This window comes from Taurulus bubalis (assembly GCF_910589615.1).
Source record: "Taurulus bubalis genome assembly, chromosome: 8".
NCBI classification, from domain to species: domain Eukaryota; kingdom Metazoa; phylum Chordata; class Actinopteri; order Perciformes; family Cottidae; genus Taurulus; species Taurulus bubalis.
Genome location: NC_136596.1, coordinates 21,517,178 through 21,661,356, shown reverse-complemented (window position 1 = coordinate 21,661,356; position 144,179 = coordinate 21,517,178). Strand labels below are relative to the sequence as shown.

The 144,179-nt window shown below is 42.1% G+C and overlaps 7 protein-coding genes across 9 annotated transcripts; 5 read left to right on the top strand and 2 right to left on the bottom strand.

Annotated features, from left to right (window-relative positions):
- Positions 1–48,520: 48,520 nt before the first annotated feature.
- On the bottom strand, positions 48,521–53,900 carry hscb (HscB mitochondrial iron-sulfur cluster cochaperone). The gene is made up of 6 exons (XM_079221788.1): positions 53,779–53,900; positions 53,565–53,661; positions 50,377–50,466; positions 50,048–50,192; positions 48,856–48,903; positions 48,521–48,716 (listed from the first exon to the last, which is right to left on the bottom strand). The coding sequence occupies exons 1-6, from the start codon at positions 53,787–53,789 to the stop codon at positions 48,622–48,624; spliced, it is 486 nt and encodes a 161-aa protein (XP_079077914.1). The 5' UTR covers positions 53,790–53,900; the 3' UTR covers positions 48,521–48,621.
- Positions 53,901–56,656: 2,756 nt separating this feature from the next.
- lrrc8ab (leucine rich repeat containing 8 VRAC subunit Ab) lies at positions 56,657–59,191 on the top strand (the record flags this gene model as incomplete). The annotated part of the gene is made up of 2 exons (XM_079222566.1): positions 56,657–58,768; positions 58,916–59,191. The coding sequence occupies 2 exons, from the start codon at positions 56,657–56,659 to the stop codon at positions 59,189–59,191; spliced, it is 2,388 nt and encodes a 795-aa protein (XP_079078692.1).
- Positions 59,192–63,862: 4,671 nt separating this feature from the next.
- Positions 63,863–65,546, top strand: ppil3 (peptidylprolyl isomerase (cyclophilin)-like 3). The gene is made up of 5 exons (XM_079222490.1): positions 63,863–63,932; positions 64,374–64,467; positions 64,572–64,639; positions 64,764–64,882; positions 65,029–65,546. The coding sequence occupies exons 2-5, from the start codon at positions 64,443–64,445 to the stop codon at positions 65,153–65,155; spliced, it is 339 nt and encodes a 112-aa protein (XP_079078616.1). The 5' UTR covers positions 63,863–63,932; positions 64,374–64,442; the 3' UTR covers positions 65,156–65,546.
- Positions 65,547–65,817: 271 nt separating this feature from the next.
- Positions 65,818–68,418, top strand: LOC306740785 (3-oxoacyl-[acyl-carrier-protein] reductase FabG-like). Its single transcript, XM_079223015.1, has 8 exons — positions 65,818–65,869; positions 65,989–66,159; positions 66,566–66,744; positions 67,286–67,379; positions 67,481–67,550; positions 67,646–67,682; positions 67,841–67,904; positions 68,061–68,418. Exons 1-8 carry the CDS (start codon positions 65,846–65,848, stop codon positions 68,217–68,219), a joined length of 798 nt encoding a protein of 265 aa, XP_079079141.1. The 5' UTR covers positions 65,818–65,845; the 3' UTR covers positions 68,220–68,418.
- A 544-nt stretch (positions 68,419–68,962) lies between these two features.
- LOC306740361 (3-oxoacyl-[acyl-carrier-protein] reductase FabG-like) lies at positions 68,963–74,514 on the top strand. 3 transcript variants are annotated; one of them, XM_079222499.1, is made up of 6 exons: positions 68,963–68,985; positions 72,920–73,013; positions 73,115–73,184; positions 73,279–73,315; positions 73,720–73,870; positions 73,978–74,514. In XM_079222499.1, exons 1-5 carry the CDS (start codon positions 68,972–68,974, stop codon positions 73,730–73,732), a joined length of 228 nt encoding a protein of 75 aa, XP_079078625.1. In that variant the 5' UTR covers positions 68,963–68,971; the 3' UTR covers positions 73,733–73,870; positions 73,978–74,514. The 3 variants fall into 3 exon arrangements, 2 of the variants coding, with proteins under 2 accessions (XP_079078625.1, XP_079078624.1); XM_079222498.1 differs by having other exon boundaries at positions 73,263–73,315; XR_013771049.1 differs by lacking the exon at positions 68,963–68,985 and having other exon boundaries at positions 72,701–73,013.
- A 546-nt stretch (positions 74,515–75,060) lies between these two features.
- On the top strand, positions 75,061–79,339 carry LOC306740020 (3-oxoacyl-[acyl-carrier-protein] reductase FabG-like). Its single transcript, XM_079222123.1, has 9 exons — positions 75,061–75,161; positions 75,299–75,469; positions 76,520–76,698; positions 77,759–77,852; positions 77,954–78,023; positions 78,124–78,160; positions 78,339–78,402; positions 78,544–78,698; positions 78,903–79,339. Exons 1-9 carry the CDS (start codon positions 75,138–75,140, stop codon positions 78,904–78,906), a joined length of 798 nt encoding a protein of 265 aa, XP_079078249.1. The 5' UTR covers positions 75,061–75,137; the 3' UTR covers positions 78,907–79,339.
- Positions 79,340–80,914: 1,575 nt separating this feature from the next.
- col27a1b (collagen, type XXVII, alpha 1b) lies at positions 80,915–142,551 on the bottom strand (the record flags this gene model as incomplete). The annotated part of the gene is made up of 61 exons (XM_079222947.1): positions 80,915–81,061; positions 81,212–81,430; positions 81,966–82,075; positions 82,180–82,348; positions 82,480–82,545; positions 83,009–83,035; positions 83,762–83,797; positions 83,954–83,971; positions 84,465–84,500; positions 84,602–84,655; positions 84,820–84,882; positions 86,636–86,689; positions 86,779–86,886; positions 87,628–87,735; positions 87,850–87,957; positions 88,074–88,127; positions 88,237–88,290; positions 88,406–88,459; positions 88,566–88,619; positions 88,707–88,763; positions 89,785–89,838; positions 91,810–91,863; positions 91,957–92,064; positions 92,305–92,358; positions 92,459–92,566; positions 94,431–94,484; positions 94,712–94,765; positions 95,050–95,103; positions 95,197–95,250; positions 96,194–96,247; positions 96,429–96,473; positions 97,272–97,316; positions 97,770–97,823; positions 99,827–99,880; positions 100,584–100,637; positions 100,878–100,931; positions 101,250–101,303; positions 101,468–101,512; positions 101,743–101,796; positions 102,812–102,856; positions 102,960–103,013; positions 104,383–104,436; positions 104,540–104,593; positions 104,963–105,016; positions 105,236–105,289; positions 105,506–105,550; positions 105,786–105,839; positions 106,080–106,124; positions 106,880–106,933; positions 108,851–108,895; positions 110,567–110,620; positions 111,529–111,573; positions 113,746–113,799; positions 117,330–117,374; positions 124,011–124,064; positions 124,157–124,210; positions 126,920–126,973; positions 131,613–131,666; positions 135,099–136,174; positions 140,538–140,602; positions 142,499–142,551. 61 exons carry the CDS (start codon positions 142,549–142,551, stop codon positions 80,915–80,917), a joined length of 4,869 nt encoding a protein of 1,622 aa, XP_079079073.1.
- Positions 142,552–144,179: the final 1,628 nt, after the last annotated feature.

The following is a 144,179-nucleotide window of genomic DNA, read 5'->3' as shown; positions in this document are numbered from 1 at the left end:
AGTGGAGTGAACCATCTAATTCTTCTTGCCGCGGCATCAGGATAGATTAACTGCTGGGAGCCATCAGCTTCAATTCTCAGACACATTTGTGCTATTTTCTTTTTTTATTCAGTGAAGTAAAAGCGCCACACACACACCCTCCTCTGAGGTGATAATGTGTATTTTTAGCAGCAACTAATAGCACTATTGTACCCAGAATAGGTTTGTGATGGACATACCCTAACGAGATACCGGTCTAGTTGTAACGTCGTAGGTTTTTTCTTTTACCAAACACTGTGTGCGCTGGTCTCCAGCATGGACCCAGTAGGATTCCAATTTATCTGGCACAGCTTGATGTCATTGTTCGATCAGCTCTGTGAGGAACGAGCCAAGGCTGACCGATTCTGCCCTTCATCAAGATATGCAGGAATAAAGTTCAGCGTACACCCAGAGTTCTAGGTGTGTCATGAATATGGATAAACAAACAAACGAGTTCAGTTAATTCCAGGCACAGCCGGCGTAGCAGGAATCTAGCACGTTAAGACGTCCACAGCGAAAGGAGAGGGAAGAAGTGCTGCTGCAGAATCACCTCTGTGGCCCTGATTTGTCTTCCAGCCCATCTCTCTGGCTCCCTCAGGAGCAGCCGGTGCTGCAGTCTCTACCCCGGTGTTTGCTCTTGCTTTGTTCCCTTTTCTTCCTCAGCTCCTTTGCACTTTTTGTCCCCTCTCTCTCTCTCTCTCTCTTTCTCTCATTCTGCCCGTCTTCCTGTAACTCTCAAGGTTCATTTTCATCTCATCTTGTCTCCAAAAAATTTAAGCTTGTACTTTTTGAATGTGCATATGCAGTCGCCCGTATTGATCGTCTCTGATCGCCGCCTGCATCGGCCTCCCGGGTTCAGAGAAGACGACATGTTGTAGAACCAGCCCCGTAGAGTGAGAGCTGTTGTTTCAGGCAAACGCTAATTCGATTTCAACAATGAGGCCAGAGAAAGTACTGATTTTCAATTACAGCCAATATGAATCATTAGCCATCTAATTTGCCAGTACTGGATTAGGTGTTAGCATGACACTGGCAAGGGAAATGAATATCTCCTGAAGTTGTTCCCCCTCAAACAGCATTCGTAGCTCGTAGCCTCAGGGGTGAATGTAAACTTGAAGAGGGCATCTACTGCATTGAAATTGAAAAAGATAAATGAGACGTTCAGTGGGTTATTTATTGCTCTGCTTGGTTGTTTGCTTATTCAAACAAGAATGCATATAGGCCGCGAGATTCATAGAGTCTTGTTGTTGTTCAGAGCATATGACAAATTTCCACTTCCCCTTTCCCGAGATGCATAAAGAGCAGATCAGGTAGATGGACACCGAATGTTGCAGAGGTTGTTTAATTCCAATGAGTCATGGCCGCTAAAAATGAAAACATTATAAAGAGATAGATCAGACTCACAAGAATTCTGGTTCCCCAGAGAACTCACTGAAAGTAGAGGGGAATCCTGTTCAGATCCTGGCAAATTACAGCTTCAGCTAGCCTTGAGGAACGCGCTGCTCCAAAAAATAAGAAACGCCTTCCTTAGCACTCAACGAGGATACATGATTCAGTGGCGATACAGCATAATGACTCTCACTCCGGGGGGTGAGGGGGGGCTGAAAAATGCTTTGACTATGATGCTAACCTGTCCTAATAGATTCCGTTGCAAGGAGCCTCTTGGAGCGTGCAGCTGCGATGAACGGAGTTTAGTGCAAACTTTGCTTCAGGGAAGTAACACTCCAGCAGTCGGGTATGTTGTGCTGTCATCTTAGTTTGCTGTCCCTGAAGTGAGGAGAGTGTTCTTTTGGGAAAGAGTGTTCTTTTGTTTGACTCGGGGGCATTTAACTGCTGACACTAATGATGATATTACAGAAACACTGCAAATGAAATAGTGCAAGCCCAGGCTTCTCATCTGCGTTCCCAAACTCCTACCATCTGATAAAAACCCTTACTCATGTTATCGCACGAGCAAGTGCATCTCTGACTGATCTGTCAGCACACCTGTCTGTCTCCAATTAGGAGCAAATGTTTCAGGTAATGCCTTCTTCTGTGTAAGGCCTGCATACATGTTGCATTGCAAGAAATGTAAATTGATTAATACATAACAAATGAGATCTAAAACAGTTAAAAACTTAACTTGGCTTCTAATTATGACGCTTTTATGACGCTCAATTGTCAGTTATGGACTGCAAAACTGCATTGTGAATTACGTTTCAAGGCAAACGTATCCTGTCCATGTTTTGATAGTCAGTGGATTAATATCGTCTCTTTAGCTGCTAATTGCCATGTTTTGCATTTTAGCTTGTATTTTGTATGTTGGGTTGGGCAAGTACCGTTTTTTGACAGAAAACAGCTGACTATCACCGAACAAAAATAGTACACATGTGTGGCTAGCAGCTCTAAGTAACACTCATCCACGCCTTCATCACGTCTCGACTGGGCCACTGCAGCAGCATCCTGCACGGCACATCCACCAAAACCATCAACAAACTACAACACATCTCACAGACCTCAGCTGCCCGTCTCCTCTCCCACCCACGCACCAGAGATCACATGACCCCAGTCCTCCAAAACCTCCACTGGCTCCCCATACAGCACAGAATCCAGTTCAAGATTCTCCTCTTCACAACCCTAAACCCCTTCATACCTCTCTGACCTCCTGCACCGACACACTCCCACCAGCAACCTCAGATCCGCAGTCGCCCCCCCCCCCCCCTAACTCTGTCCAAGCATCGGACCTGGAGGGGGCGGGGCCTTCTCCATTTCTGACCCCTCCCTCTGGAACTCTCTCCCCATCACCTCGACATTCTCCACCACTCGTCACTTTCAAAACAGCACGACTGTTATATTTCTGCCTCTATTGTTTGTCTTTATCATGTAAAGTGCCTTGAGTACCCAGCGCTGTACAAATGCAATGTATTATTATTAAGTCAAATGTCCTGCTTAAAATGTTCTACTTTTAAGTGAAATGAGCAAATAAAATGTGGAAAATTCTGTATGTCTTTTATTCTGCTATTACTATTCTTCCAGCACAGGTCACCACCATATCACACGATAAATCTCATTAAATCTCCAGCATCCTCGCTCCTCAGACCTGTGGACAGCCAAAGCGCGATCTATATATAAAAAGACCCCCAAAGGAGAGATGACAGTCGATGCGGCACAGTGCATTATCCTCCCTGATTAGGTTAGACCACAGACTACAGGAAGCAGTTAATTTTCAGCAGAGCGGCAACATCTTCTGCCTCAGCTGCACGTGTATTTGAATAAGCCAACAGCACTGATCGGCACACAACGCTCGCTAGCAAACACCAGCGATGGAAATGTATTAATGAAAGTAAAACTCCCTCACGCATCAAGACTAATGTAATGTACCGAGCGGGGACGGAACACAACCCGGTCACGGGATTGTTAGGGCTGCTCTCTGCAGCACGGGTAAATATCTCCTGCTACTTGGGAGAAGAAAACAGAAAGGTTTGCGCTTCACTTCTCCAGTGGCTCAATAGATGCAACAAGAGAGGCACGATGTTCCCGCTCTGTGTCACCAGCTGCATATCAAGTCATGAAAAGTGTTAAAAAAAAGACATGAAAGTGTTTTTGGATCTGTTTTTTATTTGACATAATCCCACGGCAAATGTTTCATTAAAAATCCATCCTTGTTTCAAAATGTGTGTTTAATGTGAAATGTAATTGAAAGTTGAGCACACTTTCACTAGTGTAAGATATTGCCTCAAGCCAGTTAACAGGTTTTAAATCATTTCACAGGTTTGTCTGGCTTGTAAGAAACGATGCACGAAGACGGATGGAAAACGTTGCATTTTAAGTCTTCAGAAAGGTGTGATTCATTAATCAAACCGAAAACAACATTCTGCAATATGCATGAATAAACCTGTCAACAACTGTGTAACATATGACTGACTTTGTGCACTCAGCAAATTAGTTTCCCTTCCTTCTTTTTTTAAACACACTTTACCAGTGTGCACTTCTAATAAAGGAGTCGGTCACATTAAAAGGGCATAGCCACTAAACTGTAAGAAATATCTTTCTCGACTGCTTTTTATATCAATGAGAGAAGTGATCTAAGACGTGTGACTGGCAATATGAAACAAGTGTTTATTCAAATGTGTCCTTTTATCTATTTTTACACATTTTATGTTGAACATGGAACGTTTGAACTGGTAAACCACAAGGCACACAATGTTCTTGATTTTGGTGACAACTGCGGGGTGAGAAACAGAACTTGTATTTATTGTTTTGCTCTTGGCAAACAGTGGTATCTGTGTTTCATGGACTTTAAGTCAATAAAGCTTGACATTCTGTATTGTTGTTGCTTTTTTCCCCCTGTTTCTAGTATCACTACTTGGTGCTGCAAATAAGCTCCCGTTGCTGCAGCAGGAGACATAAAATGCATCATGATTTGTGCCCACGGAAGATTTCCTCACTACTGTTAAGTCTCTATTCTAACCCTTAGAGACTTAAATGGACCCAGTTTTGTCTTTTTTAAATGGAGCCAGGGGATCTTTAGAGGAAGACAGCAGATCAACAGGATATGACACATAGAATAAACATGGTGTTTTGGTTCGCTGCCTATTCAGATTTTGAAAGTTTGAAAGAGTGTATTTAGGGAACATTAAGATGAATGTCAGATGATTAATCAGATGATGTCCATATGATACCATGCTCAATTATGTTTTATAAACTCTTACAGAATGTTTGGCTTGATGCTTCACAGATTTGATGCAAAGTTGAATTGTTTTTCACCAATCAAGAATGGATAAAGATGGTCAAAATTCCCTCCAAAATGCCACATTAGGACACCAAGACCTTGAGGAACATCACAGAAATAGCCATGCAGGGATTTGGTGTGAAAAAACTTCTTACGCCGATTGGATGGCGTCCACCATAAAACCCATCTTCATGCAGGTATCTTGAGGTGAGAGGTCAAGGGGCCCATGTTTATATTTGCCTTGCCAAGATTTAGCCGAACTTCAGAGTGTTTTTCAGCCCTCTTTCCAACAAAATAGCCTTTTCTTTTCTTTTTTATATTGTGAGTTATTGCTACAAATTGTTCAAATCACCGTAAATTGGCCAAATGCTCGAGCTAACAGAGAACAAAGCTACCATATGCCTTTGGGTTACCTCTGAGAATTTCGGGCTTAACAGTGCTAGTTTCCTGCTTCCTCACAGAAGGGATGTTGCCAGTCTAACAGCAATTATCAGATGCAGGCGTGTTGCATCTGGAAGGTGCACTGACTCAGCACCCATGGGTGTTCTAGTTGGCGAGTTACATTTCACAGTTTCTAGGTTTTACACACGCCGTGTCACATGAAAGTAGACACAGTAATTGAGAACTTTGGGAAGATAAAGAATCACTGTTTTTTCTTCTTAATCTAATAGTCATAATTAACATATTTTACTAAATATTTTGCTCTTCATAAGCGGCGTGTTGCCAAAAAGATCTCACCGTGCATCTGTGGACCAATGTGTGAGTGTGTAAGTGTGTGTTTGAGAGGTAGATGGAGAGATCACAGGTGTGGATGCTGGGAATGAAAGGAATCCAGACTGATAATGAGTTGAGAATGACAACTCAACACTCCAGAGAGCCTGCAACTGTGGCTGTTTTATCCTCAGACATTACACGCACACACACGCACACACACACACACACACACGCTGTTACCCTCGCTCACTGCCAATATATCGAGCACTGGAAGGGAGTCATTAAAATGGCAATCAGTGCTTCTTAATTACTAGGCAATGCAGAAAGATATTTGGTCTGGGGGGGCCAAGGGACACTTCTTAAACGCTCAGCTGCTCTCCAGTCCATTATGCGGGTCGGGTGTTAAAGATTTGCTCCTCCATTTCCATTCTGTTTGAAAACAGACTTAATGAAAATGCCCAAGTATCCCAAAGCCAGGGCCTCGTTAGAAGTCAAAATGCAATCAACAATAGACCCCAACTTAAATTTGTGTCAGGCCTTTTGTTTAATCGCCTCCCACTAAATTGCCATCCAGACTAGTCCAGCGGTCTAAACAAATCTACACACTCGCTTTGAAAAGATCTCACTGTGAAATGCAGCTAAATACGTTTTAAGTCGTATAAAGGTAAAGATACTCCTGCTCTACGCACGCAACAACCATTGCATTTTTGCCAAAGGAGAGAAATAAGTCTAGACTTCACACGCAATTCAATGAGCCAGTTTGATGGATTATGGCCAGAGGGATAGTTGCATAATTAGCAGACATGTCTTAGAAATGGGGAGACTGCAGTGTTGCATCTGTACAAACAGAAAGTTATCATTCACATGGCTATGAAAAGCAGCACACATGTGCTCACAGGGCCCTCATGAAAAGCAGTCAAGGACAGGTTCACATAGAAACTGTGTCCGTTTCTCTGTATCTCATTCTCACACTCGGCATGAATCAACAGGCACAGCGGGAAGTATGCCCATCCACACAGGGCTTGTTTCCTGATTAGTGTTGGCAGTTTCTGTGAGTGCCAGAGAAGACAGCTTGGAGGGCTTGTTTGGAATGAATGCTCCTCTCCGGGTCCAGAGGTTAAAAACCCATTTGGATAGTCACAAATATTGTCGTTGTGACAGAGGAGACTTGGAGCACCCGGTGCTTGATAAAAGTAATGAATAAGCACATTTATTTCAAGAATATTTGAGATAAACCAAACAAGATTTTGTACCAAGCTTGTCAATGTCATTTTGGTTAAATTTGCTCTATTGGAATGCCAGAAGCTGAATAGTTCGACCATTTATCCAGTACTAACCTAACTTCAGTCATTAATTTCATTTGTTGAGCTGCTCTGCAATCTGTACCCTCTCAACTGTAGAGGCACCTCTACAGGTGCAGATACCCCTGCTTAGGAATCATTGCTTCACAGTACCTGTCGAGAGAAATATTTGATTTATTGAGAGGAAAAAGTCATACTTTTAGAGAAAAACCTGACCCAAGGAGACCTCAAAACAGCTTTGCACCTCTGAGTTCGGCCTATTGGATTCCGTTTTGGTACCTGTTGTGTTTTGAGTCGTGCTGTTAGAAGTAGAAAGTTGTCTCTTTGGCTTTTTTCTGTCAGCTTGTTTACTCTCTTTTTGGCGGCTTTGGGCCAGATGAGCACCAGCCGGCCCTCGTCTGTTCCCAGCGTGACGTCTTTCCCACAAAACTCCCGCCGTCTCAGCATCTGAACTCCTCTCGAGATGAATACATGAATGTCCAAACACCCTGCGCAAACATTTCTGGGAGTCAGCTCTGTTTTCTTGCACATTAGACAAGGTCAAGATGCAGTCTCACGAGGAGGGGATGAATTCCAGACCTTTATGAAGCTCAACACTAACGCTAATAAGGCTAGAGTTCAACCCAAGGAGACTAAGGGCTTCTTGAAAAAACTGATAAACGCCTATCAAGATGATGCTGAATTATTTATCACCTCTGGTCTGCTGTCAATGTGTTCCTGGCATTTTGGTTGAGCTGTACATGAAACCTTTTTGAGACACAGATGGAATCCAGACGAATGGCCCGCAATAAAAGAAGAGGGGATTATGCCTTTCTTCAGTTCGACTGGGAGTTTGTGCAACACTACCAGAGCCCCTCGGCAAATAGAATCATCTCCCAATGAGCAATTGGCAAACAGCATAGGCTTTGCGAGATTTAATTACGTCTAATTGTATCCGTTTCCGTGTGGTCCCATCAATCAGTCTGAGCCGTTTTCAGCCTCTTGTGCATATTTAAATAGACAGAATTCTCGTTCTATGATAACGACAAGAGGATGGGAGGGGAAAGGGAAGAATTGCCGCTTATATAAGATGTTGCATCTTCTATACTTGACATACGAAGGCAGTCCTGGCTTTGGGTGAGTGCACCATTGATGTTGTTGTGTTTGATCAGTCGCTCCCATCTCCAGGATTCGGTATGATGCAACCACCGAGAAAGCATATGGCGGTCCAGCCCGTAGCTTAAAGAATGGCACACCACCGACAACAAATGTCACGCCATCTGCCCTCCAGACTCTTATCTGCAAACCTGTCTCACAGACTGCTCTCCACGAGCCTCTGTGTCATCTGTGACCGCCTGTAAATTATGTCCCCTTAGACTGAGCCCCTGACCAAAGGATTAGTTCCACCTTCTCTCACTCCCTGAAGTGTTTCCTCTAAGGGGCTTGAGCTGCTTTATCTCCCTTGTGTTTATGATATACGGGTATATATTTGTGATATTTTGGGAAGTGTTGACCTTTTCTGGACTTAAATCTTGCCAGGGTTGAAGAATCTCCAGCATGTTGTCATCCTCGATGATGGATCAACAACAAACGGCTGCTAAAGTGGCACTAATAAATGTAAGATCCGTGACAAATAAGACTTTTATTCTACATGATTTTGCAGTCTCTCAAAGGCTGGACATGCTGCTTTTGACTGAGACTAATACTTTTAACTTAGCTCAATCCTGGTGAGACCAGTCAGCTCAACTCCACTGTGGTGGGGAAATGATAGCCCACTCCCAGCCAGAACAGTTTATCTTAGCTTGATGGCTTGAGAGCCTTTATGTGGTTCTTGCTGTCATTTATTTAGTGATTTGTTTTTAATTGCTCCCTTGCAATTATGCAACTAAAGATTCATTACAGATAAAACTATGACATTTCTTTGATTAGTCAATTAATTATTTAGGGTTATGAAAAGTTAGAAAATAAAAACCATCCGTTGTAAGTTCCCAGACACTTGAGAGGATCACCAGAGTTCATACTCGAGTGTAGCAATTAGATTGTATGGTTCTCCATCCAATTTACCCTTCGCAGAGTCCCGCCCCTCAATAACAGACTGGCCAATAATAGCGCAGGATAGCTAGCTACAAACAGGGTCTCATAAATAAATATGTATACATATATTGTATATGTATTTTGTGCCTGTTACATTGTGTCAATTTGACATTTTGTGCTAATCAGTTTAACTATGTTTCTGTTTGTTTGTTCTGATTCACTAAATCTTGACTTATCTCTCCAGCTTGTCTTACAGTGGAAGCCTCAGCTCATGGTAAGACGTCTCCTTATGCTTTGTTTTGCCCCCTGTGAGCATGTTTCAGTTTATTACACCCTCTGTAAACCAACAAACAATTACAGACATGCAGGCTGCTCAGCTCCCTATCAACCCTGTGTTAACTGTACTCAACATTGTGTATGAGAATGGATCAAGTTGTCATTCCTTCATCTTTTTTCTTCTTTTTTTGCCTCTAAATGAAATATGCTTTTCCACAGCATTGTTTCAACTTCAATCCTGTGCATAATAAATTTCCTGCTGTCACATCAGCGATGTCTCGTGGAGGTAGCATGTCAAATGTACTACTTTCATGACTACAGCAGCAGTACTTGTCATTGGACCCCCAAGCTGCTCCCGCAGTCTAATGATACTGGCATACTTATCCTGTCATATTCCGAGTTACTGACATTACAAAAAGAGACGGCCGAGTATTTTCGGAGACGACTTATGCTGCTATTACTTTCATGTTCCGTGTGTGTGTGTGTGGGGGGGAATGATCTGCGATGGGAACTGATGGCCAGCGTGATATTTCAAAAGGTTACGCTGCATCTTGCTCAGCGATTGTTTTCGCGGGATTTATATTTGTTTAAAGGGGTGTTGCGGTTGTCAGCAATAACAAATGCACTGACAAATAACTGGGCAGTGTGCCATTTTGGAAGTCATTTACCAAGACAAGGTAGAGATAAAGGCGCCACCCCGACTGTCCGCGAGCGACACTTCGTAAATCAGAGAACAGCGGGGATGAATTACGTTGGTGAGAAAGTCTCTCTTCTGAAGGACAACCGCACTGTGTCTATTTACAAGCAGCTGCCCGACACCATAGGTCAGCACTCACTCCTCCTCCCTCTGTCCTTTTGAAAATGTTACAGCAGGCCGAGATGCAGGGAGCGATAAAAGACAAAATTCGAGTGTCACTTTAGCTTCTTTTAAGACCACTGTAAAGGCAGTATTTTAGCGGCTTTGTCTTTGTCGTATCACTCATTACTGTCCTGTGATCAGTGTGCCAGATCTCTTAAATTAGACAGGCAATGCAATAACTGTCTGTCTCTAAGAGATGGATACCTGCTAGAAATCTAATTAATGTGTTATGTACGAGGGAGTTATATGACACCTTCTTGTTGTAAAAAAAATGAATTGCAGTATTGGTGGTATTGTTTTACAACAGTGAGACTAATTGTGAATCGTAAATCAATTCGAAGAATCACATTAAGGGGACAAGAAGGTGAGATTCAAATCTATATTCTGCATTGGTGGATTTGTTTTTGAGAGCAGACAATATGGGACGATGGAAAAGAAAAAGTCTGTTTTTTCCATTACGAGGGAAAACAAACGGCTCGTTTTGACATGAAGCTAATTTTTTCATAAATCGCTCTGCAGCTTTGATTTTGTGGGGAATACAAAACATGTTTAAAAGCCTTTTTATAAAAAATAATGTCCCATGAATAATGCAAGCCGCTATATGCAAATTGGGAATGTTTTCAGGGCCAAGTAGCAAACACTCATCAAACAGAGTGCAGTGCACATAGATACAATGAGGACTCTCCTGCTCACTGAGCAAAGATGATCATGATTGGAGAAGAGCCTTCCGGAGACGGAGCAAACTTTGTTTTTGTGTGCTTGGGCCAACGTCGTCAGAGCCAAATGGCCTGTCATTAAATTACGTGATTTCGGTCAATTTTGTAGGACCAAGAGTGGAAATGCTGGACCACATCATTTCATTTAAGATATTTTAACAGAATTTTGTTGAAAACTGTCAGGGGCCAAAAAAACTGAGTCGTAGTAGAATCTTGGTTAACAAGCCTAGGAGGGGAAACAAATCTGTAGTGAAATTAAGCATAGATTAAAGCCACTATGTGCATCATTTCTATGTGATTGCATCCTTCAAATTATTCTGCTGGCATAGGTTTTTGTTCGTTTGAAAAATGAGACACTCCTGATGAAATGTAGTGCAGCGATGTGTTGCTGTCAGAGCGCTCAGCTCAGCGTCCTCGGGTCAGATCCACTGTGAAAGGTGTACCTGTGGATACTCTTAGTCATCTATTTGTCATTCCATTCCTTCAGCACAATATCCTGTTTTATATTTGGCGGGATTCGTTGGGAGAGACAGTTAACTGGGTTTTTCAGGACCAGGGCTATTATGATAAACTAAAACTGAAACTAAAATGAAATTAAACAGTGAAAAATATTGTTTGTAAATGAAAACAATGCCATTTAAAAAAACTATAAAATGAGACATTACTGCCTGGTAAAGAATCTAATGAAAATAAAATAAACCTGAACCTAAATGTATTTCAGTTTGAATTAGCTATATCAGCAAAGAAAAAGTCAACTCTCGTGACACTGAACCACATAAATGTAAAAGACCTTTGAACACTAAAGTAGCGCAAAGATGAAACAATAAACATTATGGCCATTCCAGTTCAGTTCTCCAAACATATATGTAGCAAAATTATTCTGAAACCTGGCCCTAACAAAAACATACTAACACTACTTTAAAAATAAAATAAAAACTAGAAGAAAACCTCTCTGAAAACTGAAACTAAACTAAAACTGACAAACCCACCATGTAATCTAAAACAAATGAAATCGAAAAGACGGAACGAAAAAAAAGAAAACATAACCTAAAAACTTGTATAACTGGTTCTGGACGATTAAAGACACTTGTACTGCTGCAATGATTTCATCAGTCAGTATTTTTCGTGGATGTAGCTTTTGGAAGATAAAGTCCCCATTTCTCAATCCTCTAATTGGACAAGTGTTGTCAGAGGGCCTCACACTTGACCTGCTTGAATAACTGAACACATATGTGGTACGTTAAGGGCAGGGATTTGGCGGTTTGGTTCCAGGCTCTGAAAAAAGTCCCGACTCACTAAAATGCTAATCGACTTCCACAGTGCAATATGTATCACTTCTAACAATGAGTCTAACAATGTCTCAATTTTTTGTATCGACAGACTTCAAGAAGTGTTTTAAAAACAAATACAAAATATGTACATATATATATGTGATATAATATAGCTAGACATATTTACTACTGCAATGCTGGTAGTTGTCGTGACATTGATTGTGACTGTTCGGTTGAAAATATAACTTCAACTGACGCAAGCTCAGATAAAATATGCAGGTTTTCGTTCTCAGAGGTATTCGGTTCCATAGGCAGACAATCTGTCAGCTGTAAAAAGCAGCGAGAGAGTGAATACAGACTGATCCATATTTCTCTTCCCTGTGTGTCTACATTATGCATGCAGAGTATAATATTTAACCATGCCAAAAGCTGAAATGTGCTGAGATACGCAAAAACTGCAGAGCAGCTTGTAATATTTGTGGCACCGCTTTTATCAAAAGATATCTTTTAGAAAAGCAAAAAAAAAAACCAGCATTTCTTTGTTTTATCCATGAGATAAATGATAGTGTGATGGAGATTTTTAATTTTTCCGCCACTTCACACCCATCTGGAGAGTTGTTAGTGGACAGAGCATGTTGTGATGCATCAGTCAAGGTCACCGTACCCTTTGCTGTTCATAGCAGCTGATTCAGTTTGACGGTAACACTAATTATTTAGTCTTGACTTAAGAGATGTTTCCTGGTTGTTGTTTTTTGCCTTTGATAATTGCTGCCAAGTCCCGAGACAGGAAGTGTCCAATGTGCTCATTAGAAATCTTGTAATTTGGTCTTAAAAATCGCTAACAAAAGATTGAGGTCAGACTGCCGACGGACAAAGACGTTTATTTAGCGGTGAGGTCTCAAAGGATAAGGCTGGTATTAATGTGTTTTCATGAATAGACCTAAACCAACAATGTGTTACCCACCTCTCAACAAAAAAACCTTTTGCTTTCTGTAACCTGTTCACCCAGCACAAGCTTAAGCTGGTTTAGGTTCATTTTTAAAAATAGGCTGTGTCATTTCCTGAAACCGCTAGGCATTGTAGTTTTTAATCAAACACTACTCCCCTAGCAGTAGCTTGATATTTCATTGGGGGCTTTCTTCAGGGTTTATACACATTTGGCATGCTAGTCAGACTCGGAGTAGGATTGACTCAGAATAAACTCCAGCGCCCATGTTCATCTTAAAGAAAGAACATGTCAACCAGTGCAACCATGTGGCTCATTGATAAGCAATTAGGGGGATTTTAGACAAGAATGGAGGTCTGTATCGCAAAGGAATGAACTGTATTAGGATTGGATACACAGGCAATACTTCTGATTAAGATCAATCCATTTATAGCTTTACTTGCACGTTTGGGCTCTGCATCCCACAAAGCCTTGCTACCGAAAAAAGCAAGTGGCTTTCTGTCGCAAACTACAGTGAAAACCCCAATCAAGACGCATATTCCAAATGCAAAGTATACATGTCCAAAGAATGCTCCTAAAACCTGAATAATACCAACATTTCCCACATGTCTTTTCTTAGCATTTGTTGACACTGAGAAAAAAACTAGAATATCACAGACTCATCCTTTAGAAATGCACTGCAGCTGAACAAGAGGGTCATTGAGGGTCCTTGTCTAAACATATAAAAACAAAAGCATGAAACATGCAGGAAATAGACAACTTGTAAAACATATATGAGATCAAGGAAATGAGGCCTAATGGACCACTTTTTTCCCATTCATGAAGAACATTGCACACATGGAAATAACAACATCTTTTAGAATCAGGTCATGAAGTCAGTTTATGACAACAGACTCTCTGAAGGTTACCCTAAGTATTTCATGTAGGGCAGGGAAAGTGCCCGGCTTTATTTCCTGAGCTGAGTGGCAGATAGAGTACGACGCTTCACTGGGCTCAGAGCACTTTACTCTGGGCCCAAGCATGTGGCCTTGATTTAGGTGAACGAGCACATCCCATTTATATTCAAGCAATCAACAATCGCTCACAGAGACGCACACACACACACACACACACACATACACACAATAGCATTGAATCTCTCTCGCTCTGTCTCAGTCCTCTGCTCTCTCAGCTAGCAGTGCTCATTACGCAGTTGAGACGAGTGAGAGAAAGAAAAGCAGAGACCCCGGTCACAGGGGAGATCTACTCCCACACCAGGCTGTTCACTCCACGCCAGCAGTCAGCGAGTCAGTGATCCTGGCACCAGCTGCCCGTTGCTCACTCGTCTCGCTCCCCCTCGCCTCCCTGCCAGGGCGGTCTGGACTGACAGGCCCCCAGACTCGAGACCTCCGAGCCCCCCGGCCCCCCTTGCTCGTGCAGTTCAGAGCAGGTGCCGAGTGTTCCTGGGGGCGGTACCAGGCACAGGTTACGTAAGGACAGGTTTCATCTCTCCTTCGAGGTATTTTCCTGATTCAAATTATGCTTCTACACGTGGAAATGCATTTAGCAACAGTTAAGTGTTAAGGTGTAATGCAAGTAGGGAGAAGGCATACTCTAATTCAGTGTTTTTCAACCTTTTTTGAGCCGTGGCACATTTTCTACAATAAAATAAGTCACGCGGCACACCAATAACCCAAACAGTTACAAAATGTCACATTGTAGCATATACACCATATATGGTAGGTCATTATTGCGTGGCATGGAAGAGTATTTAATTACTAGGCCAGCCACTATATTGCAGGCTCAGACGCTCAACAATGAAAAATTATTTGTGGCAACTAAATAATGTTTTTTGGCACCGATTAAGTGAAATTGGACATTTTCCCACCGCACACAGTGTGCCGTGGCACAGTGGTGGAAAAATCACTGCTCTATTTAAATGAAACTGATGGAAACATACCTCCCGTATAACCAACAGGAGGTTGGACTGTACCTTCGCAACGCTGCAAATATTGTGACGCTTATTGAACTCTATGGTAATTCTCATGACCTTTGGCTGCTATAAATCCATATTATTATTTGTTTACGATGGATCCCATTGATGAGCTTCATGTGAAGGTCGTCAGTTGTAGGGATGAACCCACAGAGGATCATCACACAACTCTTGATAGCGTTTTGTAGCTGATTGTTCTGGCTGTAAGGGATGCAACTTTCCTGCTGCTTGAAACAAAAAAGCTCTTAAGCCTTACTGTGTGCTACCTCTGCAGCACAAAGCAGCAGACAGACTTTGGTTGTTGTTACACTTATCTTTTCAATGACGATCATGTCGGGAAGCATAAACTATAACGTATAAGTCTCCATCATCTTCCCCACACACAGGAGTTCCTCTCCCGAGGAGAACATATGGAAGCGGGGGATAAACCGTTCAGCAACTGTTATTACTGCTGATGTTATTATTGCTGCTTCAAAATGAAAGCTTTTAAATAATACATAACAGGGGACTTTTATTTTGAGGAATTCAAAGGAATATGTGTTTATCGCCAAATTAGCTGAGCTTTGTTTAGTAAGGAGGAAGAGTAAGCGTCAAAAACAACAAAGACTTTACAGGAAATACAGCCGCTCCTTTAACCACGAAATATATGTGTATGTGTGGACCAGTGGCGGGCTGTGGATTTTATACCTGCGTTTTCAGTGGATCAGCTGTTTAACAGCTGGGCGCGCGGTGCACCCCTCATTTCCCTCAGGAGTTGGTGGAGACCAAAACCAGAGCGATGAGGAGAGAGTAGGCTGTTCCACTTGCATTCATCACATTCAAGCACACATAACTTCTAATCCATTGAATTAAAATAATACAAATAATAATAACTAATAATTTACAAATTTTCAAAGTGCTTTGACGGGCAAAGCACTTTGTAAATGACAGAAGAAAAAAAACAGAAAGCTCAACAGTGAGGTCCAACAAAAGCAGGATAAACTTATGTCATATTTAAAACCTGATATAACAGAACAATGAAAACAATCGTAAAAAAATAAATAAAATAATAATCTGGAGGATCAATGGATCATTTCTGCTATATATTTTGGGGCCAGACGTGCTTTACAAGAGCAGGGAGTCAAAGGATTTGGGGCGATGTGACGTTGTCTGTTAAACCAGCGAAAATGAGCTCGGCAGTCAGAATGACGAAACAACAGTTTGACTAAATGTGACCGATTGAAAAAGAATAGTGTTCATTTCAGAATCATTGACAGACATAATTGTTTTCTAAGTCTCAAACCTGCATAATGCATCCTGATTGTCATGTCATATTAACTTAAACATAAGACGGTGGAAGGTTCCAGACCCAAAGCTCATCTTGTTTAGCTGAGCGTCATCACATGTGTTTCTGCACTGACCCGCCCTCCCTGCTGCTCATCACCCAGCCCTGCTAACAGGGGAGGAATACAACCGACTGAGACACACACACACACACACACACACACACACACACACACACACAATCATGCCAGCTAAATTATACTATCCTCTACGCCAGTGGTTCTCAAAAGGGGGTACGTGTAGGGACTCCAGGTGTTTAACAAATATATATTTATAGTAAATAAATAAATATGTTCCACTGTTTGGGTTACTTGGCTGAAAAAATATTTCACAGGGGGTACATCACTGAAAAAAGGTTGAGAACCACTGTTCTAATGAATGCTGCTGTGTTTCTGGTGGGCGTTGTGTTTCCACTTTGTTCCCAAGTGGCCAACACATCTGTTAGTGCAGAATTAATTAAGGTATATCATTGCGTGTAAAAGTTCTATCTCGAGCTTGGAAACAGCAGGTGGACCTTGAGTTCAGATTTGCTTTGGTATTTAATTACTTCATTTGGAAAAATGTTTCTATCCACAGTTTTTAGCTCTGTTTTGGTGCCATGCAGGGGCAAAGTGCTTCTCTTCCCTCCCTGGTTTCTCTCCAGGTGCTAACAAAATGATTGGTTTCCACCTGTGCAGTCCGGTCATTCTCAGACTTCAAGCTGGCCAATCATCCTTCGGGACTCTCAGTAAAAGGAACATGCCTTCAGAGTTCTCTCTCTTTTATTCTCTGAGCTATTTGAGCCAACTTGTTACAGAAGTATTTTGCTGGAAAGATGGGATTTTCCTAAAACTGTCTATTCAGTAGGAAGGCATGTGTATTGCGTACGTAGTGCTACATGACCAGATAAAACAGAGAAAAGGGGCTGTGGAATTCATGTATACTCAAAAGGTAGAAAACTCCCAGAATGCACGAGGCTTGTTTCTGACACATAACAAGAATAACAATGTTATATTTTGTGATATAACCGCACTCTTCCCCATGTGGCTCAAAGTTTGGGTGAAACACTAAACATGCTTGTGCCCCTTCCTCTGTAACTTTGGATTCAGCAACTGTTTGTGTTTTCAGAGGTAGGGATTAGTCGGGCCTAGTTTTATTCTACTTGTTTGCCACCACCACTTTGTCCCGCACATTTTGAGAACCTTGTTACGTTTACAACCATCGAGATCAGCTGAAATAAATCACGTTTATTTTCATCTCTACTCCGACTCCTTTGAATTCTTCGAGTGTCGCATTCTCGTTTCCGTTTCCCCCCCGTATTTTCAAAAAGGGAACGCAAAAGTCTCCATTATCTGGCTGTGCACCTGCTATATGTTTGACTTTATTCAACTTTAGTCACTACTTTTTCTGCCATTTGATAGAGCCGCTGAAGGACATTATTTGCTGTGTGCTGCCTGCTAGAAATGGGGTTGATAAGAGTTGAGCCTGAGGGTCATGAAACCCAAATCAGCTGGCTGAAAGCGGTTTAAAAAAAAAGGACCTTCTGGTCCTTCTGGTCTCTGCTGGTTCATCACCATGTTTGCCTCCAGTAAGAGTTGTCATTTGATCCTTTGAGTACAGAAAGAAATTACTAGTGAATTTTAAAGATGCGAATGATCCAATATAGTGGCGTTGTATTGTACAGTAGGCAGAAGCATCAGAACTCTAGCTTTGGTAATCAACACCTCTTCAACAATGGCATTGTAAGCTTCACAGAGGCGCTTATTATTGCACTGCTGCTGCAGTAAATTGCACTAAACTGATGGTGTTGATGACCAAGGCGGTTGGTTTAGCTAGATGTTGCGAGTCTTGTGGTTCACAGTCTAGATGTTGCAAAACATGGCTGTAACGCAGCTTTTTGGACAAGCGTGCCATGCTTGTGGCATTTTAACAAGAGTAGGGAAGGCAGACACATGTGTCAAATTAGCTCTGTTCGAAAAAAGAGTCATTGCTCTACTTTTTTTTTTGACAAAACTCGCTCCAATTCCTGCAGCTGTCTCTCAAGATATGCACTTCACTTGCATCCACAGGATTATTATAGGGAGCTGTCAGCGTGGAGGATTATGTTAACATCTTAATTAGACGATTACTTTGCTTTGCCGTTTTGATAATAGTCGGTGTGCGTCTGTAATTGTGGCCAATGATCAATTAAATTCTCTATTATGTTGTGAAATTGAATTACACCAACCAATCTTTATTTATTGGAAATTAATATACTTCCAATCGCAGGTGTGTTACACTGATATCATTTATACCACATCAGATATGATTGACTGCATTACATGCCCTAATTTTCCGGGAAAAGTAACGCAATACAGATGGCGGGGAGGAAGAGACGGGATGAGACAACAAGCCCAACATTGTGTCCTGCGAGTGAAACTCCATCTCGCCTCGTGGTCGCATGTAACCATCAATCTGTGTTTGTCCACGCTGACGTACCGATAACACAGCAGCACAATACCTGACACCAGAGCAGTTAATAATGAAGGATGCACTAAATGAACAGTGGTCCAGTGTGTGTGTGTGTGAGATATGATTCTCTCTCTCATTCTCCATTCATGCCATGTGAGAAGAGGAATAGGAACAGGATCGCATCTTGCAACAGAGAAGTTCAATTATTTCATTTGAAACGCCCAAGATGGGGACAGTAAGGTCATGTGTTGTTGACAAACTAGATTAAAAATGAGCTGCAACAGATAGCAGTCGATTCAATGAGTGCACTTGATTGCATTAACAGATTATTTTCCTTTTCATTGCCTTGGATGGCTGTCATCAGTGGGACACAGAATGACCCCCATCTGCACAATTACAAATGAATTATAAAGACCGATGAGCATAGATAGATCAAGGTGGAGAGGACCAGTATTGCACCATAAGACCACAAATACATCTTGTAAAAGAAACGCTCTCATCTTTGTCGAAGACCTATATCCACCACACATTTGGGTCCCCGCGGTGTTCCTGCTGGGGCTTCTACAGGCATACTGGAGATGCCTGGACTCCCACAGAGGATATAGATGGGAGAAAATGACACTTCCCGTCAACACAGTAACACGTGTCATAGTGTCAGTAAAGGATGTCAACAGTCTCAGGGTCCTCTGATGAGTGTCAGAGGAATTGCAAACTATTGTCAGGGTTTTTCTCACTCTCTGCATGCCTTAACAACCAGCAGCGCTGTTATTTTGCACAACGAGACAATAACGTTTTAAGAGAGACAGTTTTGTCTACTCCCATGCTGGAGCCTTCTTAAATGGAAATAAGTCTCATTTGGAGACTGCATGTGTGTGTGTTATTCGTTTGGCCCTGGAAAGTTCACGCAGGGTTTTGGCTAAAACTTTCCTCCAAAAGCTCCAAAACTGGAGAGCTGAAACTCTAATCTGCATTGTCACATCGATGTACAGCCTGGAGCTGCTCCATTAACTATGATAACAGGGAGGAACAAACTCTTTTCTCTTGTTTCTGTCTCTGGCAGACAGCCCTCACTGTTCACTAATACAGGCTGAACTCTCCTAGGGCAACGGGATGACACATTTCAATCCTTAATACAGTGGTTCTCCTCTCTCTATTCCCACCACCTCTTAAGGCTCTCACACTTTCAATATGGAATAGTATTATTATAGAACAAGGCCCAGATTTCCTAGGGAAGTAATTCAAGTATGTTTTTTTTTTTTTCGTGATTCTTTAATGAGCATGATACAAAGTAAACTCCCATACCCAGCGAGACTCACTGAGCTTCCACAGTAAGATCAGGTATCTAATGTTCATTGAAATGTGCTGTCCCAGTGGCTCCTCAGAGAGGACGACTCAGCAATGCAACCCTTCTCTCCTCATTTATTTTGTCTACCGTCGTAGGCAAGAGTTACTCGTCTTTTTTTTTGTTTCTGTTTGATTATTAACTGAGTGAATATGACGCACAAAAAAAATTACAAAATCTATAAATGGTGAACCGTAACATGTTTTAAATTGCACTGAATGTTTAAGAATCATGTATTTCATCAAAATCCTGTCTTTCAACCTTCCCAATGTGTGGGTGTTTTTCCCTTTCCTCTGTCTAGCTCCATCCCGACCCATCTCCTCTTTGCCTTGTTGTGCTGTTTCCCACCGCTCAAGCCTGCTCTCTCTTTGCCTCCCTCCATCTCTCTTTCGTCTCTTATCTTCCACTGTCTCCTCCCCTTTTTCCCTTCACCTCTATCTCTCCCTCACTCCCTCCCTCTTTAAGTCTTAAGCCAAAAAATCCTGGCTCCCATCTTATCTCCAGCCTCCATAGCGACGCCAACCATGACTAAAAAACACAGTGAGGACTTACATTTCCTTGGCTGGCTGCCGTCTTCTCCGCCTTCCTTCTTTGCCCGCGGCTTCGGCGGGGTCATGTATCTGCCTGCCAGCTAGCGGAGAGTTGCCGGAGGGATGCATAAAAAAAAAAAAGAAAACAGGCAAAGGTAGCGCTTTGCTTCGCCTTGAGTTGGCAGATTAGCACCTTCAACACCTTATCTCGGCTGAAAGTTTAAGCAGACGGCTCAGCTATCACGCATGTGTACGTGTCTGCGTGTGAAGATTTGTATAGAAGTGGAAAACTCAGTTTTTGAGGGACCTGAGGACAGAATCCCCAAAAAGTATTTCATGTGACCCTCAAGAGTTCTTCAAACTAGCACTAAAACATTAAAAAGAGAAATATTTCTCTTATTATTATATTATTATAGTAAAAAATATTACTGCTTTTATGCAGTATATGGCCGGAGTGAGCAGTTGATAGGGGGTCCAGTCTGAGGAGTGGGATTCATCACACGACACAGCGCTGTACATGTAATGCTACCGGGTCTAATACTCGCGGCTCGCTTAACGCAGGGGAATGCTCAAAATCGACAAGTCTTGTGTGTCGTTCAATCCAAAGGTGTTGCACTTGGCTGCACATATGCAAGTAATTGTGTGAAAAATGAAAAAATAAAAACCCTGACTGCATGCACCAAGCAACACCTCGACAATCACAGTGTGAACGCAGCCCCCCAGTTGAGATTGTTCAGTCAAAACCAAAAATGTGTACCTCACACATCACCAGTAAGATGTACCCTCTGGGGGCCGTTAATGCCTGTACAGCAGTGGATATCAAACTTTTTTTTGTCACGCCCCACTTTGGAGGAAGACAAATGTTCATGCCCCGATCTCCGGGAGGTAGACCTTTCTGCTGTTTTTATTTTGGCAAAACGGCAAGAATCGGTGAGTCGCCAAGAATCTTGGCCGTCGCGCAAGCGTAACGTAAACATTTCCACGAAAGTACATTTCGCCATGTATTTATTAATGACGTTTTATGTCTGTGTACTGTGTAATTTTGGACTATGTAAAGTTCCCATGCTCATGGGGAGTAGTCGTCCTGAAACCACAAGGTAGCCGGATCGATCCCCACTGCGGGATTAATAAAGGATTATAAAAATAAATAAAAAGGCTGCACCCGCACCCCACTAGAGGGGTCGCACCCCACAGTTTGAGAACCACTGCTGTACCGAAAATCATGCATGGAAGGAACAGATTTTCTTCTAAATCGACCAGTTAGCTGCTGTAATCTGCTTTAATCTAAAAAAATAAAAAGTTCTGAGCAAGACTGAAAGCTAACACAAAGCCTCTTAGCTCTGACGACGGCTCCTGATGTGAAACACTTGTTGAGAGCAGGGAGAAGGATTCTTACGGAGGTTTAGAGCTTTTAAAGCAAACGTCTACAGGCGGCAGAGACGGGAGGAAAGTACCACAAACTCTTAACAACCGCAAGTTTAGAGACGACATTAGAGATGTATTTGGGTTACTTTGTCACCGTAGTAATTCATCTTGCCATGAATGTTGTCGGCCTCAGTTTCACCTGATGTGTGCAAGCCGACAAATGAGTTGTAGTGGATACACGGGACGTCCCTGCAGTGCTGTTATGTTGGGGGGGCGGGGGGGGTCACGAACGGGACGCATTTGCATCACTGCTAGCCTGCTTCCATTTAACAAGCCTGCTCACTACGGCGGAGCACCATGTTCGCTATATTCCAAATATTTAATCTTCCTAAATATTTGATGAAGATGGGATTTTCGTTTGTGAGGGAATGACAAAACCACAATTCGAGACCAAAATGTGTTCTAATGGATTCATGCGAGCGTTCATGAATGATTGTTGATTAAGAAATCACTGCACGGCTCTTTCCCAGACTGAAAAAGAACAAAATACCTCTTCAGTTGGATAGATTGTTGCTACTTTGCTTCGAGTCACTGTGAGAGCATTCCTAAATGAGAATTTAGTTTAAGTTTCTCTCCTAATGTTTCTGAGTAATGCCATCCAATGTTCATATTGGTGAGAAAGTTGTTATGTTTAGAAAGTATTGTGTGCCCTGAAGATCCATGATCGATAAATGCATTCAATATGGGTTCTGACTCATTTTAACATAGATAGCGAGTCTCTTTCCAAAGTCAATATTTGATTATGAAAGAATTCTTTGTTTGGGTTGCATGAATGAAGAAAGCAAAATGACTTGACACCATGGTGGACTGTGGGAACAAGTTGCATGATACATTGACAGATATCCATTCCAGGCCACAGACCGACATAGTATTTGAAAAATCATGTTATTGGTGAAATGATGCGGTCTGCAGACGCCGGCTATCAGTGCCAGGACACAAGGCAAACAAATGTCTGACTCGGCAGCACTGGGTACTGCAACACACGGCCAATACCTCCTTTTTTTTATCCTGTGTGTTTGTGGCAGAACATAATTATGACACCCACGCAGTGACATTATTGCTACCCGGCTTTCTATTCTACCCAAACATTGTGAGCCTCAGCATAATAAATAATAAACAAAACTGAGAGGAAAAAAGAAGGAGACATAGAAAAGCCAAACCATATTTGCACTGGAAATGATGAATAATTGAATCTGGGAGGCATACACACAGATGCAGACGCGCTTGCGTTCACACACACACACACACACAAGGAAAGAGTCCACTGGGTCTCCAGTGCCATCTAGAGTTGGTTTGCAGAGATGTGCATAATACATGCTAATAGAAGGATAATGATTTCATGAGGTTTTGTAGTCATGGTGGCTCAAAGCAAAAGGAGGCGTTGGCATGCTCTCACAGCATGCGTGTGTTTTTTTCCGGCTACAATCGATCACACTGATAAACTGATATCCCTCTGAAAAGTAAATACCTGAATATCTCTTTTGGGCATGAAAGCTTGGAGTCAGGGCGAGTATGTTGGACTTATGAGTGTCCATGCTGCAGAGCAGCAGAGCCTGCACTGGTCCCTGAGTCCAGTAGCTGTGTGGTCTCTCCATATGTTCCCCAAAGTAAGCTCCCGACAAAGAGGGAAGCCATGTGTGAAGTGTTTTTGTCGTATTTGTATCACCTTGTCGACACCGGCAGAGTGATTATCCCCTCAGCGCATCGCCGTTACATGGATTGACTTCTTCTGCATTTTTTTGGAGGATGTTAACAGCTTCCTCTACCTTCAGTTGACGCTGCCTGCAGGGGTTCTCCTCACTGTCTCTCACTCCTCTGTGCAAAAAGCTGTGTCTGTCTCATCAAAAAGGGATTAGTGACATGTTCTATTTTCTCTCAAACTGTTGTTAAATTGTTAAAAATAACAACCCTTTCTCCCCTTAAATGTTGTTCCTATTTAACTAAACTGCACTCTCAATAACATTTTGAGGGAAACAGTTTCCCTCCCAGATTATTTGAAGCGGTTTGAAACACGTGGTTAACCTTCCATATTGAAAAAACACAAACACTACAGAACTACTTTGTTAGGGTTTGGCAAAAGCTCTACTCTTTTATTTAGGATTTTATATTTATTAAAAATCCAACAATGAAATAGAATACAAAGATTTTTCAGGACCTATTCTAGATGCAGGACTTTTACTCGTAGTGGAGTACATACAGGTACATATCGACCACTGCTGTTCACAACATTATTTGCTGCAGCCAGTAGTCAATAGGAGCGCGCACAAACGCATACATTCCAGGAACTTCACAACACATCGGCCGACCTTTTTCCCTGCGGGCGCTGGCACGAGAACACACAACATGAGCATCGTTGTTCTCTCCACCGTTGTAGACGTTAATGTCGAGTTTCCCATTGGCAGCACTTTGGATGCCATTGGCAGGACCTGTGCTCTGCACCTGGCACCGCTCCAGAGGCTTTCCATCCCATCGCATTTAGCGGCTCCACCTGCACTCGCAGGTCGGGGTCATTTTTCTCTCACAGAAAGTCTTAGAAAAAGGCACGGCAGGGCAATTTAAGTTAGTTATTAAAAAAATAAAAAAATCACTGATGCTGTGCTTTGGACGCTCTCCTCTTCTTTTTCTTGCACAGTACATTGAAACTGAGAAAAATAACAGCCAAACTGAGAGGCGACGGGGTTGAAAGGAAACTTTTAATTGGCTGCACAGCTGTGTTTTGTTGTCCCTCCACAAAATTCCATTTGTCAGAAGTGCAGAGCACTGTAATAGGAAGGCGGCACCTGAAACTAATACTTACTGTAAACAACGGTGACAGGATTTACAGAAGGGCGGTCCCCTTCCAGATTCATCGGTCCCATTTCCCTGTGTAGGCTAACTAACCAATGCGAAGCGCTTATTCAAACTGTAAACCGTTGCATTTTGTAAAAATGACAGGGGATGTGTAACTGCTGAATGTTTGAAGGAGGCGTGCGTCTGACCCAAAATATCTGCACAGGCAGCGATCCAGTGTAACATTTACTTTGATATGTTTTATGCATTCTCCTTGACTCCAGAGGGGGGAGGCGATGTTGGGAATCAGACCGTGTTTCCAATCAACGACGGCGTCGCCTCATTTTACTAATCATCATTCAAATGAGATTGATTTGCTTCCCCACCCCTGCGCCGTCTCAGTGTAAATCAGTTTACAGCAGAGGGATTTGCATCGTGCCGCCTCTCTCTGCTGAATTGCAGCTGAATGGTCCCCAAGTTCCCAACAATAAGCTCATGAATACTGGAGTAGTATTTTATTTTTGCTCCGCCTGGCTCCATCCTTTTTCACTGTCACAAAAGAAAAGAAATCCACTTGGAAAAGGAGGCGTTTTGGATCATTTGCATGCAAGCTCGGCCCAGTAATGGGAATGAAATATGACACACCAATTTAATTACTCCTTTGGAATCGTCTCGCCTCACAGTATAAATATTGATTCAGGCCTCTGTCTCTTTCTCTCTTTCTCTCTCCTCGGATCCCCTTTCACTTCCTCATCCGCTGCTTCCATCTCTCCTCATAAAGTATTCCGATCTCTCTTTCTTTCTAAAGCACTCCCTCCCCTTCTCTCTGTGACACACACACACTCAGCGCTGCTGCTGCCTCCTCCTCAATTTTTTCTCCTTTTTAGTCCATCCATCTCTCATCCGCCTCCCTCCTGCTGCTGCCCGCTCCTTGCTCTGCCCATTCCTTATTCCGCGAGCGTCCGTTGATGCATGTCAGGCTTGTATGGGTGAAGACTGGCAAAGGAGCGACGAATATGAGATTCTGCCCCGGGTGCTCTTCTGCCCCAGTGTGATGATAGCGGCGCTCTATATGCATGCCTGCACTCTCTCACCGTTAACGGGCCCTGAAATGACACACAATTTTCACAGCAATGGGCTTTATAGAAGGAAGATGGTTCCCCCGAGGGGGGCCCCGACCACGCCTTTACAGAGCAGGGGAAAGAGAAGACGACGTTTATCGAAGCACAGAGGAGGAGTATCTCCCCCTCCTCCAGACATCTCCCATGTGGACTTGTATAAACTCTTTGGCCCATACCTCCTCTCCTCGAGTGTGTGATGGGTCGGCCTCGCGGCAAACCGCAGCTCTTCGCGGGAGGCATAGCAGCCCAGAGACGTGGCCCCGGCTGTGAATCCATTAGTCGTGTTGTGGCTGTCTGCCCGGCCAGCCACTGCCACAAGGCAGCAGGAGAGCGAGAGAGAGGTAGCAAAACGCTGGTAGAGTCAAACCAACAGAACACGCTGTCGGGGATTAAACACGTTAAGTTAAAGATGCCCCTTTTTTAAGCATTTAAATGGAGGAGATCAGAGAGCGGCACTCTGAGCTCCATGGACCTTAACCCCTCCCCTAAAGCTGTTCTGAGTCAAAGGGGGTAAAAAAACAAAAAAAACATGCAGCATCCATAAAAGCTCAGGCGTTTTGTAAACAACAAAACAGTCCTCTCAAGGACTAAGTGTTTCTCGTGTTTTCACAGAGCTCTTAACAGGCTGAATGCCTAACAGGGGTGTCTAAACAAGAGATGGAGAATTGAATCTCTTGTCGGAGGCTTTATCCACGAAAAAGCAAAGCATCGGCGTCCTCCCGAACAGCTTTTGTCTCATTTGTGTTAAATGGATTGCATTTTTTACGACTCCCACAAGACATGAACTTTTTAATAAGTTTTAATGAAGCCGAGAAAAACAATTAAGAAGATGGATCTGTCAAAGTGTCTGCCTCGCACACAGAGATGCTGTGTGGGCTATTAGGCCGCCTGCCTTTCAGAAAGCCTGCACTTTCAACCCACTCGCTCTCTTCCTCACAGGGTCATGAAAACATCCAATTTCTTAATGGCTCACTCATGTGAATCATCGCGATGTAGCCTCAGGAAAATGGTGACAGTCAGTGCTGCCCGAGCTGACGCATCGTTAACACTGTGTAGCCGCAGCAAAAAGGAAGGCCGAGACATGACCTGCCGGCAGATTAATCCACCAAACAATGAGTTTGAGGTCAGTGCCGTGGCCACGGACACCAGCGCGAGACAGCAGTAATCACCAACGCTGCGAGGCGGACACAAAATAATGTGACTAAACTTTATCAGTCATGTGAAATAAAACTGCGGTGTGGGAACAGAGAGACGGCCGTGGAGGGAACGTAGATGCTCAGTTTCCTCCCAGGATGCCCGGATCTCGCCAGCGACGATGCGAACAACCACAGCCTCTGATGTTTTCTATCTGCGTCAGTTTAACCCTTTCATGCATGAATTATGATAACCTCAGTCAGGATTTTTTTTTTTTACCAAGTGTTTTTATTTCTCTTTAGAGTTAGGGTTAGCCCTAACCCCTCAGGCATGAAAAACAAGATTTTAACTTTTTTTTTTAAAAGACATTTTTAAATGTCCACTCAGGTGCGTTTTTCTTTTCAACTGAAGAGATATGTGTTTGATGAATACAATAACATAAAGATGTGAAAACTCTCAAACAATTTATGCATATCCAAAGAAAATGAGCAGACTATCTTTGATTATAATTGGCAAATCCCGCGGGGCACAAAGCCACAAGACACTGCATGCAGATGTTCTTGGTTCTACGTGTGCATGCAGCGTCATGTGACCGCGCCCAGCGGAACCCTGATAGACTTCAAATCTATGCATGTATCCAGAGGATCCTGCTCTCACCCACACTTTCTGCTTTTTTCACTTGAGCCCTTAGGTGGCCCTTCCTTAGGTGGCACATCCTTTGCTTCCTCAACCTCAACTCCCTCCTCCCAGCATCAGTCTATAGCCATGATGCATGAGGTCCAATTTAGTGGACAGATGATTCATTGTAATTTCCTCCCCATATAAAATCAATACTAAAATGTATGAATGATATGATTCCTTAGTTATTACATGATGTTACAAAAGAAATGTATCTTGCACTTACAATGGCTTACTGCTGAGTAGCAGTGTTTTGGAAGATGCAATAGCGTTCACAAGAAAACAACATTTTAATAGCTGTCCACTGTAGTGACCTCTATGCATGAAAGGGTTAAAAGGTCTCATGTTGCATTGCTGCATTTGATCAATTAGCTTTTGTAGGGGCACTCAATGTTCTCCGCACTTAAACAAACTTTATTAATATTCATCAGATAAAAGAATAACATGAAAGGACTTCTGTATACTTTTTGTAAACATCTTTTTATTATCTTAATTATTAATATTTGTTAAACCGCTCTTAGTCTGGACTCTCCCCTCAGGATCACTGAGCCACTCAAACTCCTCCACCACGTTAAGGTGGCGGTTTGCGGAGGAGAAAATTTTTTGCAGGTTTTGACTTTTTGGGGATTCAACCCCGACTGACACGCCCAGAACGTGCAAACTCGCCGAGTCCCGTCAGCTCAAGCGTGCAGCCATAGAGAGAGGGGCAGGCGGCAGGAGGCAGACGGCCGTGTGCCAACGGTCGTCAAGGAGCCGCTCAGTATGTTGGCGGGAATCGTACACACTGATGGAGTTCTTCACAGGTCATCACAGGCCCTCTCATACTGGACTAGTGGAAATCACTTCTCTTAATAGACTTATGGTTCTGTGTTCCGTGATGTCACAAAATTAACTTCAAAGGAATCAAAGCCTCACATAAATGTTACTATGGAAACTGTGACATCATCTGTGAAGTTTGAGGGAGGAGCTACATTTATTTCTGACCCCTGACCTCTCCTCCCCTACCCGTCTTGTGTTTCGAGCAATTATTAAGTATACCCCCTGGAGTGCCCTGCAAGGGTCTCTTTCCATAGAAGGATTGGCAAGATATTGATGAGTGACTGGGTCTTTCTGTACTTCTGTCAGCCATCTTGTTTTTTGAGAAATGTATCTTGCACTTACAATGGCTTACTGCTGAGTAGCAGTGTTTTGGAAGATGCAATAGCGTTCACAAGAAAACAACATTTTAATAGCTGTCCACTGTAGTGACCTCTATGCATGAAAGGGTTAAAAGGTCTCATGTTGCATTGCTGCATTTGATCAATTAGCTTTTGCAGATTTTCTTTGTACATGAAAGGAAACATTTTTAGGAGAGATCAGCATTTTCGGAGGCAAATCTGATCAATCAAACGTCCTTGCAGTCCAATTAAAAATAACTTGCACCCAAAGTATGCCTATTAATGTACGGGAATTTGAGGCATTTGTTTGTAATGCTAGTAATAAAACAAAACATCTCTCCTCTCAGCCGACGACATTGAGGATGGACAGAAAAGACTTCAAGCTCACGAGAAAACAGGGTGACTCATAAGAGACCCCAACTACCCCTTAAAGGGGCAATAACCATGTGTTTTTACTGCCCCATAGCACAAAACGACCATAATATATCTGCAGAGCAATGATAGGGTTATGCTTTAAAAACTCCTTTTCTGCCTCATACTCTGTTCTTAAGCAAAAACATTAAATCCTCCCCAAAGTCCACTGGCATTTCCAGACACTGAAGAGGATATGAAGTTCATTCTTTATCCTGTCACTGTCAATGACAAAGCACTGTTTATATTAGTTATTAATGCAATTTCCATTAGGATATTTTACATCTTAACGTGAGGTTTCTGTGGGATCTCTGCTTTAATTACCTGCCGTACCTATCTATAATGGGAAAATGTGACTTCATTGTTTTTCTATTCCAGCCCTGTCTCAGAAAAATGATGGTACCAACAACGAAATTACATTTTGGGGGAAACATTTTGTTGCGAAATACGTTTTGCTTTTGACGTATCGCAAATAAGTTTCAGTCGGGAGGTCAGGGAGGTGGATGCGTCCAAAACGGGGCTTTAACCCAGGAAACGTGCTGTTTATGTCCCATGTGAGTACTTCTGTTGCCTTAACATAACCAAGCAGGGGCTGCACAGTGGTATACCTTACACTTAATTTAATGTGATTTAAGTCACTTATAAGTATTGTAACGGACTGAGGGAAATGTTATGTTATAAATGTTATGTTCAGGATGTAAGTGAACGTCTCATGAGCTGGTAGCTGTGATGTTGTTGTGTTACGACCCGTTCGGAGCAGAGTCTATGACCCGGAGCAGACGTGAAGCTGGTTGAGAGGCTTTCACGGGGTTTTGCTGTTGTTTTGGCGTAGGCTACGGCCAACAGCAGCCTGTTCTATGTTCCCTGAATAAACACCATATAAGCCATCTACGTCTCGTAGCTTTCCTGACCCATGGTCGCTACAGTATTTTACAAAAGAAAAGTTAAAGTAGGGGTACTCAATGTTCTCCGCACTTAAACAAACTTTATTAATATTCATCAGATAAAAGAATAACACGAAAGGACTTCTGTATACTTTTTGTAAACATCTTTTTATTATCTTAATTATTAATATTTGTTAAACCGCTCTTAGTCTGGACTCTCCCCTCAGGATCACTGAGCCACTCAAACTCCTCCACCACGTTAAGGTGGCGGTTTGCGGAGGAGAAAAATTTTTGCAGGTTTTGACTTTTTGGGGATTCAACCCCGACTGACACGCCCAGAACGTGCAAACTCGCCGAGTCCCGTCAGCTCAAGCGTGCAGCCATAGAGAGAGGGGCAGGCGGCAGGAGGCAGACGGCCGTGTGCCAACGGTCGTCAAGGAGCCGCTCAGTATGTTGGCGGGAATCGTACACACTGATGGAGTTCTTCACAGGTCATCACAGGCCCTCTCATACTGGACTAGTGGAAATCACTTCTCTTAATAGACTTATGGTTCTGTGTTCCGTGATGTCACAAAATTAACTTCAAAGGAATCAAAGCCTCACATGTTACTATGGAAACTGTGACATCATCTGTGAAGTTTGAGGGAGGAGCTACATTTATTTCTGACCCCTGACCTCTCCTCCCCTACCCGTCTTGTGTTTCGAGCAATTATTAAGTATACCCCCTGGAGTGCCCTGCAAGGGTCTCTTTGCATAGAAGGATTGGCAAGATATTGATGAGTGACTGGGTCTTTCTGTACTTCTGTCAGCCATCTTGTTTTTTGAGAAATGTATCTTGCACTTACAATGGCTTACTGCTGAGTAGCAGTGTTTTGGAAGATGCAATAGCGTTCACAAGAAAACAACATTTTAACAGCTGTCCACTGTAGTGACCTCTATGCATGAAAGGGTTAAAAGGTCTCATGTTGCATTGCTGCATTTGATCAATTAGCTTTTGTAGGGGCACTCAATGTTCTCCGCACTTAAACAAACTTTATTAATATTCATCAGATAAAAGAATAACATGAAAGGACTTCTGTATACTTTTTGTAAACATCTTTTTATTATCTTAATTATTAATATTTGTTAAACCGCTCTTAGTCTGGACTCTCCCCTCAGGATCACTGAGCCACTCAAACTCCTCCACCACGTTAAGGTGGCGGTTTGCGGAGGAGAAAAATATTTGCAGGTTTTGACTTTTTGGGGATTCAACCCCGACTGACACGCCCAGAACGTGCAAACTCGCCGAGTCCCGTCAGCTCAAGCGTGCAGCCATAGAGAGAGGGGCAGGCGGCAGGAGGCAGACGGCCGTGTGCCAACGGTCGTCAAGGAGCCGCTCAGTATGTTGGCGGGAATCGTACACACTGATGGAGTTCTTCACAGGTCATCACAGGCCCTCTCATACTGGACTAGTGGAAATCACTTCTCTTAATAGACTTATGGTTCTGTGTTCCGTGATGTCACAAAATTAACTTCAAAGGAATCAAAGCCTCACATGTTACTATGGAAACTGTGACATCATCTGTGAAGTTTGAGGGAGGAGCTACATTTATTTCTGACCCCTGACCTCTCCTCCCCTACCCGTCTTGTGTTTCGAGCAATTATTAAGTATACCCCCTGGAGTGCCCTGCAAGGGTCTCTTTCCATAGAAGGATTGGCAAGATATTGATGAGTGACTGGGTCTTTCTGTACTTCTGTCAGCCATCTTGTTTTTTGAGAAATGTATCTTGCACTTACAATGGCTTACTGCTGAGTAGCAGTGTTTTGGAAGATGCAATAGCGTTCACAAGAAAACAACATTTTAACAGCTGTCCACTGTAGTGACCTCTATGCATGAAAGGGTTAAAAGGTCTCATGTTGCATTGCTGCATTTGATCAATTAGCTTTTGCAGATTTTCTTTGTACATGAAAGGAAACATTTTTAGGAGAGATCAGCATTTTCGGAGGCAAATCTGATCAATCAAACGTCCTTGCAGTCCAATTAAAAATAACTTGCACCCAAAGTATGCCTATTAATGTACGGGAATTTGAGGCATTTGTTTGTAATGCTAGTAATAAAACAAAACATCTCTCCTCTCAGCCGACGACATTGAGGATGGACAGAAAAGACTTCAAGCTCACGAGAAAACAGGGTGACTCATAAGAGACCCCAACTACCCCTTAAAGGGGCAATAACCATGTGTTTTTACTGCCCCATAGCACAAAACGACCATAATATATCTGCAGAGCAATGATAGGGTTATGCTTTAAAAACTCCTTTTCTGCCTCATACTCTGTTCTTAAGCAAAAACATTAAATCCTCCCCAAAGTCCACTGGCATTTCCAGACACTGAAGAGGATATGAAGTTCATTCTTTATCCTGTCACTGTCAATGACAAAGCACTGTTTATATTAGTTATTAATGCAATTTCCATTAGGATATTTTACATCTTAACGTGAGGTTTCTGTGGGATCTCTGCTTTAATTACCTGCCGTACCTATCTATAATGGGAAAATGTGACTTCATTGTTTTTCTATTCCAGCCCTGTCTCAGAAAAATGATGGTACCAACAACGAAATTACATTTTGGGGGAAACATTTTGTTGCGAAATACGTTTTGCTTTTGACGTATCGCAAATAAGTTTCAGTCGGGAGGTCAGGGAGGTGGATGCGTCCAAAACGGGGCTTTAACCCAGGAAACGTGCTGTTTATGTCCCATGTGAGTACTTCTGTTGCCTTAACATAACCAAGCAGGGGCTGCACAGTGGTATACCTTACACTTAATTTAATGTGATTTAAGTCACTTATAAGTATTGTAACGGACTGAGGGAAATGTTATGTTATAAATGTTATGTTCAGGATGTAAGTGAACGTCTCATGAGCTGGTAGCTGTGATGTTGTTGTGTTACGACCCGTTCGGAGCAGAGTCTATGACCCGGAGCAGACGTGAAGCTGGTTGAGAGGCTTTCACGGGGTTTTGCTGTTGTTTTGGCGTAGGCTACGGCCAACAGCAGCCTGTTCTATGTTCCCTGAATAAACACCATATAAGCCATCTACGTCTCGTAGCTTTCCTGACCCATGGTCGCTACAGTATTTTACAAAAGAAAAGTTAAAGTAGGGGTACTCAATGTTCTCCGCACTTAAACAAACTTTATTAATATTCATCAGATAAAAGAATAACACGAAAGGACTTCTGTATACTTTTTGTAAACATCTTTTTATTATCTTAATTATTAATATTTGTTAAACCGCTCTTAGTCTGGACTCTCCCCTCAGGATCACTGAGCCACTCAAACTCCTCCACCACGTTAAGGTGGCGGTTTGCGGAGGAGAAAAATTTTTGCAGGTTTTGACTTTTTGGGGATTCAACCCCGACTGACACGCCCAGAACGTGCAAACTCGCCGAGTCCCGTCAGCTCAAGCGTGCAGCCATAGAGAGAGGGGCAGGCGGCAGGAGGCAGACGGCCGTGTGCCAACGGTCGTCAAGGAGCCGCTCAGTATGTTGGCGGGAATCGTACACACTGATGGAGTTCTTCACAGGTCATCACAGGCCCTCTCATACTGGACTAGTGGAAATCACTTCTCTTAATAGACTTATGGTTCTGTGTTCCGTGATGTCACAAAATTAACTTCAAAGGAATCAAAGCCTCACATGTTACTATGGAAACTGTGACATCATCTGTGAAGTTTGAGGGAGGAGCTACATTTATTTCTGACCCCTGACCTCTCCTCCCCTACCCGTCTTGTGTTTCGAGCAATTATTAAGTATACCCCCTGGAGTGCCCTGCAAGGGTCTCTTTGCATAGAAGGATTGGCAAGATATTGATGAGTGACTGGGTCTTTCTGTACTTCTGTCAGCCATCTTGTTTTTTGAGAAATGTATCTTGCACTTACAATGGCTTACTGCTGAGTAGCAGTGTTTTGGAAGATGCAATAGCGTTCACAAGAAAACAACATTTTAACAGCTGTCCACTGTAGTGACCTCTATGCATGAAAGGGTTAAAAGGTCTCATGTTGCATTGCTGCATTTGATCAATTAGCTTTTGTAGGGGTACTCAATGTTCTCCGCACTTAAACAAACTTTATTAATATTCATCAGATAAAAGAATAACATGAAAGGACTTCTGTATACTTTTTGTAAACATCTTTTTATTATCTTAATTATTAATATTTGTTAAACCGCTCTTAGTCTGGACTCTCCCCTCAGGATCACTGAGCCACTCAAACTCCTCCACCACGTTAAGGTGGCGGTTTGCGGAGGAGAAAATTTTTTGCAGGTTTTGACTTTTTGGGGATTCAACCCCGACTGACACGCCCAGAACGTGCAAACTCGCCGAGTCCCGTCAGCTCAAGCGTGCAGCCATAGAGAGAGGGGCAGGCGGCAGGAGGCAGACGGCCGTGTGCCAACGGTCGTCAAGGAGCCGCTCAGTATGTTGACGGGAATCGTACACACTGATGGAGTTCTTCACAGGTCATCACAGGCCCTCTCATACTGGACTAGTGGAAATCACTTCTCTTAATAGACTTATGGTTCTGTGTTCCGTGATGTCACAAAATTAACTTCAAAGGAATCAAAGCCTCACATAAATGTTACTATGGAAACTGTGACATCATCTGTGAAGTTTGAGGGAGGAGCTACATTTATTTCTGACCCCTGACCTCTCCTCCCCTACCCGTCTTGTGTTTCGAGCAATTATTAAGTATACCCCCTGGAGTGCCCTGCAAGGGTCTCTTTCCATAGAAGGATTGGCAAGATATTGATGAGTGACTGGGTCTTTCTGTACTTCTGTCAGCCATCTTGTTTTTTGAGAAATGTATCTTGCACTTACAATGGCTTACTGCTGAGTAGCAGTGTTTTGGAAGATGCAATAGCGTTCACAAGAAAACAACATTTTAATAGCTGTCCACTGTAGTGACCTCTATGCATGAAAGGGTTAAAAGGTCTCATGTTGCATTGCTGCATTTGATCAATTAGCTTTTGCAGATGTTCTTTGTACATGAAAGGAAACATTTTTAGGAGAGATCAGCATTTTCAGAGGCAAATCTGATCAATCAAACGTCCTTGCAGTCCAATTAAAAATAACTTGCACCCAAAGTATGCCTATTAATGTACGGGAATTTGAGGCATTTGTTTGTAATGCTAGTAATAAAACAAAACATCTCTCCTCTCAGCCGACGACATTGAGGATGGACAGAAAAGACTTCAAGCTCACGAGAAAACAGGGTGACTCATAAGAGACCCCAACTACCCCTTAAAGGGGCAATAACCATGTGTTTTTACTGCCCCATAGCACAAAACGACCATAATATATCTGCAGAGCAATGATAGGGTTATGCTTTAAAAACTCCTTTTCTGCCTCATACTCTGTTCTTAAGCAAAAACATTAAATCCTCCCCAAAGTCCACTGGCATTTCCAGACACTGAAGAGGATATGAAGTTCATTCTTTATCCTGTCACTGTCAATGACAAAGCACTGTTTATATTAGTTATTAATGCAATTTCCATTAGGATATTTTACATCTTAACGTGAGGTTTCTGTGGGATCTCTGCTTTAATTACCTGCCGTACCTATCTATAATGGGAAAATGTGACTTCATTGTTTTTCTATTCCAGCCCTGTCTCAGAAAAATGATGGTACCAACAACGAAATTACATTTTGGGGGAAACATTTTGTTGCGAAATACGTTTTGCTTTTGACGTATCGCAAATAAGTTTCAGTCGGGAGGTCAGGGAGGTGGATGCGTCCAAAACGGGGCTTTAACCCAGGAAACGTGCTGTTTATGTCCCATGTGAGTACTTCTGTTGCCTTAACATAACCAAGCAGGGGCTGCACAGTGGTATACCTTACACTTAATTTAATGTGATTTAAGTCACTTATAAGTATTGTAACGGACTGAGGGAAATGTTATGTTATAAATGTTATGTTCAGGATGTAAGTGAACGTCTCATGAGCTGGTAGCTGTGATGTTGTTGTGTTACGACCCGTTCGGAGCAGAGTCTATGACCCGGAGCAGACGTGAAGCTGGTTGAGAGGCTTTCACGGGGTTTTGCTGTTGTTTTGGCGTAGGCTACGGCCAACAGCAGCCTCTTCTATGTTCCCTGAATAAACACCATATAAGCCATCTACGTCTCGTAGCTTTCCTGACCCATGGTCGCTACAGTATTTTACAAAAGAAAAGTTAAAGTAGGGGTACTCAATGTTCTCCGCACTTAAACAAACTTTATTAATATTCATCAGATAAAAGAATAACACGAAAGGACTTCTGTATACTTTTTGTAAACATCTTTTTATTATCTTAATTATTAATATTTGTTAAACCGCTCTTAGTCTGGACTCTCCCCTCAGGATCACTGAGCCACTCAAACTCCTCCACCACGTTAAGGTGGCGGTTTGCGGAGGAGAAAATTTTTTGCAGGTTTTGACTTTTTGGGGATTCAACCCCGACTGACACGCCCAGAACGTGCAAACTCGCCGAGTCCCGTCAGCTCAAGCGTGCAGCCATAGAGAGAGGGGCAGGCGGCAGGAGGCAGACGGCCGTGTGCCAACGGTCGTCAAGGAGCCGCTCAGTATGTTGGCGGGAATCGTACACACTGATGGAGTTCTTCACAGGTCATCACAGGCCCTCTCATACTGGACTAGTGGAAATCACTTCTCTTAATAGACTTATGGTTCTGTGTTCCGTGATGTCACAAAATTAACTTCAAAGGAATCAAAGCCTCACATGTTACTATGGAAACTGTGACATCATCTGTGAAGTTTGAGGGAGGAGCTACATTTATTTCTGACCCCTGACCTCTCCTCCCCTACCCGTCTTGTGTTTCGAGCAATTATTAAGTATACCCCCTGGAGTGCCCTGCAAGGGTCTCTTTCCATAGAAGGATTGGCAAGATATTGATGAGTGACTGGGTCTTTCTGTACTTCTGTCAGCCATCTTGTTTTTTGAGAAATGTATCTTGCACTTACAATGGCTTACTGCTGAGTAGCAGTGTTTTGGAAGATGCAATAGCGTTCACAAGAAAACAACATTTTAACAGCTGTCCACTGTAGTGACCTCTATGCATGAAAGGGTTAAAAGGTCTCATGTTGCATTGCTGCATTTGATCAATTAGCTTTTGTAGGGGCACTCAATGTTCTCCGCACTTAAACAAACTTTATTAATATTCATCAGATAAAAGAATAACATGAAAGGACTTCTGTATACTTTTTGTAAACATCTTTTTATTATCTTAATTATTAATATTTGTTAAACCGCTCTTAGTCTGGACTCTCCCCTCAGGATCACTGAGCCACTCAAACTCCTCCACCACGTTAAGGTGGCGGTTTGCGGAGGAGAAAAATATTTGCAGGTTTTGACTTTTTGGGGATTCAACCCCGACTGACACGCCCAGAACGTGCAAACTCGCCGAGTCCCGTCAGCTCAAGCGTGCAGCCATAGAGAGAGGGGCAGGCGGCAGGAGGCAGACGGCCGTGTGCCAACGGTCGTCAAGGAGCCGCTCAGTATGTTGGCGGGAATCGTACACACTGATGGAGTTCTTCACAGGTCATCACAGGCCCTCTCATACTGGACTAGTGGAAATCACTTCTCTTAATAGACTTATGGTTCTGTGTTCCGTGATGTCACAAAATTAACTTCAAAGGAATCAAAGCCTCACATAAATGTTACTATAGAAACTGTGACATCATCTGTGAAGTTTGAGGGAGGAGCTACATTTATTTCTGACCCCTGACCTCTCCTCCCCTACCATCTTGTGTTTAGAGCAATTATTAAGTATACCCCCTAGAGTGCCTTCTTGTGGAATAATCAAGTAGTTGCGTTGCCCATTTATTACAAATAAATACTTTTGTTGCTTTTGGATTTGTTTCAATGTCGTAGTTATTTTAAGCCGAACCATGATTTTTTTTTTTTTTATTAGCCCTAATGAAATAGTTGTTCTGCCTCAACATAGCAAAGTAGTTTTTGTTGTTTTGTTTAAATGTACAATGTTAACCATGTGTCTCAAACTGTTGACCAAAATGTGTTCCTCTCAAAAGATAATAGAGAATGCAGTTTAGTTGTATGAGAAAGTCATTTTGGAGGAGACAGGGTTGCTGTTCCAGAGGACTGTTCCTCCAGAGTTTGGGATGGGTTTTGGGTGGGGTGTGCTGCAGAGATTCACCAGTGATGCAGAAACTCCTCTTGCTCGTCTCCATTCGTGGATTCATGGTTAATTTAATCGAGGGCAAGATGCCCCAGTTGTCGAGCGGCTTTTGGGGTGTGATGAAATCGTGTTTGGACCAGGAAGCCAATCAAATCTCCATCAACACGCAACTGTGCTATTAACAATTGTTTTGCATATGCAAGCACAGATTGAAATAGTTTGTTGCAAATGCTGCCCCAGAGATCTCATCAATCTCTCTGCGTGAGGAAATGTTGAAATTTAACAGAACCATTAGATTGTGCCCCAAACCTTCTGTTAAAAAAAAAAAAATCACACAAAGAGGGGCTTTGTAAATCTGCTGGCCAGCGATTAGTCAGGCCATTAGAAATGTTTGGGTCCCTGTGCATCTACTGCACTCTATTATGTTAGTTGTTACAGAATGCACAACCTAAATGAAGGCAATTATATGATAATTGAATGTGTCTAATTGTGCAATAAAATTGAAGGTCTCTGCCCATTTGCAGAGAGAGAATCCGAGGGTATGTGCTTTCCATACATGTGAAAAGTCCATTGGGATGAAATTAACAAAGATATATTTGATCATTCGAATCTTACTAGACCGTAGGTGGGAGCTTGCGTCATTTTGTTCACAGTCCCAGAGGAGCTGAAAGAGCGGAGAGCAAATACTTTCAGTCCATAGACTGGAGCAAATTTAATTCTCTCGCATTCTCACGTTGAGACACACAGCCCCTTAACCTTGATAAATATTTAATTTTTCTATTCAGATATATTGGTGAACCTGGTGTGCTAGAACTTGCCCTTGCGTGGTTGCAAAATATAGAAAACAAGGGGTTGGAAAAAGAGAAAGGAACAGTTGGGAGATAATTTGCACCGGTATTTTCACATGCACTCTGATGATTAGGCTGCGAAATTGGACAACTCGTAGGTGGAATTCGCAATAACTTACCTGGGTATTTGTAGTTACTTCATACACATCAGAAATAAATCTTGCAGTATCTGGAATATCGGGTCATTTTATACATATCCTAAGATCTACTCGGCATAGCATTTAAAGTATTAAATAGTTCATTAAAAGTCACAGTTTTGACTTTGTAGCCCATTTCTCAACTGGGTGACATATTGTATGGATGTATTCATGCCTCCATTTTTTGACGAGGAATCCCAACATATCTTGTTTGACAAAGTTTTACTTCCTATTCCAAGTGACCAAAGCTTACATTTATTGGAATCCCTGTGAAGTAGAGGCTGTCAACCTAGTTTGTTACATTTTGCAGGTTTTCACACCTGGACAAACCAACTCTCTATCTCCATCCCTTTTTTTAAATACGCGTGGGCAATGGGCAGAAAATATATTTTGGCCAGCGACTCAGAAAGCTTGTCCGGGACATAATGAAGCAGGCAACATCCTTAAGCCTCCCAGTTACCAGTGCAGAGCGTTTCTCTCTATCTGAGCAGCATGTTGTCCCTAGCAGGCTAATGTCAACTCAGCTGTTGCATCTGCCCGGGCTCTCCAAATCTCCTCCTTAATTCCTCCAGCAAGCAGCTGGAATCAGCCGAGGGGACACGCCAGAGATGGAGAAACACAAGCAGGTGGCAGCCTTGCAGCCATTCAGAACTCTGGTACATTTTTTCGAAAATATATATGTCTGGAAATTAAAAAAAAGCGTTTGTCATTTATTTTTATATTTTTTTTAAGTGTTCTCTTCAGAGCAGTAATGTATAAACAGGTCGCTATCAGTGATTTCAATGGTTATGCAAGAATGTGTGAATGATATGCCTGCACTTGCATTGGCTCTGCCAGGGGACTCGGCACTGTTAGAAAGTGGAACATTTCAGAGATTTCAGGCTGAGCTGTGAAGATAAGTATAATGTCTGTAATAGTAACCAAATCTAATTACAGCTATTCTATTACATTAAATTACAGAATTTCCCTTTAATAAGGTATTATCATGGGAGGGGTCACGGCGAGGCCGGGTTCCCATGGCTACGGGCCCACAGACACCCACAGATGAATTAAATATCAAGTGGAATAGAACACCCACGCTGCGCGGCTTCAAGAGTTCGAAACATTTCCCCTGTCAGCTGGCAAGGTATTTGTCAGGCGGAGAAAAACAGATGGAGCCACACCGGGGAAAACCCACAGTGCTGTGATTGATGGATACGCGAAGGGTGACATCTGTCCGAACGGGCAGGCAGCAAATGTACAGGTAAGGTAAAAGAAATGAGCACCCGAGATGTTGTAGTGGAGGGAGGACTGCAGCGAGAGCGAGAGATGGGAAGAGATCCGTACCGATTAGCCAGATGAGACCATCTGGGGGGGGGGGAGGAATCATATTTCCCATGACCAGCACTGTCAAAAGATGCTACTGAGATGGCACATTGGACACAATGGAATGACGCTGACAAACAAGTCCGAAAGCTCGAGCGGTCACACAGAGTCCGGCATTGTTTTGTTCGTTCCCTGTGACGTGTATGACTTCCATTCAGCACCGTCTGAGTGTCCAGAACAAAACAACCCTACCACATTGCTCTTTGAGACCAATTAAATCAGACAGTTTGCTAACATTGAGCGTGTTACATTATTCAATTTAACAAGTGGCCCAAAGAGGGTTGTTTTTTTCATAATTATTCATTTGTTTTGTTTTTAAATCTGCGGTATGTTAGACAGTAATTATGTCCGAAAACAAAATTGTAATTCGGAATGCCAATTAAAAGCAGTGATTGTTGGCAATTTTTCATCTTGACATATGGCTGAATTAAAATAACAACACAGTGATTCTCAAATTAAGATTCCACTGTTTCCCACTAATAGATTCAATTGAGCGGAAGATAACAGTCATTAATTTCCATTTAGCTCGGTGGAAAGGTGTTTGTGTGGGAATCTGTGCAAAAGACCAAAACCCAGGAAAGCGGGACTGCCTTCTAAGCTGTCAAATGAAAAAGAATAAGATATCCTCAGAGTGTTGTTTACCTCTCAGGCAAGCCCCTCGAGAGGCCTTGAAGTAAACATCAAGTTCGTCCAAAAAAAACAAATCAAGGAGAGGTGGCGATGTGCCGAACGACACTTGCTGAATAAGCTCTTTTCTTTTTTTTTTGCTGCTGCAGGTTTGACAAAATATCGTGATGTCGTCTCTTCCCGGCTGAGACCTTTTTGGATGCTCGCTGGAATGAACTTTGTTAGCTTGAGATGTGTCAACAGTTTTGCTTAAGCAGCATGAAGCTGATCTGAGGACGCGGTGAGCCGGCGTCGGCAAACAATCTTCAGTGCTGCTCCGTAACGAGCCTGAAGTCAGCTGCAACTTCCTGACACCACTGCGGATGCCGGCAGGAAACACAAACACACACGCTGACGCTGGCACCTCAGAATACTGGTCCTCACTCAAACGATAAGTCAAAAATATCATCACACTTAGTAGTGTGCCGCTACATGGTTGTTGTTTTTTTTTACACGGGGCCTAGTCACTGTGAGGATTGGGGTCCACGGAATTACAGGATACAAGCATCATCAATCTGTCACTGTCTCTGAACTCGTGCTCTCCTGGCAGAGATTCAGGCAGTGAATTAATCAAAGGAACCGTTATTGCCAAATTACTGACATGGGTTCAAAGATAAATGTCTCCTGGCTGACGCCAACTGACAGCCCAGAGAGTGATTAATTTCTCTCCACTCTGGTGATTGGCAAGAGACTCAAACTGAGGACGGTGCATCCCAATCAGGCCACGCTTCGCCCCATGTCGAGTCTGGATTACGGGGCACCGGTCCCCGTTACTTTGCGGGCCGGGGCTGTGTTGAGGTGGACGACGTATTCGTGGGTGCGTTTTTTTTGTTGAGGCACCGAGTGAAGCCTGGGGGTCAGTGGCACAGCACTTTCTCAAAGGCCTCAATTTGAGCTGGAGACAGGATTGAGTTATGTGGTCCCTGTCCTGTCAAATGCAATAAGGAAAGCGAGGCAGAGAAAAGCCCACGGTTTGCTTCCTTGCAACCGGAGCTTCATTTAAACACTCGGAGCCAATAGCTGCTGCCGGCAATAATGCAGCCATGTTTTCATAATACGGAAAGGCAGTTCAGTGACAGTTTTTTTTTTTTAAATTAACCTGGATATTAGCACAGGATCAAATGTGACCTCCCTGCAAAAGCGCCACGTTGTAATACAAACTCTATACAATATGCCAGTTTAGGAAATCCAGTCTTAATTGCAACACAGAAATATTCAACTGCGACTTGTTTGTGAGCGGCATTAAACCATTATCACCTCTTTGATCTTTGCCTGTTAGCCTAAACACCCCCTATCAGTCTATCAATCCCGTGGCGAGAAGCAAGATCAATCAAATCCCTTTTTTTTCCTCCTGTCTCTTGTGTTTATCGCGCTTTAAAGTTGCAGCAGGGGCTCGCGTTGTCATAGAAACAGCTGCAGTAGAAAAAGGTTAGCTTGTTGTTGAACTTGGTAGGATGCACAGAGTAACGAGAGTCATCATTATGTGAGATATCAGCAGCACGAGGGAGAAGGGGACTGTTTTTTGTTTTCTTCTTTTGCCTGAAAAGCAAAGCCTTACAAATTAATGAAAAAGCAGGCGAGTATGGAGAGGCTCACAGGCGATGTGGAGTAAAATACTGCCACAGGTGCAGGGATCTGGCTGAATTCCTGCATCGTAATAAATCTCAATGATAGAATTTAGTTTTGAGAGCTCCGAATTGGTTTGTCCTCGCGCCACAATGCAATCATCTCGTCCGGTCTTCCTTCAGAAATGAATCCTGTCTGGCCCACCTGCAGTGGAGCCGAGGCACGGTGCGATATCTCTTTACTTTAAGATTGTACATTAGCATTCACGCCTAGCGGTGAGCTTGCTGAGCGTCCCCAACACAGCTGACAATCTCGAAGACGCTCGGCCGTTTGTAACCATTGTTTTGCGCTTCGATTCAATTTCACAAAGATGTGACAGCGGGAGGGACCTGCGATGCCACACGTGGAAACCACATCATCGCCCGCTACGTTCATCCAGGTAGGGGAGGACATTTTGTATCAGATGCCAAATCATCCCAAGTTCTGGTTTCCATACGGGTTTCGTAAAGTAAATGGACAGTTTACTTAAAATTAGGGGGAGAATCGTCACCCGATTAATTTTAGCTCTATGGAGCGTCAGGCCTGGACTAAAATGAGGATGAGATGCAGAGGATATCACGTACCAGCACACTTTATCGATTTCAGATCCTCTTTGAAGAGTGACAAACAATTGGGGGTAATGGGGAACAGGTGGAAACAATCAGGGATCAGGGGAGACAATCAGACGGTGACACGTGAGGAAGAGCAAGTGACCTGCAACGAGAGGGGAGTTAGGCTTCAAAATAAAACAGGAAGTTACGAGACAAAAACCCAAGACAAGACAAACCTCACCGCGGTGTGACAGTTTCGGTGTCTTTCAGCTCGTTGGTTTTGTTTCACAGCATTCAATTTCCCCGTTTCACTCTCACCGCTCTCACCGTCGCCACTTTCAGCCAAAGCAAGCACCAAGTGTCAGTGACATTGCAGGTAGAAAAACATCGGGACAACCACGGAATAGTCCACGCGGTCGGGGCAACAGGACGAACGGGTCTCTGTTTCTTTCCGTCTGAATCGCAGTCTGCGCTTGGTGGTGGCGACGGCTGTTGATACCGCCAATTGGTATTTGACATCGCAGCCAATTCCACTGCCAATCATTGCGATTCAAAATTATGTTGTAGGTTATTCCCCAAACACCTACATAGTCATTACAACTGCTTTAACTGACGTCATTTGGGGCTCCCACAACATTGCCCCTGTGGCTCTGGTGTTCGCCTTTATTTGGGAGTATAATGGAAGTCAGGGTGCTTCAAGTTTTTTGGCCTTTCGTCACTTGAGAGCCACAATGTCAGAATGGGATTCAATGATTCAATGCTGTGCAAGATATTCAGATGAGATGTGAAACGAGGCCAGATCTGAACCTTGGACAATGAGATGGCTGTGAGATAGGCAGCGGGGAGTATTATCAGCACAGAGGAGGAGATAAGGTGAGGAGCGCGATCTCACCAGAGGCAAGTGGTTTGCACGTAACTGAGCTGAAAGTGAATGACTGATCTGCTTCCACACGCATACACCTTGTTTAAAACCACTGGTTCTTCCCCTTCAAAGGCTTTCCAAACTCAAGAACCACAAAGGAGCCTTTTGAAGCAATCTCTCCCGGTGTTTCAAGGGGACAGCCTAGCCTTAACTTGGAGATCCACCCGCAACCTGCTGCTTCATAGATGTTTAATTTAAACTGAACTCCTCTTTTTTTCCATGGGGATTAAGCTCCCCAGAACTTGTTGTAAACATTTCAGATGCATGATATTATGCTTTTGAGGGCTATTTGACTTTGTAGATGCAAAACAACATATGCATTTGCATTCATCGGGTCTCCTATCTTTGCATATTGCCTGCCACACCTCTCGGTGAAAGAACTGCAGCTGTGAAATATGCCCAGTTTTCCTGAATAAGCACTGGAATAAAAAATACAGTTTGAACATTTTGCCATCCTTACAAGTTCAGGGGAGACAGTTTGAGTCACATCAGCGACCCAATTATGAGGAATGTATGCTACAGAATAACATACAAGCAATACCGCTCTTTGCACATTCACAACCAGTGGACCTTGGATTTGATAAATGCTAGCAGGGGGAAACCTACAGTATATGCACGCTTCTGCATGAATCCGACTATTCTGAGCTATGAAAAGAGACGACGTAAAAACCTGCGATCTTCTGTTCATCCTGGAATATACGGCAACATGACGCGAGCTACTAGACATGATTGCTGCACAACAGAAAATGTGTTTGATTACGGCAGTGTACCGGATCAAATTCACTGTAATTTGGAGCAATACGTGTGACAAGAGCTTAAAGAAAAGCCTGTTGATACGGGCATTACTTGACAACTGCGTATTTGAAGATACGCCGTCTCTCGAATTCTGGTGTGTGCAAACACATACGACCACTTGTGCACAAACACACAAACGCGGTTTTAAATGAGCCGGCCTTTTTGCCTCATACTGCTGCGGAGAGTAGAGATTCCTCCAGCAATCTCTCCGCATAGCCTATATCAAAAGCTTAGAGGAGAGCCTTGCCTGCCGCAGTAAGGATCACCTCGGGGAATTCTCGCCACAAACATGCAGTCGAGAAGTAAGGCGGTTATTGTGTGGTCTGATTTGACTCATAATTACATTCAATTAGGATAAAACAAAACAAATCTGGAGTGGGTGAGATATCGCATCTACACTTTTAATGAACTGATCCCACATTAAGTCGGAGATAAGATGGAGAGAATATTCAGAGAAAATGAATACTCACCTGCGTCTTTTGAAGCGCAAAAAAAGGGATTTTTTTATTTTTTTATTTCATGATTCCAGCCTCTATTTTCCAGTTAGTTCACTGTATAATATCACATTAGCAGACATGCCGGGTGTTGTGTTGTTGTCACCAACAGCAGACAGTGTAAATTGCAGATTGCTCCATGTGCTCTTGATCTTTGCGAGTACCGTCGCATCCCTCTGTCGACACGAATCAGTGTCAGAAAGTTCCAACGAGTGGGTTCAGACTAAACAAAATCAAAAGAAAGTGCACACTCAAAAGGAAATTCAAGGAGCACATTTTGTGTAGAGAGTAACAGGTTTCAAAGTAGGAGTTCAGCAGCTTCGTGGGGGAGGCAGAGACACGGCTTGGTGGAGAGACGAGGCCAACAAACATTACAAACACAGATTAAGGGGTGGGAAGGAAGCCTGATAGTGGAAGATTATAATGGCATTACTACCCGGTGAGACACAAGCACACACACAGCAGGCTCGAGGTATCTGTGAGACGATGGGGCTGACACTCGCCGGCTGAGCGGAGGGGTGAGGATCGTGAAGACGGAGAAAGAGATCAGTGAGTCATCCCTCACTGGTTTCGACTCGTGTCAATCAGGCCTTTCGTTAGCTGCTGTTCTTAACAGTTTCACAGTTGAAGGTTCCCCTGCAGTTCAGTCGTGTTTGCACTTCATCATCATAAGTCCAAACGGTCTATAATGAGGATTTTTTTTTTTTCCATTAGGTTTCTGTCAGGAGTACTGCAATTGAGTTACAGTGGCCCACCAACATTTCAGTCTTAATGCGATTAAGAGAACATTATGATTAAGACACGGGTCACAAGAACACATTAATCTTATTATGATATTTACGTTAAGGCCATACGGAGATGATTAATACTGCAATTAGGACGTGCACTGCTACTCACGTTGTTGGAGGCTTATATTTAGACGCCATAATCCATGCAGGTGAAATTGCTCTCCAGTGATTTTCCAAGTTACAGCACTTGTGGCTGCGATCATTTTTCACAGGCGGCACACGTGGCGATATGCAGCCATGAAATGAGACTCAATTTGGAAACGACGTCCCGAATACAACGGTTCTGTGACGGTATGAAAACTGAGAAGCAAAATAAGCCTCACTTATTACATAATTCCAAAACGATGAGAGGAAATATTTTGTACACAGCCTCATTATTACTTTCAACGTGTTAAAGGAATGGTTTGAAATTTTGGGAAACACGCTTATTTGCGCTCTTGCTGAAGGTTGTACAAGAACATCGACACCACTCTCCTGTGTGTGCTTAAATACTGAACTACTGATGGTTAGCTTAGCTTAGCATTATGACTGGAAACAGGGGGACACGGCTAGCTTGGGTCTGTCCAAAGGTAATAAGTAAGTCACAGTGCAGCAGCTAAGAAAACATCACAGCACAAAACCCTCCCCGATAACTGCAAATCTTTGTTTTAGCACTTTCATACGGATTAAACCAATGAGAGATGTAAAGTAAAGATGCTGGTGAGCTAATTTAAATGCTAAGCTAAGATTTAACCAGCAGCAGTAAGAGTGCCACACATGTTTTCATCTACCGGTAACTATCAAAATATTTAATATCTAATTTCCCAGAATGTCAAATTGGTGCAATCATAGGAATTGTATTAACTGGGTCATGCCGGCCTTTACAGAATGTTTGACTCGACCCAGTGCACCATAACCAGCGCATGGTGATTACATGTAGCTAGTTCATCTTGCCATCCAATTCAATTTCACAGCCCAGCTGTAGTGGGGTTGTTGTTTCCCCCCCTCGTTTGTTTCTTTCAAACTCCATTTGAAAGAGTTCTGGGAGACAGCAGTGGCCTCAGTGTTGGTCGATCACATTTTCTCATTAATTCAAAAGGTGCCGTATATGCCTTCCGATTACGACATGAATAATAAATAGGCCCGTTGTCTCCTCGCGGTGGGCCCAGTTTAATTCAATGTCCATCCATGTGTATTAAGGAAACTGCCTTTCCGTGGTTAAAAAAAGAAAGAAACCGCCTCCGACAAATGACATTGTTGTTCCAGACTTAATAAACAACCAGTCAGGACGCGTTACAGTGGGATGTTCCAGTGGTGTGTGGGGCGTCTGTGTAAAGCCACTAATATTTTTTTAAATGGTTTAGGTTGTCACGCTAGCGTGTCTCAAATAACATTTTCCACACGATATGTGATCTGATGGTTCACTCTTTGCCATCAGATTAAGGGACGACCCCCACTATCTTCAGTGTGATTGCACCTGGATCAGTTTCTCGGATCAAAAGCCTCGATGTGACTGGAGCTCCCAATTTGCAAAGCAATTACAGATTATGAATCTGTGGTGTTGAAATGGAACAAGTGAAATGAGGGAGAAGGTGGATTCATTTACATTCTTGTGCACCTGTCCGTGTGCTGCAGGCACAGGCGTGCAGGGTCAATGTACATCAATTTATGAGCTAGAACTTTCCGCAGATCACAGATCTTTGGCTCGTCAAGTCATCGCCATTCAGTGGGGTCTGCCATGATCATAGCGTTAATGCGAAAGCCACCATGAATAATTCAATAGGTTGTCTCCCCCAATAAAGGACTTCCTTCTGGTCTCATATCCAGTTTGTACAACATGTTCTGCACCTCTGCATTATGATTGTCAAGGTGTTATGTCTCCACCTAAAGGCACCCTGAGGAACTGCTTCTGCGTGCTGGACTGATCGGCAGGATAATCATATAAACACTGAGCAGCACATTTAATCAGCGCCAATTATAGATCTCTGTCATATTTAATGATGCATTAGGTACAAGTGGATATGATTAGGCTCGTGAAATTGGTGGAATTCAAAAGGAGATACTGAATGCATTTAATTACACCCTCGTATCTGTACAGTTTTTAATAAAGAAAATGGAAGATTAGGTACAAATCACCATTCATTCAGTTGTGTATGACGCATTACAAGACATTTTATTATTCAACTTGAACAATAGATTTACATACTCCCAAGATAAATGTGCAATAATTTGTGTGCTTCTGTACAAGCCTTTTTTTTTAACTAACTAAAAATATTAAATAATGTGACACTGTATGGGGGGGTAGGGGGGGATTACATGAATTCAGAAAGTTTTTCCTTTACTTTCTCTTCGATGTTTGCATAGTATTTCATTTGGGCAAGCAGGGCTTTGGCGGCTTGAAGATCTCCTGATAAAAAAAAAAAAAGAGTGCACAAGGTAGTTCAATCACTGACTCACTCAGTTGACTTAAAGCAAAGCTTCGGCAGAGATTTCAAAACAAACAAAGGAATGCGTGGGAGTAACTAGAAAATGTCTGAATATAATACCTTCAAGAAGGGCAGCGTCTATCGCCTCCGTCAAGACTGCCAGTTTTCCTGCAAGTGAGGAGGAGACAAGTTTCAGTTCTGCACGTGTTAACAAGACATGGCACATACAGTGCTTTTTATAGAAGCTCAAAAGCACACTCGCCTCTGAGGGTAGCTGCTTGATTTGAAGTTACAAAAAACACAGGAAGAAAATATCCACACACAATGAATTATTTTAGTTTACAAAATGGGACACTAATTGAGCAGATCATGTACATAAATCATGTCATGTATGCATCATTCATTGGTCTGATTTTTCATTGTTGTGCATTGCACATCAACTGCAGGCTATCATATCTTATATGTTATACTATGGGCACTTTTTTTATGAATTAGACATTCAGTGGTTCTCTAATTATCTTTTCTATATGATCATGATGATGAGGTTTGCATCATGAGTGGCGGAGTCCGCCTTTGCTGGACTAGATTCATATTGCCTACGCGTGCATTAACAAGATTTTTATTTTAATCATTGTCGCAATGTCAGCTTATTTGCTAAACACATTGCAAAAGTCTGCGATATTGCACTCAGGGGTTTCTTTAGTTAGTTGGAAGAGAGTATCAGCAGAAAATGGCAAATAAACATTAATCAATTTTCTTTTGTTATTGGTGCCTTTTGGGAATAGAAATCATTTCCTTTCAATGTGTTGTATTTTAGCAGCAGACTGACAGCAGCAGAAAGGTAGACTCAGTACACCTTAATACATATTTATTCATCACAAGCAAAATTGTTAATGCGATATCCAGCGACGTTATCGGTAAAGATAAAAACAGATGCATCAACTGTTCTAGGAGTGCTCGCTGAAGTGCCAAACCACAATTGATGTTACCATGGTAATTACAGATGTCACCAAATCGACCAGAACAGAAAACTTAAAGATCAAAACTTTAACCCTTAGAATAAAGTGTCCGAGCCCAGTGAGCAGTTCAGCCATAAAGGGATTATTGTTTATTATACTGTTTAATTTAAATGTCTTTCTGATAAATGGAGGTAAAACTAGTCTGGAATATGGAATATCTGTTGTCTAGTGTCAGCGCCAATTATCCAGCTGTGTATATGTTCTCCCCACCTGTTCTAATTCATGACCAACACTCGGCTCAAATCGATCCACTGGGCTTTCACTCGATAAATCGAACGGGCATATTTATTCACCTTTTGTGTCTTTGCCGATCTTCTTGGCGTCCTCTGGGGTCCGAGCTTCATCGAGGGCCTCATTGATCGCCATCAGCTCCAGTAGGAACCCAGAGTCGGCCCCGGAGTCGGTGCCCTCTTCTGTACGCACCCCCTCCAGCTCCAGCTGAAATATAGGACGGGAGTTCATTAAATTCAACTGCACTTCTTTTTTTTTAAATGCATGTTACTACTTTTGACTGACAGATGGTGGAGATGGCTCTGGGGAACTAGCGATCAGACAGACAAGAGCTTGCAGTTATGAAAATAAACTATTCATTAGAAGCAAAGTCAAGAGATTTCAAACTCACCATATAAAGACCACGACTCAAAGGCTTAAGCAGAGTGCGGTACGCTTTGTTCACGAGAGCCGAGTGGCTTTCTGAATACTCCTGTTCTTTCTGCAAAAGAGGGATCTGTTATGTTGGCTCCTAATGATGTTCAGTCCATATTCATTCATTAAAAAAAAAATAAAAAAAGGGAAGGAAACAAGTGTTAATGTGAATTTTAACCGACATGCTTTGCATCTGTATATTCACATTATCCAGAGTTGCACACCAAACTGTCACAAATCAGAATTACATCCGAGCTATTTTACACCTTGTCATCCCAATCTATAACCCTGTCAGATTTTCAAACAGCAAATCCTCGACGATCCGATGTATGACATATAGCTCCTCTTTTTGTAGTCGAGCAGTTTGGGACCCTTCAAGGGATCCAGGTGGAAGTTTGACATGACAGACTCGTGGAAACCAGGCGGTGGGGTGATATCTTGGAAACAGTCGGCAGATCTGAGTGCAGTTTGCAGCCATCAGGTCTGTCAGCTCTTGTGAAAATCAATAATCTCAAGCTCCGGCCCATGGGCCCGTCGTGTGGAGCTGTTTCTCTAATAACAACCAGTGCAGGAGGTGGCTGCCTTGTATAAATAATGAGATTTCTATATATGATGAAGACCCCCGAGGCGGGAAGATGTCTAATTAAGAAAGAATGGCTAGAGGTGCTGATAAATAAAACAAGAGTCGGTACAATATTGGACAGGTCGTTTGTGAGGAAACCATTTAGGCTTCCTCTCCTCTCTTGCATGCTGCTGGATATGAGGGAGGCTTTCATATCGCATCACCCGGGCGTCCAAAATAAATTTCTGTGCGACGCAACACCCCTCCTCCCCTCCTTAGTACGCATAATGCTTATTCTTCCAAACTGCCAGGCAATCTTTTTTTTTTAATGATCCACAAGAGTGTAACGAGTCAACTGTTTACTACTTTATAAAATAACCTATAAAGACCTTCAACTTCAAACTGCTTGGATGCATTTTAAATCGTATTCCTTTCTGTGGAATAATCTTTATGTAAAATATAGGTCTACGTATTTGTTTTCTCGACAGCCAAACTGTGCTTTGGGCTTCATGGAATTTACCTAGTTAGTGCGGCAAACTTTTTTCCTCACAATATCCTGAGGTTAGAAAAGGTACACCTGTCTTGATTTGACAAATCAAGAGTGAAGAGGGAGAGAATTTAATTTGTTTGCTAAACAGCAGTGAGTGATTGCTCCATCCACCAGAATTAGACCTCTTTCCTGTCATTTCCCTTCAGTGTCTGTCAGTACAAAGCATCACACCGAGTTTGCTTTGTGCCTGTTGTTGTTGTTGTTCTCCATAATTACTTACTCAGAGCAGCAGAGGCTGAGATACCCTTACTTTTAGTCCCTAGTATTGGTCAAGCGGTCAGAACACTCAATCCTATATTTCCCATGATGCAACTTGATCATAACCCAAGATGAGATAACCCTGATGACATCACTGTGGCACAATCGTGGTAATTGATTCCACTTGACAAGTTTAAGAAGTTAAGAGAACTGTTTTCACAGTACTTGTAACTGATCTCTGAAGTGGAAATCAGTGGAGTGCCTTCTAAAATAAATACCTAAATATATATATATATATATATATATATATATATATATATATATATATATATATATATATATTTTGTGTCCTTTTTTTTATTTTTTATATGTCATCTTATAATGGGCATTCTTCATTTTTTTCTAACTTTTTTTTTAAATCAAATGATACGTCTCTAAATTAAAAAGGTCCTATACAATAGTCAAAGCCTCAATATAGCAGAGAATGAAGTCGCTCATCCTCTCTGTCTGTGTTGTAATCTGAGCTTCTATGTGCTTCATGCAAGCATGTTTTATTTAGCAACAAAAAAAGTTCTTATTTATGCCACATATATATTCAAGTAGTTATTTTGGGGTTGATTTTTTTCCCTCCTCTGATCAAATATGCTAAAAACTGTTCAAGGGAATTAAGCAATTAATACCACAGGTCCACTCAAGCGAAGTTATTAAATACATAAATAGAGGTGTCCACATATTAGACAATTTACTTATTTTGATTAACTTTCTCTTATTTAACATTTACTTTATTTGTAAAGACTTTTACATTCTTAAAACGTACCATTCAATTTGTTTTAAAAAGATTGTTTGTCCCAAATCTTCGGACTCCCGAGCTTATGCTTTGTAGTGTTTTTACAACTAATTATAACTTTGATCATACTTTCTTATTTGTAATTGAAATAGGTCATCCTTTCATTTAGTAATTTACAAAGAGATTTTTTTGTAATATCTAATTGTGCTTAAGAATCATTAATATGAAAAACATATGACCCATCAGGTTGAGCCAACTGTATTGTGTCACTGTTAGCTAGCGGACTTTCACTCGGATGGAGTGACACAAAATGGATTGTGTTTTTTTATTAAAAAGTGATGCTGGATAAATCTCTGCCCTCAGGCCAACAGAGTCCCCTGTGCAAAGAAAAACATTGAAAGAAAATTGTTGTGTTCCCTGTTGCCATAAAATATCTTAATCAGTAAGGACAGCCACTTATTGAAGCCAGCTTGCTACCTAAGCACAAAGCTTTTTTATTTCCATTTATTCAGCCCCCTTCATCAAGCACCTGATGCTCCTATTAATATAATATATGAACAGGTTCTATTCTGTGTTGTGTTTTTTTATGTTAATGTGTTTTAATGTGTCCTGTCTGGATGAAATATGTTTTAATGCATCTTTTTTTAAGCCCAAAGAGGCCCAATGATGGCCTTTTTGCAGGCAAAAAGTAGACAAAAGTAATTTTTCATTCTTCTACTTAGAATTTCATTAAGACCATTTTCACAGTGGACTACCTGGGATTTCTGTTATGTTTCTCCTTTCTTTCTTAAAGCAATGTGCTCATCTTCTAAGTTGTTTCATTTGTGATTCCTTGAACAAAGCAAAATATAGGGAAAGCTGATGACCTACATTTGTCAACGTCTTTTAAGCAGCCCATCTTCAACTTGCCCCAGACCAAAGTACACAGTGCACAGCCATGTGGCCTAATGGGGCAAAGGGGCAAATCCAATTCCCTGCTGTCACAACTGCACTAAAGGATAAGGCAGCCTCAGCTGACTCATGCTCCATGTTACTAAACGGATCTATATTAACCCCCCACCTTCCTACCCCAGATTTCTGGCTGAAGTTGTCCGGATGCAGAGACCGCTGGAGCTGCAAGTATCTTTTCTGCAGCTGGTGTGTGTCCAGCGTGAATGTGACGTCACTGAAAAGAGGCAACACATGGTGACCCGACGTGTTTCGCTCACAGACTGACTTGATGAATAAAATAGCAACTGCCAGGTGAGAGTGGGGGCGATTATAAACAGGACATTATGCTTACCAAGCCATCATTTTAAAGTAGGACGCGTCTTCTTCCGGGGGCTGGATCACTTTGCATGACGTGCAGAAGAATGCAGGAGTTTCATCAAGAGGCCGATTACAACTCCAGCAGTTCAGTTTGACTTGACCTGCACAGTAACTCCTGTTGGAACTGGCTGCATTAGTAGAGTAAATGGGCCTTCTTTCCTTCCCCAGTGCTTTGAGGTCCGTGTAGCCGTGCCATGTGTCCTTCACGGGGAGGCTGGTGGACGTACAACGTGCCGGACATGTAACAGCTTTATAAGCAGACTGTCGGTGCGTTGTAAGCCAGCTGTGGTGCAGTAAAGCCCGGGATGCGCGCAGCATCCGCAAAGTGCTCAATGGCAACATGTTCAACACACAAAAAAATACTCCAGGCTGTAATGCAGCCAATAAAAAAAAAACAGAAGACCTTGTTTTTCCTCACTGTCAAAACATGAACATCTCTCATCCAGAAAACCAAAAGGGAGGAAGTGCGTTCTTCCTCTCCGTCTCGTCCACAGCGCCACGGCGGCGGAGCGGGGGAACCGTCTCTGAGGGGTGCTGGAAAAAACAAAACACCAGCTAGCAAGCGGAGCTACTAGCAAGTAGCAACAGCCGGCGCAGTTGTTTAGCAACTATGTATCTGAATGTAGCGTTGGATTTGATCGCAGCACACCACACGTAGTAAGTTTGAACGCAATGCCGTCTGTAAGACATTTTAGCAATGTATCGCTGTCATGTTAACGACAACGTTTGAGGGGACGTAAACTTCCGATGACACAGAGGGAGAGAGCCGGTGGGCAGTATGTCGCTCGGTTAGCTCGCGAGCTAACAGCAGCCTAGCTTAGTTTGCTAATGTGTTTTTAACTTTTTTTGTGGCCGGTGCTGACAAGTAGCTTGTGGTCAGATACCACGGGGCGCTCCCTCAAATATAGTCTTTTCGCAACAATGTAATGGCATTTATAGACATAAAAACACTCGGCTTTAACTTTTGTGTTGAGAAGTGCTTGCTCAGCTAACCGACCGAACCGCATGACAAAGACGCCCCATGCTAACGTGACCAGCCGGTTGGTAGCCTGACGTGTTGCGTGTCTGGCACGATGTATCACAGTATCGTTATGACGAGCAATATCCCGTACAGCCACAGACCTTTTTATATTTAAAATAGTTGGTGTTTAAACATATTTTGGATCAGGTGACGTTTTGCGCATGTACGTTTTTGTTGTTGTTAAAGAATGTCTCTCCCAAGTGTGTTAGGACAACAGCTGGAACCTCATTAACATCTCCCACTGTCTTGTTTGTGTCTCCTGTTCAACTCCCCCATGGCGATGACAAAGGCGATGGTCGATGAAGGGTTTTGGTTACACACAGAGTGGCTTGTCCACCGGGGCCTTCATCAAGCACTGGAACCCAGATAACACCTCCAACCCGGTGAGTACTCCGTTTACTGAGTGGGCTTGTTGTGCTGCAACACCATCTGCCCTCCATACCAGGCTGCAGCCCTTGAAGAGTACATGTATGCAGGGGTTTCTCTGATCTGGGGCCAGTGTAAATATGACGCCAAGACTTGGCGTCTTCAGTCCTAGTCTTTACAGCTTCCAAACAAAGGACAAGCTTTGGTGAATGCCAAGTTCTGACTGTGTGTGTGTGTGTGTGTGTGTGTGTGTGTGTGTGTGTGTGTGTTGGGGTTGACAGGAGTGCAAAAGGTTGAGTATTCCAGAGAGACACTGGTTGGAGACAGCAGTTTTCTACAAGGTAAACAGGATCTCGTCCTGAAGGTCGAGGGAGGTGCTTCTCAAGGCCCCCACAGACAATACTCTGGGTCTTATCAACGGAAATGGCTAAGAATAGAGAGCAAGGGAGCAAGGTGGCTCCTCTGCCGGTCATGTTGTTTGGGTTAAACGAGCCAAAGCGGAACATCATCTTTAGAAGAGTGACTTCTCCAGCTTACAAGCTGGGTGTGTCACACTCGTGCAAGGCTGAAGGGTTGTTTTGCAGAGCTTTATCTTGCTCTGATGTGCAGCAGCAGCAGCAGCAGCAGCAGCAAAGGAGTAGTTGTGGGATCGTTCTTGACTGCTTATGTATGGAGTTATGGTGCCTACCGTTTCGGATTTGTAAGTAGAATCATTTTCAAGTGTGTTTGAGCAGTTTGGTTGTATTTCATAACAACAACTTGGAGTAATAATAACTTAAAGCGATCTTGCTACCTGTTGGCCAGGTGTAGATGTTGGGTTGTATGATAGATGCAGAAAATACTTAATTAGGGAAGGGATCATTTTCTCCAATCAATATCATGATGTCATACATTTTTCTGGAACATACATTTAAATTTGTCACAATACAAGGTTTATATTTTTATTGTACAACAGGGTTGCACAAAAACATTCAGATTGTAAGCCCAATTTGCTACATGGGAAAGAAACAAAAAATACCTAATAAAAAAAAATATATATATATATATATATATATATATACCTCTTTACAGGCTTCTCTTCTCACCAATATCACTGACGCTCAGTCGATGGGTACCAATTATGTTTTTGGTTTTAATCATGCGCTGTAGAGCTGTCCTGTGCCGTGCACACCCCATGTCAGTTTGTAATGTTTGCAGTCGGGAGGTTTTCTATTGCACCGCTGTAAAAGTTGGAAAAATTATCAGCACACAGGATATTAACCAGTAATTACCTTTTTTTGTTCGCAAATATAGTATTGATTTTTGGGCTTGGTGTTGTGGTTCAGGTGAAGGTTGGAATTTGTCTTTTTTAATTTGGAAGAAAGCCTTATCTGTAGTGTTTCGATGTTCAACAAAGCTATATAATTCAGTTCATCACTGTCATGGATATGTCCTCATCTCAATTCTTCTCCCCCACAGATAAACCATGATCCCCATCACTGAGCTGCGGTACTTTGTGGACACGCAGCCGGCGTACCGCATCCTGAAACCATGGTGGGACGTGTTCACCGACTACATCTCCATTGTCATGCTCATGATCTCTGTGTTTGGGGGCACACTGCAGGTCACTCAGGACAAGATGATCTGCCTGCCCTGCAAATGGGTGGTCAACAATACCTGCAAGAAGGACTTCAATGCCACCCTCTCGGCATCGTTTTTCTTGGAGCCCAAAGGGATCCAGTACGATCTGGACCGCCACCAGTACAACTATGTGGATGCTGTGTGCTATGAGAATAGATTGCACTGGTTTGCCAAGTATTTTCCTTACTTAGTATTACTTCACACCCTTATTTTCCTAGCTTGTAGCAACTTTTGGTTTAAGTTCCCACGGACTAGTTCAAAACTTGAGCACTTTGTATCCATCCTGCTGAAATGCTTTGACTCCCCATGGACAACTAGGGCCCTGTCCGAGACGGTGGTTGAAGAGAGCGACCCAAAACCAATGAAAATGAACGGCTCAATGGACCACAAGGCGTCTGTGATCAGTGAGGATGTTGAAGCAAGTGTTCCGATGCTCCAAAGGACAAAGACCCGCTTCGAGCAGGGCATCGTAGATAGAACAGAAACAGGGGTTTTGGACAAGAAGGAGGGCGAGCAGGCAAAAGCCCTGTTTGAAAAGGTCAAGAAGTTCCGTATACATGTTGAAGAAGGAGACATTGTCTACAGACTGTACATCCGTCAGACTATTATCAAAGTCATCAAGTTTATTTTCATCATCTGCTATACAGGGTATTACGTGCATGATATCAAATTCAGTGTTGACTGTTCGGTGGATATAGAGAGCCTGACGGGTTACAGCGTGTACCGCTGTGCTCACCCGCTGGCTACACTTTTTAAAATCTTAGCCTGTTTCTACATAAGCTTGGTAGTGGTGTATGGTTTGATTTGCATGTACACACTTTGCTGGATGCTCCGGCGCTCGTTGAAGAAGTACTCCTTCGAATCGATACGGGAGGAGAGCAGCTACAGCGACATACCCGACGTGAAGAATGACTTTGCATTCATGATGCACATGATTGATCAGTATGACCCCCTGTACTCCAAACGCTTCGCCGTGTTCCTGTCGGAAGTGAGCGAAAATAAGCTGCGGCAGCTCAACCTCAACAACGAGTGGACGCTGGACAAGCTCCGGCAGAGGATTACCAAGAACTCTCAGGAGAAGTTGGAGCTGCACCTGTTCATGCTGAGCGGCATTCCAGACACAGTATTTGACCTGGTGGAGCTGGAGGTTCTCAAACTGGAGCTCATCCCCGATATCACCATCCCGCCAATCATCGCCCAGCTGGTCAACCTGCGAGAGATGTGGCTTTACCACACGCCGGCCAAAATCGAAGCCCCCGCATTGGCTTTCTTGCGCGAGAACCTGAAGTCTCTGCACATCAAGTTCACTGACATCAAAGAGATTCCCTTGTGGATCTACAGCCTGAAGAATCTGAGCGAGCTTCATCTCACGGGGAATCTCAGCGCCGAGAACAACCGCTACATCGTCATCGATGGGCTCCGGGAGCTCAAGAGGCTCAAGGTTCTTCGCCTGAAGAGCAATCTCACCAAGCTACCTCAGGTGGTGACCGACGTGGGCATGCACCTCCAGAAGCTTTCCGTCAATAACGAAGGCACCAAGCTGATGGTGCTCAACAGCCTGAAGAAGATGGTGAACCTGACCGAGCTGGAGCTCATTCGCTGTGATCTAGAACGCATACCGCACTCAATCTTCAGCTTGCACAACTTGCAGGAGATCGATCTGAAGGACAACAACCTGAAGACCATCGAGGAGATCATCAGCTTCCAGCACCTTCATCGGCTGGTCTGCCTTAAGCTTTGGTACAACCAGATCGCCTATATTCCCATCCAGATTGGCACACTGACCAACCTGGAGAAACTGTACCTGAACCGAAACAAGATCGAGAAGATCCCCAGCCAGTTGTTTTATTGCCGCAAGCTGCGCTTCCTGGATCTGAGCCATAACAACCTGACTTATATCCCGACAGACATTGGCTTCCTCCAGAATCTTCAGTACCTGGCAGTTACAGCCAACAGGGTGAGTAGTATGTTTTCCACCATTTCAATGTTTAAAAAAAAAATCCTTTTGCGGTTTGTTTGCGACAATTTAATGTTCAAGTTTCACATTCTAACGCCGCTCTGTTTCTCTCCCAACATGTGACACCCTCCCCGTCTCGAAATCCAGATTGAGAGCCTGCCCAACGAGCTGTTCCAGTGCAAGAAGCTTCGCACTTTGAACTTGGGCAACAATTGCCTGCAGTCTCTGCCATCGCGGTTCGGAGAGCTGACCGGGCTCACGCAGCTAGAGCTGAGGGGAAACCGCCTGGAGTGTCTGCCCGTGGAGCTGGGCGAGTGCCGACAGCTGAAGAGAACCGGTCTCGTGGTGGAGGAGGACCTCTTCAACACCCTGCCCTCGGAGGTCAAGGAACAGTTGTGGAAAACGGACAAAGAACAGGTGTGACGAGGTCTGTGGTCCTGAGTGAAAACAGATGCTGACCAACAGGTGGAACGCCTACACTCTCCCACAGGGCAAAGCAGCCAGTGTACTGCCAGTAAGGTCGAGAACCAGTGCCAGTCGGGCAGAACCCAATTACTGATCGCTTCTGGTTGCTCTTTCCATTCTTAACTGTGCAATTGATTGTCCTTTCTTTTGCAAACAACTCCTCAGGCCTTTCGAGTACAACTCGGTAATGATGCTATTTTTTAATTTTTTTTTGCCATTGTGATCAGCAGCATTTGTTCTCATGCTATGCTTCTCGGTTGCGGTAGAGAAGTTTTAAGAATGCAAAACTGTGAGCCAACTTTGCTCAAGACAGGAAAATAGCTGGAACACGCTTTCTTGTTTCATCAAGATAGAAATAATCTATTGAAATAATCTGTCCAGCATTGTTAGATATACAAATGGGATAGCAAGCTGATCACTAAGACTTCTTCCTCATAACATGCAACGTAATTAATGATAAATCATGACAGGCTAGAGACTGTAACTCTTGTCTTTTCTTTTTTTTTAGGAAAAATAATGCACATTCTCAGTCACACTAATTGACAAGTCATCTGATAAGATCACAAGTTAATATATTGATTTGTTTTATAGTAATGAGGATGATCACAAGCAAACAAATCAAGTTTGCAATCCTATACATTTTAGTCAGATTAGTTGTAGTCCATGCTTTATAATCTATTACCCACAACTGACCTTACCTAAATTCTGCTCTGTGCTGGTCATCGTTTTTCAGGCCCTCAAATACCTTCATTTGTGCTTAGTTTGAAACGAATAAAAAAAATCATTAACGAATCGGGGGATAACAAACGATGAGTCATGTCCAAGAAGGGCCATGTAATCTGAGATCCTTGTTGGAGAGGATGTTGTCAAAGGAGGAGACTGTTCGTGGTGCTGTGGAGACGGAGGAGTTGGTAGTAGCACAGCATGTGGTGTTGGACGAGGGAGTGGAGGCGTTGAAGGCTTCTTTCTGGGGGAAAGATGTGTATTTTGTGCTTGGAAAAGCAATTATTCTACTGAATGCTACCCAGTGGACGACTATTCCCAAAATATTACCCCCATACAATGGAGTTAGTGGAGCAAAAATATGAGTCAAAATATGGTGCAATGTTCAGTGTCGATGTTCAACTGTGCATGAGATCCCAGCCACTTTTATTCGTAAACTAGTTAAATGGCTGTATTGGAGTCATTAAGATGAGGCAATTTGGCATTTAGTCCAAGTATTTTTTTTCTAAGCGAAAGAACAATGCAATAAGGTCGAACATTTCTGAAACGTCATTGTGAAACACTAGCTACATTCCACTTCTAATGTACTCACAAATTGTAATTCCTGCAAATAATTTTCGCATTGACGAGAGATTAAGAGGCTTTTTTTTTTTAAAGAGCCATGGCTGTCTGATCCCTTGCCTTAACTTTAATTCACTCCTGGGTTGTCTGATTTCTGTCACTTTTGTTGTGGACTCTGAGGAGTTAAAAAAACAAATGATTGTTTACTTGACCATGTTTGGATGCAGATAATTGTCTTTAAAGCTGAACTAGACGGCCCACGCCCAATCAATAATGGGAGAAACGGGACTGTTTTGCTGTTTTTGTTTTGATGTTTTGCTTCTAATGTTTCATCCATAACTTCCTGTGGACTCTTCACAAGCACACCTGACACCAGTACTCAATTAGGGCCAATAAAAGATACATGTGGTATCAACAGTGATTATTGGCATTGCTTTCTGTTGTGTCATTGACTGTGCTAATTTTATTTTTCCGTTGGACAACTACCATACAGTGGAACAGTCAGAAGGGCATGAGCATAAATATTTAAATTATTCTATCACTTTTTATACAACTTGTATTAGTCAAAGGGATCTAGATATGTTGAAGTTAGGATTATTTGTTTAATTATGTGGCATTTTTGGAAAATGTTGTTTGACATTTATTGTATTAGTTGTTTTTTTTGCCAGATAAACTCACCTTTTATGAAAATTCATTCCTGCTTTCATTTTATTATCTTTTCATCACAAAGTCAAAATTACAAAAGTTATATATTATAATTTGGTTTGACTAAATTGGAAATGGGCTTTGTCGCCCCATAGAAAGCAGGTCCTGGGTTCATGCACACGGCAGTGAAAATGTCTTAGTTTCTCAGAAGATGTTGTGCATTGCGGTCATGTATCATTGATTTGATTTCATTCATAATTGTGGGAGATATTTATTTTCACCATTCTTTTTTTTTCTGCTGTAAATGGGCCTCTGTATTTTTCAGGTCAGGTCATCTAATTGTCAATTTATTTCTCTAGTTCTAAATGTGTTTTTTTTTTTTAGAGAAACGTGTAATGCTTCTTGCCTGAAAGTAACTTTTCGGCACGTGTTTTGCCACCGTAAGCAGCGCCGTGCTAAAAATAGATAGTTCTAGATTAATGCACAGCTCTGACACAGCACAGCGCATAACGGTGATTCTTGTGTTTACCCAGAGAACAAGGTCGTCAGTTTATGTTTTAATAAACCTAACTGCAAAGAAAACTTTAGACGGTAGCAAAAGCCAGTAAGTGTCTAGGTTGAAAAGCGTAGGAATAGTTTTAAGCTGTGTACCTTTATTTCAGTAACATGTTTAACTATGCTACATTGTGCAATATTGCCTTTATTACCACTACCTAAAGGTTATTTGTGAGGTAGTTTTCCGATGTGCACGGGCATTCTTTTTGTCGCATTCGTTGGAAGTTGAGGATGCTTTTGCACAATAGCACCTGTCCCACAAGTTACATTTCGGTAAATGCAAATAATAATAGGATTTCATGAATAAGACAAATGTTTTGTATGCACTCGGTATGGGAAGCTGCCAGCTGTGAGATTAAATTAGATATCAGGTGTTCAATAAGTATTTGTTGTTTTTCTTTTTGGGGGGGGGGTCTGTTCTTAGAAAGACAGATTATTTACCTTCAGTCCCAAGTGGAGTGTTTTAAAGGGTGTCCAGAACACCTCAGCAATACACCACAGATTAAGACAATCAACTATTCTAAATAAGACTGGCAGCAGACAACTTTAAATGTAAAGTGTTTCAGCAAGTATATGGTCAGCATGGTAAAAATGCATTGTTTAGGATGCTAGGAAAGTGATAGGAAATAGATTAGCTTTTGAGCTCCTAGTTATCGTTAATCTTTTTTGTTCTACTTTTTTATAATTATGACTTCTTTTTTTTTCATTTTAACAGCACTTGGTATTATTACAATATAACTACATTTCTCAGGAAACCAGCTAGTACTCACTTCTTGTTTGAGTTGATTGCCTTTTCTCTTTCTTTTCTTTTTTACACCTGTAATTGTTTGATTCATTTAAACAATTGTTTTATAAAGTTACAGTTTTATATGCATTTCGATACATTCTTTTCTAGTTTGGGGTATATCATATCGACTGCTGGTTTAAAACAAAATGTCTTTTGTGTTTTTAAAGAAACCACTTGGTTTAACATTGATTCTGCGTTTTCCTCATTGACCATGTACAAAGTGAGCTGTATTGTTTCATAATTGTTGTCTTCATTGAGATTAGCTGTGTGTGTGTGTGTGTGTGTGTGTGTGTGTGTGTGTGTGTGTGTGTGTGTCATCTGTGTGCATGTTGGCATGATGAGACTCTCATCCTGTGATGTCCCATCTTTGTTCTTTCTATTTAAATAATTTTTGGGTACAAAATCCTTATTTTCATTGTTTCCCAACTGACATCCAATCGTAACTTAAGTAAAAATGTGGCTTCATCCAGTGTTGGTTTGGCAAATTGTTTTCATTAATAAGAAAATCATGGGTGTGTTTGTATTAAAATGAATTATGTGACAGTGAGTATTCTGTTTTAAACATGTGTCCCATCTTTTCCTGCACATCCATCCTCTAGAGATGAAATAAACTTGGTTGACCTAATTTGTCTTGTGGAGTAAGTGTTTGAATGTTGTATTTTGGTGTTTGGTAGAGAATCTGTCAACTGCCCAGCCCTATGTTTGGGATTATGCACCAAAACACAAAATATACTGGCATGACTGAGACTTAAAGGTGCATCCTGCGGGACTACACCATGCTGAGGCCCTTCTAACGAAATCTAATGCAATCATCCCAGTAGTGTGCCTATATGACCAGGGGCCACATAGCATGTTAATTTGACCACAGCATCACAGGTGTTAACCACCTGCAGAGACTGCGTGGTTCTGGGTGTTTACATTGAGCTTCAACAGCTCCGTGCGGAGGTCACTTTCATTTCGCCATGTGTTCGTTTTTTAGAACACCGTAATTTCCTCGCGGATGTTGGCGGAAACATTCGTCGCTGGCCACTGCACCTACACGGACATATTTTGCCGACGCACTTGTTCAAAGACGCAACGTTTAAAATGGTAAATTGAATTGTGGACATTTCCATCAGATATATATGAATATAGAAATTACAGAACCGTTTGAGAAACTAGCAACTAATGCGGTGTTTTAAGGCGTATTCGTTTGTTAGGAGCCAGGCGAAACGCTTTGTTTTTGGAAGGAGTACGTGCTTATATGGTGCAGTCCAGCTAACAGGCTAAGCTAGCTAGCAAACATTCATGAACGGTGCCTCCTATAAAGTTAGCGTTTTCGTGTTAATGATATTTATTTCCTTAATGTTACAGGCTGTCACCCTTCAAACAGACCTAGGAGAAATTAAAATCGAATTGTTTTGTGAGCGGGCACCGAGAACATGTGAGGTAAGTGAACTCAACTAACTTTGGCTTCAGCTCACGTTAGTGAGCGTTGACGCTGCGTCACACGCTGCAGCTCTTTGGCTGCTTCTTCCATTCAAGTATTGGGATAAAAAAGTACTCATTATGCAAAATGACCCATATCAGAATAATGTATATAATATTGTTTACTTTATGAAATCAAAATGGAAATACTCAAGTAAAAGTACCGAATATTGTACTTAAGTGCAACACTTGCATAAATGTACATTTCATCAATGCAGTCTCTTTTAATATTCCTTGTTTTTAAATGATTTAACATGTTCATGTTTGTTTTTGTTGAAAATGTATTAAACACCCTTTGGGATAATAATGCTACTGTAATTTATAAAGGCCTAAAACGGGATTTACACTTTTTATTCTGCAAAGTCATGAAATATTCTAACATTAATATTTCACTATTTACAGAACTTTCTTGCCTTGTGTGCCAGTGGGTTCTACGCTGGCTGTGTCTTCCACCGCAATATTAAAGGCTTCATGGTTCAAACTGGAGATCCTACAGGTATGAGCTTGTTGTTACATCTGCTGCATATCATTCATCACTGAAAAAGCAGAATTCACATCCTCACCTGTTGTTCGTTATTTGTCGTATTTTGATTGAACCAGGCACAGGCAAAGGAGGAACAAGTATATGGGGTCGCAAATATGAAGATGAGTTCAGTGAGCACCTGAAAGTGAGTACCGACCTTTTCTCATTGGTTTGCTTACGTCAGCAAGAGATCTTGCCTCATATTTCCTCGAGGTTCATCACTCTTTAATATTGTAACCTTTGTGTTCTTTTGCTTTCTTTCATTTCAGCATAATGTAAGAGGAGTGGTCTCGATGGCAAACAATGGCCCCAACACAAATGGCTCCCAGTTTTTCTTCACATATGCTAAACAGCCCCATCTGGACATGAAGTACACGGTGTTTGGAAAGTATGCAACGTTTATACAGAAGAATATTTGTTATGTTAGATGGAAATAATACTTTTTGGAAAAACTGTTTTGGCTCGCTGGAAAGTTAGATTGTTTAGAATATATTTTATTGAAGCAGCTGACAGCGTTCTCTCTTCCGTGCGTAGGATTATCGATGGCCTGGAGACACTGGATGAGCTGGAAAAACTTCCTGTCAATGAGAAGACGTTCCGACCTCTGACGGAAACCCGGATAAAGGATGTGACGATTCATGCCAACCCTTTTGCTGGATAGACAGTTTCCTCTTCAAATAGGCCTCTAACACAAATGTGGACTGTGGTCTTTCAAATATGAAGTTTAGAGTACCTTTCCAAAGTTGAAATAAATAACTTGTCAGAGGCTAGAAATTAGATAGAAAGCCCCCAGGCGTCAACAATAAACACATGGACTCTAAAATTAACAAAATCACATTTTTGTACAAGCATTTTTCTAATAAGTATGTCTCTGCATCTTTAAGCTAAGCTAATGCTCTTTGCAATTTCTACCTTGGTATGCTTATTGTTGTTTGCATTGCAATTAAAGGTTAACTTGCTCTATTCATCTTCATAAATTCAGAGTTTAATCCAAAAAGAATGTGTCTGATTTTATACAGCGCCTGGTCTTTTTTTTTTTTTTTTTTTCCATGATGGTCAATGTGAATAAATTGTCAATGTTTTGTACTAAATAAAACGTTTGTAAATAATATGCTATTGTAATAATGTTTTTTGTAGCATAATTTAAAAACTTTTCCTGCGTGCAAAAATGTATATTGTTCATTGTCACCATTGCATAAGACATGACGCTTATGGCTGGGTTGGAGGTCTCAAAAAAAAGCGGCGCTGTCAAACCAGTGAGCCCCCATTACGTCATCACTAGTGGACGAAGCGTGTCTCGCTGGCTAAGTTTAGTTCATACAAAGTAGCGTTACATTAAAACAACACAGAAATGGCCTCAGACGATGCATTTAAAGTAAGTACATTGTTTTCCGTGTACTTTATTATTGCTTCTTTTTTTTTACTTCAACGAATTTACCTACAGTTCATCTGTTCGTCGTAAAGGTGACGTAACTGTGTGCACACCTGTTTCAGGTGTCCTCCCTGAAGGGGAAAGTGACCCTAATCACGGGGGCCAGCTCGGGCATCGGAGCGGGCACGAGCGTCCTGTTCGCCAAACTCGGAGCGCTGTTGGCTCTGACCGGCCGCGACGAGGAAAACCTAAAGAAAGTAGCCAAACTGTGCACCGACTGCGGCGCAGCAGAGGTAACCAACTCCCTGTGAGCTGGACACTGGTGGTGCGTGTGGGACTGGGATGAAATATTAACCAGAGTACAAACACTTTGACACTCTTCAGTAGAGTCCTTAGTGGGCCAAAGATGAGAATTATTATTGATGTTTTTATGAATGGAGTTTGGCGTAGTGATCCCTTTGTAGACTCGTAAACTTACAATCATCAAAGCCTCACACGTTAAGTTATAGAGGTCTAATAAGACAATATAAAACGACCATTTCTGACACATTTAAAAACATGCAAACATTACAAAGTGATTTGTTCAGTATTGTGTGTGAATATGATTATAAAACTTTTCCAAAAATGCCTGAAAGTTCAGAACATACTAACTGTGTGTGTGTGTGTGTGTGTGTGTGTGTGTGTGTGTGTGTGTGTTAGCCTTTGCTTGTTCCTGGAGACCTTACTGACGAGGAGACGGTGAGGAAGACTGTGGAGAAAACTGTCGCTCACTTCAGCAGACTGGATGTCCTCATTAACAGCGCTGGTATTCTCGCCATGGGCAGCATCGAGACATCAGACCTGGCTCAGTATGACCGGATCATGAACATCAATGTCAGGTAGGATTTATGAATATTTCTCGAAAAGGATTTGGGATTAGATTGTATTTTTTGTAATTTTTTTAAAATCAAAACTAAAGAAAATATATTGTATCCGTTTTATTTCAATACTATTTATCATTACAAGAAACAACCACGCGTTTTGAGTGGCAAGATAAATGGAGATAATTTAAAAGGAAATTAAGAAAAGAAAAAAAGATTAATGTTTGCTTTTCTGCATGAATCTCATTGTATTCACATTATGTGATCACGTTCGTTGACTAAATCTAGATATGACTATGTTCACCTCGTATGGATACACTGTGTGTGTATGCATGAATGTTTAGGGGCACGACTGACTGCAAGTCCTTCCTGTGGACACACGTGGGTCCGTTTGTAGTGGATTTGGTAGTTTTGTAGTTCCATACAGGACAAGCTCACTGCAAAGTTGTGCTCACTCACAGATTTCGCTATAAAGTTGTAACTAAGGGTATTTAGTCTTTACGTATATTATTGATCATTTCAGTGAGCATGTCCCATCACTTTTGTTCCATTTCCCCAGGTCCGTATACCACCTGACTCAGCTTTGTGTGCCCCACCTGATCAAGACCAAAGGCTCCATTGTCAACGTATCCAGCGTCAACGGGCAGAGATCAGTGAGTGTTACAGCGGGCCACACATTCACACCTACACCCGCTGCACGCCTTTGTGTCACAATGCTTAAAGCACTAAAAGTAACACTGCTTTCTCTCTCTAGTTCCCCGGTGTGCTGGCCTACTGCATGTCCAAGTCCGCCATTGATCAGTTCACACGTTGTACAGCACTTGGTGAGGAAGCCATTTTTTCCCTCTCCTTCTACTATGTAGTATGTTCAGCATTGCCAAAGTTCACAATAAATAACATGAGTCTTTTTTTGTTTCAGAGTTGGCATCAAAGCAAGTCAGAGTGAATTCTGTCTGGTAAGGGGTTTTATTCAAACAAAATAATTAATTAACATTTTGGATATACCTGTATGCAATTAGCTGATTTAGAAAGCATTGATATCAGTTGCTTTTGTTGGGAATGAAATCACTGATGCACCGTGTGTTGTATCTCTGCTCCTGCTGCACATCTGCAGCCCCGGTGTGATCGTCACAGAAGTCCACAAGAGAGCCGGACTAGATGAGGAACAGTATGCCCAGGTAACGCCTCACGTCCAATACTGGCATATGTTTTCCCTCAGAGGTTCTGTCACATCCTAGCATCTGATAGAACAGCAGACAATAAGCCAGTTTGTAATATATTGAAGAAACACTCCGTGTCTGTCAATCTTCTTCTTTTTCTTTTTTACCATCCAGTTTCTTGCAAAGTGTAAGCATACCCATGCCCTCGGTAGACCAGGGGAGGTGGACGAAGTGGCCCAAAGCATCGCCTTCCTGGCGTCCGATGCGGCCAGCTTCATCACTGGAGTCAACCTGCCAGTCGACGGGGGCCGCCATGCCATGTGCCCAAGATGAGATTGCGTATATTAAGATGCAGCAGTCTGCTAATATAGTTATTTCAACCTCCAATTCTGCCTGTGTTGTAGTTATTTTTAGTTGCCACTGAAACTGATCAGGGAGTTGTCAGAAAAAGAACACACAAAGGACACAGTTTTTCTCCGTGTTTACAATGCTAGCTGTCAGGATTGTAAAATTCATCTATATTTTTCTCACTTTGCCAAAAAAGAAAATGAAAGCTGCTTATCAACAAAGGTTTCAGACTTTTATTGAATTACCTGTTTGAGTCATGAGAGTTAATGCACGCAGCATAACATGTCTGCACAGATCAAACACACTGAGTTCCTGTGGTGGTGTGTGTTGTAAGAAATCCTCTGAGTTTATAGGTGGGCGGGACCAATCGCCATTGATGCACCTTTTCGAGTGACGTATGCATGAGCAGTAAATAATACAGACGGTAGCATCTTAAACTACAGTTGATTGTTTCGAACAAATTACTTGGAGAAAAAAAATATATATACAGACCGTAGAATCATTAACGTTCTAAATTACTTATAATAATAAATAAAACGTTGTAAATAGTATATTCTCTTTTTTTGTAGCATAGTAAAACAATAATGTCTGCTGTCAACCCCGTGTACGCCCAATGCAAGTGCAAACAAGAACGTATATTAATAACCGGGCAAATACAGACAAGAACGCATATCCCTCTGACTCGCTGAGCGAAGCAACTTCATACACACTTCATTACAACACAGAAATGGCCTCAGATGACGCATTTAAAGTAAGTCTACTTTGTTTGGTGTTCCGTTGTATCCGTGCACTTCATTATTGCTTCTTTTTACTTTAACGAGCTTAAACTACAGTTCAACTGTTCGTCTTAAAGGTGACGTAACTGTGTGCACACCTGTTTCAGGTGTCCTCCCTGAAGGGGAAAGTGACCCTAATCACGGGGGCCAGCAATAACAAATTATGTTCATTGCTTTTGGAACATTTGGCATTGTGATATGGCATAATAAAGATTGCATAATGCAATACAATTCCATGCCAATGAAATAAATTACAGTTGAATTATTACTTTATGTACCGGCTTTATCATATTTGATACCTATGTTTTCAAAACGATTTCACTATAAAATAAGGAACTAAACATTAAGTAATTATAGGTTGCTTCAACACAGTAAATATTCATATTGAAATTTCAGTAACACTATAAATGTTATTCTTACCGTTTGTTCTTCACAGAAAAAAAAGGAAGGCATTTGACACTGTTAATCATAGTGTTCTTTTGTCCAAGTTGCCCAGCTACAATTTCTCCTCAGGTACACTTAAATGGATTGAATCGTATTTGCTAAATAGATCACAGTATGTCCAAATACAGAACAATCAATCTTCTGCCCTCCAATTGTCCACAGGCGTCCCACAAGGATCTGTCCTGGGCCCATTGTTATTTTCTTTATATATCAATGATCTGCCATCAGCGTGTCCTGATGCCAATATCTAAATGTATGCAGATGACACTGTCATTTATTTGCATGGTAGCAAAATGGGACAAGTTGCAAATTAACTCACTAGCTCCATGGTTCATGTAACTGCATGGTTAAAGCAACGCTGTTTACAACTTAATGTATCCAAAACCGTATGTTTTTTTACCAAAACAAACTCTGGTAGTGTAGAGCCGCATGTTTTTGAATCTGGGGAGAAGCTACAGGTCGTACCTGAATACAAGTATCTTGGAGTACTTTTCGATTCCAAATTATCATTCAAATCTCGGGTGAAAAAGGTCTGTAATCGGGTCAGATTTAATCTATCAAACTTCAGGTTCACACGAAACTACATGTCAACAGAGGCAGCTAAGACATACATGCTTTCTATTGTTGTTTCCCATATCACTTCCTGTTTAACAACCTGGTCACAAGCTAGCACCACTACTCTAAAACCACTACAGGCATTGTATAAACGTACACTCCGAATCCTTGATAAAAAAAATCAGTTTGCTCTCATCATTGGCCTATACTAAAAAAATATAACTTGTTTAGTTGGGAGAACATGATTAAATATGTGCATGTCTGTCTCATGTACAGGGTTATACATGACTTGACCTCCCCTCCGCTCAAACAGTTTGTTATCACACAAACTACTGGATACCGGCTCACGAGGTGAAGCAACAGGGGATTGTATTATCCCACTCAGGAAAAGTGCTTTCAGTCAGACTGCATTTCCTGTACAAGCTGCACTAGACTGTGTGGTGGAAATTTTATTTAGAAGGCATTATTCTTAAACGTGTGGATCATTTGGTGAGGTCAGTTCGCCCAGACTGAACCAAGCCATCCTTGGGATGATAGCAGGTAGCAGGGGTATCTTTCTATTGTTTTGGATTCTTCTGTTTTCTTGTTTTCTTTCTCTGGGCTATCACTTTTCCTTTCTCAGGGCCGCGACCAAGCGGCAGGCGCCAGCTGGGTGACGTGGACTGTCCCCTGTCTGCAAGTGGATGACAGTGCGGGGGGGGGGGGGGGGGGATGTATAAAACTCATGTGAACTATTTTTCCGGGTCAGACCTCCGAACCATTTGTGGGGAAGAGCTCTGCCCATTCAGCTGAATTATTTCCAAGTTTATGTTTAGTAAATACTTCACGACATTTAAGTGTTTCACATCGCATTTGTTTTCCACCGAAGGAGATTGACAAATTAAATTTCCATAACAGACTGGAACTCTATTCCAGGGACTATTAGAGAACAACGGACATACAGTTCATTTAAGGCTCGATTAAAGAAATGGTTGGTTGGAGCCCAGCTCTGTCCGAACTAGAACGTAACTCCTCCTTACCGTCCTAAATCTGTCTGTGTTGTACTTTCCCTCTGTTTGTCTGTTGTCGGCTGTCTGTCTGTCTTGACTTTGCTGGCTGACCATCATTTACCTGCATACATGTCTTTTATTGTTGTTTAGCTGTGTCTGACTAATGGCCGTTTCTCAGTCAGTGTTCTTCTCTGTACTTGTGTTCTCGTGGACTTGTGAAACGTCATCAGTTGCGGCCCAAGTACTGTTCCAATTCAAAAGTCCGCTTCTCGCCAAGAACGGTGAAAATGCCCGGATGTGACTTGATCCGCCCATTTTACCGGGGATGCATCAGAGCAGACTTGAGCGTACTTGAGAGAGCCAATATCCCAGAATGCATTTCGGACCAGCAAACGGGACCGGTGAGCCCCGCAGCACCGGGCCGTCAGCGCTCTGCTGCCCGCCGAGAGCAGCCTGATCTCGGCTGGACTTTTTAAAATGATCCGCTGGCTCCGATGTCTCCGTATGGATTAAATATGAGATATAATTCTGTTTCGAGGATTTAACAAGCAATCATTATTATTTATTCACAGTCACATTAAATCAGTTTGACTGAGGGAAAGGTTAAGGTTTATAACTTAAGATTTCAACTTTTACTTTGAACTACAGCGGTGTCTTATTACATTTGACGGAATTGTTTGCAATTATATGTATATGTATATATATATATATATATATATATATATATATATATATATATATATATATATATATATATATATATATATATATATATATATATATGTATATATAAGTATATATATAACACATATTTATAAACATATAATATGTACAATTATATGTGTATCTATATAAATATATAAGTATATATATATATATATATATATATATATATATATATATATATAACACATTTATAAACATATTATATCTACAATTATATGTGTATCTATATAAGTATTTATATAAAATACATATTTATAAACACAATATATATATATAATGAGATGTGTATCTGTGTGTATATATACATATTTATTATATATATATATTTATAAACACAATAATATATACATATATACACACAATATATATATATATATATATATATATATATATATATATATATATATATATATATATATATATATATATATATATATACAATGATATGTGTATGTCTGTGAAACCAGTACAGAAAAAGCAGGGTTGTCATATTTTGTTTGACTGTAAAAATACTTTACAGTGACGAATCAGAGTTACTCATGACAACAACAGCTGAGGTGGTGACGTCATCAAGTCAGCTGCTGTTCCAATTGCAAAAAGACCGTCCTGCGTTCTCCTGTCTTTGAGAGTCTGGACTCCTAAGTAAAGACTCCAAGTCCAGACTCCAAAAGTTCACAAGTCCGTACTTGTGAGAAACGTATTTCACATACTCTGCATGCTTTTATGTTCTGTGCCTCTGACATGTTTTTTTGTGTCTAACTTGTCTCTATCTTGTCTTTAGTCAATTATATTTGAACATGGTTATCCCTCATTGTATTTGCTTTGTGTGTGTTGAATTTGTGAGCCTCTGTGTTGTCTTGTTAGTACTTGACAATGTCTCCTGAATGGGGATACTATGTATTTTAATATTCTCACTCATTCATTGTTTGTGCACGCATTGTAAAAGCAACAATATTTTATAACCTTGTATATTTCATCTTATTTCTGTGTTTAGGTTTGTTTTTTAACATCTGCCTCTCGGGACTACAGATCAAAAATAGCCTCTTGACTAATTCTGGCGCATTTACTGAAGTGTTTTTAACGATGTGCACTATCCCCTTATCAAATAAACCATTTAAAAAGGATATTTAATCTTCACTTATATTATTGATCATTTCAGTGAGTATGTCCCATCACTTTTGTTCCATTTCCCCAGGTCCGTATACCACCTGACTCAGCGTTGTGTGCCCCACCTGATCAAGACCAAAGGCTCCATTGTCAACGTATCCAGCGTCAACGGGCAGAGATCAGTGAGTGTTACAGCGGGTCACACATTCACACCTACACCCGCTGCACGCCTTTGTGTCACAATGCTCAAAGCACTAAAAGTAACACTGCTTTCTCTCTGTAGTTCCCCGGTGTGCTGGCCTACTGCATGTCCAAGTCTGCCGTTGATCACTTCACACGTTGTACAGCACTTGGTGAGGAAGCCATTGGTTTTCTCTTCTTGCTGAACATTTTTTTCTATGTTCAGCATTGTCAAAGTTTACAATAAATAGTTCTTTTTTATTTCAGAGCTGGCACCAAAGCAAATCAGAGTGAACTGTGTCAGGTAAGGGTTTTTTATTAAAAACGTCATGTATTTTATTGTGTTGAGTAATTGACTTCATTCTTATTTTGGATGTATGCAATTAGCTGATTTAGAAAGCATTCATATCAGTTGTTTGTGTTGGGAATGAAATCCCTGATGCACTGTATGTTGTATCTCTGCTCCTGCTGCACATCTGCAGCCCCGGTGTGATCGTCACAGAGGTCCACAAGAGAGCCGGACTAGTTGGGGAAGAGTATGCCCAAGTAACGCCTTATGCCCAATACTGGCAAATGTGTTCCTTCAGAGGTTCTGTCACAGCCTAGCATCTGATAGCACAGCAGACAATATAGTGTGAGCCAGTTCGCAATATATTGAAGAAACACTCTGTGTCTGTCAATCTTATTTTTCTTTTTTCCACCATCCAGTTCATTGCTGTAAGCATACCCATGCCCTCGGTCGACCTGGAGAGGTGGACGAAGTGGCCCAAAGCATCGCATTCCTGGCGTCCGATGCGGCCAGCTTCATCACTGGAGTCAACCTGCTCATCGACGGGGGCCGCCATGCCATGTGCCCAATGTGAGATTGTGTATAATAAGATGCAGCAGTCTGCTAATATAGTTATTTCAACCTCCAATTCTGCCTGTGTTTTACTTATTTTTAGTTGCCACTCTGTTTCGTTGCAGGTGATTGGACGGAGGTAAGAGGGAACCTTTGGAGGCTGGCTCTCTCTCTCTCGTCTCTCCAGCCATGCTGCACTTCACTGATCCTTGGGTGGTGGGGTTATTGAGCTTTCTGGGTAGTAGTAGGGGTGAGAAGCCCTTTTTGTTCAAACTTGTTTTCTCCTGTTACTGGTGGGGAGATGGATAAGATACCTGTACTTTATGTTTTTCCTTTGTGTGGGTTAGGGAAGTGAGGCTACTTTCAAAGATTGTTTTGTTTGATGTTTTGGGCCAGGCTCACCCTGATGGTTATTTGCTACCAATTTCACAATAAATATGAATTGTCCTTATTTGGGAGAAGGGGAGACCGAGCGTAACACACTGAAACTGATCGGGGAGTTGTCATAAAATAAATAAATAAAGAAAGACATTACTTTATTACTCTGTCTCCGTGTTTATGATGCTAGCTGTCAGGATTTGACAGTTCCAGGTGTGAAATGAATATTAGGAAGCTAAACACAGTTAAACTGTCACAAGTAGGCAGTTTAAATGCATCTTTATTTTTCTCACTTTGCTATTAAGTTTTCTTTGACCAAAAAGAAAATTAAAGCTGCTTATCAACAAAGGTTTCAGACTTTTATTGAATTACCTGTTTGAGTCATGAGACTTCATGCACGCAACAAAACATGTCTGCACAGATCAAACATTGCTCCTATAATCCTCTGAGGTTATAGGTGGGCGGGACCAATCGCCATTGGATGCACCTTTTTGAGTGACGGATGCATGAGCAGTAAATAATACAGACAGTAACGTCCTAAAATACAGTTGATTATCTCGGGACAAATTACTTGGATAAAAAAATATATACAGACCATAGAATCGTTAACGTTCTAAATTACTCAATTTTTCTTTTGTAAAACACGTTTGTAAATAATATAATTCCTATAATTGTCGCTTAATTAAAAGATTAAAAAATTCTGCGTGCCGAAATTAACATTGTTAAATGTCACCACTTCAAAAGGCTGATGCATAATAAGGCTGGGTTGGATGTACGCCCAACCTGTCTAGCCGGTAAACACCCAATACAAGTACAGACAAAATACAGACAAGAGCTTATATTGAGAGATCTCTCTGACTCGCTGGGCGAAGCAACTTCATACACACTTCGTTAGAACAACACATAAATGGCCTCAGACGATGCATTTAAAGTAAGTCTACTTTGTTTGGTGTTCCATTGTGTCCGTGCACTTCATTATTGCTTCTTCTTTTTTTACTTTAACGAGCTTAAACTACAGTTCATCTGTTCGTCGTAAAGGTGACGTAACTGTGTGCACACCTGTTTCAGGTGTCCTCCCTGAAGGGGAAAGTGACCCTAATCACGGGGGCCAGCGCGGGCATCGGAGCGGGCACGAGCGTCCTGTTCGCCAAACTCGGAGCGCTGTTGGCTCTGACCGGCCGCGACGAGGAAAACCTAAAGAAAGTAGCCAAACTGTGCACCGACTGCGGCGCAGCAGAGGTAACCAACTCCCTGTGAGCTGGACACTGGTGGTGCGTGTGGGACTGGGATGAAATATTAACCAGAGTACAAACACTTTGACTCTGCAGTGGAGTCCTTAGTGGACCAAAAGATGAGTTAACCATGTCGCGCCATTTGTATCGTACTTGCTAGCTTACATGAGTTTCAGAGGCCTCTTCGTAGCTAACTAATGTGCACATTAATGTGTACCTGAAAAACCTGTTGCATACGTCGTGTACATGTATTCTGTCACCTGCTGAATTTCCGCATGCACTGCAGGCAGTATTTCAATATGAATATTTAATGTGTTGAAGTAACCTATACTTGCTTAATGTTTAGTTCCTTATTTTATAGTAAAATCGTTTTAAAAACATAGGTATCAAATATGATAAAGTCGGTACATAAAGTAATAATTCACCTGTAATTTATTTCATTGGCATTGAATTGTATTACATTATGCAATCTGGATTATGTCGTATCACAATGCCAAATGTTCCAAAAGCAATGAACATAATTTGTTATTGTTTCTAAAATAAACATTGTTGTGATCAATACATTTATAGATATGCCTGATTTATCAAATGTGATACAAAAAATATCCCAAATGTTCCAATAAATGCTTTAATATATACAAAACTGAATTTTCTGAATATTATTTGATATGTCAGGCTTCACAGGATTAAATATTAGTAGAATTATTAAGATTCTACACTTGATGTTTTTATGAATGAGCTTGGCGTGGTGATCTGCTTGTATAGAAAGCCTCACACGCTCAGTTTAAGAGGTCTTCTATTTAAATATTGTGCCCCAATGCATTACTGCACCTAAGGGTAACAATGAATAAAACTTATTTTACGTGAACAGGTCAAAATGCTAAATGGGTGTTGTTTTGTTTTAAAGAACTGTAAATACAATTAGACAATAAAAAACGATCATTTCTGACACTGAAATACCTTCTGACACATTTAAACACATGTGAACATTACAAAGTTACTTGTTCAGTATTGTTTGAATATGATTTTGAAAAGTTTGTTTGTTTGTTTGTATTAGCCGTTGCTTCTTCCTGGAGACCTCACCGACGAGCAGACGGTGAAAAAGATAGTGGAGAAAACTGTCGCTCACTTCGGCAGACTGGATGTCCTCATTAACAACGCTGGTATCCTGGTCCTGGGCAGCATCGAGACATCAGACCTGGCTCAGTTTGACCGGGTCATGAACATCAATGTCAGGTAGGGTTTCAAACAGCTGGCATCTTAACCCTCCCGTTATGTTTGTTTTTTAGGTATAGCAGTGATGTTCCCGGGTCATGTTGAATCATCCAAAATTTGTCAGAAACCCACAAATTCTAATAAATATAGTTTGTACCTCATCGCCAACACCATTACTAACAATTCAATCAGTTTTTAGTGGAATGGAGTTATTCACCCCTCCATAGATCATAGTTCAATTAGGATAACTCACTTGTTTTAATGAAAAATACATCTTCAAACAATTGTTTAGGTACATTGGAAAAACCTAGATATAAATTGCATTAGTCTACCATAACATGTATCTTTTCCTAAATTTTATTTGCATTTTGAAACTATTTTTTCTCACGGGGTGATGTAGATAAATAGAGATGAGACACCTCTGCTGTTCAGGGTCCTGCACATATATGTTTCATCTCCCCTGCTAAGTGTGGGCCAAGTTTTCCCGAGAAAAAAAAGAAAAGGTTCCCGTCAAAATAGTATCTGTATTTCTCGCATAGTAGTAGTTAGAAAGAGAGTGTGCGTCTGAGATTGGGATGAAATGGGGCGTGTGTCACTGTCAGTCAATTAGAAATCCTATAGTACCTGTGACGCTACCCTAGCCTGCCTGCCTGCCTGCCTGCTTGTCTGTCTCCTACAGGTAACACACCTGGGCCTGGTGCTCCCCAGGAATAATGCTCCGCCTCTGGGATGGCCATCTCTCTCGCTCTCTATCACTGGGCATGGTCCGGGTGAGGCCAGCCAGGCGACAGCTGCATGATTTGTAACTGTTTTGGGGTTTTGAAACCCACCTTAGTTGGTGAATAAACCATGTTTTGCTTTGAACGCTGTGTCTCCCTTGCATCTTGTCACGGCGACTGAGCATGGGGTCCGTTTGTAGTGGATTTGGTAGTTTTGTAGTTTCATACAGGACAAGCTCACTGCAAAGTTGTGCTCACCCACAGATTTCGCTATAGAGTTGTAACTAAGGATATTTAGTCTTTACGTATATTATTGATCATTTCAGTGAGTATGTCCCATCACTTTTGTTCCATTTCCCCAGGTCCGTATACCACCTGACTCAGCGTTGTGTGCCCCACCTGATCAAGACCAAAGGCTCCATTGTCAACGTATCCAGTATCAACGGACAGAGATCAGTGAGTGTTACAGCGGGTCACACATTCACACCTACACCCGCTGCACGCCTTTGTGTCACAATGCTCAAAGCACTAAAAGTAACACTGCTTTCTCTCTGTAGTTCCCCGGTGTGCTGGCCTACTGCATGTCCAAGTCTGCCGTTGATCACTTCACACGTTGTACAGCACTTGGTGAGGGAGCCTTTTGTTTTCTCTTCTTGCTGAACATTTTTTCTATGTTCAGCATTGTCAAAGTTTACAATAAATAACATGAGTCCTTTTTTTATTTCAGAGCTGGCACCAAAGCAAGTCAGAGTGAACTGTGTCAGGTAAGGGTTTTTTATTAAAAACGTCATGTATTTTATTGTGTTGAGTAATTGACTTCATTCTTATTTTGGATGTATGCAATTAGCTGATTTAGAAAGCATTGATATCAGTTGTTTGTGTTGGGAATGAAATCCCTGATGCACCGTATGTTGTTTCTCCGCTCCTGCTGCACATCTGCAGCCCCGGTGTGATCGTCACAGAGGTCCACAATAAAGCCGGAATGGTTGGGGAAGAGTATGCCCAGGTAACGCCTCATGCCCAATACTGGCAAATGTGTTCCCTCAGAGGTTCTGTCACAGCCTAGCATCTGATAGCACAGCAGACAATATAGTGTGAGCCAGTTCGCAATATATTGAAGAAACACTCTGTGTCTGTCAATCTCCAGTTTCTTGCAGACTGTAAGCATACCCATGCCCTCGGTCGACCTGGAGAGGTGGACGAAGTGGCCCAAAGCATCGCATTCCTGGCGTCCGATGCGGCCAGCTTCATCACTGGAGTCAACCTGCTCATCGATGGGGGCCGCCATGCCATGTGCCCAATGTGAGATTGTGTATATTAAGAGGCAGCAGTCTGCTAATATAGTTATTTCAACCTCCAATTCTGCCTGTGTTTTACTTATTTTTAGTTGCCACTTGTTATGACTCAGAGCGTCATAAGAAGACGATGAACATTCATGCTGTTCACCTCCCTGCCTGAGGGGGTGCTGTTATATTGTTTTACATGCTTTGCTCTGTTTCTTTGCAGGTGATTGGACGGAGGTAAGAGGGAACCTTTGAAGGCTGGCTCTCTCTCTCTCTCTCGTCTCTCCAGCCATGCTGCACTTCACTGATCCTTGGGTGGTGGGGTTATTGAGCTTTCTGGGTAGTAGTAGTAGGGGTGAGAAGCCCTTTTTGTTCAAACTTGTTTTCTCCTGTTTACTGGTGGGGAGATGGATAAGATACCTGTACTTTATTTTTCTACTTTGTGTGGGTTAGGGAAGTGAGGCTACTTTCAAAGATTGTTTTGTTTGATATTTTGGGCCAGGCTCACCCTGATGGTTATTTGCTACCAATTTCACAATAAATACGAATTGTCCTTATTGGGAGAAGGGGAGACGCGTCATTATGCCCTATTCCCCTTGACCGGGCGTAACACACTGAAACTGATCGAGGAGTTGTCAGAAAAGAAAGAAAGAAAGAAAGGCATTACTTCATTACTTTGTCTCCGTGTTAACAATACTAGCTGTCAGGATTTGACCGTTCCGAAAAGAATATTAGGAAGCTAAACACAGTTAAACTGTCACAAGTCAGCAGTTTAAATGCTTCTAACTTTGCTATTACATTTTCTCTGACCAAAAAATAAAATGAAAGCTGCTTATCAACAAATGTTTCAGACTTTTATTGAATTACCTGTTTGAGTCATGAGACTTAATTTACGCAGCATAACATGTCCGCACAGATCAGACACACTGAGCTCCTGTACTGTGGTGGTGTGTGTTGTAAGAAATCCTCTGAGTTTGTAGGTAGGCGGGACCAAGAGCCATTGATGCACCTTTTTGAGTGACGGATGCATGAGCAGTAAATAATACAGACGGTAGCATCTTAAAATACAGTTGATTGTTTCGGACAGATTAATTGGAGAACAAAACATAACAAATACTGACCGTAGAATCATTAACTCTCTAAATTACTTATAAAATATGACCGATGCCTGGTTGTGAACTGAAAAGCTAACCAGAATTTAAATAAAATTTAAATAGAATCCACTGTAGATAATAAAAGGCTGCATACTTATAGACATTTACAGTTTGACAGATACAACAACTTAACTTATATAGTGTCAGACAGTACAAAGAATATTGAAAATGTTAAAATAATACCTTGAAAATATAATTTAATGAATTTGGCCTGCGTGTATATTTTACAATCTTCCCTTTTTTTTCTTTTTTTCTTTCTCGTTAAGCACATACGTAGCTTTGCCGAGAGCTTAAGAGTTTATCACACGAGTGTCAGCTGGTTGCAGCACCAGGCGTCACCGCCTTGTCACCCCGGATCATATCAGTCACGTCTTTTTCTTTTGCTGCGAGATGAGCGGTGCGGTACGAGGTAGCATCTTGACACTGTGGAGGGGCTTCCCGTGCACTGTAACCCGGACAGCAGCACACAGCAGTTGATTGTGTGAGGAGGGTGGGGTTAAAAAAGACTTACCTGGAGACCGCGCGCCTGTGTGTCTGAGGCACACTGCATACCTGAATGAGTGATGTGATGTTTCTAATGTATATATGCCTGAAGGCTGTGGAAAAATAACTATTGCACTTTATATTACAATATACAGTACATATACATGTATAAATAATACTTGAACATTAAAATAGGAGTTATTGCATTTGCAGATTTAACCGTCCCATATTTCTGTACAGATCTCTCTTTTTTTTTGCTAAATTGGGACATAGTCCGTGAAGAAAATATGATACAGCATAGGGTGGGACGTTCATATTACTGCCTTCCAAAAAAGGGGCGTTCGGGACAAAGGAGTCTCTGAGAGAAAAAAAAAGGAGCTTATTATTGTTTTCCATAGGCTGATTAGTGCTGGAAGTCTTATCTCTGCATTTTCAGCGGGCCTTCGTTCTCCGGTGCCCCCCTCTCCTGCTTCTGCAGTCCGAGCATATTTCGCGGGTAGAAAACGGCGGTCTGTTGTTCTGGAAACAACAGAAGCATCAGTCCCCTGTCCACCACCTCCCTCCACGGCGAGTACTCCCGGGGCCCCTCCACAGGGGGCTACAAGAAGCACACGGGTCCGACCTCCAGGTGAAAGCGCGCCGCGCGTTCTCGGGTCGGCAGGTTGTACACGTCCACGATGGGGAGTAAGTTTGGGTCCTGGGTCTGGAAGATGAAGTGGGTCTGGTGCCAGCGGCCATCTTTGATCTGAAAGTACAAAATGTTTTAAATGTGTATGCAAACTACTGACTTTTTTTATATATATGTTTTCAATAGTTGGCTTTGTAAATGTTTTATGAGGAAGGACATGCCTCAAGGATATACACGGAGCCGTGCCATAAAAATAGCAGCGCTTACCCAGCAGTCGTCCCGGGGGATGAGCGGCTCTAGGAGGTCGCCGGCCTGGATCACCTCCCCCGTCCAGGCCTTGAAGCTCAGAGCCCTGGATGACGGCTGCAGGGAGGGTCCCGCTGCCCACACAGGGGTGTTGAGGCAGTGGACGGTGATGTGCTGCACGGCCTCGGTGCTCAAAAGGTGGATGAAGTTCATCTGGATACGACCCACTCCCGTCTCCAACTGTACAAAGCAAGACTTTGTGTGACTCAAATAATCCTATTTTAGACAAATAGACTTGTTTTTAAATGTCACAATTCCTGAAAAAGTTCCTGATGCAAACGATAACTGGAGTTGGAAAGTCCATTACAAAAGTATAGTTTTAGTTTTCTGTTGGTGATTAATTAAAATTTGTCTCATACGGATCACAGGTCTATCCCAATTATTTCGTTTACAGTGTACGCCGACATCGAGTCTGTCTGTTTGTGATCTTCGGCCTTGTGATGTTTAATTGCAAAAATGTTCAGGCTGAAGAAGAACTCCAAAACATTCAGATCCTCGATGTTTACTTGCCAACTGAGTGTGTCTTTGATCGTGACTTGGCCAACGGGCCTAAACGGGAAGCCTTAAGATTCATTCCAAGAATTCTTGTTTCTACAGTTTATATTACCGGGCAAGAAAAGTGTAACAAACTCCCTGAAGAGATCTTGTCTTTGTCCAAGTCATGTGAGTTTACGTTTCACTTTGTTTGAATGGCCAAAATAGAAGAGATCCAAACCTTGGATACTGAGTTGGGTTTCAGGCAAGTCTGTCCACCAGCAGTGAAGTTGCACATCACCTCGATGGTGTCGGCAGCACAGCCCAGGTTGGGATCGATCCAGTAAGTGCCTGTCAAAGAGCAGCAGCAGAGGAAGAGGAGGAAGTGGGCCTCACTTAACAACTGGATGGATACGTGCACAGAAATCTCCAAGCAGTTCATACGTCTTCCTCACCATCGTACATCCTCTGTTCACAGCTCTGGAGGTCCCGGCAGATCCGCGCCGGGTTGTCCCGGGTTCCCAGCGGGTTCTTCAGACTCTGGATCAGAGTGCTGAGATGCTGCAAGGTCTTGAAGATCTCCGTGCCCTGGTCCAACATGAGCAGGTCCATGTTCGGATAGTTCTGCTTCGGACATAAATATGGCCGTGGTTGAGTTGTAATTTCTATTATTTGTATTTTTTTGAAGTCTGTAATTGTCAGACTCATTCAAGTGAATAATACCCATTGGGACTCTTGCGACACACAGAACTAACCTCGGGCCTCAGGGCAGCATGGGAGTCCATGATGACTTGGAAGGCGACACCAAGAGCCTCATTCCTCTGCCAGGGAAGACAGCAAGGCGACGAGGGGAGCACAACAATGTCATGACTGACTCTTTAGGACGTACTATGAATCTTATGTCACATTTTAATAGCATACTATACTTTAACTTTTTATGAAATACTATACTGCAACTTATCAATGATTTTCATGACATACTAAACCTCGTCTATTTGTGCCATTTATGGATGACTATTTTTAAAAGACAGATGTCGAGAGTTTTTAGATGAGTGACATTAATGAACGGAAATTTAAAGATACACTAGAGTATTACTTTATATAATGTCTTATGCTAACCATACGATTACTTTGTAAAATATTTTATAATAAATTATAATGTGTTTTAATGATATACTATACTATGACATCCTTTACAGCTTTTTATGACATACTATACATGATAGTCTTTTTTACTTTTAAGTTTTCAGTTTAGACTTAAACATTAAAGAGAAGTATACTTACAAGTGAGAGTGAGGAACTGGGAAGACCCTGAAAACCAAAGAGAAATGTCTGTAGTGTATGTATGGTGGGATGCATTTGTTATTTATCTTGTTTGCACTTTTCTAGAAGCAGCCATTCAGTGTATTGTGTATACTGAAAGAAATCCTATATAGCTTATTCTTCACTGTTGGTGGTGGATTCTGATCGAATATGCAGATTTGCACAGGAAATGAGGCGTGAACAGACAGGAAATAAAGCATGTCAAATGCAGATGAGGGGAGCCGCTGGCTAACATCTGTTTGAATCAGATCATAGTGGATAAAAAATAGGTCTGTAACCAGTCAATGATTATTCTCCAACTAACAGCCATCATAAGCTCACAGTTTGACTCGGGGGTTCATGCACAAATTAGATTTTCCTCTTCAAAGGATTTTCCAGCGGACTGGATGCTGCACCCACAGCCGAGTACGCATTCTCAATGCAACTTTGAATTGCATTGGGATCTGAATTTTGAAAAAATACTTTGTTTTTGGATTAGTACATTTTTAATATCATGACACTAGTCTGCTCTGTGCAGTCTAAAATACTGCAAATCAGTGGGTTCCAGTCTCGTTTAAACATCTGAAATGTGCTCTCCTTAATCTTGATTTTACAAAAGTTTACCGAGGAACCCATTTTAACCAAGCTTCTCTTTCTCCTCTTGTGTTAAGACACTCAAGTCTAGACTGAATTACATCGGAGGATTTTGACATTAACACAAAATCTAAAACTTACTGGTGGTCCAGGAGGTCCACGAGGGCCACGGAATCCCTGAAAAATTGCAACATCACAGTAGCCGTCAAAATATTTAGAACCTGGCCTTTATGGAAGATGATGAAGTAGTTGATTGATTTAATCTAGCACTGAGCAGACCACCGGCCTGTGCAAAGACTACTGATTTAGCTACAGGCGTGAATAATTACTCACCCTTGGTCCTTGCAACCCCTGGAAGAAACAAAAGAAAGAGGAATCAATATTCACAAGTGGACGATCCCACAATAATAGAAAGAGCTTAAGAGCAGACTAGATATTATTCTATCATGCACGGTGTAACGCCGTCTTCGTGCCAATCCAATAGACTGTATCTACAGTTTGTTGAATTGCCCTCTTGCTTCTTTCTAGGTCTACAGCTGCAAATCCTAATTTCCGGCAGCAAACTCAAACATGAATGTCGCCCGTTTTGGGAGTGAGCTTCGTTCGGGCACTCAACAAACCTCTTAAAAAGCTTAAGATGAACATGCAGCCAACATTTATCACCCTGACAGGAATTCCACAGCAACGAAGTGTCACTGCGAGTGTAAAGAACAAACAGTGGAGCGCAATAGGAAACGAAAAGTGCTGAGGGCAAAGGAGGCCGAGTGGTGTGCCGTCTCTATACTAAGTACCCTGTTCTGTGCTCACAGTAGACAAAATGATTCATCAAAACATCACCACGCACCGTCTCCCCCCGACTTCCTTTGTCACCCTTGGGTCCCTGATGGAGAGAAAGGAGACAGAGGATCACTCCATCACTGCCAAACAGCAGAGAGAAGTCACACAAAGCTTGGCAGATAGGATGAGCTATGAGGTACATACAGGATGACCGCTGGGGCCAATGATGCCAACGGGGCCCAGAGCTCCCTCCATACCCTGGAAAGCAGAGGCATGTTCGTGACTGGCGACACATATGATGGACTATCTGATGAAGCACTGTGTATTTTTCATGGGCAGTGTGCAGTTTTTTGAGAGTTCAGAGCCCCGGCATTGGCTGAAATACTGCAGAGTTACCAAACTACCATTAATCTTCATCTCACCAACAAACCACGTGGTCCTTTTGGTCCCTGTATCCCTGCTGGGCCAACGTCTCCCACGGGTCCCTAGAAAGACAAGTATTTATAGTGTATAATGGCAGATAAGATATGGTACGTTTGAAGGTTAAACCCGTATTTATTCAATGACCTTTGTTTCTATTGAGAAGGAGCAGGATTTGTTACATTGAGAAATGTATCTGTGGCTAGCAAATGGCAACCGTCGTGTTAAATGCTAAAACAACTGAGATGTCTTTACCTACTGTTCCTATAATATAGCATCAGTCTGTAATATACACTAATATTAATTGCCATATTGTACTGTATTTTTACAGTTAGCATACAGCATCTAAAAGTATTTTTTTCATTTTGTACAAAGAGTGAGTAAAATACTTTGGCTGCCAAATAAACTTCACAAAGAGACAGTACTTTTCCAATTAAACACATGATCTGTTTGTTTTCTGAGGTTTTACTGAGGTTAATATTCTCTACAACCTTCAACATGCATTTTAATGTATTGCAACTTATATCAAGTTCTCCATTTCATGTGCATATTCCAGTGCTGAATATAAACACGCTCTAGATTTAGCATTAAGACTTTAGTAGTAGTATGCACCAATGGTATACATACTGCATTCAACACGACATACATTGGAATATTTCCCCTTTGTGTTAAATCAATTATTAAAATCAATGATCCACTTGCTTATTTATTGGCTAATTGTTTCAACACTACCCAAGGCCATTTAACAAATTACACTTTATTATGATTTTGCATGCATTTATGTTACTCTCAAGAGGATGATTGCCACTTTACTCATCCCTCCTCACCTCTTTCAAGGTTGCCCATTTCTTTGAGAGCGTTAAACCCATTCTTCAAAAGGCCCCTTCAGAAACTGTGGCAATGTGATGTTTTATATGGCGTGATGCTCTTATATTAGTCTACTGGCAACCTCGTACAGAACCGTTCTGTTGCATATTATGAAAGATTTAATATGTTCATACCCCACTGCAAACAGCTACCTCACTGCTTAACGATACATGTGCTACCAGTTTTAATCTACTCTACTAAAGATGTAAAAAATAAATGGTTTGCAGCACAAGGCCTTTATCATAATTGCGCCGTAATAAAATAAAACACATCTTACCTTTGATTAATTTAATAATTCCATGTGGGAAAAAGTTTTATAAGAAACTAGGGTAAACAACTTAATCTAGAATATGGTCAATATTGTTGCATTGCAGCCATTTGGACATCACTCCAGGACTTGGGGTGCTTTGTTTCAGAGCCTGCACTTTTATCTGATGACTTCGCTCTAATTATCCACACTCATTGCTCCTGAGTTAGAACAATTACAATAAACTCCACTGAACACTAACACAAAGCTCATCTGCTTCACACTCCTGTTCAACTCCCACAGTAGGAAAATATCCAAGATCACCCCGAGGGTTGAAATGAAAGAGCGAGACTCCAGGAAAGCCTGCTCCGTTTCTTCAGCTGGCAATAATCTATAGTGCAGCAGTGCTGTAAGTAAAGCAGACTCATGGCGGAGCAGATGTCATCCTGGGGCATGTTACAGTAATGCATAACAGCTTTCATATACATTTGTAAGATAATGTAATGTACCTCCAGACAATTTTAAGAAGCTCAAACTTCACAAAAGTACTTCAACCAAAATGCGAGTTATCCCTAAAAATTGCGTCAGTTGAGTCAGCTCGCCATCGAGAACTTTGTTCACACTGGAAAACTAAAACTCTTCAGGTCTGATTGACCTGAAGTTCATAATGTTGGTTGCGAGTGGAGCTTAATGGATGCGCCTACCTTCGGTCCAAACAGACCCAACACTCCTGGAAATCCTTGTTCACCAGCATCCCCCTGGTAAACAGAGAAGAGAAAGTATGATCATCCTCAGTACTGAACAAGGAGAAAATGTTGTCATAGAAATTTCACAATTCAGTGCTCACGGGTTGCCCTTCAGGTCCCTGCTCTCCTTGTTTTCCTGGGTATCCCATCCCGCCAACGGAGCCTTTTTTTCCTGAAGCACCAGTTTGGCCCGAAAGACCCCTCTCACCCTGGAGTATAACAGACACAAACACTCATAAACACATGGACATCCTCCCACCAAGTGACCTCTAAACAGACACCAGAACACCCAGTATAACCCGCTAGGGCAGCAACCTGCTCATGCTCCCTCACTGGCTTCCCACCACTTATTATTGCATCAAGTAGGGTAGCAAACCAAGAAGGATGAACGGAGCCTCTTATCTCAAGAGGGCTGCCTCTTAAAGTCAGTTTAGAAATTATGATTACAAGATGCAGTATAAACAAACTACATTTCATCTCATAAACAACTGTCCAAATCCAATACATGTCCGCACGTTGATCACCAACACATGAACACATCATAATGCAACTTCATTCCCTCACAATGTGCAGCGAGGGGGAAAAATGCCAAATGCTAACGAGTAAAGTCTCTCCGTGTTTCTCTCTGTTATGCTTATGTAACTTTAATGTTACCTTGGCAAGGCCATGAAAACTAAGACTATGCCCACTCATTAATATTTGCAACACTTATTTTCTGCAATTATTGCTGTGAAAATAAGGTCTATAGATTTATGGTGGCATTGGTCGTTAGAAAACACTCCAAACATAAAGACAGCACTGTGGCGCCAAGGAAGGCAACGCTGGCAGAGTACAGCAGAGTTCCACTTCACATGGGCAATACAAATTGGCTGCATTGTGATCTATACACAAAGTTTTACATCAAATTAAGTTATTTGTGAATAAGCTCAAGCTCCACCCTTCACTCCCACCTTTGGTCCATAGGAGCCTTGACTTCCAGGAAGCCCCGTCTCACCAGTTGTGCCCTGCTGCCCAGGTTTGCCCGGTAAGCCCACTTCTCCATCTTCTCCTTGCTCCCCCTGAACACAGAATAGTCAAGGATTCAAGAAAATCATGTATTGTTTGGTGAACAATATCAAGAGCTGGTTTTCTTTTCATCCATTGGAAAGGGGAAGCGCTGCCGGTGTCCTCACCGTGACTCCTTTAGTTGCATCTTTACCAGGCGGTCCGTCCATGCCAGACAGGCCCTCGAGTCCCTCCCTGCCCACGACTCCCCGCGGGCCAAGAGGACCCTCTGGACCCTTAGAACGACAATCGGAAAAGGCTCACGTCAAAGCTTGCATTGGTTGTAAATAGCAACATGTAGCTCCACTGTGAGTTACGTCTGATTATATTGTGAGAAATGGATCCAACTCACTGGTTGTCCTTTGGTCCCAGATGCACCTCTCGCCCCTGATTTTCCTTTCTGACCCTGGAGTATTAAGAGTTCTTACATGGTTGCATGGCAGTAAATACAGTCATTAAGTAATTGAGTGTTTTTTTAAACAACAAAACCATGCCACTATATGTTATGTCCTTACTTGGTCACCTTTGGATCCTTTCCATCCTGGTTGTCCCTTTGGCCCAAGGTGTCCCTAAAATGACCGATGATGTTTGATTTGAATTCCACTGATTGTGTTTGGACAATGGCCCAATGGCTACACATTTTCTTTTTTTTTACATTTGAAGAGAAATGAATAAAATACTTACAGGAAGCCCTGAGGCACCAGCTTCACCTCTCTTTCCATCAACGCCGATTTGACCCTGAAATACATCATGTTCAGTATGTCAATGTACAGAAATCCCTTGAATGTAATTGACACGTCACATGAAGTGACAACATGTCCGTTTTTTTTATTATGTCACTTACAATGTGTCCGTGATCGCCTGGCTCTCCTCGCTCTCCTCTGTTTCCCGGAGGACCCTGGGTTCATGGAAACAAATTAATGAGACAGTCCAGACCACCACTCACAAGTGACACAGGACAAACAGGAAGATATGAGAAACTCACTCTGTCACCTTGGGGACCTGCCGGACCTTCTACTTTGCTGTCGTCTCCCTGCTCCCCCTAAACAAGCAATATAGGCACAGACACGCAACCACGATCAATGGAATGTCCCTAAAACCCAGTGATTTGTGCAAAATCAATGCATGTTTCGTTTGAAAGAGTAACAATGGAAACGCATTGCCCCGTTCTCTTTATATGAATGGAAAATCACTACATGCGGTATTACCCACAATGATCCCATTTTCACAGAAACAGGGCCAGTGTCTGTTTCAGGGTTTTCACAGGATTCATTAAACAATAACCACGGACGTGTGCATGATTTTAATAGCCACGTGTGGTGCATGCGTCATGTGAAATAAACAAACGTAGAGCCCTCCGGCATCTAAAAGTAGGAGAATAATTAGTGATGGCCAGGGGCCAAGCACAGCTGACACTTACAGGGGATGAAAGGAATTAAGTGCTTTTGATAAACAATACAGATGTGTGTTTTATCTGCAGCGTGTCTTGCATGAAGTCTCTCACTCAGTTGACAATCATACATTTTGCAACGACCACCCTGATGGCTTGATACTGATTTAATTAGAAAGCAAGCATGGCCATTATTGTGTGGCTATTGGCATAGAGAAAGTAACAAATATCCACATCCAGATGGCTCCTGCCCAGGGACTTCAAAAAAAAGAAGAAAAAAATGCAAATTAGCATCCAACTAAACTGTATGTGTGTTCCATTTTGTGCTGCTCCTGTCAAATAAACACAAATTATGGTGCTAATATCCCTAAAAGCATGAGCAGACCAGGTGCTTGGCTAATTATATACGTTTGACAGCACTGAGTTAATTGGGTGTGTCCTAGTTCAAATCATTGATCAAAGTAGGGATGACTTTAAGAATATTGCAAGGACGAGACAGACAGAGAAAGCACTAATTAGGGGAACAACCAATGCATAAAAAAAAACTGACCACTAAAAGACAACCAGCTGCATGGCGGTTATACATTGTGAAGTGATGCAACCATTACAGGCCTGCAGAGATCATTAGACACAGTCAAAGTGCAGACGGCTGTTAGTATATGTGGTTGTGTACCTTTTCACCTTTTGGCCCAGGAGGTCCGAGGGGGCCCTGCGGTCCCATGTGACCCTACGACAAGAAAAAGAAGGTCGTGACCGTCAACTCCCAGCCTTCACTCCCAATGTACTGCGTTAAATAGTATGCTCGTAATGTAGAAAAACACAGAGTCGACGGGAAGAAAACTTCTGTAAACTGATAACGCGCCAATGTCATCAATCAACACTTAATCTTTTGTTGCCATGGAGAAGGCAATTTGAGGATCCATCAGTCACATCATCGTTATGTGTCAACAATTTGATTATACTGGGGTTTCAACTCTGCCATGATCGATTTCTCATCACCAATCTTATCCAGAATATGCTATGTGGGCACACAGATAATGAACCAGTTATATTGCAATTTCCTTTTTTGTAAATGGTGTATCTCTTTTGCAAGTAAAAAAATACCTTTAATTAAAAATCCACTGTAAATGAAAAACTTCTCCATCGCCCCTGAACTGAAAAATAAATAAATAAAATGCCTTCTTTGCTGGTGTGGTTAGTTAGAGGAGAGGTACATTTAGCTAGCTGCATGCAGACACCGCTTGCTAGAAATCAACTTTTTTGCTATTTCAATTATTTTACTTGTCCTTGTGTGGCCTCCAAAGCACACAACGAATGTTGTTTTGGTGTCTACTTTCTGCCCCCTAGTGGCCAACTTTAAGACAAAAGATTAATAAAATCGTAGTGTTTTTACCTGTATCCACGATGTCTTTTTATCATCCTAGTTTATATAGAATCATGAGAAATCAAAGTGAAGTCATTGGTTGAAGAGAGAAGAGTGATTTGTGTGTGTCGAAGAACGAAAAACCGGCAAATATGATTCCGCCTGTAATTGATCAACACCAGAACAACACAGGCACTGTATCGTCGTCGCAGGTCAATTTTATCATTCAATAATGTTTGAAATATTTACTGAGATGAAACAACTTTCCAAAAAATCCATCCAAGCTTTTGGATTGTGAGAGAAAAGAAGTGATTTGAATTTCTTAGCGAAAGATGCAGAAATAATATAAAGAAAAAAATCCCACACACACTAAATCGACCCATCCAGATTTACTGAATACAACTAAGAGGTTTCAACATGACATCTCCATCAGGTATCGTACTGGTCAACAAGCAACGTTCTTGTTTTGGGCTTTTTGTGTGTGGGTCACCCATTCGATATTACATCATGCAAACACTAAGCGGCATAAACATAAAAGATAAGACATTTTGGTAATGCTGTATACAACCTCATATATATATATATATATATATATATATATATATATATATATATATATATATATATAAATGTATATATATATATATATATAATGCTGTATATAATCATCATATATATAATGCTGTATATAATGCTTTATATAATCCTCATATATATATAATGCTGTATTTAAAAGGCATGTCCACAATGCATTATAAGCTAACTCATAAGACATTATAATGCATTTGTAAATGTTTATTATCAAGCATGACAACTAGTGACAACTTTGATCAAGTTTATAAAGTACTGTAAATGGTGGACGTAATGTATTATCATTCATAATAAGTTATGGTAGCTAAAATGTGCTGTGTAACCCAGGAATCAGAGGTTTTCTTTCTAACAACATTCATTTTGCATGGAGTTATAAAACATTATGAATGCTGAACTTTTAGTAAATGATGTCTTCCACTCAAAAGACTTTATAAACCTTGTAATACATTATCACGCATGATTAAAAAGCTTTATTAAGAGTTTTTTTAAGCCACATGAATGCGAGCTGATGTTTTATTAATGTGCATATAATGTATTATAGGCATGACATTTATATTAAATGTGACCATAGTTTTCCTTCAATACAATAAATCAAATCTTATTGCAGAGGCGTAATAATACTGATTGTCACTGTTTCTTTTAACATTCATGAATAGACAGCAGATTGAAGACTTTTCTAAGGTTTGCAGCTGAATAGGCCCCTCATGTTTATAACATCCCGCATTATTGCATCACTGTTCTTACCTCGTAACCTGATATGCCTGGATCTCCTTGTTGGCCCATTCTCCCTGGAGCACCCTGGGGAAATATATGTTGTATAAATATATATTCATTTAGCCCACATCCATCAACAACCAAGCAAGTCCTTGAAACTATGTGTGGATGCCTTACCGCTGGCCCGATGGTTCCTCTCGCTCCCTTCTGTCCGTCAAACCCCATCCCTCCCTGCTCACCGGTTGGCCCGGTTTCACCCAGGTGACCTTGCTGACCCTTGCTCCCCTGGAGAGAGGCCATCAATGAGAAAAATTTACCCCCAACAGTTATTGTTTGTTATGTTTGACAGTTCAAATATGTAATACTGAAAGCCTATTAGACATGCTCATGGAGGTGACTGAGCTGTTACTGTTTGTTGATCACTACAGCGGAGAACCATTCAACCGCTCGTACGAGATTGCACATTGACAGATACCCTAAGAACTAAAAGTTGTATTTAAGCGCCAAGCAAGTGAAGTGACAAACCTCCTTTCCTGGTTTTCCTCTTTCACCAATATTGCCAGGTTTACCTTCCTGACCCTGGCAGAAGAAGAAATCAAACACGGTTGTAAGAGGACAAAAAGAGCTGCCTCTTCATGGGAAATGAAGGGAATTTGCGGTCGGCTGCTGAGACACTCACCCTGACACCGACCAATCCGCGAGGCCCAGAGGGTCCTTCCTTTCCTTGCAGACCGATTTCACCCCTGTCTCCTTCAGTGCCTTCTTGGCCAGCATCCCCCTTGTCACCCTGAGAAGAGTCGCAGTCCATTGAATAAGGTGGTACAGTTCAGTCAACACACACAATTGAGTTACCCTCACCCGGATTGTAGCCTGTTTAGACTGGAAAAAAATATTTATATCCAGTAAATATCTGAAATAGAATCAGTGAAAGCTTTGTGTATGCTTACAGGTTTTCATGTTATTCCACTTTACCAACTGACCTGAGCTCTACATAAAACTCTCGATGCAGCATCCTGAACTAGCTGTGGTTCGTACAGAGACATTTTGGCAGATGCAGTAGTAACATGACTGATTTATTATTAGTGAGACACAACTGCTGTAATTTTGAAATATTTTCAAGAATTTGACAAGATGTGCAAGGTGCTGTATATTTGATGCCACATCATCAGAACTTGTTGTGAGGACTTTAGTTTTGTTGCAACTTCACTATGAACATTGTTCACAACCAATCAACCCTTTTCGTGGAGAAGCAGTTTTGCAGACAGCTGTCCATCTGACTGGAAATATAGGGCAAGGCCTGAGTGCCTAACAATGAGAATTACAAAGCATACAGTAAACCTTAAATGACACAAATGAATGAGAGACAATAGTTTGATTAAAAAAAGAATAAACATTTATATAGATGCCTGCATGTATGCCTGCTTATATTTTGAGGGTCTTTCTTTTAAAAGCATATTAATTATTTCAAACTCAGCATAGATGAACGTCATGAACATATGAATATAACAAATGTCCATGACTTTTCCAAAACTTTTGGGATTTTAATTTTTTCAAGGACTTTTCCTGGAAATAACCATTTTAAAATTCCACGACTTTTCTAGGTTTTCCATGACCGTAAGACCCTGTATGTGATAACAGCAACAACAACAAACAAAAAACAAGACTGGACAGAGAATTGAGCAAAAGATTGATAATTCTATACAGAAACTGAGTCTCTCTCTCTCTCTCTAGCCAGACAAAAGAAGATGTATTAATTATCTCTGAAGCAACTGACATAGCAGATATGCAATACAACAGGCTTTTTCTCTATGGTGGGACTCCCTCAAGAAGTTGTTATCGAATTTGTTACAGCCAGCTGGAGGGAGGCAAAATAATGTCTGAATCCTCAAATTATTCGCTGATTTTCTGTTTGAAATTCCCCCAAGTAATAAGACAATGGGCCATGACAACACACTGATTTTAATTTCCCAGTTAACAGCTAACAGCACAAGCTGCATGCAAATTCCTCTCGGGCTGCCGTTTTCCATCCAGAAGCTGCACTGTGGCCAAAAACCCCTCAAAGTAGTTTCCCCTCCTGACTAACAGAAAACGTCCTGCACAGCACAGAGCGGCGCAGACACTCAGGTTGAGTCTATTCTAATCCTCCGTGTCCTCTGTGCTCACATTTCACCACCTTCTCCAAGCCAAACATTGTTTGTGAGTCTGTCAGCTATACTTCCAGCAGCGTGGCTCTGATGAAGAGGCAGGCTTTTTGTACTTTCCATCTTTAATATATTTTCTCCCCTGTCACAATACTTGCCAGACTTTAAAAGCTCCTAAAATAGCCCCGCTATCTGTTTTCACTAAGCCTCAACACAATGCATCTCCAACTGTACAAAAGCCAATATCTTGCACACAATAGTTGACTCGCCCTAATTGCAATGAGCTGCGACGGTAAACTGGAGAGTTCCCTGGGTTCACAGCCATAAGAATCAGGAAAGTATTAATCTGTGTTGACGTTATTGACAGAAATTTGATAACCGGCCGAAGTCTTGAAGCTAGTTTTTTTTTTTTCTTTACCGTCGGCCTAAACAGTAAAAAGCACTTGGCTTCTTAAAGGGATGAATACATCAAACGATATGTCACAGCTTGTCTTTTATTTTTGAACTTGCCTTGGCTCCATCAGGTCCACTTAGTCCAGCCTCCCCATCAATGCCTGGCTCACCCTGACAGACAAAGTCATAAAGAAATATTACAGTTGCAATATATTTTTTATGTGTTACGAGTGATCACAGGAAGCAGAAACAGATGGTCAAACATTGGCAACACTGGAATAGAGTACATTTTTTAAACAAATGTACCACTTTGTTTCCTCTTTGTCGCAACAACAAAACAAAATCAATACACTTCAACTCATTATAACTGTACAGAAAAGAAAAGGCGGGTTCCTTACTCTTTGGCCAATCAAACCCTGCTCTCCGGTGTTGCCAGGTAGACCGATGTCCCCCTGTCAGCAGAAGAAGCACGATGGTTATGACATTGGTGATGTTTTGTACCTCTTGGTGGTCAACCTTTGCTTCCACCACGGTTGATTTCTTTTTTCAGACATACAAGTAGAATACCTATTTTCACAAACCTCTCCGAGGAACCAATAAGCCTAATAATAACTTCTGTCCAAAATCAAACGCATGTGCATTCTTGTTTTTACTCTCAGAGAGCCTCGTCTCGCTTTCTGGATTATTACTAATGATATAATTTATAGAGCAGGAGGTGCTCCTCCCTCGTCTTCACCTTCTCCCCCAGTTCACCAGGCAGTCCTCTCTCTCCAGCCCTCCCCAGCGGCCCCTGTCAAAAAAAAAGTGACAGCCTTTAGTGTTCGCTGTCATCCGAAAAAAAAAGTCAGTGGCTTTCTTCCACCAGCTGTGCGATCGAGCTCACCCAAGGCCCCATCGCCCCCAGAGGCCCGATCGTTCCTGGTGGCCCCGCTGGTCCCTGCGGCGACAAAGCAGAGGCACCGATAAAAAGGTCAAGAGTACTTTCTAATCTTTCTTCTTCTTCTAATCTAATCCAATGCAGCTGGAAGTGACAGTGAAGGAAGAAAAATGTGAAAAGGAATCAGAACCAAGAAGAAAGTGCTTATTTGGAGAGATAAGTTCATCTGCGCGGCTAACAGCCTTCAAAACACTGAGCCAAAGCTCCTGTAAGTGATGGAAGCAGGTCTGCTGCTACGGCGACACAATCAGGCTACAATAGAGCTGCCGCTCCAGGAAAGGAAGGTGTAAATCAAGTAGTTTCAGACACATTACTTCTCTGATTGTGACTGTGACACTTGGTCAGAAGGAGAGAAAGTGTATTAGGTTGTTTCTGAGCAGGATATGGGTTTCTGGAAAGCACTGAAGAAAAATGTGAATGTGAGGCGAAGCTTTTTATAGAATTAGTGTAGAATAGTACAGAAGAAAGGTATAGAATTACAATAAAGAAAATCCGATTGCATAAAGTATTTCATAAAGATCCTGAAAATAATGCCATACCATATATCATGCCAGAAAACTTGTCAGAAAGCATTCAGAGTGTACTATGCCATGACAAACATAATGTTATACTAGTCCATATAAAACTCCTAAAATAAATGTTGTAAAAAATGTCATAGCCATTAAAAACGTCAAACAAATCTTTCTAAAATAAGTCAGAGCAGCACACCATAAAAAAAAACATCAGAGATAATGTCAAAGTATAGTATGCCATTAATGTCATATAAGTCATAGAAAAGTTACAGTATGGTATGTTGTTTATGCTAAATGTCATAGTATTGTATGCCATAAATGATTCTGTTAAAAAGTCTTATTATGCCCAAACAAAATTGCATAAAAAGTCATGATAGTATATTTCTCAAATATGGACCCAATGTATGTATGTAAGCACATAATGAACTCACTGGCTCTCCTGCTATTCCTTTGGCCCCCGGAGGTCCGGAGGGTCCTTGAACGCCCTGAAAAGAGTCCCGGGGTTTATCATACAGACACTATCTGGTATTCACAGACATGATGAAACGCTACAACACTCACTAGAGTAAAAGTGTGACACGCAGCCTTCACTTATCCATCACTGTTCCCCGAAAAACCAAGACTGACCCAAAAGAGACCTCCGCTAGCGGGATGTTAATCACTTACTGGAAATCCCGTTGGCCCGGCTTCCCCTGGCTCGCCAAGCCTTCCCTGCAGCGAAATGACACAAAGGGAAAAAATGAGTTCGACATGTCAAACTCATGGAGGGTTAAGTATGCATGTTCAGCACACCAGTAGGGCTTAGGTCCCTTTCTTGTCTCCTCCTTTAGGTTTTACATAATACAAGTCATGCATGTTTGGCACTCTTGCCTTTAATGGAGAAGTAAAGAAATACATTTACTTCAAATACTTATACTTAAATTGAGTATTACCATTTTGTCCAAGATATACTTCTACCCCACTACTTTTTAGACCCTACCACACTCGTCTGGCACCTATAATAGTTGCTAGAATAAAAGTTTACATTTGATAATAATAATAATAATATAACAGTATGTTATGTATGCATATGTATAATTTGTACTTTCACTTCAATACTTAATTATCAAAATAGTTATTCTATCATTTGAGTCACCATGTTTGCAATGATTAAATATCTCTCGGAGCCCATTAGCCATCTGAGGATGCACCAAATTGTGACCTTCAACAATAAATAATTGCAAGGTTTAGACAACAGCAGTGGAACCAGAAGGAGACATGAATGAAGAGACGCCATATCGTCCATGATCACACGCTACATGTTCCATTAGGCGTGCTGTATGACTGCATGCGGCAAGGAGGCGGTCAGCGTGCTCTTCACAAGCACAAAAGCACCGTACTCGGTTTATCCTGGATACTCATTTCTCGAGGACTTCAAAAAGATCAGATATAACGAGGATTGTGCTAATACTGCTAATGATGCTATTACCGTTATGCAGGGGAAAGTGAAGCAAGCACAATTTTTCTTACCGTGTCCCCGTGGAAGCCCAATTTTCCTGGTGGACCATCAGGGCCCTGCAAAGAAAACATCCAACTCAGTAAACCGAGCGCTCGGAAATCCCCCGGAGTTAAAATGTTCCCGACTGCCAAGCACTACCAGCACCATCAATATTTTAGTCCTCTTTGATTTAAGGTTCTGTTAGATTTGCAGCTTACAAAGAGCGTCCTCTAAAGATTCTTTAGATGTTAAAAATAGTTAATAATTACAGTCTGCTGAACAAAGCTGCTTGTAAAAGGTTTTTTTTCTCCCCTTTCTGTTACAGAAAAAAAGGCCCATTTTGTTTATCCTAGCCCGCCGTGGGATAGATTTGATGTGGCGCAATTAGAGAGTTGAAGGCCAGACATTTCCCTAAGGCAGTGTTGGCAAACAACATTATCAATAAAGAGCCAGAAACTGGAAGGAAATCTGAGACTCTGAAAATGTTTAATCAACCGTTGACAACTTTGGCTTTCTGACCGTGTGCTCACCTGTCCTCCAGCGGACCCTTTCTCCCCCACCGGGCCATCAGGACCCCTCGGACCCTACAGAGAGAAATTGAATTTGTCATTGATGAACAGCTCGGTAAAATGTGGCCTTTAACAGACCTGAGGCAGATGTGGTTTTACACATTAAATCAATGGATTAGGACGCTTAATCTCCATTTTTGTCATCCCCATTTAGTGGAGCCTGGGAGGCAGCTCTCGTTGTTTCATGCGGTTGAGGCCACATCGGGGAGACACCATCAAAAGTTTGTGGCTATTTTGCAAAATACTTGGCATCTGCAAATTAGCTCCGATCCCGTCCAAATCCGCACTGCGTGGACTTTGTCCCCGTCTTTCCACGATCGCACACACAGTGGCACCGCCCGCACACTGGGAGTATTGTAAAGACGCCTTGGGAAAAGGTCACAAATCCTCTGGCTGATTCATCCTCGCCTATGAAACTGAACCCAACTATTCGCTGTCAGAAAACATCAGAGCGCTGTGTCTTTTGCTGCGTGTTCACGTTAAGATCACCATGGTGCAAACAGAACAGGAGCAGAATGCAGCTCCTACCTGTGTAGACTGTGACATTTCCACCGCTGCTTGCTAATAACGGATAAATTAGTAAGACCTTTGTTGAGAATATGAGTCAATTTTAATAAGCTGTTTGATCATTAAAAGTATTTAAAATCCTTACGTAAATAAAGCTGACCTTGTTGTGTCGTCTTCTGCCCGTTTCCTTTTTTTTCTTTCAATTGCTGTTGTTTGAGATATTACAATTAAATTCACTGAAAAAGTGATTCCAGTAAATGTAATATTGAGGGATATTTGGCATAAGAGTTGATAACTTTAAATAAGCACTAATCAAGACATACCTTTGTGGTACTTGGGGAGTAATCTGTCTTATTTCAAGTCATTGTCACATAAAAAAAAGACTATATGCTTTATTAAGATGGACATGTTTTATAGAGCACACATTTACCATCTATTTCTGCCTCTATAATCTATTTATTCAGATGGAAAAAGGTGGAAAAGTCCACTAATTTGAAGGGCTTTCTTCCCTGAAGAGCACAGTGAGAGCCTGGAAAAAAGATGGAAATGACTTGTTTACATATCAGAGACGTGCATCACAATTAAACTCCGTGGAGTTTGAACGGAGACTCGGCAGATTCAGCGTGACACGACGCTGAAGTACGACTGTCGTGTGCCGAAACGCTCTCGAGGTAAAATTTGAACAACTTGACAAGATATGAATGAAAACAAGAAGTAAAGTAACAGGATTGGACACTTCCTTGAAATAGCTGTCACTACTTTTCTCAAGTCCTCTCTATTCTTAAAAGTGAGACAATAAGAATAAAAAGTATTATCTTCTTTTTTTAGGAGGCGATATCACAATTTCTATTACAAAACTTTTGTGCACAGGAACAGGTTGATACTGGTTTCTCCCCATTCTTGTTGACTGAGAATTACTTCAGACGATGTAATGAGGAGTCTGGGGTTTAATCGTGCTGCTGTTAATAATAATGTTATTTTCCAAAGCCTTGATGTAATTTTTTTGCTATTATAGTTATTAAATATTACACTTGTGACTGCTTGTGATATCAGGGGAGCCATGTAAAACCAATCGGGATGAAATGCCTTAATTATACCACTTATTCATGTTAGATCAATTATTCATTCAGTCCAATGATCCTGCTGTGCAATCATGGACGATTTTTTATCCAAAGTAGAAAGCTCAATTATGGAAAAGCCAGCGAACACTGGAATCATCCTGTTCTCCATTCTTTGGAGAAGGTTGCAAAGCGATCCTCGCTCCGGTGTTATTGCTCTGCACCTCAAAGAGATTTAATTATCTGTGGATGGCTGGATTTTATTTCAATATTTATCTATAATAATATAATATCTCCCTGCTTTGTGCTCGTTCATGGTCTCTTTGTTGAAGGTGGCCATCCCTGCTCAGGCTTCCATGAGGTGGGTGTACGTTGTTGTGCCATATTGGTTGGTAACAGACAATAGGATGAATCACCTAATGGTCATGTAATGATGATAACATCATAACTTACCCTCCCGCCTTTGGGTCCTCTGATGCCGATGGTTCCCAGTGAACCAGGAGGCCCCTGAATGATTACAATAGTCTTTGAGTTAGACTGGAGCAAACTACACAAATGCAAAGTTGTCTCAGTTTCACTCTCTTCTTCATTAACTTTCTACCCAAACAATTTTAACAGCACTCAGCAGTTTATTTTCTGAATTAAATGTTGACGATGATAGGCTGTTTTTTAAGTGACTTAATAGAGGTCAGACTGAGGTAGTGATGCAATATTGGATTTGTGTTAAAGAGTGATCAACACAAGCTGAATATCTTATTTTGCTGAACACTAGTGATTTAAATTGTCACTTTGCTGCAGTGATGGAGATGTGTACTTCAGGGCAACACGGCACTATTCTGAAAACAATACCTAGAAATGATGCAGGTTTTAGTCAGAAGTGCAACAAACATCATCCAAATAAATGGGCATTATCAGTGGCTACGTATATGGCTCCCATTCCAGCGCTTCAGACGGGCAAAACTGCACCGACCCGAAATGTTGTGAGATGAAACAAAACTTTAGGTTCAGGCAACAAATCTAAATCTAAAACTAGATGTAGGACGGTTGGGTTGAAACAAGTTTTAAACACTTTTGTTCTGTAACTTAGTGTAAAACATAAGTAACAAAAGTATGTGCGCATGTCTTTTGTGTCGACCACACAACAGGCCGGTGTAGTCTCTGGTTTACATGCAGTGCACATGAAGCCATGACAATGATACCAGTAACTTACTGGGATCCCTTGCAGTCCAGGTGGTCCCGTCTCGCCAGGTATTCCAGTGTGACCCTGATGGATGCAACATTACTCAAATGATATCTACTGTGTATGATTCAACAAATAAATCATAAACTAGCTCTCATAGTTCTAAATAAACTGGGTGGCCTTATATAAACTGCTTTTTAGATGATTATTGTGGAATACCTTTTATCTGTCTCTCATATCATAACATATCCCACCCCCATCCCTTAAGTATGTCAAATTGAATTCCCCCTGGTACGAGAGACGGGGTCCAGACTTACTCCTTACCATCGGGCCCGTTTCACCTGGCGGCCCCGGGGCACCTGTTTTGCCTCGATCCCCCTGGAGAGCCAAACGCCACAATTAGGGGAACATTGATTAACTACTGATAGATCAAATGATGAAGCGTCCAGTCGCCAAAATATAAAATGACAATCACAATTTGATCTCAAGTGAGGCCTTTCAGTTGCTGTTGCAAATTCTGACCAACGCGGCAAAAACATTACATTTACAATCACATTGACGGCATTGATTCTAAAATAATCTGAAGCTGACTTCTTGTTTCAGCACCATGCCACATCAAAAGAGAGAAATTTAACAGATTAGAAATCAAAGTTGGTCGACAACAAGCCAAGTGGGACAAACTGAGAGTGCGTTAACCTTTTCGCCCGCGACGCCAGTCTCTCCAACGGGCCCGACGAAACCAGGCAGTCCCTGAAGGAAAGAAAGCATGCGGTCTCAGCCGTCTCCTATTTCTATGAGCTCGATTGAAGTCGTATCTCTCTATAATGGGCGGCACAGCGTTGGGACTCCAACAAAACAGACGCGGCGTGAGCATCAAACAGAAATGAGCAGAAAGAGGAGAGAAAAGCCTTTACCCTCTCGCCAACTTTTCCAACCTCGCCAGTTGTCCCGGTCTCGCCCTACAGCAAAGCAGCCAATTAGCATATCACAAACTTAGTCATGCCTTTCGTTTTTACTTCAAATCAGTTGAAAATGTGCTCGGAGGGGCCGTTCCCCTGTGGTGGCGGAGAATTAACATCTAATTTACACATATTCAGATGATACATTATCATAAATGAAAGCCGGGGAGAGAATGTTCGGCTAAGGATGACAGTCGTTCGGCGGTGGATGTGTGAATATTGGGTCTGACCTTGAGTCCATCTGCGCCTGTCAGTCCAGGGAATCCTTGCCTCCCAGGCCTGCCCTGAGCAGAAAGCAGAAATGACAGAGACGTGTACTGCAGCTCCGCACTATACAATAAACTCTCTATATCTCCTGTAAAAAGGTGCCGACTGCCGTCCCTCTGGAGGCCGAGGCACAGAACAAACCACCAGCTGATGACAAAACAAATGCATCCCCTCTGAGGAACTTTAATGATTCATAAAACGGAGAGCCGTTTTGCAGCATCAAAGGCTCCTTATTACTCGCAGAAGTCGTCGGGTTATTTGTGTTTGTTTTCAGTAATCACTTGTGGGTTCAACTTTCGGGAGAAGACCGAATGGAATCAAGCATTGGAAGAAAAGATAACTTTATTGGAAAAGTCTCCTCTGCTATTGAGTCTGGGATGACTCCAAACCAACACGACACACACAGATAGTCACTGTGGATTTTATTCACACAGAACAATTTAAAGCCGTCCTGCTCATATGGTATAAAATCCTATACGTTGGTTTTGCACGGCTTCTTCATTTAGAATGTTAGATGCTATTAATTGAGAATAAATATCTGTGTAGACACACAAGACAAACAACAAAGAGAACTATTTGAAATGATGTTATAGAGTCTTAATTCAATAACTTTAATGACATATTTGAACTCCTGAGTAGATATCAATCAAATAAATTATTGTGAAGTTAAAAAATGTCCTATGCATCCACCTGAACATGAATCCATCACCTGATACAAGTGTATTTGACAAACAAACTGCACATCTTTTTTTTTTTTTTATGATAGAAAAGATCATAGCAATTTTCTGACCAATCTGGTCATATAAATATACAGCGTCCAAAAGAAAGTCTTTCAAAGCGGCTTTACAACAATAGAGACGTCAGTCAGCCGGAGGACTGGCTACCCCAAACCAGGTCATGGTTTTTCCTCCAAAGCTAAATTTAGGCAGAGCCACGTGGTGCACACGGTTTTGTGTGTGCATCCTAAAAGATAGCAGTTATTGTATTTTCTAACTGGTCTCAAGCCGCAGGGCTTATCCAATCAGCACTCACCTCGAGTCCAGCGAGTCCAGCGAGCCCGACCAGTCCCTCGTCACCCTGACGAAAGAATTGTCACCAAAAGGTCAGGGAGAGAGAAAAGAATACAATAAAAAGCTTTCTATGTTTTATTCATTCTCAAAATATTTGGCGTCAACCTCACCTGAAGACCAAGTGTTCCCCTTGGACCTGGCAAACCTCGTATCCCTTGCTTTCCCTGAGGATGAAACACTGAGAGTGAACTTTCACTTCATCTCTACTCCCCTGATTGGTTCAGATCTAAAGCGATGATGTCACTCCGCTCAGTGTTGGGGGTAACGAGTTACAAAGTAACGGATTACAGTAACGTAATTACTATTATAGGTAACGAAGTAAAGTAACGCATTACACTCAAAATATTGGTAACTGATGACTGCGACCGACTGACAGCGGATCACATCTGATCACATCTGATCAGCTGTTAGTCGCTTTAACAGCTGACAGAGTTTTGTCCGGAGAGTTTTTAGCAAACATTCCAATAAAAATGCACTTAAAATAGTTGATTTAATGGCGTTAAACTACTACTTACATTAATAAAGACACAGTTATCATGAGTGTCATAGTGGAGATGTTTTCTCTGTCGTCTGTTACCGTTTAATAATCTGCATTGAGTATTTATATACTGTGATGTGTCCTGCTTATACGCGCAGGATCCATTTCTACTGGCGGAATGAGTCTGATTGTGACATCATTATAAAATAACCCACAATATAAATATAGTTTCTCTTCATTACGTGTTGTAAAAAGTGTTTCCTCTCTCCAGCTCTCTGATTTTAATGACATACATAATACAAGTTATTGAGGGAAACAACAGATACAATCTTAGAAGACAGTAGTTTGTGGTCCTTTTGTGGTTCAGACCTACAATGAACATATTTTAACCAGATGGTGAATAATTTAACAGATGTAATATATAACTTGAGTTTAATCTGTGATCGTCTTCACTCTAGTATGAAACTGCAGCGATCAGTCCACTCAGCTGCAGCGTCCAATCACCAAAAGTACCATTTATTTTTCTATCTTTCTTAAACCACTACAATGATTCCTATAACAAGCTGGTTTTGTTCTTAGGAGTCGGCCCCCATTTGGTTTAGTGGGGTCTCATGTTTCCCAAAGCCTGTTTTCAATGTGTTATGCTGTTTGACCTGAATGTCCCCACCAAACACAGCCTCTTGTATCCTGTTGTTTGTGGATTTTAAAGTGAGGCATATTTCATTGGTCAGACAGTGTGAACAGGGTTAATGTTCGTTCAAGTTAATGGCTGAGTTTTATATGCCATTTTGTTTTACATGTTTACAATACACTATGTGGAAAGGCTAAGAGATGCCCTTTATTGAAAATAAAGTGATGAAAGGGCCATGATGTTTGTCCATGTATCTTTACGGTTAATGTGTACATTTGCTTAAAAAAATGGAAAGTAAAGTAACTAGTAGTGTAGTTACTTTTCAAATGCAGTAACTAGTAAAGTAATCTAGTTAAAATTTTCAGAAGTAACTTGTAACTAGTTACTTTTTCGGAGTAACTACCCCAACACTGACTCCGCTCACCTTGGGTCCTTCGGGGCCATTTTGTCCCGGCGGGCCGATGTCACCCGGGAAACCCTGAGAGAAGGACAGGAAAATTAACCACAGCTTCATCACCATACAGTATCAACAATAGCATAAATATAATGCATCTAGTCAAAGCATAATACTCAGTAAATACCTCGAGGCCAGGAGGACCGGGTGAACCATCAGGGCCCTTTTCACCAGGTTTGCCCTAAGAAATGTGACAAATGATCTTACCGTTATCCCCCCAGATAAGATTTTTGAAACAACTTGTATTGCCAATAGCACAGCCCTTATTCTCTGGATGGTTTGTGAAGGAAACATTGTGTGTCATGTTACCAAAGTTATCTAATATAACCTTGAAAATGACAGGAAATCAGCTTCATAGCAACTGTCAAAAGCTGCATCTATGTGCTCCATTGGATAGATAGACAGCACTCTAATAATGAATGTATTAATCACCCACTGAGAACAAACAAGCCACCAAAGCAGTTAAGCGTGAAAAGAAATTGCTTAAAATAAATAGTATGATTTCTATGCCAGAAACCATGTCAGAGTTTGAATGTGAGATAGAAAATACCTGTGGTCCAGGTTTTCCAAAAGGGCCCGGCGACCCAGGCGAGCCAAGCATACCCTGTCAAATAAAAGCCAGCTCAGAATAAGTCAACAATACAAATGTAAAAAAAAAAAAAGTTTATAATTGCACACATACACAGCGATGTTCACATCTGAAGTAATCTGGACATCAGGGACACTTTCAGGAGCAGATAGGAGAGGCCAAGCGGCGCACAGTAATCGTGTTATTTACGGGCGACCCACTGGACCACCTGAGCACATACTAACATAGACTTGCCTTGTCCCCTTGGAATCCACGCTCCCCTGGCTCCCCTGCTAAGCCAATATCCCCCTGAGAAAACACAAAAGAATAAAAAAAAAATCCAAATGTTAGCGAAGAGATTATTCAGTAAGCGTGCACCACACGAGAGCTGGGTTACACAAGTCGTGCATGGGTTTGTATCAGCTGTTAGCGGTCACAGGATTCCCAAATAAAGTTTTGTGATTTGTCCCTGTGGCATTATTGTATGTTGAAGTTGAGTAATGATAAAATACGTATGCAGATCACCTTATCACCTTTCAGTCCTGGGTCCCCTGGGTTTCCAGGTACTCCCTTGGAAGCAAAATAGAAAAAGATTATTGATTGAGCATGATTCATATGCAGTCCTGGCGTTTCCTCCGGCTGTGGATGAATGAACTAATCACCGACCACTCGTCACTTTGTCTCTTCAAAGTGAGCTCAAACGCTACTTGGAGACATTCTGGTTAACCAATCAAAATGTACCATGTTCATATTGGATCCACACCAAAACCAGACAGAGACACGACTACAAAACCGCACGATTTACCTTGAGTCCTGGTATTCCTAGTGAGCCCATGAAGCCAGCAGAGCCCATGTCTCCCTGCACACATCAACACACACAACACACACACTTAAAACGCTGAAAGTCCTGACTAATCACGTACACAAAAAAAACAACTTTCTGAGCTGAATGTCTCACCAGAAAGATGTGGAAGAGATAAAAGAAAAGGAAGAAAGGAAGGATTCAAACTGTCTTTATGGAGCACTTTTAAAATCAGTAGTTAAAAGCTCATTTCTTCAAGAAAAGACAATATAAAGAGAAAGATACCAGAACACTTACAATAAGACCAGGGACTCCACATGGACCAGGCGATCCCAGCTCACCCTGGGAAGAAGGGAGAGAACAAAGAAAGATGGATAAAGAAGAGATGCAACACAGGCAGCGTCAGATAAGAGGTGCAGAGCTGGAGGGGTGTTTCTATATTTTGTTTGTTCACTGGTGTTCCTCCCCCCCCCCCCCCCCCGATAGCCCGGGCAAATTTCTTTCCCCACTCATTTTAGCATAGCAAGTGAGCACTTGGCACACAAAGAGGCTTGTTCCAAATGATCTACCCCGCAGCCACATGCCAGCCCGACATCCTCTCTGAGCCACGCATCCAGCGGAGAGACGGATGACACGCAGCCCAGTGTGGCCTTCCTGTCGCCTGTGCTGTTCCTCTATAAATGAAAGGAGACGAACTCAGCCAAATGGAACATCCCCTGCTCCCTACTGGAGGCAGAGGAAATGAGGCCTGGAGGAGGCTCCCAGAGGTCAGCCAATCTCAGTCACGAGCAGTGAGGGTCAAACTAAGAGGAGGAGGAGGAGAGGCGAGGCGAGCGGAACTGCTGATGCTGCTCTCGTACATAGATATCAGGATGGATTATGATGAGTGAGTTCCTGAAAAACGTGCAGCCCTCGCAGTCAGTCGCATGCAGGGATGCAATGTTCCTGTCGTAAAACGATACGTTGTAAGCTCCCTTCCTTCGTGAGTGTTCATTCATGTGAAATCTGGTGAAATCTCTGTCAGATGTAATTTGACATGAAGACTTGCCCAGTGCCAAGTGAGTAAATGGTGCATTCATCCACATAATATCACTTACTGGGTTCCCATCAGGGCCAGGAGGTCCTCTCTCTCCAAAGTCACCAGAAAACCCCTGAGCACACAAACAAAAACAGGACGGTCACGTAACCGGAGAGGAAATAGAGTGGCTTCATTACGTTCACACTGTCAAAAACACTTAGAGTTCATTTAGACATCACATGGTTTTGTGGGTGAAGTTATCGCACCACGCACAGGGGATCAACAAAGTGTTTCCCAAAACAGAGGTATAAGCCAGGCAAATCCCCTCAAACGGGCTCCCGACGCTTCCCTCCTGGGAGACCGGCAGGAAATTCCACGGCTGAGTGTTTCCGAGCGACCGAGCGTCTGTGTGCGTGTGCACGCGCTGGCAGGAAGCGCACGACGGCCCGCGGAACCAAACGCCCAGGACTCGCCTAAATTACCGAATAAAGCTGCTTGGCACAGAAACTGTTGACTGCGGGCCTTTTTTTTTTCTCTCTTTTCTTTTCTTTTCGCTCGGTGCTCGTAATGCCATTAAAGAGGCAGAACAAGAGGCGCGATGCAGCCGCGAGGCCGCATGCTCAACGTGTGTTTGTCAAAGTGCCAAGGTCAGCATGCAGCACCACCGCACATCACACTCGCCCACAGTGGGCTCTGGTCACATTCATGGGGAAACAGCAGAAAAGCAGAGAGATCTCTCATCGGTCTGTTTGCAGACTGAGAGAGGCGGATCAAATGAAAGTACCAAGACCTCAAGCGATGGCAGAGATAGGACTGTTTGTGTGGCAGACTGCCGATTCACAACAAATGTGGATAAAGTAATGAGTCGTAATTGGTGCAACATGAAGCCCACAGGAAATGTGGGAAAAAAATGTGCCTCTTTCAGAAATCTACAAAACTGACTTGGGTTGATCAGAAACACATGCAAGTCTTTGTTCTCATGTTGACTTTGTTCATCGAGGCTGGCGAGACCCTTTTAATTATGGGATCGGGCCGATGGAAATCATGCCATTCTGCTATGCACAAACTATACCACGTTTTGCTTTATATTTATATTTGACTCATTTTGTGAAAGAGTCCTTTTTCACTTTTCTACTTTTCATTCATAGAGTTAACACAGGAGGAAGGGAGCTGTTAAACTCAGTAAAATGCACATATAGTCTCCGGGGCTCTCGTTGTTTTCTGTTTTCGAACATGTGGATCAAACATGCCGGCTCCTTCTCTGCTGTTTCTCTCCAGATTTTGTTAAACGGCATTTCTGCTGACTCAGGACAGACAATAACTTCTTGCGTAAATTCACTGACCTCGCTTTTCACCACAGAGGAAGGGAAATGACTTGCTCATGACTTGGCTATTATGAGTGTTTTTGTCTTGGCCTCAGTCGGTCACTGACCGCTACTGCATAATAATTTCAACCAGACTAGGCCTGGGAAAACAGACGATTTACACAAGTGGTCATGTGCAGCATTAGTATTTTCCATGTAAGCCTGGAAGGATAGGAAATTTACTTGCAGGCGCCGATGACTAGCTTGATCCTGATCTGTGGGTAGAGACTCCGAAGAGCCAAACCCACAACCGTCGCATCACATTATTATATCAGTTCCATGCAAAACAAGCACAGTAATAAACACGTTCTATAACCTACAATGTTTCCTCATCAACTTCAGCCAGAGAAGATTAATTATTTCAGATTCATAGATGAGGAGACAATGACATAACAGGAGGTCAGGATTTGCTGATATTAAACAAGGATCTGACTGAGAATATCAATGTAATCTGCTGACACATGAACATTGTTTCCAATACAGTAACGCTATTTAGGGTGCATCAATGTGCAAGTTAGCACAACTCCTCTTCAGACTGAGACCAGGAGGAGATTTTGTAAAGTAATACACTTTAAAAAATGTCTCCACATGACAGTAAGAGCCAATAGATCAAGACAACCAACCCTCAGGTTCATGAGGCTGCATTACAAATGTTCTCTGAGAAGTATGTTGAGAGAAAACTTTACCGGCCTACCCATCTTGCCCTTCTTCCCATGAACGCCAGGAATTCCCTGGAAACAGGAAAGAAAACACAGTTGAGACAAAGAGAGAGACGATGGAAAAGAAGCTAAAGAGAGATTAAAGTGAGCAAAAACATAGAAATCATTAGATAAGACCAAAAGCCTTTAGCAGCCCTGTGAGGCTTTGATGCTCCAACTAAAGTGTTAAATTTAAGAGGCAAGGTCTCTAGTCTTAGATCCGTATCACTAGTGTGGAAAATAACAGTTTATTCTTGAGCTTGGCAACAGCAGGAGCTGTTCTGTAGCTGTCATTGATATCACATCACAATCTTTAAATTAATTGAAATGTTCATTCATGCATTAATTATATGTTAATAATGTTAATGAATCCACTTTTAAGCTAAAATGGATGAGAAAGCTTGAAAGCGGTCAGAAGTAAGGGTTGGGCATTAAGTCAACATGATGATGGTTTACGGCCTTTCAATCGGATCGTAAATCATATATCGAGATATCGTGATACGAAGTTACGACATTTCTCAGAAAATGTGAATTGATGAGAATTCTGTTGGTGAGAAAGCAGTTAAACCAAACTACTGTCCTAATAGGGTTGCTCTGAAAATATCATCAGTATACAACTAGAAGTTATTCATAAAATGAGCCAATATTCAGTCAAGAATTTAATGTTTGTTTAATTTAGGAGTATATAAAAATAGGTTTTCCCATGTGGTTATTTCATAAACACTTCATTATTGATTGAATAACCAGAAAACATGCTATATTGTGAAATATAGTGTGATATGAAATTATTAATATCAGGATAGAATATGTAAAGGGACGTAAAGGGAAATTTAAACATGTGAAATTCCATAATAATTAGGCATACTTTGTTTGCTGAGCAAGATCATGTGATATGATCTAAAGATCGGAACAGCTCCTAAATGGACCCTGAGGTGAGATTGCTTTATCAACTTTATCGTAGAAGTTTATCTTCTGTAGGGAGCCACCTTCTAGGAAAATTCAGACTAAGCTTGTCAGGTTCAGGGCCAAGTTATTGTTGCTTCACTCCCATCAGACTGAATGGTACTTTTTCAGCCTCAATAAGATAAGCTTTGACCTGAATGCTACATTAGCATGCTAACGTGCTAACATTCAATAAGAAACCTTAGCATGTTGGCTTTGCAGCATGCCATGTCCGCAATCATCTCAAGGCACAGCTGAGATTGAGATCATTTGGTTATTAGTTTAAGGACTATCCTGTCATAGTGACTTGTTGACCTGATAATATTGGTGATAAATGAAAACTCAGAGAATTACCAAAGCAAGTAATGCTGTAAGGATCATGCTGTACATTAGAATTGCATAGAAATTCATCCAAACGTCTGAGACGTAGTTTACTTAAAGCTGAATCAAAGGACCAGACTGACTAACGCACTGGTATTAGCAAATAGCGCCACACACACAACTGCCCTGGAGGATCATGGGAGTTTGAGTCCTGGCTGGATTTAAGTGTTTTTAAATCCAACCCTACATTTGAGAGAGTAGAGAGGTTGGGATGTAGGTTGTCTTTATCCGTGGGCTTGATCCAATACAGTTTAAGGGGCCGTGATTATGTTAAGGTTTTATTTCAATTAATAAATATAAATAAAACCTATTTCTATTTATTAATTTGTGGACACCCACTAAAAGCAACAGGTATTCACTCTCACAGCCACTCATACTCACTCTCTCGCCATCAGGACCAGGAAGGCCAAAACGCCCAAGGAGGCCTATGTGACCCTAGAGAGATGAATAAAAGACGGAAGGGAGGCCCAGAAAAGCCAAAGACAGATGAAAAAGAAAAACAAGGTGGGCAATGAGACTCAGCAGAGATGATGGACATTGTGAAGAACTGTAAGATGTCAACAATACACACAAACAACTTCTACAAAGGCTTCAGCTGCGGTGCTTCGTTCTGTTACAGCACCGCAGGCCTTTTTTTTCTGCGGATGAGTGGTCTTGTAGAACCAAGCCTTGAGGCAAGTGTATATGCCCATGGACTGCATGGTGCTGGCTTCCACGATGTAGTCCAAGGGCACATACCCTCACATCAGGGATCTCTGAAGAAACTTTCGGCCAAACCTGCTCAGCGGAAGAAGAGGCAAAAGTGGTCGGAAAAAGGGCAACGACACAAATTACAGCGTTACGGTTATGCTCGGCAGCAGAGCGATACAGTTTTATGATATTTGGATACCATTAAGAAGAAGAGCAAGCACAGACGGGGCTTCAAGAAAGCCAGAGTTAATTGCCCTTACAGTACTTCACATACACTAACAAAACCATCTGTCGTTATCATCATGGAGTTAACAAGGCCAGAAGAGTGGCGTTTATGACGCTGGCCTTTTTATGTACCCACACTAGTTAGGTAATTCCTTTAGCAGGCATTTCACAGTTCGTTTAAGAAAGCGAAAGTTCAGACGCTTTACTACGCATGCCTCTCTCCCTCGTGGCCGTTAAAAGACGCTGAGCGAGGCTGCATGACGAGAAAATGAAATACAAGTAAACAGACAAAGTCACTCTGAGGGAGCTTTAAACACCGTACAGTGTGAGATATACACTATTTACTTTTATTACCAACCGCACTGCCTGTAAAGAGCCTAATGACGCACATCCATGCCAGAGTTGTAATTTCTCCAACATCTACTTACCGTGATTCCTTTCGGCCCCATTTTGCCCACGGGCCCGGATAAACCCTGAAGATAGTACATGACAAAACGTATTTCTACGGTTACAAACATGTGGCAGAACTTCTGCTGTCAACGCGCTTAAGTGGAAAAAAACGAAAGAAAACATTTTCATGATTTTGGCTATCCAACCAGGTTCAATTTTTTAAAACTTTTTCAAAATTCTAACTAGCCTCTTTGCTGTCATTTGTGGTGTCAATACTTAAAGGCAGAATGAGTTGGCTGTATCTGCTGCATTCTTGAAATACAACATTTACGTCAGGTTGCGGGTGCTTGCTAGTGGGTAACAGCTGACGTTTTGGAATGGAGATTTGACTGCTCGCTCGCTATATTTGCTTTTTTTTTGGGAACTGTGTCCACCATTTTCATAGCTTCCTCATGGATGCATGCTTACGATCTGGCAACTGGTCGCTATGTTTTTATAGAGAAAGTAACATCAGGAAATACAGACCGACGGCTGGGATGTAGATACAAAGCCACACACTTCTAGTGGGTTATAAGAAATGATTGAGAGGGACTGTATTCTATACATTGGTTGTTTTTTCCTACTGCTACTCATCCTGCCTTTCAGCAACATCCACTAATTACATCCATTAATTTCTCAGCGACACTGTCAGCAAATCCACCAGTGCAGAAAATCTCCTCCTGCAACTTTAAAGATCAACTCTTGGCTCAGGAGAACTCCCCGCAGCAAAGCACGCCGCCTCGACATAAACTCACAGCTCTGGTGATTCACAGCCCACAGATGGTAGGGGGTGCTAAAACCTAATCCATCACACACAAAGTGTCTACAGGGATCAGAGGTCTGCGACACAGTTAGTGAGCCAAAAGCAGAGAGGCGAACACTTCGACCTCTACGTTGTCGTAAACATTCCGGAGTGGACAAGTGAGCAAGCAGTTGTCTTGCTTAGAGCTAAGAGGAAACATATTTTTAATGCAGAGAAACCCCAGTGCTCACCCCAGCTTGGACTCCTTAAAGGGATAGTTTGGGTGTCTTAAATTGGGGTTGTATGAGTACCTCCAGTAGCTGAAGGTCGGCGCGCCCTCCAGCTTGGAGAAACACTCCGGAGTCCTGATTAATGTACTGCTGTGGCCGGGGGCAGCGGCAAAATGTATTTTAACCACCTAAAAGACAGGCTCACCTACAAAAGAATATATAAAATCAATATCCGTTCAAGTGTAAGCTATATTTAGAATATTTTTACAACTTAATCTTGCTGTCTGACAGCCCTTTCTGACGGGGGACTGAAAGTGTAACTGATCTATGCTCTCTTCAAAGTCACAAGACTCCATTAAAAAAACGGTGTAAATAGGTCACACTTTCAGTTCAGTTCCCGGTAAAAAAAGAAAAAAATGATATTGATTTTCTTTGGTGAACCTTTCTAAAGGTCTTAAGGTCTAAAGGAGGCTAAAACAAGATGGGTTTTATCTGCTGCAGCCGTCCACATCGGTACATTGCTTTGCTTGCGTACTGGTACTCCGATCTGTCACTGCGGGTAATAGACCGACGACGGATAAGTACCTCATACACACACTTCAAAAACACCCTAACGGCCCCTTTAAGCTAACGCCATTCATAGTGGAGCGAGGATTGACCGTCTCAGTTTGGAAGGACAGAGGAAGCGTATTTGTACCTGAGGAGCCGAGGCATTAGTCCCACTGTTATGACCTCTTTTCCTTCAGAGCAGTGTTTTAAAATGGAGGACTTTTGACTTTTTATTTCCTCCCTAGACTAGGGGCACCTGTCCCTGAAAGCGACAGGTGCTTCTTTGTGCCCTTTGCCTTTCATTCAACAAAACAAACAAACTTTTTATTTGGATTGACAAAATTAGATTCTTTGAGGCTGACTGATATTGCCGATGGCTGAGAGCTTTGCCGGCATCCAATACCTTTAAATTACATTATTTTTATAGCTGCGGAAAACAAACAAGGAGTTGGTGTTTGCCCCCGCAATAATTCCATATTTATTCATCATTATGACAGTGACAAAATCTTACGAGACAAAAAATATTTTCAAAAAAGCTGAATTCCAGTAGAGACGATATCCTTGCCCCTTTTATGTGTGAGTGCGTTTGTGTCGTGTGTCTCCATGTGTGTCTGTGTGTGTGTGTGTGTGTGTGTGTGTGTGTGTGTGTGTGGTGGCCCTGCTCAACCAGCACCGCAACACAAGATTTACTGCACCTGCCTGCCAGGATAGCCTTTGGCCCCGGGGCTTCCATCATCTCCCCGTTCACCCTGTGGAGAGTGAGACAGAAGAGAAATCAGCTCTAGAGGAGGGCAGGAGACCAATCGAGGGGAGAGGAAGGGAGAAAGCAGTGAAGGATGGAAGGAGGGAAGAGGCATTGTGTAGGAAAACCATAATTTTCTTCTGCGTACACATGGTTTCTGTTGCAGCCTCAATGATTGCAATGATAAGACGCTAAACAAAAGACAGTAAACTCAAAAGAAGCACGCCATCTATGAAGTTAAAAAAACAACAATCAATTGGTCCGATAGAAGAATTTTCATCTCTCAGCGTTTCAATAAAGACCTTTTGTTTCGCAGAGTCAGCGTAACCGAAGGAAAGAGGCGCCACCGTGGACAATACCACTGAAAACCATTCAATGAATCCGACAATAAGAGTTATTTTAATGGGGTCGAGCCACATGCTGTTAAGAATACTGTGAGCGCAGTTCTGCCTTAACGTGTTTATCCTCGTCAACGCACACTATAATACATGAGTCATTCCTTCCCTGAGGTGAGACCAAACCAAATGCATCCCTCTGAGAGGAATGTTTAATTCTGCATGTATGGGAAGAGTGAAACAGGATCAGTTAGTGAAGGCATGCAAGCAATTACAGGCTGTCGGTACAGTGTGCTGAAAGCTCACCACATTACACATCGGAGACAGTTATGTTTCCGCCGAAAACCAGATCATTAATGCGCTGTGAGATATTTGCGCTGTCAAATATTATATGAGAACATCTTTCAAATGGCCAGAGAGAAACTGTGGTAGTAGCAGCAGTACACGTTGTAATACTGTAGTACTGTTGCAGTGAAAGGAATATTGTACAGCAGGATGGTTATTGTTTCAAAAATGAGCCCAGAGAGGGCAAATAAACGCAAACGGGTTCATTAAAGGGCTGCGGACCAAATACATTAAATAATTTGACATAAAAATGATGATGCAAATGCGAACCCCCCTATTCCACTGATGGTCAGTTGGTGGCACTTCAAGAACTTTAGAAATGTGCAAGTTAAAAAGGTAGGGAAGAAGACCGCTCACCGGGAACATGGGGTGCATTCCAAGTCTCTTAATTGCATCCCTGTTTCCTTCACTTGCATCTTGCGAAACCATCCGAGGAGAGAGGAAACGAGGTGATGTGTTTTAAGAGAAAGGAGTCCTCCTTTCCTCTAAAGCGTCACGTGAAGCGACGTCTGTTTCTGATGTTTCTGATGCTGATGCGATCCAGCTGATCACAGCTGGATCAGCCGGCAGTCGGCTTTAACAGCTGGAGAGACTTTTGACGGAGTTTGTGTCTGAACACATGATCAGGGTTTCCTTGTCTGGACAGTTTTTAGCTAACATCACAATTAAAATCCCCTTCAAATATTAAAAAAAATGATCGTATAATTTTTTCAGTGGATTTAATGGTGTTAAACTACTACTTATACTAATAAAGACACCGTTATCATCACCATTAGAGTGGAGATGTTTTCTCTGTAGCCTGTTACCTGTTAAACAAACTGCATTGAGTATTTATACACAGTGTGTGGTATTTATACACAGTGTATGGTATTTATACACAGTGTGTGGTATTTATACTGTGTAGTGTCCCGCTTATACGCACAGGGCCGATTTCTACCGGCAGAATGCGTTTGTCTTATTTATGAATTATTTGCGTCTGTATGTTAGGAAATTCTGATTGTGACGTCATTATAAAATTACCCAGAATACGATTATTGTTTCTCTTGAACACTGGAATGAATTCATTAGGCTTAATGATACTCAGGAATGATCAGCCTCACGTGACTGAATGGAAATGATGATAAATTAAGTAGAAATTGCTTCTCGCTCAAAGCAGAAATAGGAGCTTATTCAGAGCTGTCAAAATGGAGACGCACAATGACAATTAAGAGATTGGGATGTACACATGGACTGTTTCCAACATCGCTCCCTCGTTTACGCGTGCACTTCTCCCCATGAACAGACATTCGTTGACCAGATGTCCAGATGTGGACCCTTAACCGTCAGTGACATGTGTGGAGCGGCACCAGAGTCATTTTGCATCTATGAAGTTAAAGGTAATGTACATGCCAATGGAAACTCCAGCCTTGGAGTTTGTGAAGGCCTTCTCTAACTTTCACACTCAGAAATTAGACACTCAGAAATAAAGTAAAAAAGGCTAATTAAGTTGCACTGAATAGAAAATAGGAAGTGATAGTCAGACACAATTAAAATGCTAATTTCAGAATAATTTCAGATTTATTTTTTTCAAAAGATAATGTATTTTGGTGAGAAACACAAATAATAAGCATCCCTTTAAAAAAACAAAAATGTATTAAACTCACAGGGTGTCTGTAAAAGTAATGTTCAAGTTCCACCAAAGTAATCAGGTCACAAAGAAGTAATGTCCTTCTGGCACAAGGTGTCGCCAGTTATCTTCACTGGATTACGAAACGATCAAATTGAATTCACGAACAAAAATACAGAACCCCAAGCATACATCCCAGGGCCAGTCATAGCTGCCTGTTCTGCATGTTAAACCATGCTGCTGTCTGAGTTCCCACAGAAAGGAGCGCGTCGTCTCCAGAGAGCACCGGAGGAGACGGGGAAAGTTTTCTCTTTTTTTCCTTGTGACACAGCACATTCTTCTCAAAGATAGCACACAGGATCTGGACTCAGGAAGGAGAGAGAGGAGGAGGAGGAGAAGGAGGAGGTGGAGGAGGAGGAGGAGGAGGAAGAGGAGGAGGAATGACCTCGGGGTGTCCAAACTATTTAGCCCACTTGTACCTCTGCCAAAAAAATCTCTCCGTCCCTTTTTCCCGCCAAGATTCCCCAACAACTAATGTCTCTTCTCTCTCACCGTAATCCCCCACGAGCCCTCACCGTTTTTTCATGTGTCCGTGTTAATACGTTCTCCTGTTTTGCAACTATAAATGGAAGGACACGGTGGAGTCTCAGGGGAACGGTCTCTGGCGACTCTTGGCTCATCTGCTCGATGAGTAAACATACATTGGCATGCAGCTAACACAGAGCAGCCAGCAGGCAGACAAACCGCATGCAGTGGGTTTAGTCGGCATGAAAACACTTTAAAGAGCCGGAGGAGGGATTGTGTCTGAGGAACCAGAGAATTCACATTTGGGTTGTTTGCAGGCGCTACTCTTGCGATTCAGAAAATCCCTTTTTAGTTGTCTCATGATTGTTATTCACCCCTGTGATAACATCCACACTCTCATACTACTCATCATATTGTTTTTTTTGTTTTTTTTAAAAAGGACTAACGATGCATCTCATCCCAAGAGTTTGCAGTATGCACTATCAAAATTGCATTCTAGCACTTTTCCCGTTACACTTATTGGCCTAAAGGCCTTTAAAGAAGCCACTTTAAAGACAATCATAATCATTGGATTAATTATGTTTTTATTACTGAGTGGCCCAAAGGGCAGCGACATTACAACTTGGTGGAAGACTGGTGAGGACTCTGTTAAAGATCTTCTACATATTGTATGCTATACATGAGAGAGAATGTGTGATATACAACACGGAGAACTGAAATACTCACAGGTTCACCCGGGAGACCAGAAGGACCAGGATGACCTTTTTGTCCCTGTTGACAAGAAACAATGAGTTAGAGTTTTGCACATCTGACAATAAGTCTGAATAAAAATACCATGATATCTTATTTAAAATCGATCAAAACACCACAGGGAAGTACAATGCGTTGGAGGAAGAGATTGTGTCAGTCTTAATATATGTTAGAAAATGTCAGGGGGTCAAATTTAATCTAATGTTGTTGATACAAAGTTCTCCTGATGTCACCTTGTCTTCAAGAGCATCTCAGTCAACAACTCAGGGGCTAAAATCCTGTTGTATTTTCCAATTGCCTTAGAGAGGACTGGACTTTATTTCCTTATAAAATAAACCACTTAATAAAGTCCACAGCAAAGACAACCTTAATAGATGTGAAACTGATCGACCACCGAGCGGCGCAGGCTGGTTAACCCTGAATGAAGCACTTTATCTGAAGACGGATGCAACACAGCTGCGCGCCACCGATGCACAAAACAATGACAAAACAAAACAATTCAGAACAAAGCTGCATTAATTAAACCAGCAAACCAATCAGACAGGAAGAAGTGAGACCCAACAAGGTAATTAACGGTCACCTTCATGTGGTCTCGGATGAGCATGCCAGCTGGTTACAAAATGCATTCATCTTTGCACAATCACGGCCGACAATAGTAGGAGATAGAGTCACATGAAGTCATGTCTGAGAGAAGAACACATCTATCCCCTCAAGTGTGAAGTCATTAGCCACCAGCTGGGTTGGCCCGTCACTGGCAGACTAAGAGGCGACCAGAGGCTGATGTAAAAAAAAAAAAAGCTTAAGTCTAAGCAAACAAATCACCATCAAGAGGCCCATACTGAGCACTCTCAAGCCTGCAGCCAGAGTGTATACATGAGGATTAAAATGTCCCTCTGCAAACGTCCTGAGAGACATTTGGTAGTATTGATGTAAAGCAGGGCTCCACTTTAAAGGATACTTCCCTGTCCAGGGTTAATGCAGGCCTGGTTGACTGATGAGGAAGGGGAATGTTACTAAATGTAAGAATTGGGTCTAATTTCAATACTGTGATTAGGATCTTTTTGTACCGATATTACAAAAACCTCATTCCCACTAGAGTGCGATTCTGCCTCTTGCCAAAACGATTACATGTGGGCCATAGCCTCTCAAACCTTTCCGCTTTAAATGTCCCTTAAAGGAATAGTTTGCCCCTTTTGTAAAATATATTCATCCACTTTCTTGCTGAGAGTTAGATGTGAAGATTTATTTACCACTCTCATATCCGTCCATTAAATATGAAGCTACAGCCAGGAGATGGTTAGGTTGGGTTAGCTTAGCATAAAGGGTGTATGGATCAGGCAGGTTTGACTGACGTGCCTGAAGCTGTTCAGTAAAATCATGCTGGCAGGCTGACGTTCCATGTTATATTTGTCCGTTGCATCATCTTTACTAAGAAAAGTATGTTCCTAACATGCCAATACATCAACACAATCCTACAGCTTTAAACCATTCAACTGAGACTGGAGCCTCTGATGTCATCGTGATGTGGGAACTGAGCCCTAAACCAACAACAGAAGGATAAACTTGGGTATTCACAAAAGTGTTTAACAGAAATGAAAAACACTCGGGAGTTAATCTTTTACAAATGCTCTGAGCTTGTTCCTGGGTCTAATAATAATAATAATAATAATAAAAAGTGAAACTATTTTTTGAACTGTAACATTTTCTGTCACATCTCTTGCAGCTTTTGGACGCAGAGTAAAGCCAGAGGCTGGTTCATCAGCCACATTAATTATATATCAGGCGCTTCATTTCTGTCAAACTCCTCATTGATGAATATGTGTCTATTGATCCCCTGACGGACAGCCCTGTGTCTTAAATCCTGTGGATTTAACTGACGGGATTTCCTGGAGCAGATGAGTCTCCTGCGGGGAACCAAAGCGCTGCAGCCAAGAAAAGAGAATAGAATGTGCACTGAGCTTTGCAGCAAAGCTCATACAGCCGAGTACAGTCAAACTAATGGAAAGGACGTGTCTGTGTGAATCTTCATGCGTGTTGTAAATATGGACTTAAATAAAATGGAAAGCGTTCACAGTTGTGATGACAAGGGATCCCATTATCCATTAGTTCTCCCTCTTAATGAAGAGCAAACGGTTTTAATTAGTGTCACTTACGGCAGATCAAGCCTGCAGCCAAAAGGCAAAGTGCAGCAGCAGCATTACACAATAAGTAACAGACTTTCCCTGGCAGACAAAAAAAAATATTTTGTTCTTTCCATAGATTTTCTATTCCTATTATATCACAAATTGTATTCCCACTTGGCAAGCCCCGCATTCCTCTGCTTGGATAAATCAGATTCAGCAAATAAAAGGCACAGTATGAAGACGGTATTATACAAAGCTGAGGAGCAGGCAGGAAAAATCTGGAGGGCTGCACAGCCAATAAAAAAAGTTGAGCGTTATTCCAGTGTGCCATAATCAGAGCTGGCTGTGTAAAAGGCACGCTGGTCCAGGATTTGGGAATACTCAACAGTATTTTGGTGTGACACACACACGCACACACGCAATATTCGTTTTACTTTACAGTGCAGACCGTTGACTGACTCCTAAGCGGCCTCCCCATTACATCTCCACACATTTCCCACAGAGAGAGAGGCTTTCTCTGGCAGTGGGCCGAGGACTGAGCACAAAACTCAAAACGAAAACTCGAGGTCCATAAAGCAGCGGCGGGTCGTGGTTTTACTGGCTGCTTGGACAAGAGCAGGAAAGAGAACGTACCCCCGAGCTTCATCTGTGGCAGATGATGGAATTTCGGTGTAATTTGAATACAAAAGTGCAGTGTAAGGAGTTTTGGCTTCCAGCGTACGATAGAAAAAAAGCAGAAGAAGAAAAAAATGAGTTAAGAACAGCTGTAAGCAATAAGGTGTCTGGTGGCTTTCAGAGGAACCGAGCTGATTGCTTTTATTAGCTGGATGCGAACTGTGTTTTTTTTTATGGCTGTCAGCATTTGCTTGTGTGGATCCGAGGGCCTTTCAAGTTAACACAGGCTTGATCAGAGGGGCCGGGATCCCACCTGAACCGATCAGCCGCACAGGAAAAGGGGATCTGTTACAACCACTTAACCTCAGCCAGGGTGCAGGTCCACGCCCCAGCAAATATCCTCAATTACCACAAATCAGAGTAAAATATCTGCTTCTTTTTTTTTCATGACTCCACGTTTCGTGACACACATGGCGAGCAGAGGTCTCCCTCCTTCGAGCATTACTACACTGAATGGAGGATCCTTGAGCACACCAGATGGTTTTTCCCAGTCGGCGCTGTCCGATTGCATAACAGATTGTTGGTCCCGCCGAAGCATTTTACACTCACACCCGTGTGTCCCAAATGAGGACGGTAGTGTGGAGATGTGTCTAAGTAAGAGAGAAAGCTGCTAACAGAAGGTTTTCTCACATTGTGTCAGTTGTGTTCTAATTAGATTCGTCTGGCATTAGAAACCTGACCTTACTTTGACTCTTTATTGTCAGGATGCACAGTTTTCGGTTTCTTTCCATCTTCTCCTGAGTATAATTCTGACAGCAAACCGCAAAAGGAGCAGTGGAATAAAAAAGAAATGGAAGAAAGCTATGTCCTCAAGCTTTTGTTTTTATAAACAGATGTTGCCTGTCAGGTAACTCAGCAGAGATTCCCTTTGCAAAGCGGATCTTCTTCACTCTCATTTCATCCAAAATGAAAACATTCTGTTGCCTGCAAGGACATTTACATTTCTTTGAACACCACAGTAATCTAACTACTAATCTACATCTTGGAGATTCCCTGTCACTTAGTCAGTACGGTTGAGACGTTGATTAAACTAAATTAATTCCATACAGTTTTTGTGTGGCACAATGTTTTCCTCCTGCTAAAAAGATGAATCTGGGTTAATGCTGAATTAGTGAATTTCTCGGCATGGAAATTAACTGCACACATTATCGTCCTCTCAAGCATTGGGAGGTAATTGGAAGCAAAGATAGCAGAGTTGTTGTGGGAAATTATATGAGGCCCAGTGGTGGATTGGCCATAGGGAGTACCAGGAGTTTTCCGGTGGGCCGGTCAGTAATGGGCCTGTCAGTAATGGGCCGGCAGTGGCTGACCTTTTTTTTTTTTTTCTGTATGTAAAGACGCATAAGAGACCCAGTGGCCCTATGATAGGCCCAGTATTCCCGCCCACGCATTTTCCAGACCTCCCCTCGTCCAATCACCTTTAATGATGAGCTAATGACACATCATTAGCAAAGCAAAAATGGAGGAAAAACGAAAAGGTGGTGCAGAAAAACGGAGGGAAAAGAAGAAAAAAAGCTCTCGCAACTGATGCTGCTAAGAGCAGAAGTATAATCAACATGTCTGCTGCTGCGGGGGCCGGCGGCGGTGGAGTAGCCTCCGGCTCCGGGGCTTTGGCTGCGCCGGGCGCAGCGGGTCCCTCTCAGGAGGTGTCGGACAGTGAAAGTGAGGCTCCCGCTGCCATGGTGGCACAGTGTCATGAAGTGGAGCTTCTAATGAGGACCAAGACACGTCTGTATGAACGGACTCCCTATACTGGTGAACTGCAGTATTACAACTGTTAAAGCATTGAGAACGCGCTCTTGCACCCGACATGTATATATTTTCCACACGTAACATTCAACATTAGTTAGCGTCAACAAGCACGTATCATTGTACTTTCTGTTTCCATGCTCTTCACAATAAGAGTAAATAATATAATAAAACAAGTTACAACATACAGGAGGGGGAGGAGGAGATTAAATTGTATAAACACTCATTCACTAAATGTTCAGAAACGTTATCTATGAACTTTACTTGACATAATAGATAGCGTGTGGTGTAAATCTAGTTCCAAAGTGTTGGAAAATAATATACTATCCTGATTAATTATAATTAATTATAATTACAAATCAGGTCACCAGAGTTAAAGTGTTTTAAGTGTTTCTGTCAGTGTTTATGGTTTATTGTCCTTGCTTTTCTTTTTTTTGAACACTTATTTATGGATTATTATGGATTTTCAGATTAAATTACATCAAATAAGAGACAAGGAGACAATGACCCATTCCAGTATAGTAGTGTTATTAAGGGCTTGTGTGATTATATGTAGAGTACATCAACGGACCGAGTTGGCACAGTATCTGCGCGCGGATTGTGGTGGGTCAGTCTGGACCAAAAAGTCCAGGGCCGAATTTTTGTCCCAGTCCAGGCCTGTTGAGGCCTGCTATTTATTTGTAATCATCTATCGCTGCAGACAGCTAGCGAACATTTTGATAGACTTGTGCCGTTGATTACAGGAGTGAAACTACAAACAGGGTGGGAAACACAACTCTTCCAGTCCATCGACGAGACAAGATATTCAATATTTCTCAGTATCGCAGTAAAGATGGGCGACATGTCCCTTGGTTACGGTGAGCAAGGGCACTGTACTTCATTCAGTGTCAATCCCACAGACATCCTGCTGCTGTGAATACTCACTGAAGCGTGAAATGTGTGTTAATACGCCGCTGAAAATAGTCCCGAACACAAGTGCACTCCTGTTATCGAAAAACCACAGTGCCGACAGGTTTTAGGAAATGATTGAGCCCAGTTGAATGAATGAAAAAATAGACATATAAAAAGTATCTGTGAGTGGTTCTAATGGTTTCCATTTTCAGTAGGGACCAGTGGGTTTAGTCTGAATGCCATAAAACAGTAGTGTTGAGAGATAATACCGCATTGCTGCTTATGGTCTCTTCAAGTAGAATAAAAGTAGAATATCAGCAGCTTTATTCTCAAATGAAAGCACGTATTATGTTTTACGATTCTCCACCAACATGAAAAATACGGGAAAATGTGGAAAAAACAACTTAAATTCTTAAATCAAACAATATGGAAAAACAAAGTCAGTCAGTTGCAGAGTACTATATTATTTAGGCACGATGCATAGTCGGAAATCCAACAGGCTCTGGCCCACTTGAGATGTGTAATTACTGTGAGGGGGGATAACAGGCTTTGGGAAAAGGCCAAGGATAAAATGTGCAAGGCCATGGAGAAAATGCTGCGCTGCTAACCATCACTCCCTGTCAGGACAACCAATGTGAAGAAGTCCAATAATGTAAACCAACAACCCAGAGCCAGACCAGATCACAGAGCTGAACCACAATCATAAGTTTGTCCTACTTTTTTTTTTACAAAGAATCGTTCTCCAGGGAGTGAATGACATAACATGGAGAACTTTGGTAAACTTCAGCTCTCCTCAGCTGCCCTCCTCATTTTGGAGGCCTGCGATATTGATGATGTAACAGGCCAGACACTGAAACCGCTAGTAATTCGACTCACAGGGAGGGAACCGAACCCAGGTGTGCTCCTCGAAGCCTGTATTATGTTAGGCAGCTTTCCAAACAAGAGCTCAAACATCCATGTTTGGCTGGAGCCTCTAAACATTGCAGTTTCACAGATTTCCCCCTCAAAGGCAGTTGAGGGTGTGTCGGGGCTGAGAGGGTGATTTAGTGATCCTTGATTCGTGTCTATATTTATGTCGGAAAACATTTTGAGAACGGAAAAAGAGCAGAAACACACGTAGGATATAAACCGACACACTTGTGGATGATCAGTTACTTCCTTGTAGATTTACACAAACAAACACACAGTTTGAAGTTGTGAGACAAATCAGATGTTCTACCTTGTGTCCGTCGTGGCCGTACAGTCCAGGGGGGCCCATGACGCCAGGCTCTCCCTAAAAAGGACAAATCAGCTCACATTCAATACACCAACATCATTTGAAAAATCAATTCGTTCTATGAAAAGGAAAGATGATAATATGCATACTTTTAGTCCTTTTGGGGCATGACCAGGTGACTGTCCGTAATCTCCTTTTTGTCCCTGGAACATAATAAAAGAAAAAACAGAAAATGTTCTCAGTCATACTTTCAGAGACACATTTTCCCCAGTGGATACGTGACGTATCCCAGTCTGCACCAACGTTCACCGCATATTTTCTGCATTGCCAGCAGCATTCCACCTCTCAAGGCGCAGTTACACGATCAGAGATGGATGAGTTCATCCAACTTATTGGGGCGTCTAGCGGTTGTATTTACAGAAACGTGCAGTCCATTTATGCCCTGCGGGGACTCGGTTTACACCGAGCCGGCGAGAAGTGATGTCGAGTGACCGTGTACATTCTTCTCCCTTTTCGGGCAGTGGGAATCTTGTCAGTGCTTTTCTGGGTCAGCACTCAACGGCCAATCACACGGACGAGAGAGCTGCCCGAAAATCTGCGCAATTATAACGTAAGCGGTCTGCAGAGAAATAGATCATTTCCTGTGTTAGCGCTTATAATATAAGGAAATATTGAGGAAAACAGTGTAGCACGGAGTTGGTTGGGTCTGCAATCAAACAGCGGATGTTTTGGGCTGATTGCACGTTATGACACATCTAATTTAGAAAATTAATGTTTGGGCACGCGGAGAAGGCCGTGACTCATTTTGGTGCTATCCTGATATTTCTGAAATATTGTGGCTATGCTTTCCAGATTTCTTAGTGCAAAAGGCAAAGTGGAAAGATATGCACTGCTTCAAAGGAGTATGCTGTATTTCACTGGGTTGTTGGAAAAAGTACAACAGGAGTTCCTATCTGTATCAGCCCGTTTAAACCTACATGTGCCTTTCTTTGTGGGGATTTTGTGGGGATTTTCTAAACAGGGCCAGGAGGAGAGCAACTCCAGCCAAGAGCAGCATACATTCCCTGAACACTGCGACTTTTCACCATCTAAAGGTTTTTATCTAGACTACATCATCCAAATAGTTTAAACTCAAAGAGAAGCTAAATTAAGTCATTTCTCCTGAAAGCTGAAGACCCATATAAGCACTTGTACCTTGCATTGAATCTAAGCATTTTAGGCCTTCATTCATTCCACTTTCAAAGAAATACTTCACCCGCAGAATGAACGTTTGTATATCAATTACTCACCGTGTGTTAACTTGAATGAAAAAACTTCCCAAACATGAGCATTTTTCTCCGCTGCCGTCTCATGCAGGGATGCGCAGAGTGCATGCGCAAGCATGAGACTGTTGTGGCATAAGTTTTTTAAATCAAATGCTTTGGCCAAAAATGCGTGTGTTTGGGAAGTACGGAGCGTAAAACTGGATGAACGAAACTTGGGTTCTCCAGCAGGAGTTGTGTGAGAGCTTGTAAACGGATTTCTGATGTAGTATTGATGTTGCTGGTAATAAACCATGGCTTCCATTTACTTCGATTCATTAAGGATTTACTCTTCAATGATTGAAAAATAATTCAAGGTAACACGCCGTGAGTAATAGATATTGAAATGTTCATTTTAAGGGTGAAGTATCCCTTTAAGTCTACTGCTAGGCCACTCACAGTCGTAGTCAATTAATCATCATCATCATCCCATCTCAATTTCTCATCATTACATCCAGATAAAATGATGAATTCAAAACTAAATTCAGCTGACAGTATGTTTTTCATCCAGCTTGTTAATTTTTTTTCAAAAAAAGAGAACTGTGCCAGACCAGACTGTCTGTCGTTTGAGGTTTGTGTGCTCACGGGTCAAACTGAGCTGAGTCAGATTTGGTTAGGCTCCACTTACATGTATGTACAATATAGGAGTTATTATTTTTTTCCCATGTTAAAGCACAAAGCAGGCCAAATGATGGTATCAATTATGTTGTTTTAAATGTTTAAAGACAGTGTGGTAAATGCTGAAATTCAACCCGTTGGAATGGATTAGGTGCAGTACTGCAATTTTCCATTTTATTCAGCATAGTTTCACATAAAGACCGTGACATAAGACTGACACATTTAGGAGCGAAGCAACTCTCTGTGTTGACTATTCAAATCAGCTGGAACGCAGACGGTCAAGTACTTGATGAGTCAGAAAGACTTAAAACGGCTGTTCTCGCCTGAAGGGAAACAAATGGCTTTTTGAGAGAGAAGTTGTAGTGTGAAGAAGCCAAGTTACTAATTACATAATGACTTGCTCTTCAAATTTGCATTGTTGTTTCATTGGTTATATACGGACCAAAGAGTATGTACTATAGTAAGTATGCACCATAAAACACTTGCTGTGTTTCTTGATGTAAGTAAACCACGAGTGGCATTCAGAAAAGGATGCTGCTATTCAGTTTTTTTCCTAGCTCAACAAATCCAATGAAATCTCTCATTAGGTGGCTCTCAGCCTCAAGCCTAAGACGTTCAAAAACTGGTCACAAACATGTAGTAGTAATTTACAGACTCAAGATTCCCCCATGAGAAAGCACTGGGACAACAAGAAAACTCCCAAGCCTCCCCTTTAACTGGTAGAAACCTTGAGCAGTTTCATGTCGAAACTTTTTTCTTCTTTTACTGAACTACACCCGCCAACCGAATCATCGGGCGTCCATTCTCGACAGTGCCGGCTCAACCAACACCTTTGAGTTAGCCAGCGATACCGCTCAGCTAACTAATTGTATATTTTGTATATATGTATATATATATATATATATATATATATTACAAGATGGGCCTTAGTTTTCTTTTCTTTCCAAAATATAGTTGGTTAGCATTTGACAGAAACATATTGATTGATTGTACCTTCACTCCAGGAGATCCGGGAAGACCAGGGTTTCCATGTGGGCCCGGGGGACCCTGAAAACAGAGACACACATTAGGAAGACGCTGAGTGAAGATGATCATCAATGTCATTGAATAGGCCTCCATTTCGGCAGCAAAGAGCGGTGAGTTGGTACTCCTTATTTGTGAGGTTTGCACAGATGTTTGCACATATTGTTCCCTTCCCGCTGCCCGTCTGTGTTTTGGGACAGGTCGGCTGTGCCCCGAGGTCCCTCTGTGTTTGTGCGTAGGTGCTCTGTGAGACGTGTCTGCCTCGCCTGTCTGCCCGCCCGTCCCAAGTTATGACATATGGATGTGATTTTCCTCATCCCAACACTTTTCCACTGGTTTCTGGGGTCCCACAAAGTGAAGGCCGCACATCCATCACGCCACATTCCCGAATGGCTTTGTGCCACAGACTGTAGGTGTTTGTGATATATAACGTGCTTAGATGTAATTCATTGAGCCATCTGTGCTTCATGCTTGATCAAAATGTGCCATCTCCTGCAAGTCGGGGCCAGGTGGGTGGACGTACGGGAGCGGAGAATGAGGAGACGAAAAAGGACTATAAAGTCAAGCAAAGCTGCAAAGGGGGGTTGTTTGGGGAGGAAAAAAATAAAGCCACAACTTCCTGAGGCATCCAAGTGAGGAGCCTCCACTTCAACTCCACACTTGTGCGGACTGGGGTTGAAATGCAGAGCATGGAAAATCTTCCCCTGGCAAAACTGAAAGCATTGAAACATGTTCAGATCGCCTGAACAGGAAGCTACTGTATCTTCGGCCTGTTCTTCGAGTTGTTCAGACTTTCCAGAGAGACTCCCCCCCCCCCAAAAGTGAGGGATAGGATTACACTGAGTCAAACAGACGGAGCAGGCCAAGAGGTGTAAGTGTACGGTTGGGTGATCCAGTCTCTGTTATTTATCTGCGCCGAATTATCAGACTGTGGAGAGGAGTCAAGCTCCCCTCCCCTCAAGCAGGCCATACCTCTCCCCTCGCAGGCGCTCGATGCTCGACATATGGAGACACTTAACAGAAGCTCATCTACAGATTTCCTCCTCCTTCTCCTCCTCTCCGAGCATTCCCCCTTTCACTTGCTCAATATTGAAACGCATGGAAGTCGCTATCCGCAGATAGGAAAAAAAAAGGAGACGTAGAGACAACGAGGGACGTCTGGACAGAATGTTACACATTGCATTCTTGCCGGCCGTAAGGTGAAGAGGCACGGCGCCGATGACAAGGTGGGCAGGAGCTTTCCGGATGGAGACGAGCACAATGGGAGGAATGAGTCACTCTATCCATCTATCTTCGTGTGGGCGAGAAGAGGATTGAGAATCCTCTTTGCTTAATTAATGAAAAGAGCTCCTAACGGGGAACCATTCACACATCAACGGCAATTAAAACATTCACACAAGAGCAACTGCAAACCCAAGTCAGCACACACACAAACACACAGACACACACACACACACAGACCTGAGGCCGGCAGATGAAGCGCACCTGTATGCTAGAGTCGTGACCGGGTTTACGATGTGGGCCAATGGCTTTTACAGGAGTGACACATGGAGCGCTACTGTTTTTATAGGCCATTAACCCCGAACAGACCTGCTCACACCTTCAATGGACTGCACGAAGGGAAACCGTCTCCGGCCCGATGATTATTCAACACGATGTCTGTGAAAAGATCTTAACTCTTTTATTTTGGCAAGATCCTTGGTGCTAACTAGGTGCTTTTTCGTGCGTCTGGATTTGCAACTAGCGCATGTTTTTATTAATCTATTAACTGCCGAGTCTATAAAATGTCAAAAACATCAAAGTAATCAAATGCTTGTATTTGAAAAGCTTCAACTAGCCTGTGTCTGGTATTTCTGTATTAAAAAAAAAAGTTAATTCCTAGCAGAAAGTGCGATTGGCCTTTTCCTTGGGTCCTTGATGTTTCTGACGGTGGTGATGCTCTTCTACTTTATGCACTTATATAAAACAAACTACTGTTGCTGCAGCTGTAAATATAAAATGAATCATCTGCCGCAAAAGTAAATATTTGGTGTGTTACAGTACCTAAATATTTTAGTAATACATATAAAACTGTTTAGATTAAAGGACTACAAGTCGAGAGATTTACAGATGCTCACAGTTTTACTGCTAGCGCTCATGATCAATTCAACGATAATGAACAAACTGAGTCCTGGCATCTTCAGTAAACCTAATGCCACTTCACTTTAACTATATAAATGTGCTCCTGATTAGCTTCAGCGCAAGAAATAGTGGTGAACCGTCAGTGTAACTAATAAAGACAGAAGAACTTAATCAAGCCCCTGAGAAGACTGCTCATTTGTGCACACACGTGCAATTCATTTCAGAAGAATCTACATTTTACAACATACATAAATCAACCCAGTCAACCATTGGCAAACACAGAGCGTCCAGAGCCTCCTTATTACATGTCATAATAGTGTCAACCATTCTTTAAGTAATCAAGCAAATGTTTTCAATTTCACAGAAAACCCAGCATCACATCCTGACTGCTCGCTGGCAGGTCTGTTTCTCTGCACAAAGCCCCCTTTGATCCGCTCTGGAGCCTCTCCTTCAGGGCCACGTCGAGGAACGCGGACGCTCGCACGCCTAAGAGCTGCTGTTTGGTGATGGTGATGGTGGTGGTGGTGGTGGTAAAGCCCTAACGGTGCCGGGTCGCCCCGAGCTTGACCTTTGTGATGAGTGGGAATGCACGCTGTTCACACATTATGTGATATGGCAACTTTGTGCTTCGGAAAGGTGAACTCCTCTTCTACAGATTAAACTGCTAGTCAGACAGTTCTCAGGGGAGTACATTTATAACACACCTTCAAGTTCAGCTTTTTAATTCCGCAAAACAAAAAAGGCCCAAATCATGTTTTGCTGTCCTTCGCAGTCTTTCCCGTATTTATTTATATATGATTCATGATCAATCTCTACACAAGCTTCTACATTACTTCCCTGAGAGCAATCCTAAACTTATTCATGTCCAAAATTGACCAATCATAGATAACAGACAATGGATGTAGGAGGTTGTGTCCTTGCTTTTTCCCAGCGTGTTAGTAAATAGCCTACAGTCAGTGTAAATCTTGGCTTTTACTATGTTAAATTGTGTTTATGTCTCGCTACGAGCTCCTGGCACAATAGCCGTTTGTTTGGAGACGATGAAACATCCACGACATGAAGGAATACATCTTAAAGCAAATCATGGGGGTAACTAACTCAAAAAGCGGCTTAAATATGGAAGTATGGCATGTGTGAAATATAAAATCCTCTACTACAGTGAAAGTGGCTTTTATTCCTACTGTTTGTACAAGTAATGCCCAGACCAGAGTCCACTTAGGAGCTTTCTGTCGATCATGTGTGTTGCTGTGAGGTATTTCTTACTAATCACGTGAACTATCCAGGAAAATTCTGATGGTTCAAGAAAACAATCAGTGAAAACCTAAACTGCACCCTCGGGTTCTTTTTCTTTTTTTCTATGCTGTGAGTCTGCAATTGGCTCTCAAGAGCTTGATGATGAATGAACTCTACAGAGGTTGGTGTATGGCTGCAGAGAGCTGCTGAGCTCCAGACAGGGTCTTAAATGCCTTTAATAAGATGGGGACAAAGCCCTCTTTCTTCCTCTTTAAAGAGATTAGGTTCCCACTAGCCCACCCCTCTGAGGCCTGACTGCAAGGCACAGTCTCACGGGCAGCAGCAGGTAGCTCAGACACTCCTCAGTAGCACAAGTTCCCCCGCAGGAGAACCTCAGCAGGAGTCTGCAAAGGAGCTACCAAAACAATGCATCTCTCCATTGTCTCGCTGCCTTCAGGTCCAAGCACATTCATTTCAGGCTTAGGACTCGCCGTGATGCCAAATTTATCTACTGCTTTGTTAATTTTTCATACCAGGGCGGTGAAGAGGCAGAGAACTACATCAGTTGAAGGTCTCTAAAATTAAAATAACAAACTGTCCCTTGGGACAAATCATCTCCCGGTGTGTTCGCTCTTCTTATATTTACTCTGAAAACACGAGCTTAAAATAACATCTGCTCTCACTCCGTTCGGTTCCATCAGCAGCTCACAGTTGTAGACTGACATTTTGCTCTAAAACGAGAGATATGGCACCGGAGGACTGAGTGTAACACACGAGAAGCATTCACAGATGTTAGCATAGGATCTGTGCCTAATGTAAGTGCTGGTATAGTGTACAGGGTAAAAAGTGCTCACTCTGGAATGATATATTTATATATCTCTACTCACAAAAGTTACCCTTATTTTTTCACGTCAACTTAATACCTACCATATGTGTTCAATTCATTTTACATTGGCAACCCACGTATTTGTAGCATAGGGTTGTTTGCTCTCCAGCTTTTACAAATGGACCTTGGCAGCAGAGAAGCACAGCTTGATAAAACCCGGAGCCAAAGCAAACTAACGTCTGGCTGAATAATGCTCTGTAATCCAAAGATGTCACTGAGTGCTTGATCATAACGCACAAAGGGCTTCCACATCAGTGCGCTGCTAACAGTGTTATCTCACCGCAATGCAGATCAGACAGGATTAAAGCATCATAAAGATACAGTGAAATACGTCGGGAAGATTGTGGAGGGGAAATGAAAAGTGGTCATGGAAAAACAGGGGAAGGTAAATGGGAAACTTGTCGCTGGTTGGGAGAAACTCACCCTTGGACCCCTCTTCCCTGGCTTTCCTGGCAACCCTGGAAGTCCTTGAAGGCCCTAAAGAGAAAATATAAACTATGTCAAGGAGAGCGAGAAGGCAGTCTTGTCCCTGCCTTTTGTCGTTTCATTTCAAGGGGCGAACGTTTTGAGTGTGGAAAAATAGATATTCAATCAGTAAATACATCTTAAATCTTATTTTTCCCCTGATTCTACATTGAGTGAAGCTAGCTGAGTGGAGCTAGCTTGATTGAAGCTAGCTGAGTGGAGCTAGCTTGATTGAAGCTAGCTGAGAGTTGCAAAACACTCAGTGAGGAAGGTGCTTGCAGGCATGGAGATTTCCTGTTAGAAGCTAGAGCGGTCCCGTCCCTTTGCAATCAATATAATTTGAGCCCAAACCCACGACAGTGCACAGACTGTTGAGTGTGACTCATTGCTCTGGCAGGGAGGTCGCCACTGGCTCCAGCTACGGCCAATCACGTTCATGTTGGGGCATTAGCTAGCTTTAAAACAATTTCATACATGGATTAACAAAGCTCTGAAAGGTCAAATCTAATGAGGGGTCAATCCGAGGAACCTGAGTTTGCTTTGAGATATTTGGTTGTTACTTATTTTCCCCATGGCTCCAGATGGTTAAAGAAAGAGGAAGAGGAAATGGGTCTGAACACGTCTCGAGGCGGTGTATTGAGCACTTTTGTCTGACTTGGACAGGACCAAATGCTATAAATATACTCTTTCAGCCAGCATACACTCTAAAAAGCCAAAATGCTTTCAGCAACCTTTAGACTGCAACCACCAGGCTGTCCACACACATGATAAGCTGTTTGAGCTGCAGGCAGACATTTTTTTACTATAACAATCTGTAATTTGAGTCCTAATTTGAGATTAATTTGTCCTGAATAACAACTAAACTATTACAAACAAGCTCAAAGATCCAATCTTGTATATAGACACAGCAACAAGGTGTATAACCCCAGTGGTGCACAACTTCTAGGGAAGCAAAAGATAGACCAATACAACTTTTAAAACTCACAATACAATTGCAATAGTACCGAACCAATACAGGTGCTTGATTAACAGTATATCCAATATATCGATACAAAGTGAAAACATGGTTATATTTATCTTTAGGATATGCTCTCATTTTGAAATTCTTATCGGAAAAAACGTGAGCAATAGGAGGACTTATTTCATTATTTTTCTTGAAAAAAATAGATTGCTTTTCATTTAAATGCCTGTGATAGCACAGTAATAAATGTGTCCAATCATATTGTCGTCACTTTTGGGAGTTGATATGAACACAACTGCTTGTGTTAAATGGGGATACGCAATCGTCTTATCAATCACAGGTACCCAAATTGAATCAAATCAAGTGTATCATGGCAGATTTTGTGATATCAGCAAATAACGCCTGGTTGTCTGCAAAAACAACATTATATTGTGATTAAACTTGTGATTTACAGCCCTAATTAAAAGCGGATCAGATCTGTGCATCGCTAACAAGATCGATTCTGCCGCTGATCAGTGTGTTGACATCCAACACCCCAAAAAGGTTCTCTTTCAAGAACCCCTCCATTAGACTGAAGACACTACTTGATTATCTGGCCATCAATTTTGATCCTCCACCCTTCAGAGCTTAGGCCTGTTGAATAATGCATCGATCAGAGCAGCCATGTTGTCTTTAATAAAAATTAATGTGACACTTGAGAGTAGTTGAAATATATGCCTCTTTAAAGAGACCATGGCCCACTAATGGCAACCCTAATCCCAGAAAAATGGGTTCAAATACTCAACAATGTCTTCTAATCATCACTAAAATGGTCCGGAGGACAATATTATAAAACTGCCTCAAAATAATTTAAGTCTATAGCTGACTCAGCAATCTGTTTAGACTTTATACTACTAGACTGGTGAAAGCCCTCAGGAAGGTAACCTTTACCGTACACCAGGGACAGATCGGTTACAGTTCTTCTGGCATAAGCAGAGCTGTGGTTTCCCTCACTGCCAAAGCAGCAAGGCTTTACTTAAAACATTCTTTTCGGTCAAACATTACCCGAAACGAGACAGAGAAGTCATTTTAACAATGGAAAATGTGGTTAACCGTCTTGCGTTCAACAGAGGATCAGTGTCTGACAGGACCACACGGTCAATATGAATACAGTCTACAGTCAACACTTGTTGGTGGATGACAACATTTCAACAACATTACCCACCAACACTTTGCTATGAATTCATTAAAGAACGTCTTACTCTGCAGTCTCAAGATGATCGAATTATGTTATACCTCATTAGTATTTTTTCGGTTTTTAAATTCTTGCTTTTTTTAAGCTGCAGGCATGTGGTGTGATGTGAGCAATAGCCTGGTTGGTGTCATGTTTCTTTTACAGACATGCAACACCTCAGATCTGCCCTCAGAACAATGTGTTTTAAAAATGTAATACTCCATGCGGGTTAACACAAAAGCCTGCCAGTTAGAGTCAAATATGTTTAATGAATAATACATTTGACGTTGTAAAGTCACTACTTCCGAAAAACATTTGTGGGGAATAGGGAAAATACCACAGCTTTAAACAACGGGGATAAAGCGCTGCCTTTACATGGTGCAACCCTTTATATTTTTACACTTAATGGTTAATTGTGCTCAAGGGCGTTATCCTTATTTTACCTTTGACTCTATTTTAAAAGTATCCATTCTCTGAGCAGCCACACTTTCTCTCAGAGGAATCTAACGCCTCACCGCCAGCTCCTCCGCTCAGACAAGCACTAACTGGTAAAGGCCAGTCTGACCCTGAGTATTTCTACCACTGCTGCTAAAAAGGAAATCACACATTAATCGGCAACAATTGGACAGGGCTAGAGAAGTCTTTAAACACCACATGCAAGTAAGAAGCAAACATTTCAGGGATGCTGTGCTTGGTGATCGCTACCACTGATAACCATTCAACCAAGAGGCCCGCAAGCGGAAGTTTTGGAAATCAAAAAAAGGCGAATTCAAACAACAAGCTGTATGAAACTTGTATATCACGGTGATCCAAATAAATTGGTCGAAAGCGTTGAAATATGGCAGTCAAAAGGTAAAGCATGCATCTATTATCAGGGGCGACTGTGGATAAGTGGTTAGCATGCCCGCCCTTTAATTAGAGGGTTGATGGCTCGCGCCCAAGTCCCAGCCCCGCCAGGCCCCGTCATTGTGTCCTTGAGCAAGACACTTAACCCCTAATTGCTCCCCGTTGCTGTGTCTGCGGTGTATAGAACAAACATGTAAGTTGCTTTGGATAAAAGCGTCAGCTAAATGTAATTTCATCTATTACAGTTCAAACGCCTTATTTTACAAGATATTCATTCATAAATAAACACTAAACCGCCAAGTCGTGAGAAAAAAATTCCTGCACAAAGAAGCACGTATTGTGTCTCAAAGACCTGAGGCACATAGTCGTGCATGGGTTTCAGGGGCAACTGTGTGTTGTGTTTGTGTGGAGCTTGCAGACTCACCGACGGTCCTGGTTCTCCCTTTAGTCCAGGTGCTCCATCCAGCAGAGAGAACTGGGTCGGGTCCAGGAGGTATATTTGGAAGCCATCTGTTGCAGCTGTCGTGACTGGAATAAGTGAGGTGGGTTTGACATCCTGCACGCGAGTCACTTTTGCTATCTCTGGAGCTTCTGTGGTCGACAGGTCTTCCTGGTGGAGATGGGGGTTTGTTGGAGACCCCTTCATGAGAGAGGCTGTGGCGTGGAGGTCTGGCGGCAGCTCGGACGGTCGGGCGGAAGCAGGTAAATCCGTTATTTCGCCGGAAGGTTTTTTGCTCACAGTCTGATGCGCAGACATTTTGTTCATCGTTGACAAGCGGTCAGCCTTTTTGGATACCTCCGCCAATGACTGTTGAGTTGTATGGGGGACAGTGATGTTTGGGTCTGTGGAAATTAGAGGTAGCAGGGGCGGAAACACGGGCCGATACGTGTCGGCTTCTCTGCATTGTTTCTTAATGTAATCGCAATAGTTATGAGCTGCCTTAGCAGAGGGATAAATGTCAAACTGACAGATGGCACCTTCGAACGGCACCGAGTTGCGGCTCATTTTGCCCAACAGGAACGAGCCCTCCGCATCCAGAGCCTCCTCTTTTTTTATTCGCAAATCTGCGTGTGCACTTTCCTTTCCGCAAGAAGTATGCAGGGACACCTGGCGTCCTCGGATGTCCAAAGCCAGATTGTGCCACTGGCCATCGTGGACGTCGTAGTCGAAGAGCACAGAGCTCCTCTGCCCCACGCGCACCAGGACCTTCCCCGGCACGAACTGCACTCCGAGCTGCACTTTCCTTTTCTTAGACAGAACTGAGAAAAGGAAGGCGCCGTTGACACGATGAACAGACAGGCTGAGGATCAGGGAGAGGTTGGTGGAGCTGTAGGAAGCGGGGATGACAGTGTGCAGAGGCACCTGGACGCGTGCCCTCGGGGTGAGGATAACCCCAGATTTGAAGAGGATGATGCCATTAGGGATGGCTCGAGCGCCTGGAGATGACGTCCCACCCGATCTTCGCCCGGAGAGCCCGAGCTGCTGCAGGACATCCACATCTTCAGAGAGGGAGAGAGAAGTCAGTGACTCTTAGATTATAGACTTTAAGCACCCAAAGATGCTACACTTGTATTGGTTGTTTGCGTGCAGTGTGTTCTCGGCTTCTACTTCCACTTTTAATTTACCACTTTGATAAAGGCCCAGACCACAAAGGACTTTACAGAAGCTAATGAAAGGAAAACGATGGCAACATATAAATGTCCAAATTTAAAAAGTAACAAAGAAAAGGCTAACTGCATCCCACATATAACTTTATACGTGCCCTTAATAAAAGCAAAAAGTGCAGCAACATAAGTATTAATTATGTTGTGAAGCCAAGCTGGGAGTTCACAAGTTTAAAGTTGGGCTAATGGAAATCCTGCGGCAAAAGCAATTTAAAAAGTCTGCTCAGAATTTCCGTTCGGGCCACTCGTCAACATCCAGTTCTGGAGATTGCCGCAAATTATGTAATCGTTACATCAACGTTAATTAGAAGGATCTTGGGAAGCGGAGGCTGAACGGATCCCAGGAGAGGACAGTGTCGGGGTTTCAAGACACGCATTTAATGCGGAGACAGAAAGGCCACCTGACTGTATCTGGTGATGTCTGTTGATTAAAGATGATGGCTCTGACAGGGACTCATAAAAACATGCTGCAGCATTTCCTGCGGGTTTTAATTGCTACTTGCATCTCACGGGGGGGGGGGGGGGGGGGGGAGTGTTGGCAATTTTCACACATTACAGTCGTGTGTGTACTGTGTACTGTTCCTAATTGGATCCACAGCTCTGTGTGAGGCTATAATTAAATCCACATTTCCCAGCCGTTGTTTCAAGAGTATTCTTTACAATGAATGCACACTTTTCGGGAGAAGTGCCTATGAGCTTTTTCAACTACAAGTGTCTCATTGTCTACTGGTGACCAACCGTTACAGTGTGCACAAAGAAATGTTAACACGCTGGCTGTGATGCTGATTTCACACCTTTTAGTATTTCATAAGAAGTGAAGCTAAAATCAGAGAGGAAAGATAATTGTATCAACCTCTAATTAAGGGGTGCACGATGCCTGAGATATACACTACCGTTCAAAAGTTTGGGGTCACTTAGAAATGTCCTTATTTTTCAAAGAAAAGCACTGTTTTTTTCAATGAAGATAACATTAAATTAATCAGAAATACACTATACATTGTTAATGTGGTAAATGACTATTCTAGGTGGAAACGTCTGGTTTTTAAATGAAATATCTACATAGGTGTATAGAGGCCCATTTCCAGCAACTATCACTCAGTGTTCTAATGGTACATTGTGTTTGCTCATCGCCTTAGAAGACTAATGGATGATTAGAAAACCCTTGAAAACCCTTGTGCAATTATGTTAGCAGAGCTGAAAACAGTTATGCTGGTGAGAGAAGCTATAGAACTGGTCTTCCTTTGAGCTAGTTGAGTATCTGGAGCATCACATTTGTGGTTTTGATTATACTCTCAAAATGGCCAGAAAAAGAGAACTTTCATGTGAAACTCGCCAGTCTGTTCTTGTTCTTAGAAATGAAGGCTATTCCATGCCAGAAATTGCGAAGAAACTGAAAATGTGTCTTTTGAACGTTAGTGTATATATATATTTGTGTCAGCCGTCATACATTATCGGCCAACAATTTTATATTATTATGTATTTTTGCGATAATGAAATTATAGCCAATAAATAATCAGCTGATAAGAAGAAGACAAATGATTTTTCATTGATTTAAAAGTCAAGATGAAATGAGAAATGCCCTTCTTCCCCTCTAAATCACATCAGTGGTCATTTTGTGCTCCTACTTAACAATATATGCAAAAACGTGACATTATCAGTTATCTTATTGGAAAAGAAATAGGAATTGATCCCCAGCCAATCAGCATATCGTGAGTACAGGACGTACAAAAAAAATATCTAAAGGATTACTTATAGATTAACTCTCCGTCCTCTAATACAAAACAAATGTGTGCGAGACTGAAATAAACTGCTAAATGATGTATTACGGCTCAGCAGAGGAGGAACGAGTATATAGACACTAGACATGTTCGGGGAGGGAGACTCTGCTCAGTGTTTGCAGACAGTGGGAGGGCAGCAAGATGAACAAACCCACACACGGGAAAGAAACATCAAAGGGAAACGGAGACACTCTTTTAGCTGAATTTCCCACATAGCACTCATTGGAATTCTTAATATGGTATAAGGACGGCAAAACTGTTCTATAACTGTGTGATTTGTGATCTACTTTTATGGCTTACTTTGGATGTCTAAATCTTAGCGGGGAGACGCTGGACCGCCTACGGCTTTTTTAATGACCTCCTGATGAGCCGAAAAAAAAAAAACACCAACGGAGAACCGAGCATATAACTCATGCCGGAGACAAAGCAAAGCTCGAGAACACGACTTTTCTCACAAAGCTGGCACGTTTCCCCTGTTAGTAGGACGTCAATGCATATTTAACATTCCCGCAGCTTTAACTTCAAACTTAGATTGATAATTCAGGAAAAGCAGTGGCTGTCAGTAACACCACTGGTTCTGAACATTTAACACAACTCAATAGAATCCAAGAACTCTGCGTCCAAAGATGTTATTTTTTTATGGTCACACTGTTTTTCGCACTGTGTTCTCAATAAAGAAGGCGAGTGAATTGCCGGCCTCTGACCCAGCATTAATGCATCCTCTAAACAGCCGATATTACACATTTCTGAAACTCGGTCAAAGCTGGTTTCAGTTACACTTTTCCCAGCAATGGGAAATCACAATCGCTAACATCAGTGATTACATTCCTTGGAGCGTATGCCTTTATCTTATTACATTATGAATCGTTCACCGTCGTCATTATTCAAACCGTTTTCTGCCTAGATGGCATCAAGGTTGAAGTAGAGATTTGTTTTTGTGGGGTGGAGGGGGTTTCACACTTGATTCCAAGCACTGATATGTGAGCCGTTCACTGTGGCTGATATGTGTTGGGAGCTATGGTAACTGTGCAAAAAAAAAAAAAACATTTCAAAAGCCTGTGCACGTTGACAGTTAAGTTTCTTTCTGCTGTCTGAGGTCAAGATGTAGAAGCAGCGGCCCATGTGGTAGAAATGACTGCAGAGCAAAGCGTGCTGCACACCAACACTGGAGTGCGGCCAGCACCAGTCAAACTAAACGAATCCATGGCTTGTGATCACTTTCCACATGCGTGTTTTTCCACTACTTCTTAAGAAACGAGTCGACGACGTAGTATTTATCTTACGAACAATTGCAGAACACTGTGCAGGTTTTGTTAAACATTTCATTCCAATGTGAGAGCACATCGCTACATTGGCGTCTCTCTAGACACTCGGCAGTCATCGTTGGAGGAAAACGTCAACCCAATGAAGGTAGAGTTACGGGGGAAAATTGCCAGAAACTGTTCTCATTGAGGGAGCGCATGCAGTTCACGTTATCAAAGGGCATCTAGAAACTGGAGAGAGCTCTGATTGAATGAGATCTGGCAGATTTTGACTGACAGCGAAATCAGACAAAAACATGCTCACAAGGGTCTTTAAATAGTGGAGTGCGTCAGACATCGAGGCTCAGCTGAATGTGTGTCGACGGGAGAACGAGTGCACTCCAAGTCTGCAGAGGAGATTTGGGGAATCAGGGTAGACGGGTCCTGTAACACCTTGGAATATCATATATATGGAATCATATAGTTGAGACATCTGAAAGAGGTGCGAGGCTAGTTTGGGCTCAAGGGTCATTTCCAATTACATCTCACTAAATAAATGTCCAAAGCAATTCAGAAATGACATCATTATGAAATACATTTCACATTGCGTTCATGTGCAAAGAATGCCCTACTTTAAGCTTGTTTCTAATGTTCCTGCTGAGAGTATGGGATGTCGTGAGAGCAGAGTGTGATGTACCTCATGCTCAATTTGCACAGAAAGAAAAGCCAGGGTTAGTCTACAGTTACAGACCGAATCCAGTTTAAGTGCTCAGTGCTCAACATCCACTCCACGGGACGAGGGGCGGAACAGAGCGGCCCATCTCCAACAAGGGCTTAAAATGGTTTCCAGGCAAGGGTGAACATATTGAATCTGAGTTTTTTGGGGCCTTGACGGATCGAGCAGCAACGCTGACAGAGACACTCACAGCTGACCAAGCTGTTAATGGAAAACATCAACGCTGACCACATCGGCCTGAGATAAAGCCTGGATAAACAAGGGGCGATGTGATTACTCACGGTGGATATTTCCACTTCCTTTATCCGCTCTGTGTTCTTTAGTCATTCACATAACGATAGTGCATCCTTGTTTATCCTAAGATGTAGTGCACGAGACATCGTGACACTACCTGCTCAACGAGGTGTTTGCGTATGTTGCGTCCTTGTCCGGAAGTTGCTTACCTTGTGCTTGTGCTAGCCGTAGAGAGCAGGTGCAACAGAGGATAGTCCAAAGAATCAGAATTCTCCTGAAGAGGAAGACAAAAAGGTTAGACATTGTAAAGTACTATGGCAGATAATCAAGGTACAGATAATATTTGTCTTTACAAATTCATAAATCCTTCAAGTAGGTTTTGTTTGTTGGTCTCTAAAGTGTTGAGAAGAATGATAATTTTGCTATGCTAATGTTATCCTTCATTATTTTACTTAGTCTGATCAGAAGCTTTTATGCTCTCCTTTATTTATTTATTCATTCATTCAATTATTCATAGCCACAAGAAACAAAGAAAAGTGAGATACTCTTTACATCTGCATAATTTGTGGCAGCATTGATTCAAAAGTTACCTACCTGCTCATTGACTACGGGCAAAAGATAGCAATTTGGAAAAAAAAAAAACCTCCTCAATACATTATCTCTCCTTTTTTTTCATATAATGTCCCTAATCAAATAAAGAAACAAACCACAGTCCAAGTTACGATATGAAAAGACGAAATGCTCGACACTCGTTATCCATAATCTCCCACAGCGATCAGATCTGCAGCAGCAGTGGCGCTTTGCTCAGAGTCAAACATCCGTTTCAAAACAACAAGCTTGGCCTAATCTCAATGGCCGACCTCCAGATGAGCTGCTGCGCAGCAGGGCAAGGTGAGCGCACCTCTGACAAATGCCAAGTGGAAGATAAAGAGAGTAATGCAACATAATGCATACAGTATATCAGTGCCATATGTGATCTTCAACTTGATAACCGTTCAATAACAGACAAACTGCCTTGATTACGCCTCGTATTATTGCACTTTCTGACTGCAGATCTTTCTCAACCCATAAAAGAGCATGTGATCCGGTCAACTGAAATTAGACCAACTGTTTTCACATGACAACTGTGACATGCATCATCTCATGTCAGCCAATAAAACACTCAAATGTCACACAGGCCTTTTGTTTTCCACAAGACAGGAGTGTTGATTTCTTTTTTGGAGAGAAAGTAGGGCTCTAAAAGGTGTTGATTGTGAACTAATCGTCACTAGGATAAGATTTATTTTGGGGGGTTTACACTCTCAGAGCTGATGATTTGGTCACATGCACAATGTGAAACCCAGACGCCTGTTGATCGAGTGATGTTTGAAGGGAACCGGGCTCATAATGAACGCACTTACGGGGACATCTATTGCACTTGTGGTTTCTCAGAGAGCCGCAGGAAGCCACTGGTCAACCACTGACCGTCTGCTGGAGCTTTTTTTTTTAAGTGTGCCTCTCTCTTTCTGACCCATCCACTGCTCAGCAGGAACATTTTTTGGAAGAAAAAAGAGGGGGATGCAGTTGTGTGATCAAGTCTCTCATATGTCCAGCAGTGCTTGGTTATATGATGCAACATTCTGACTTTTATTTCCCCTCCCATTGGGACAGCAGGGCCAACCAGCTGAGTGAGATGCACAGCTGGGAGGGGAGAGAGAGGATTGTCTCCTCCTCTCATACATCTCCCTCAAATCAGTCCCAGATCGCTTGGCAGCTCATTTCTAGTACAAGCTGCAAAAGCTTGGAGGCCAGTACAGTACGGGCTCCACTGACCGGTCTAAAGAGCAGACACAATGTGTTTCCATAAGCTGTCCCACAACTTATTAAAAGTACAGGCTGCCACCTGTCCACTTTTAAAAACCGACTCTGAATATGAATATGAATATAAGTATAAATATGAACACGTTATTTCTCAGGATATAAGTAGAATAGTTCTACTAATAGACTATAAAATAACCACAATGCTGCTGGCATCTTAACACGACTGTCAAACGGACGTTGCTTCAGACGCACGTGATGTTCAAGAGCACACGACTTCATATAGGAGTTTAAAAGAAAGCAAGCAAACAAGCAAACAAGCAAAAGATATAGATTTAAGCAGCAGGACTTTTAAAATGTATCCACGACTCACCCCCCGACTCCAGTGCTTCTGAGTTCGGAGTGCGGCGCATTGTCCGGCTCCATTGCGGTTACTTCATTCTTCCCTGGGAGTTTGTACAACAGTCCAGACGAGGCAGATAAAGTTTTTCCATTCCAGGTGCTGCGCGAGGAGTGAACGTGACAGGACGCAACAACACAACTCAAACACTGCGGGAATAACCGGCGGTTAAAAGACTGCTTTCTGCCATTGTCTTGTCTCCTCTTGTCTCCCTGTAGTCTCCTTCCAGGAGATGAATTTAAAAAAAAAAAAAAAAAAAAAAAGGACGCTCCGGAGAGCTCCACCTGTGCGCTTCCGATGTTTGTTCCGTTTTCCGTTTGCGCGTTTTTGTAAAGTACAATGCGCGTGAAGCCAAGTCTGGTGCAGCTTTTCCGCAGCGAACCGTTGCAGGACAAGATGACGGCCGCCGTTGTGTGTGTGTGTGTGTGTGTGTGTGTGTGTGTGTGTGTGTGTGTGTGTGTGTGTGTGTGTGTGTGTGTGAGTGTGTGTGTGTGTGTGTGTGTGTGTATATATATAAATATGTATGTGTGTGTGCGTGCGTGTGCGTGTGTGTGTCGACTTCCCCAAAATGAAAGTTTATTGTGGACGGAGGGAAAATCTTGAGAACCGGGAGAGGGGAACACCTCCCTCTGTCGCTCAGCTGACATGGAGGGGAACAGATGTGGAGCAGAGCCGGTGCAGCTGCAGCTGAAGGTGAGTGGGGGGAGCTGGATGTGTTTATGTGAATGTGTTACTGGTCAGTAAACTGGCAAACACCAGTGTAGTTTATCACGTGTGTTATTAAATAATTGGATGAACGTGTCAGCCACAAGTAGGTTTTTTTATTATTATTTTTTACATTTGGAGTTTTTTCTCTTTTTTTCTGGAAGATCAGGGTTCGCTCAGTTGTCAATGTCTCACATCACAAACTTGGCTTTTAAGTCAACCTAAAGGGGCACAAAAAAACTTCCGGTTTGAACATATACCTCCAGCACCAGCTGAGCAAACTCTGCTGATGGAAAGGCTTCCACAGCAAGCAAGTAAGCAAGCAAGTGGACCTTGAGATGAGATTTTGTTAAATTAGTTAGTGCTCTCCTGTGGACAAACTATGTAATGGCAACTCTGTTTTTTAAATTATCACGGAGATGTTTTTACATTCTGCAATATGTTGTTATCCATCTGCTGCCATTTGTGTGCCAATACATCTGTGCTAACCAAAAACACAGGTTGTAACAAGAGCATGTCCTTATATAAGTGTGCATAACTTTTACAGTATGATCAGTTTCCAAAATGTTTGATTGCTTGTACTAAGTTCCACCGAACTGTGGATTTTTGTTAATTATTTTAATCAAGAGAGAAGTTAAACCGATAGACCGGCTTGTGACAGCCTTCCTTCACCTCCTTCTTCACCAACACCCACTTCCATTCTCACCAGAGATCTGGGTCTGTGTGTGCGTGCGTGTGTGTGTGTGTGTGTGTGTGTGTGTGTGTGTTGTCGTTTGCTGTGAAATTCCTCTGCCAAAGAAAGTCCTCATTGACCCGCCTTCAGCAAACACGCTATGACAGTGTCCAGGGGAGACCCAACAGAGCGCCGATTCAGCTGCCTGCAACTGGATCCCTCCTCCTCTACACAGAGCCCCCTCTCAGTTCGTCCTCTCAGGGCCAGGAAGGAAGG

Excerpts from the sequence above, each read along its gene's own strand:
- hscb (XM_079221788.1), bottom strand. Across the intron at positions 50,193-50,376 it reads TGAGTCGTGGTCTTTATATG|CTGGAGCTGGAGGGGGTGCG; the intron begins GTGAGTTTGAAA and ends CCTATATTTCAG. Across the intron at positions 48,717-48,855 it reads AGACGCTGCCCTTCTTGAAG|GAGATCTTCAAGCCGCCAAA; the intron begins GTATTATATTCA and ends TTTTTTTATCAG.
- LOC306740785 (XM_079223015.1), top strand. The coding sequence starts at position 65,846 with ATGGCCTCAGACGATGCATTTAAA. Across the intron at positions 66,160-66,565 it reads CCGACTGCGGCGCAGCAGAG|CCTTTGCTTGTTCCTGGAGA; the intron begins GTAACCAACTCC and ends TGTGTGTGTTAG. Across the intron at positions 67,905-68,060 it reads ATGAGGAACAGTATGCCCAG|TTTCTTGCAAAGTGTAAGCA; the intron begins GTAACGCCTCAC and ends TTTACCATCCAG.
- LOC306740020 (XM_079222123.1), top strand. The coding sequence starts at position 75,138 with ATGGCCTCAGACGATGCATTTAAA. Across the intron at positions 75,470-76,519 it reads CCGACTGCGGCGCAGCAGAG|CCGTTGCTTCTTCCTGGAGA; the intron begins GTAACCAACTCC and ends TGTTTGTATTAG. Across the intron at positions 76,699-77,758 it reads GTCATGAACATCAATGTCAG|GTCCGTATACCACCTGACTC; the intron begins GTAGGGTTTCAA and ends CCATTTCCCCAG.
- LOC306740361 (XM_079222498.1), top strand. Across the intron at positions 73,014-73,114 it reads GCGTCAACGGGCAGAGATCA|TTCCCCGGTGTGCTGGCCTA; the intron begins GTGAGTGTTACA and ends TTCTCTCTGTAG. Across the intron at positions 73,871-73,977 it reads CGCCATGCCATGTGCCCAAT|GTGATTGGACGGAGGTAAGA; the intron begins GTGAGATTGTGT and ends GTTTCGTTGCAG.
- ppil3 (XM_079222490.1), top strand. The coding sequence starts at position 64,443 with ATGGTTCAAACTGGAGATCCTACAG. Across the intron at positions 64,640-64,763 it reads AGTTCAGTGAGCACCTGAAA|CATAATGTAAGAGGAGTGGT; the intron begins GTGAGTACCGAC and ends CTTTCATTTCAG. Across the intron at positions 64,883-65,028 it reads AAGTACACGGTGTTTGGAAA|GATTATCGATGGCCTGGAGA; the intron begins GTATGCAACGTT and ends TTCCGTGCGTAG.